The sequence below is a fragment of the Chiloscyllium punctatum genome, chromosome 1, assembly GCF_047496795.1.
Source record: "Chiloscyllium punctatum isolate Juve2018m chromosome 1, sChiPun1.3, whole genome shotgun sequence".
Taxonomy (NCBI): Eukaryota; Metazoa; Chordata; class Chondrichthyes; order Orectolobiformes; family Hemiscylliidae; genus Chiloscyllium; species Chiloscyllium punctatum.
In genome coordinates, this window is record NC_092739.1 from 5,125,413 (window position 1) to 5,269,591 (window position 144,179).

At 47.7% G+C, this 144,179-nt stretch overlaps 1 protein-coding gene across 1 annotated transcript; it reads left to right on the forward strand.

Annotated features, from left to right (window-relative positions):
• The first annotated feature begins 44,036 nt into the window (after window positions 1–44,036).
• tmem154 (transmembrane protein 154) lies at window positions 44,037–102,694 on the forward strand. The gene is made up of 6 exons (XM_072579074.1): window positions 44,037–44,168; window positions 69,608–70,030; window positions 78,454–78,490; window positions 82,343–82,428; window positions 89,178–89,235; window positions 102,027–102,694. Exons 1-6 carry the CDS (start codon window positions 44,081–44,083, stop codon window positions 102,040–102,042), a joined length of 708 nt encoding a protein of 235 aa, XP_072435175.1. The 5' UTR covers window positions 44,037–44,080; the 3' UTR covers window positions 102,043–102,694.
• The last annotated feature ends 41,485 nt before the right edge of the window (window positions 102,695–144,179 follow it).

Consider the following 144,179-nt stretch of genomic DNA (forward strand, 5'->3'; position numbering starts at 1 on the left):
TACAGACCCAGCAGTCTGGTCTATAGACCCAGCAGTCTGGTATACAGACCCAGCAGTCTAGAAAACAGACCCAGCAGTCTCTTCTATAGACCCAGCAGTCTGGTCTACAGACCCAGCAGTCTGGAATACAGACCCAGCAGTCTGGTCGACAGACCCAGCAGACTGGTCTACAGACCCAGCAGTCTGGAATACAGACCCAGCATTCTGGTATACAGACCCAGCAGTCTGGTCTACAGACCCAGCAGTCTGGTATACAGACCCAGCAGTCTGGAATACAGACCCAGCAGTCTGGTCTACAGACCCAGCAGTCTGGTCTACAGACCCAGCAGTCTGGAATGCAGAACCAGCAGTCTGGTCTACAGACCCAGCAGTCTGGAATGCAGACCCAGCAGTCTGGAATGCAGACCCAGCAGTCTGGTCTACAGACCCAGCAGTCTGGTATACAGACCCAGCAGTCTGGTCTACAGACCCAGCAGTCTGGTCTATAGACCCAGCAGTCTGGAATACAGACCCAGGAGTCTGGTATACAGACCCAGCAGTCTGGAATACAGACCCAGCAGTCTGGTCTACAGACCCAGCAGTCTGGTCTACAGACCTAGCAGTCTGGAATACAGACCCAGCAGTCTGGTCTACCGACCCAGCAGTCTGGAATACAGACCCAGCAGTCTGGTATACAGACCCAGCAGTCTGGTATACAGACCCAGCAGTCTGGAATACAGACCCAGCAGTCGGTCCTACAGACCCAGCAGTCTGGTATACAGACCCAGCAGTCTGGTATACAGACCCAGCAGTCTGGTCGACAGACCCAGCAGTCTGGAATACAGACCCAGCAGTCTGGCCCATGACCCAGCAGTCTGGTATACAGACCCAGCAGTCTGGAATACAGACCCAGCATTCTGGCCTATAGACCCAGCAGTCTGGTATACAGGCCCAGCATTCTGGTCTACAGACCCAGCAGTCTGGTATACAGACCCAGCAATCTGGAATACAGACCGAGCAGTCTGGGCTACAGACCCAGCAGTCTGGTTTACTGACCCAGCAATCTGGAATACAGACCCAGCAGTATGGAATACAGACCCAGCAGTCTGGTCCACAGACCCAGCAGTCTGGTATACAGACCCAGCAGTCTGGTCTACAGACCCAGCAGTCTGGAATACAGACCCAGCAGTCTGGTCTACAGACCCAGCAGTCTGGCCTATGGCCCAGCAGTCTGGAATACAGACACAGCAGTCTGGACTATGACCCAGCAGTCTGCAATACAGACCCAGCAGTCTGGCCTATGACCCAGCAGGCTTGTATACAGACCCAGCAGTCTGGAATACAGACCCAGCAGTCTGGCCTACAGACCCAGCAGTCTGTTATACAGACCTAGCAGTCTGGTCTACAGACCCAGCAGTCTGGTCTACAGACCCAGAACTCTGGTATACAGACACAGCAGTCTGGCGTACAGACCCAGCAGTCTGACCGGTAGACCCAGCAATCTGGAATACAGACCCAGCAGTCTGGTCTACAGACCCAGCAGTCTGGAATACAGACCCAGCAGTCTGGAATACGGACCCAGCAGTCTGGCCTATAGAACCAGCAGTCTGGAATACAGACCCAGCAGTCTGGTACACAGACCCAGCAGTCTGGAATACAGACCCAGCAGTCTGGTCTACAGACCCAGCAGTCTGGTCTACAGACCCAGCAGTCTGGAATGGAGACCCAGCAGTCTGGTCTACAGACCCAGCAGTCTGTCCTACAGACCCAGCAGTCTGGTCTACAGACCCAGCAGTCTGGTCTACAGACCCAGCAGACTGGTCTACAGACCCAGCAGTCTGGAATACAGACCCAGCAGTCTGGTCTACAGACCCAGCAGTCTGGTATATAGACCCTGCAGTCTGGAATACAGACCCAGGAGTCTGGTCTACAGACCCAGCAATCTGGTATACAGACCCAGCAGTCTGGAATGCAGACCCAGCAGTCTGGTGTACAGACCCAGCAGTCTGGTATACAGACCCAGCAGTCTGGAATACAGACCCAGCAGTCTGGAATACAGACCCAGCAGTCTGGTCTACAGACCCAGCAGTCTGGAATACAGACTCAGCAGTCTGGTATACAGACCCAGCAGTCTGGAATACAGACCCAGGAGTCTGGTATACAGACCCAGCAGTCTGGTATACAGACCCAGCAGTCTGGTCTACAGACCCAGCAGTCTGGAATACAGACCCAGCAGTCTGGTCTACAGACACAGCGGTCTGGTATACAGACCCAGCAGTCTGGCCTACAGACCCAGCAGTCTGGTATACAGACCTAGCAGTCTGGAATACAGACCCAGCCGTCTGGAATACAGACCCAGCAGTCTGGTATACAGACTCAGCAGTCTGGTATACAGACCCAGCAGTGTGGTCTATAGACCCAGCAGTCTGGTATACAGACCCAGCAGTCTGGTATACAGACCCAGCAGTCTGGAATACAGACCAGCAGTCTGGTATACAGACCCAGCAGTCTGGTATACAGACCCAGCAGTCTGGTCTACAGACCCAGCAGTCTAGAATACAGACCCAGCAGTCTGGTCTACAGACCCAGCGGTCTGGTATACAGACCCAGCGGTCTGGCCTATGACCCAGCAGTCTGGTATACAGACCCAGCTGTCTGGAATACAGACCCAGCAGTCTGGTCTATAGACCCAGCAGTCTGGTATACAGACCCAGCAGTCTGGAAAACAGACCCAGCAGTCTCTTCTATAGACCCAGCAGTCTGGTCTACAGACCCAGCAGTCTGGTCTACAGACCCAGCAGACTGGTCTACAGACCCAGCAGTCTGGAATACAGACCCAGCAGTCTGGTCGACAGACCCAGCAGACTGGAATACAGACCCAGCAGTCTGGAATACAAACCCAGCAGTCTGGTATACAGACCCAGCAGTCTGGTCTACAGACCCAGCAGTCTGGTATACAGACCCAGCAGTCTGGAATACAGACCCAGCAGTCTGGTCTACAGACCCAGCAGTCTGGTCTACAGACCCAGCAGTCTGGAATCCAGACCCAGCCGTCTGGTCTACAGACCCAGCAGTCTGGTATACAGACCCAGCAGTCTGGTGTACAGACCCAGCAGTCTGGTCAATAGACCCAGCAGTCTGGAATACAGACCCAGGAGTCTGGTATACAGACCCAGCAGTCTGGAATACAGACCCAGCAGTCTGGTCTACAGACCCAGCAGTCTGGTCTACAGACCCAGCAGTCTGGAATACAGACCCAGCAGTCTGGTCTACAGACCCAGCAGTCTGGAATACAGACCCAGCAGTCTGGTATACAGACCCAGCAGTCTTGTATACAGACCCAGCAGTCTGGAATACAGACCCAGCAGTCTGTCCTACAGACCAAGCAGTCTGGTATACAGACCCAGCAGTCTGGTCTACAGACCCAGCAGTCTGGAATACAGACCCAGCAGTCTGGTCTACAGACCCAGCAGTCTGGAATACAGACCCAGCAGACTGGAATACAGACCCAGCAGTCTGGAAGACAGACCCAGCAGTCTGGTGTACAGAACCAGCAGTCTGGAATACAGACCCAGGAGTCTGGAATACAGACCCAGCAGTCTGGTCTACAGACCCAGCAGTCTGGAATACAGACACAGCAGTCTGGTCTACAGACCCAGCAGTCTGGAATACAGACCCAGCAGTCTGGTCTACAGACCCAGCAGTCTGGAATACAGACCCAGCATTCTGGTACACAGACACAGCAGTCTGGTCTACAGACCCAGCAGACTGGTCTACAGACCCAGCAGACTGGTCTACAGACCCAGCAGTCTGGTCTACAGACCCAGCAGTCTGGAATACAGACCCAGCAGTCTGGTCTATAGACCCAGCAGTCTGGTATACAGACCCAGCAGTCTGGTCTACAGACCCAGCAGTCTGGAATACAGACCCAGCAGTCTGGTCTACAGACCCAGCAGACTGGTCTACAGACCCAGCAGTCTGGAATACAGACCCAGCAGTCTGGTCTACAGACCCAGCAGTCTGGTATACAGACCCAGAAGTCTGGAATACAGACCCAGCAGTCTGGTCTACAGACCCAGCAGACTGGTCTACAGACCAGGCAGTCTGGAATACAGACCCAGCAGTCTGGAATACAGACCCAGCAGTCTGGTCTACAGACTCAGCAGTCTGGTATACAGACCCAGCAGTCTGGTCTACAGACCCAGTAGTCTGGACTATAGACCCAGCAGTCTGGAATACAGACCCAGCAGTCTGGTATACAGACCCAGCAGTCTGGAATACAGACCCAGCAGTCTGGAAGACAGACCCAGCAGTCTGGTCTACAGACCCAGCAGTCTGGTCTACAGACCCAGCAGTCTGGAATACAGACCCAGCAGTCTGGAATACAGACCCAACAGTCTGGAATACAGACCCAGCAGTCTGGTCTACAGACCCAGCAGTCTGGAATACAGACCCAGCAGTCTGGAATACAGACCCAGCAGTCTGGAATACAGACCCAGCAGTCTGGTCTACAGACCCAGCGGTCTTGTATACAGACCCAGCGGTCTGGTATACAGACCCCGCAGTCTGGTGTACAGACCCAGCTGTCTGGTCTACAGACCCAGCTGTCTGGTCTACAGACCCAGCAGTCTGGTCTACAGACCCAGCAGTCTGGTCTACAGACCCAGCAGTCTGGAATACAGACCCAGCAGTCTGGTATACAGACCCAGCAATCTGGTATACAGACCCAGCAGTCTGGAATACAGACCCAGCAGTCTGGTATACAGACCCAGCAGTCTGGAATACAGACCCAGCAGTCTGGTATACAGACCCAGCTGTCTGGTCTACAGACCCAGCAGTCTGGAATACAGACCCAGCAGTCTGGTATACAAACCGAGCAGTCTGGAATACAGACGCAGCAGTCTGGTATACAGACCCAGCAGTCTGTCAGACAGACCCAGCAGTCTGGTATACAGACACAGCAGTCTGGTCTGCAGACCCAGCAGTCTGGCCTACAGACCCAGCAGTCTGGTCTACAGACCCAGCAGTCTGGCCGACACACCCAGCAGTCGGAAAACAGATCCAGCAGTTTGGAATACAGATCCAGCAGTCTGGTATACAGACCCAGCAGTCTGGTCTACAAACCCAGCAGTCTGCAATACAGACCCAGCAGTCTGGTATACAGACCCAGCAGACTGGAATACAGACCCAGCAGTCTGGTATACAGACCCAGCAGTCTGGAATACAGACCCAGCAGTCTGGTATACAGACACAGCAGTCTGGTCTACAGACCCAGCAGTCTGGAATACAGACCCAGCAGTCTGGTCTACAGAACCAGCAGTCTCGAATACAGACCCTGCAGTCTTGAATACAGACCCAGCAGTCTGGAATACAGACACAGCAGTCTGGAATACAGACCCAGCAGTCTGGTCTACAGACCCAGCAGTCTGGAATACAGACCCAGCATTCTGGTATACAGACACAGCAGTCTGGTCTACAGACCCAGCAGTCTGGTCTATAGACCCAGCAGTCTGGTATACAGACCCAGCAGTCTAGAATACAGACCCAGCAGTCTCTTCTATAGACCCAGCAGTCTGGTCTACAGACCCAGCAGTCTGGTCTACAGACCCAGCAGACTGGTCTACAGACCCAGCAGTCTGGAATACAGACCCAGCAGTCTGGTCGACAGACCCAGCAGACTGGTCTACAGACCCAGCAGTCTGGAATACAGACCCAGCATTCTGGTATACAGACCCAGCAGTCTGGTCTACAGACCCAGCAGTCTGGTATACAGACCCAGCAGTCTGGAATACAGACCCAGCAGTCTGGTCTACAGACCCAGCAGTCTGGTCTACAGACCCAGCAGTCTGGAATGCAGACCCAGCAGTCTGGTCTACAGACCCAGCAGTCTGGTATACAGACCCAGCAGTCTGGTCTACAGACCCAGCAGTCTGGTCTATAGACCCAGCAGTCTGGAATACAGACCCAGGAGTCTGGTATACAGACCCAGCAGTCTGGAATACAGACCCAGCAGTCTGGTCTACAGACCCAGCAGTCTGGTCTACAGACCTAGCAGTCTGGAATACAGACCCAGCAGTCTGGTCTACAGACCCAGCAGTCTGGAATACAGACCCAGCAGTCTGGTATACAGACCCAGCAGTCTGGTATACAGACCCAGCAGTCTGGAATACAGACCCAGCAGTCTGTCCTACAGACCCAGCAGTCTGGTATACAGACCCAGCAGTCTGGTATACAGACCCAGCAGTCTGGTCGACAGACCCAGCAGTCTGGAATACAGACCCAGCAGTCTGGCCCATGACCCAGCAGTCTGGTATACAGACCCAGCAGTCTGGAATACAGACCCAGCAGTCTGGCCTATAGACCCAGCAGTCTGGTATACAGGCCCAGCATTCTGGTCTACAGACCCAGCAGTCTGGTATACAGACCCAGCAATCTGGAATACAGACCGAGCAGTCTGGGCTACAGACCCAGCAGTCTGGTTTACAGACCCAGCAATCTGGAATAAAGACCCAGCAGTATGGAATACAGACCCAGCAGTCTGGTCCACAGACCCAGCAGTCTGGTATACAGACCCAGCAGTCTGGTCTACAGACCCAGCAGTCTGGAATACAGACCCAGCAGTCTGGTCTACAGACCCAGCAGTCTGGCCTATGGCCCAGCAGTCTGGAATACAGACACAGCAGTCTGGTCTATGACCCAGCAGTCTGCAATACAGACCCAGCAGTCTGGCCTATGACTCAGCAGTCTTGTATACAGACCCAGCAGTCTGGAATACAGACCCAGCAGTCTGGCCTACAGACCCAGCAGTCTGTTATACAGACTTAGCAGTCTGGTCTACAGACCCAGCAGTCTGGTCTACAGACCCAGGACTCTGGTATACAGACACAGCAGTCTGGCGTACAGACCCAGCAGTCTGACCGGTAGACCCAGCAGTCTGGAATACAGACCCAGCAGTCTGGTCTACAGACCCAGCAGTCTGGAATACAGACCCAGCAGTCTGGAATACGGACCCAGCAGTCTGGCCTATAGAACCAGCAGTCTGGAATACAGACCCAGCAGTCTGGTACACAGACCCAGCAGTCTGGAATACAGACCCAGCAGTCTGGTCTACAGACCCAGCAGTCTGGTCTACAGACCCAGCAGTCTGGAATGGAGACCCAGCAGTCTGGTCTACAGACCCAGCAGTCTGTCCTACAGACCCAGCAGTCTGGTCTACAGACCCAGCAGTCTGGTCTACAGACCCAGCAGACTGGTGTACAGACCCAGCAGTCTGGAATACAGACCCAGCAGTCTGGTCTGCAGACCCAGCAGTCTGGTATATAGACCCTGCAGTCTGGAATACAGACCCAGGAGTCTGGTCTACAGACCCAGCAATCTGGAATACAGACCCAGCAGTCTGGAATGCAGACCCAGCAGTCTGGTGTACAGACCCAGCAGTCTGGTATACAGACCCAGCAGTCTGGAATACAGACCCAGCAGTCTGGAATACAGACCCAGCAGTCTGGTCTACAGACCCAGCAGTCTGGAATACAGACTCAGCAGTCTGGTATACAGACCCAGCAGTCTGGAATACAGACCCAGGAGTCTGGTATACAGACCCAGCAGTCTGGTATACAGACCCAGCAGTCTGGTCTACAGACCCAGCAGTCTGGAATACAGACCCAGCAGTCTGGTCTACAGACACAGCGGTCTGGTATACAGACCCAGCAGTCTGGCCTACAGACCCAGCAGTCTGGTATACAGACCTAGCAGTCTGGAATACAGACCCAGCCGTCTGGAATACAGACCCAGCAGTCTGGTATACAGACTCAGCAGTCTGGTATACAGACCCAGCAGTGTGGTCTATAGACCCAGCAGTCTGGTATACAGACCCAGCAGTCTGGTATACAGACCCAGCAGTCTGGAATACAGACCAGCAGTCTGGTATACAGACCCAGCAGTCTGGTATACAGACCCAGCAGTCTGGTCTACAGACCCAGCAGTCTAGAATACAGACCCAGCAGTCTGGTCTACAGACCCAGCGGTCTGGTATACAGACCCAGCGGTCTGGCCTATGACCCAGCAGTCTGGTATACAGACCCAGCTGTCTGGAATACAGACCCAGCAGTCTGGTCTATAGACCCAGCAGTCTGGTATACAGACCCAGCAGTCTGGAAAACAGACCCAGCAGTCTCTTCTATAGACCCAGCAGTCTGGTCTACAGACCCAGCAGTCTGGTCTACAGACCCAGCAGACTGGTCTACAGACCCAGCAGTCTGGAATACAGACCCAGCAGTCTGGTCGACAGACCCAGCAGACTGGCCTAGAGAGCCAGCAGTCTGGAATACAAACCCAGCAGTCTGGTATACAGACCCAGCAGTCTGGTCTACAGACCCAGCAGTCTGGTATACAGACCCAGCAGTCTGGAATACAGACCCAGCAGTCTGGTCTACAGACCCAGCAGTCTGGTCTACAGACCCAGCAGTCTGGAATCCAGACCCAGCCGTCTGGTCTACAGACCCAGCAGTCTGGTATACAGACCCAGCAGTCTGGAATACAGACCCAGCAGTCAGTCCTACAGACCAAGCAGTCTGGTATACAGACCCAGCAGTCTGGTCTACAGACCCAGCAGTCTGGTATACAGACCCAGCAGTCTGGTCTACAGACCCAGCAGTCTGGAATACAGACCCAGCAGACTGGAATACAGACCCAGCAGTCTGGAAGACAGACCCAGCAGTCTGGTGTACAGAACCAGCAGTCTGGAATACAGACCCAGGAGTCTGGAATACAGACCCAGCAGTCTGGTCTACAGACCCAGCAGTCTGGAATACAGACACAGCAGTCTGGTCTACAGACCCAGCAGTCTGGAATACAGACCCAGCAGTCTGGTCTACAGACCCAGCAGTCTGAAATACAGACCCAGCATTCTGGTACACAGACACAGCAGTCTGGTCTACAGACCCAGCAGACTGGTCTACAGACCCAGCAGACTGGTCTACAGACCCAGCAGTCTGGTCTACAGACCCAGCAGTCTGGAATACAGACCCAGCAGTCTGGTCTATAGACCCAGCAGTCCGGTATACAGACCCAGCAGTCTGGTCTACAGACCCAGCAGTCTGGAATACAGACCCAGCAGTCTGGTCTACAGACCGAGCAGACTGGTCTACAGACCCAGCAGTCTGGAATACAGACCCAGCAGTCTGGTCTACAGACCCAGCAGTCTGGTATACAGACCCAGCAGTCTGGAATACAGACCCAGCAGTCTGGTATACAGACCCAGCAGTCTGGTATACAGACCCAGCAGTCTGGTCTACAGACCCAGCAGTCTGGAATACAGACCCAGCAGTCTGGTCTACAGACCCAGCGGTCTGGTATACAGACCCAGCGGTCTGGTATACAGACCCCGCAGTCTGGTGTACAGACCCAGCTGTCTGGACTACAGACCCAGCTGTCTGGTCTACAGACCCAGCAGTCTGGTCTACAGACCCAGCAGTCTGGTCTACAGACCCAGCAGTCTGGAATACAGACCCAGCAGTCTGGTATACAGACCCAGCAATCTGGTATACAGACCCAGCAGTCTGGAATACAGACCCAGCAGTCTGGTATACAGACCCAGCAGTCTGGAATACAGACCCAGCAGTCTGGTATACAGACCCAGCTGTCTGGTCTACAGACCCAGCAGTCTGGAATACAGACCCAGCAGTCTGGTATACAAACCGAGCAGTCTGGTATACAGACCCAGCAGTCTGGTCTACAGACCCAGCAGTCTGGAATACAGACCCAGCAGTCTGGTCTACAGACCCAGCAGTCTGGCCTATGGCCCAGCAGTCTGGAATACAGACACAGCAGTCTGGTCTATGACCCAGCAGTCTGCAATACCGACCCAGCAGTCTGGCCTATGACCCAGCAGTCTTGTATACAGACCCAGCAGTCTGGAATACAGACCCAGCAGTCTGGCCTACAGACCCAGCAGTCTGTTATACAGACCTAGCAGTCTGGTCTACAGACCCAGCAGTCTGGTCTACAGACCCAGGACTCTGGTATACAGACACAGCAGTCTGGCGTACAGACCCAGCAGTCTGACCGGTAGACCCAGCAGTCTGGAATACAGACCCAGCAGTCTGGTCTACAGACCCAGCAGTCTGGAATACAGACCCAGCAGTCTGGAATACGGACCCAGCAGTCTGGCCTATAGAACCAGCAGTCTGGAATACAGACCCAGCAGTCTGGTACACAGACCCAGCAGTCTGGAATACAGACCCAGCAGTCTGGTCTACAGACCCAGCAGTCTGGTCTACAGACCCAGCAGTCTGGAATGGAGACCCAGCAGTCTGGTCTACAGACCCAGCAGTCTGTCCTACAGACCCAGCAGTCTGGTCTACAGACCCAGCAGTCTGGTCTACAGACCCAGCAGACTGGTCTACAGACCCAGCAGTCTGGTCTACAGACCCAGCAGTCTGGAATACAGACTCAGCAGTCTGGTATACAGACCCAGCAGTCTGGAATACAGACCCAGGAGTCTGGTATACAGACCCAGCAGTCTGGTATACAGACCCAGCAGTCTGGTCTACAGACCCAGCAGTCTGGAATACAGACCCAGCAGTCTGGTCTACAGACACAGCGGTCTGGTATACAGACCCAGCAGTCTGGCCTACAGACCCAGCAGTCTGGTATACAGACCTAGCAGTCTGGAATACAGACCCAGCCGTCTGGAATACAGACCCAGCAGTCTGGTATACAGACTCAGCAGTCTGGTATACAGACCCAGCAGTGTGGTCTATAGACCCAGCAGTCTGGTATACAGACCCAGCAGTCTGGTATACAGACCCAGCAGTCTGGAATACAGACCAGCAGTCTGGTATACAGACCCAGCAGTCTGGTATACAGACCCAGCAGTCTGGTCTACAGACCCAGCAGTCTAGAATACAGACCCAGCAGTCTGGTCTACAGACCCAGCGGTCTGGTATACAGACCCAGCGGTCTGGCCTATGACCCAGCAGTCTGGTATACAGACCCAGCTGTCTGGAATACAGACCCAGCAGTCTGGTCTATAGACCCTGCAGTCTGGTCTACAGACCCAGCAGTCTGGAAAACAGACCCAGCAGTCTCTTCTATAGACCCAGCAGTCTGGTCTACAGACCCAGCAGTCTGGTCTACAGACCCAGCAGACTGGTCTACAGACCCAGCAGTCTGGAATACAGACCCAGCAGTCTGGTCGACAGACCCAGCAGACTGGCCTAGAGAGCCAGCAGTCTGGAATACAAACCCAGCAGTCTGGTATGCAGACCCAGCAGTCTGGTCTACAGACCCAGCAGTCTGGTATACAGACCCAGCAGTCTGGAATACAGACCCAGCAGTCTGGTCTACAGACCCAGCAGTCTGGTCTACAGACCCAGCAGTCTGGAATCCAGACCCAGCCGTCTGGTCTACAGACCCAGCAGTCTGGTATACAGACCCAGCAGTCTGGTGTACAGACCCAGCAGTCTGGTCAATAGACCCAGCAGTCTGGAATACAGACCCAGGAGTCTGGTATACAGACCCAGCAGTCTGGAATACAGACCCAGCAGTCTGGTCTACAGACCCAGCAGTCTGGTCTACAGACCCAGCAGTCTGGAATACAGACCCAGCAGTCTGGTCTACAGACCCAGCAGTCTGGAATACAGACCCAGCAGTCTGGTATACAGACCCAGCAGTCTGGTATACAGACCCAGCAGTCTGGAATACAGACCCAGCAGTCAGTCCTACAGACCAAGCAGTCTGGTATACAGACCCAGCAGTCTGGTCTACAGACCCAGCAGACTGGTATACAGACCCAGCAGTCTGGTCTACAGACCCAGCAGTCTGGAATACAGACCCAGCAGACTGGAATACAGACCCAGCAGTCTGGAAGACAGACCCAGCAGTCTGGTGTACAGAACCAGCAGTCTGGAATACAGACCCAGGAGTCTGGAATACAGACCCAGCAGTCTGGTCTACAGACCCAGCAGTCTGGAATACAGACACAGCAGTCTGGTCTACAGACCCAGCAGTCTGGAATACAGACCCAGCAGTCTGGTCTACAGACCCAGCAGTCTGGAATACAGACCCAGCATTCTGGTACACAGACACAGCAGTCTGGTCTACAGACCCAGCAGACTGGTCTACAGACCCAGCAGACTGGTCTACAGACCCAGCAGTCTGGTCTACAGACCCAGCAGTCTGGAATACAGACCCAGCAGTCTGGTCTATAGACCCAGCAGTCCGGTATACAGACCCAGCAGTCTGGTCTACAGACCCAGCAGTCTGGAATACAGACCCAGCAGTCTGGTCTACAGACCCAGCAGACTGGTCTACAGACCCAGCAGTCTGGAATACAGACCCAGCAGTCTGGTCTACAGACCCAGCAGTCTGGTATACAGACCCAGCAGTCTGGAATACAGACCCAGCAGTCTGGTATACAGACCCAGCAGTCTGGTATACAGACCCAGCAGTCTGGTCTACAGACCCAGCAGTCTGGAATACAGACCCAGCAGTCTGGTCTACAGACCCAGCGGTCTGGTATACAGACCCAGCGGTCTGGTATACAGACCCCGCAGTCTGGTGTACAGACCCAGCTGTCTGGTCTACAGACCCAGCTGTCTGGTCTACAGACCCAGCAGTCTGGTCTACAGACCCAGCAGTCTGGTCTACAGACCCAGCAGTCTGGAATACAGACCCAGCAGTCTGGTATACAGACCCAGCAATCTGGTATACAGACCCAGCAGTCTGGAATACAGACCCAGCAGTCTGGTATACAGACCCAGCAGTCTGGAATACAGACCCAGCAGTCTGGTATACAGACCCAGCTGTCTGGTCTACAGACCCAGCAGTCTGGAATACAGACCCAGCAGTCTGGTATACAAACCGAGCAGTCTGGAATACAGACGCAGCAGTCTGGTATACAGACCCAGCAGTCTGTCATACAGACCCAGCAGTCTGGTATACAGACACAGCAGTCTGGTCTGCAGACCCAGCAGTCTGGCCTACAGACCCAGCAGTCTGGTCTACAGACCCAGCAGTCTGGCCGACACACCCAGCAGTCGGAAAACAGATCCAGCAGTTTGGAATACAGATCCAGCAGTCTGGTATACAGACCCAGCAGTCTGGTCTACAAACCCAGCAGTCTGCAATACAGACCCAGCAGTCTGGTATACAGACCCAGCAGACTGGAATACAGACCCAGCAGTTTGGAATACAGACCCAGCAGTCTGGTACACAGACCCAGCAGTCTGGAATACAGACCCAGCAGTCTGGTATACAGACCCAGCAGTCTGGAATACAGACCCAGCAGTCTGGTATACAGACACAGCAGTCTGGTCTACAGACCCAGCAGTCTGGAATACAGACCCAGCAGTCTGGTCTACAGAACCAGCAGTCTCGAATACAGACCCTGCAGTCTTGAATACAGACCCAGCAGTCTGGAATACAGACACAGCAGTCTGGAATACAGACCCAGCAGTCTGGTCTACAGACCCAGCAGTCTGGAATACAGACCCAGCAGTCTGGTCTACAGACCCAGCAGTCTGGAATACAGACCCAGCATTCTGGTATACAGACACAGCAGTCTGGTCTACAGACCCAGCAGTCTGGTCTATAGACCCAGCAGTCTGGTATACAGACCCAGCAGTCTAGAAAACAGACCCAGCAGTCTCTTCTATAGACCCAGCAGTCTGGTCTACAGACCCAGCAGTCTGGTCTACAGACCCAGCAGACTGGTCTACAGACCCAGCAGTCTGGAATACAGACCCAGCAGTCTGGTCGACAGACCCAGCAGACTGGTCTACAGACCCAGCAGTCTGGAATACAGACCCAGCATTCTGGTATACAGACCCAGCAGTCTGGTCTACAGACCCAGCAGTCTGGTATACAGACCCAGCAGTCTGGAATACAGACCCAGCAGTCTGGTCTACAGACCCAGCAGTCTGGTCTACAGACCCAGCAGTCTGGAATCCAGACCCAGCCGTCTGGTCTACAGACCCAGCAGTCTGGTAGACAGACCCAGCAGTCTGGTGTACAGACCCAGCAGTCTGGTCAATAGACCCAGCAGTCTGGAATACAGACCCAGGAGTCTGGTATACAGACCCAGCAGTCTGGAATACAGACCCAGCAGTCCGGTCTACAGACCCAGCAGTCTGGTCTACAGACCCAGCAGTCTGGAATACAGACCCAGCAGTCTGGTCTACAGACCCAGCAGTCTGGAATACAGACCCAGCAGTCTGGTATACAGACCCAGCAGTCTGGTATACAGACCCAGCAGTCTGGAATACAGACCCAGCAGTCAGTCCTACAGACCAAGCAGTCTGGTATACAGACCCAGCAGTCTGGTCTACAGACCCAGCAGTCTGGTATACAGACCCAGCAGTCTGGTCTACAGACCCAGCAGTCTGGAATACAGACCCAGCAGACTGGAATACAGACCCAGCAGTCTGGAAGACAGACCCAGCAGTCTGGTGTACAGAACCAGCAGTCTGGAATACAGACCCAGGAGTCTGGAATACAGACCCAGCAGTCTGGTCTACAGACCCAGCAGTCTGGAATACAGACACAGCAGTCTGGTCTACAGACCCAGCAGTCTGGAATACAGACCCAGCAGTCTGGTCTACAGACCCAGCAGTCTGGAATACAGACCCAGCATTCTGGTACACAGACACAGCAGTCTGGTCTACAGACCCAGCAGACTGGTCTACAGACCCAGCAGACTGGTCTACAGACCCAGCAGTCTGGTCTACAGACCCAGCAGTCTGGAATACAGACCCAGCAGTCTGGTCTATAGACCCAGCAGTCCGGTATACAGACCCAGCAGTCTGGTCTACAGACCCAGCAGTCTGGAATACAGACCCAGCAGTCTGGTCTACAGACCCAGCAGACTGGTCTACAGACCCAGCAGTCTGGAATACAGACCCAGCAGTCTGGTCTACAGACCCAGCAGTCTGGTATACAGACCCAGCAGTCTGGAATACAGACCCAGCAGTCTGGTATACAGACCCAGCAGTCTGGTATACAGACCCAGCAGTCTGGTCTACAGACCCAGCAGTCTGGAATACAGACCCAGCAGTCTGGTCTACAGACCCAGCGGTCTGGTATACAGACCCAGCGGTCTGGTATACAGACCCCGCAGTCTGGTGTACAGACCCAGCTGTCTGGTCTACAGACCCAGCTGTCTGGTCTACAGACCCAGCAGTCTGGTCTACAGACCCAGCAGTCTGGTCTACAGACCCAGCAGTCTGGAATACAGACCCAGCAGTCTGGTATACAGACCCAGCAATCTGGTATACAGACCCAGCAGTCTGGAATACAGACCCAGCAGTCTGGTATACAGACCCAGCAGTCTGGAATACAGACCCAGCAGTCTGGTATACAGACCCAGCTGTCTGGTCTACAGACCCAGCAGTCTGGAATACAGACCCAGCAGTCTGGTATACAAACCGAGCAGTCTGGAATACAGACGCAGCAGTCTGGTATACAGACCCAGCAGTCTGTCATACAGACCCAGCAGTCTGGTATACAGACACAGCAGTCTGGTCTGCAGACCCAGCAGTCTGGCCTACAGACCCAGCAGTCTGGTCTACAGACCCAGCAGTCTGGCCGCCACACCCAGCAGTCGGAAAACAGATCCAGCAGTTTGGAATACAGATCCAGCAGTCTGGTATACAGACCCAGCAGTCTGGTCTACAAACCCAGCAGTCTGCAATACAGACCCAGCAGTCTGGTATACAGACCCAGCAGACTGGAATACAGACCCAGCAGTTTGGAATACAGACCCAGCAGTCTGGTACACAGACCCAGCAGTCTGGAATACAGACCCAGCAGTCTGGTATACAGACCCAGCAGTCTGGAATACAGACCCAGCAGTCTGGTATACAGACACAGCAGTCTGGTCTACAGACCCAGCAGTCTGGAATACAGACCCAGCAGTCTGGAATACAGACCCAGCAGTCTGGTCTACAGACCCAGCAGTCTGGAATACAGACCCAGCATTCTGGTATACAGACACAGCAGTCTGGTCTACAGACCCAGCAGTCTGGTCTATAGACCCAGCAGTCTGGTATACAGACCCAGCAGTCTAGAAAACAGACCCAGCAGTCTCTTCTATAGACCCAGCAGTCTGGTCTACAGACCCAGCAGTCTGGTCTACAGACCCAGCAGACTGGTCTACAGACCCAGCAGTCTGGAATACAGACCCAGCAGTCTGGTCGACAGACCCAGCAGACTGGTCTACAGACCCAGCAGTCTGGAATACAGACCCAGCATTCTGGTATACAGACCCAGCAGTCTGGTCTACAGACCCAGCAGTCTGGTATACAGACCCAGCAGTCTGGAATACAGACCCAGCAGTCTGGTCTACAGACCCAGCAGTCTGGTCTACAGACCCAGCAGTCTGGAATCCAGACCCAGCCGTCTGGTCTACGGACCCAGCAGTCTGGTAGACAGACCCAGCAGTCTGGTGTACAGACCCAGCAGTCTGGTCAATAGACCCAGCAGTCTGGAATACAGACCCAGGAGTCTGGTATACAGACCCAGCAGACTGGAATACAGACCCAGCAGTTTGGAATACAGACCCAGCAGTCTGGTACACAGACCCAGCAGTCTGGAATACAGACCCAGCAGTCTGGTATACAGACCCAGCAGTCTGGAATACAGACCCAGCAGTCTGGTATACAGACACAGCAGTCTGGTCTACAGACCCAGCAGTCTGGAATACAGACCCAGCAGTCTGGTATACAGACCCAGCAGTCTGGAATGCAGACCCAGCAGTCTGGTCTACAGACCCAGCAGTCTGGTATACAGACCCAGCAGTCTGGTCTACAGACCCAGCAGTCTGGTCTATAGACCCAGCAGTCTGGAATACAGACCCAGGAGTCTGGTATACAGACCCAGCAGTCTGGAATACAGACCCAGCAGTCTGGTCTACAGACCCAGCAGTCTGGTCTACAGACCTAGCAGTCTGGAATACAGACCCAGCAGTCTGGTCTACCGACCCTGCAGTCTGGAATACAGACCCAGCAGTCTGGTATACAGACCCAGCAGTCTGGTATACAGACCCAGCAGTCTGGAATACAGACCCAGCAGTCTGTCCTACAGACCCAGCAGTCTGGTATACAGACCCAGCAGTCTGGTATACAGACCCAGCAGTCTGGTCGACAGACCCAGCAGTCTGGAATACAGACCCAGCAGTCTGGCCCATGACCCAGCAGTCTGGTATACAGACCCAGCAGTCTGGAATACAGACCCAGCAGTCTGGCCTATAGACCCAGCAGTCTGGTATACAGGCCCAGCATTCTGGTCTACAGACCCAGCAGTCTGGTATACAGACCCAGCAATCTGGAATACAGACCGAGCAGTCTGGGCTACAGACCCAGCAGTCTGGTTTACAGACCCAGCAATCTGGAATACAGACCCAGCAGTATGGAATACAGACCCAGCAGTCTGGTCCACAGACCCAGCAGTCTGGTATACAGACCCAGCAGTCTGGTCTACAGACCCAGCAGTCTGGAATACTGACCCAGCAGTCTGGTCTACAGACCCAGCAGTCTGGCCTATGGCCCAGCAGTCTGGAATACAGACACAGCAGTCTGGCCTATGACCCAGCAGTCTGCAATACAGACCCAGCAGTCTGGCCTATGACCCAGCAGTCTTGTATACAGACCCAGCAGTCTGGAATACAGACCCAGCAGTCTGGCCTACAGACCCAGCAGTCTGTTATACAGACCTAGCAGTCTGGTCTACAGACCCAGCAGTCTGGTCTACAGACCCAGAACTCTGGTATACAGACACAGCAGTCTGGCGTACAGACCCAGCAGTCTGACCGGTAGACCCAGCAGTCTGGAATACAGACCCAGCAGTCTGGTCTACAGACCCAGCAGTCTGGAATACAGACCCAGCAGTCTGGAATACGGACCCAGCAGTCTGGCCTATAGAACCAGCAGTCTGGAATACAGACCCAGCAGTCTGGTACACAGACCCAGCAGTCTGGAATACAGACCCAGCAGTCTGGTCTACAGACCCAGCAGTCTGGTCTACAGACCCAGCAGTCTGGAATGGAGACCCAGCAGTCTGGTCTACAGACCCAGCAGTCTGTCCTACAGACCCAGCAGTCTGGTCTACAGACCCAGCAGTCTGGTCTACAGACCCAGCAGACTGGTCTACAGACCCAGCAGTCTGGAATACAGACCCAGCAGTCTGGTCTACAGACCCAGCAGTCTGGTATATAGACCCTGCAGTCTGGAATACAGACCCAGGAGTCTGGTCTACAGACCCAGCAATCTGGTATACAGACCCAGCAGTCTGGAATGCAGACCCAGCAGTCTGGTGTACAGACCCAGCAGTCTGGTCTACAGACCCAGCAGTCTGGAATACAGACCCAGCAGTCTGGAATACAGACCCAGCAGTCTGGTCTACAGACCCAGCAGTCTGGAATACAGACTCAGCAGTCTGGTATACAGACCCAGCAGTCTGGAATACAGACCCAGGAGTCTGGTATACAGACCCAGCAGTCTGGTATACAGACCCAGCAGTCTGGTCTACAGACCCAGCAGTCTGGAATACAGACCCAGCAGTCTGGTCTACAGACACAGCGGTCTGGTATACAGACCCAGCAGTCTGGCCTACAGACCCAGCAGTCTGGTATACAGACCTAGCAGTCTGGAATACAGACCCAGCCGTCTGTAATACAGACCCAGCAGTCTGGTATACAGACTCAGCAGTCTGGTATACAGACCCAGCAGTGTGGTCTATAGACCCAGCAGTCTGGTATACAGACCCAGCAGTCTGGAATCCAGACCCAGCCGTCTGGTCTACAGACCCAGCAGTCTGGTATACAGACCCAGCAGTCTGGTGTACAGACCCAGCAGTCTGGTCAATAGACCCAGCAGTCTGGAATACAGACCCAGGAGTCTGGTATACAGACCCAGCAGTCTGGAATACAGACCCAGCAGTCTGGTCTACAGACCCAGCAGTCTGGTCTACAGACCCAGCAGTCTGGAATACAGACCCAGCAGTCTGGTCTACAGACCCAGCAGTCTGGAATACAGACCCAGCAGTCTGGTATACAGACCCAGCAGTCTGGTATACAGACCCAGCAGTCTGGAATACAGACCCAGCAGTCAGTCCTACAGACCAAGCAGTCTGGTATACAGACCCAGCAGTCTGGTCTACAGACCCAGCAGTCTGGTATACAGACCCAGCAGTCTGGTCTACAGACCCAGCAGTCTGGAATACAGACCCAGCAGACTGGAATACAGACCCAGCAGTCTGGAAGACAGACCCAGCAGTCTGGTGTACGGAACCAGCAGTCTGGAATACAGACCCAGGAGTCTGGAATACAGACCCAGCAGTCTGGTCTACAGACCCAGCAGTCTGGAATACAGACACAGCAGTCTGGTCTACAGACCCAGCAGTCTGGAATACAGACCCAGCAGTCTGGTCTACAGACCCAGCAGTCTGGAATACAGACCCAGCATTCTGGTACACAGACACAGCAGTCTGGTCTACAGACCCAGCAGACTGGTCTACAGACCCAGCAGACTGGTCTACAGACCCAGCAGTCTGGTCTACAGACCCAGCAGTCTGGAATACAGACCCAGCAGTCTGGTCTATAGACCCAGCAGTCCGGTATACAGACCCAGCAGTCTGGTCTACAGACCCAGCAGTCTGGAATACAGACCCAGCAGTCTGGTCTACAGACCCAGCAGACTGGTCTACAGACCCAGCAGTCTGGAATACAGACCCAGCAGTCTGGTCTACAGACCCAGCAGTCTGGTATACAGACCCAGCAGTCTGGAATACAGACCCAGCAGTCTGGTATACAGACCCAGCAGTCTGGTATACAGACCCAGCAGTCTGGTCTACAGACCCAGCAGTCTGGAATACAGACCCAGCAGTCTGGTCTACAGACCCAGCGGTCTGGTATACAGACCCAGCGGTCTGGTATACAGACCCCGCAGTCTGGTGTACAGACCCAGCTGTCTGGTCTACAGACCCAGCTGTCTGGTCTACAGACCCAGCAGTCTGGTCTACAGACCCAGCAGTCTGGTCTACAGACCCAGCAGTCTGGAATACAGACCCAGCAGTCTGGTATACAGACCCAGCAATCTGGTATACAGACCCAGCAGTCTGGAATACAGACCCAGCAGTCTGGTATACAGACCCAGCAGTCTGGAATACAGACCCAGCAGTCTGGTATACAGACCCAGCTGTCTGGTCTACAGACCCAGCAGTCTGGAATACAGACCCAGCAGTCTGGTATACCAACCGAGCAGTCTGGAATACAGACGCAGCAGTCTGGTATACAGACCCAGCAGTCTGTCATACAGACCCAGCAGTCTGGTATACAGACACAGCAGTCTGGTCTGCAGACCCAGCAGTCTGGCCTACAGACCCAGCAGTCTGGTCTACAGACCCAGCAGTCTGGCCGACACACCCAGCAGTCGGAAAACAGATCCAGCAGTTTGGAATACAGATCCAGCAGTCTGGTATACAGACCCAGCAGTCTGGTCTACAAACCCAGCAGTCTGCAATACAGACCCAGCAGTCTGGTATACAGACCCAGCAGACTGGAATACAGACCCAGCAGTTTGGAATACAGACCCAGCAGTCTGGTACACAGACCCAGCAGTCTGGAATACAGACCCAGCAGTCTGGTATACAGACCCAGCAGTCTGGAATACAGACCCAGCAGTCTGGTATACAGACACAGCAGTCTGGTCTACAGACCCAGCAGTCTGGAATACAGACCCAGCAGTCTGGTCTACAGAACCAGCAGTCTCGAATACAGACCCTGCAGTCTTGAATACAGACCCAGCAGTCTGGAATACAGACACAGCAGTCTGGAATACAGACCCAGCAGTCTGGTCTACAGACCCAGCAGTCTGGAATACAGACCCAGCAGTCTGGTCTACAGACCCAGCAGTCTGGAATACAGACCCAGCATTCTGGTATACAGACACAGCAGTCTGGTCTACAGACCCAGCAGTCTGGTCTATAGACCCAGCAGTCTGGTATACAGACCCAGCAGTCTAGAAAACAGACCCAGCAGTCTCTTCTATAGACCCAGCAGTCTGGTCTACAGACCCAGCAGTCTGGTCTACAGACCCAGCAGACTGGTCTACAGACCCAGCAGTCTGGAATACAGACCCAGCAGTCTGGTCGACAGACCCAGCAGACTGGTCTACAGACCCAGCAGTCTGGAATACAGACCCAGCATTCTGGTATACAGACCCAGCAGTCTGGTCTACAGACCCAGCAGTCTGGTATACAGACCCAGCAGTCTGGAATACAGACCCAGCAGTCTGGTCTACAGACCCAGCAGTCTGGTCTACAGACCCAGCAGTCTGGAATCCAGACCCAGCCGTCTGGTCTACAGACCCAGCAGTCTGGTAGACAGACCCAGCAGTCTGGTGTACAGACCCAGCAGTCTGGTCAATAGACCCAGCAGTCTGGAATACAGACCCAGGAGTCTGGTATACAGACCCAGCAGTCTGGAATACAGACCCAGCAGTCCGGTCTACAGACCCAGCAGTCTGGTCTACAGACCCAGCAGTCTGGAATACAGACCCAGCAGTCTGGTCTACAGACCCAGCAGTCTGGAATACAGACCCAGCAGTCTGGTATACAGACCCAGCAGTCTGGTATACAGACCCAGCAGTCTGGAATACAGACCCAGCAGTCAGTCCTACAGACCAAGCAGTCTGGTATACAGACCCAGCAGTCTGGTCTACAGACCCAGCAGTCTGGTATACAGACCCAGCAGTCTGGTCTACAGACCCAGCAGTCTGGAATACAGACCCAGCAGACTGGAATACAGACCCAGCAGTCTGGAAGACAGACCCAGCAGTCTGGTGTACAGAACCAGCAGTCTGGAATACAGACCCAGGAGTCTGGAATACAGACCCAGCAGTCTGGTCTACAGACCCAGCAGTCTGGAATACAGACACAGCAGTCTGGTCTACAGACCCAGCAGTCTGGAATACAGACCCAGCAGTCTGGTCTACAGACCCAGCAGTCTGGAATACAGACCCAGCATTCTGGTACACAGACACAGCAGTCTGGTCTACAGACCCAGCAGACTGGTCTACAGACCCAGCAGACTGGTCTACAGACCCAGCAGTCTGGTCTACAGACCCAGCAGTCTGGAATACAGACCCAGCAGTCTGGTCTATAGACCCAGCAGTCCGGTATACAGACCCAGCAGTCTGGTCTACAGACCCAGCAGTCTGGAATACAGACCCAGCAGTCTGGTCTACAGACCCAGCAGACTGGTCTACAGACCCAGCAGTCTGGAATACAGACCCAGCAGTCTGGTCTACAGACCCAGCAGTCTGGTATACAGACCCAGCAGTCTGGAATACAGACCCAGCAGTCTGGTATACAGACCCAGCAGTCTGGTATACAGACCCAGCAGTCTGGTCTACAGACCCAGCAGTCTGGAATACAGACCCAGCAGTCTGGTCTACAGACCCAGCGGTCTGGTATACAGACCCAGCGGTCTGGTATACAGACCCCGCAGTCTGGTGTACAGACCCAGCTGTCTGGTCTACAGACCCAGCTGTCTGGTCTACAGACCCAGCAGTCTGGTCTACAGACCCAGCAGTCTGGTCTACAGACCCAGCAGTCTGGAATACAGACCCAGCAGTCTGGTATACAGACCCAGCAATCTGGTATACAGACCCAGCAGTCTGGAATACAGACCCAGCAGTCTGGTATACAGACCCAGCAGTCTGGAATACAGACCCAGCAGTCTGGTATACAGACCCAGCTGTCTGGTCTACAGACCCAGCAGTCTGGAATACAGACCCAGCAGTCTGGTATACAAACCGAGCAGTCTGGAATACAGACGCAGCAGTCTGGTATACAGACCCAGCAGTCTGTCATACAGACCCGGCAGTCTGGTATACAGACACAGCAGTCTGGTCTGCAGACCCAGCAGTCTGGCCTACAGACCCAGCAGTCTGGTCTACAGACCCAGCAGTCTGGCCGACACACCCAGCAGTCGGAAAACAGATCCAGCAGTTTGGAATACAGATCCAGCAGTCTGGTATACAGACCCAGCAGTCTGGTCTACAAACCCAGCAGTCTGCAATACAGACCCAGCAGTCTGGTATACAGACCCAGCAGACTGGAATACAGACCCAGCAGTTTGGAATACAGACCCAGCAGTCTGGTACACAGACCCAGCAGTCTGGAATACAGACCCAGCAGTCTGGTATACAGACCCAGCAGTCTGGAATACAGACCCAGCAGTCTGGTATACAGACACAGCAGTCTGGTCTACAGACCCAGCAGTCTGGAATACAGACCCAGCAGTCTGGAATACAGACCCAGCAGTCTGGTCTACAGACCCAGCAGTCTGGAATACAGACCCAGCATTCTGGTATACAGACACAGCAGTCTGGTCTACAGACCCAGCAGTCTGGTCTATAGACCCAGCAGTCTGGTATACAGACCCAGCAGTCTAGAAAACAGACCCAGCAGTCTCTTCTATAGACCCAGCAGTCTGGTCTACAGACCCAGCAGTCTGGTCTACAGACCCAGCAGACTGGTCTACAGACCCAGCAGTCTGGAATACAGACCCAGCAGTCTGGTCGACAGACCCAGCAGACTGGTCTACAGACCCAGCAGTCTGGAATACAGACCCAGCATTCTGGTATACAGACCCAGCAGTCTGGTCTACAGACCCAGCAGTCTGGTATACAGACCCAGCAGTCTGGAATACAGACCCAGCAGTCTGGTCTACAGACCCAGCAGTCTGGTCTACAGACCCAGCAGTCTGGAATCCAGACCCAGCCGTCTGGTCTACAGACCCAGCAGTCTGGTAGACAGACCCAGCAGTCTGGTGTACAGACCCAGCAGTCTGGTCAATAGACCCAGCAGTCTGGAATACAGACCCAGGAGTCTGGTATACAGACCCAGCAGACTGGAATACAGACCCAGCAGTTTGGAATACAGACCCAGCAGTCTGGTACACAGACCCAGCAGTCTGGAATACAGACCCAGCAGTCTGGTATACAGACCCAGCAGTCTGGAATACAGACCCAGCAGTCTGGTATACAGACACAGCAGTCTGGTCTACAGACCCAGCAGTCTGGAATACAGACCCAGCAGTCTGGTATACAGACCCAGCAGTCTGGAATGCAGACCCAGCAGTCTGGTCTACAGACCCAGCAGTCTGGTATACAGACCCAGCAGTCTGGTCTACAGACCCAGCAGTCTGGTCTATAGACCCAGCAGTCTGGAATACAGACCCAGGAGTCTGGTATACAGACCCAGCAGTCTGGAATACAGACCCAGCAGTCTGGTCTCCAGACCCAGCAGTCTGGTCTACAGACCTAGCAGTCTGGAATACAGACCCAGCAGTCTGGTCTACCGACCCAGCAGTCTGGAATACAGACCCAGCAGTCTGGTATACAGACCCAGCAGTCTGGTATACAGACCCAGCAGTCTGGAATACAGACCCAGCAGTCTGTCCTACAGACCCAGCAGTCTGGTATACAGACCCAGCAGTCTGGTATACAGACCCAGCAGTCTGGTCGACAGACCCAGCAGTCTGGAATACAGACCCAGCAGTCTGGCCCATGACCCAGCAGTCTGGTATACAGACCCAGCAGTCTGGAATACAGACCCAGCAGTCTGGCCTATAGACCCAGCAGTCTGGTATACAGGCCCAGCATTCTGGTCTACAGACCCAGCAGTCTGGTATACAGACCCAGCAATCTGGAATACAGACCGAGCAGTCTGGGCTACAGACCCAGCAGTCTGGTTTACAGACCCAGCAATCTGGAATACAGACCCAGCAGTATGGAACACAGACCCAGCAGTCTGGTCCACAGACCCAGCAGTCTGGTATACAGACCCAGCAGTCTGGTCTACAGACCCAGCAGTCTGGAATACTGACCCAGCAGTCTGGTCTACAGACCCAGCAGTCTGGCCTATGGCCCAGCAGTCTGGAATACAGACACAGCAGTCTGGCCTATGACCCAGCAGTCTGCAATACAGACCCAGCAGTCTGGCCTATGACCCAGCAGTCTTGTATACAGACCCAGCAGTCTGGAATACAGACCCAGCAGTCTGGCCTACAGACCCAGCAGTCTGTTATACAGACCTAGCAGTCTGGTCTACAGACCCAGCAGTCTGGTCTACAGACCCAGAACTCTGGTATACAGACACAGCAGTCTGGTGTACAGACCCAGCAGTCTGACCGGTAGACCCAGCAGTCTGGAATACAGACCCAGCAGTCTGGTCTACAGACCCAGCAGTCTGGAATACAGACCCAGCAGTCTGGAATACGGACCCAGCAGTCTGGCCTATAGAACCAGCAGTCTGGAATACAGACCCAGCAGTCTGGTACACAGACCCAGCAGTCTGGAATACAGACCCAGCAGTCTGGTCTACAGACCCAGCAGTCTGGTCTACAGACCCAGCAGTCTGGAATGGAGACCCAGCAGTCTGGTCTACAGACCCAGCAGTCTGTCCTACAGACCCAGCAGTCTGGTCTACAGACCCAGCAGTCTGGTCTACAGACCCAGCAGACTGGTCTACAGACCCAGCAGTCTGGAATACAGACCCAGCAGTCTGGTCTACAGACCCAGCAGTCTGGTATATAGACCCTGCAGTCTGGAATACAGACCCAGGAGTCTGGTCTACAGACCCAGCAATCTGGTATACAGACCCAGCAGTCTGGAATGCAGACCCAGCAGTCTGGTGTACAGACCCAGCAGTCTGGTATACAGACCCAGCAGTCTGGAATACAGACCCAGCAGTCTGGAATACAGACCCAGCAGTCTGGTCTACAGACCCAGCAGTCTGGAATACAGACTCAGCAGTCTGGTATACAGACCCAGCAGTCTGGAATACAGACCCAGGAGTCTGGTATACAGACCCAGCAGTCTGGTATACAGACCCAGCAGTCTGGTCTACAGACCCAGCAGTCTGGAATACAGACCCAGCAGTCTGGTCTACAGACACAGCGGTCTGGTATACTGACCCAGCAGTCTGGCCTACAGACCCAGCAGTCTGGTATACAGACCTAGCAGTCTGGAATACAGACCCAGCCGTCTGTAATACAGACCCAGCAGTCTGGTATACAGACTCAGCAGTCTGGTATACAGACCCAGCAGTGTGGTCTATAGACCCAGCAGTCTGGTATACAGACCCAGCAGTCTGGTATACAGACCCAGCAGTCTGGAATACAGACCAGCAGTCTGGTATACAGACCCAGCAGTCCGGTATACAGACCCAGCAGTCTGGTCTACAGACCCAGCAGTCTAGAATACAGACCCAGCAGTCTGGTCTACAGACCCAGCGGTCTGGTATACAGACCCAGCGGTCTGGCCTATGACCCAGCAGTCTGGTATACAGACCCAGCTGTCTGGAATACAGACCCAGCAGTCTGGTCTATAGACCCAGCAGTCTGGTATACAGACCCTGCAGTCTGGAAAACAGACCCAGCAGTCTCTTCTATAGACCCAGCAGTCTGGTCTACAGACCCAGCAGTCTGGTCTACAGACCCAGCAGACTGGTCTACAGACCCAGCAGTCTGGAATACAGACCCAGCAGTCTGGTCGACAGACCCAGCAGACTGGCCTAGAGAGCCAGCAGTCTGGTATACAAACCCAGCAGTCTGGTATACAGACCCAGCAGTCTGGTCTACAGACCCAGCAGTCTGGTATACAGACCCAGCAGTCTGGAATACAGACCCAGCAGTCTGGTCTACAGACCCAGCAGTCTGGTCTACAGACCCAGCAGTCTGGAATCCAGACCCAGCCGTCTGGTCTACAGACCCAGCAGTCTGGTATACAGACCCAGCAGTCTGGTGTACAGACCCAGCAGTCTGGTCAATAGACCCAGCAGTCTGGAATACAGACCCAGGAGTCTGGTATACAGACCCAGCAGTCTGGAATACAGACCCAGCAGTCTGGTCTACAGACCCAGCAGTCTGGTCTACAGACCCAGCAGTCTGGAATACAGACCCAGCAGTCTGGTCTACAGACCCAGCAGTCTGGAATACAGACCCAGCAGTCTGGTATACAGACCCAGCAGTCTTGTATACAGACCCAGCAGTCTGGAATACAGACCCAGCAGTCTGTCCTACAGACCAAGCAGTCTGGTATACAGACCCAGCAGTCTGGTCTACAGACCCAGCAGTCTGGAATACAGACCCAGCAGTCTGGTCTACAGACCCAGCAGTCTGGAATACAGACCCAGCAGACTGGAATACAGACCCAGCAGTCTGGAAGACAGACCCAGCAGTCTGGTGTACAGAACCAGCAGTCTGGAATACAGACCCAGGAGTCTGGAATACAGACCCAGCAGTCTGGTCTACAGACCCAGCAGTCTGGAATACAGACACAGCAGTCTGGTCTACAGACCCAGCAGTCTGGAATACAGACCCAGCAGTCTGGTCTACAGACCCAGCAGTCTGGAATACAGACCCAGCATTCTGGTACACAGACACAGTAGTCTGGTCTACAGACCCAGCAGACTGGTCTACAGACCCAGCAGACTGGTCTACAGACCCAGCAGTCTGGTCTACAGACCCAGCAGTCTGGAATACAGACCCAGCAGTCTGGTCTATAGACCCAGCAGTCTGGTATACAGACACAGCAGTCTGGTCTACAGACCCAGCAGTCTGGAATGCAGACCCAGCAGTCTGGTCTACAGACCCAGCAGACTGGTCTACAGACCCAAAAGTCTGGAATACAGACCCAGCAGTCTGGTCTACAGACCCAGCAGTCTGGTATACAGACCCAGAAGTCTGGAATACAGACCCAGCAGTCTGGTCTACACCCAGCAGACTGGTCTACAGACCCAGCAGTCTGGAATACAGACCCAGCAGTCTGGAATACAGACCCAGCAGTCTGGTCTACAGACTCAGCAGTCTGGTATACAGACCCAGCAGTCTGGTCTACAGACCCAGTAGTCTGGACTATAGACCCAGCAGTCTGGAATACAGACCCAGCAGTCTGGTATACAGACCCAGCAGTCTGGAATACAGACCGAGCAGTCTGGAAGACAGACCCAGCAGTCTGGTCTACAGACCCAGCAGTCTGGTCTACAGACCCAGCAGTCTGGAATACAGACCCAGCAGTCTGGAATACAGACCCAGCAGTCTGGAATACAGACCCAGCAGTCTGGAATACAGACCCAGCAGTCTGGTCTACAGACCCAGCAGTCTGGAATACAGACCCAGCAGTCTGGAATACAGACCCAGCAGTCTGGAATACAGACCCAGCAGTCTGGTCTACAGACCCAGCGGTCTTGTATACAGACCCAGCGGTCTGGTATACAGACCCCGCAGTCTGGTGTACAGACCCAGCAATCTGGTATACAGACCCAGCAGTCTGGAATACAGACCCAGCAGTCTGGTATACAGACCCAGCAGTCTGGAATACAGACCCAGCAGTCTGGTATACAGACCCAGCTGTCTGGTCTACAGACCCAGCAGTCTGGAATACAGACCCAGCAGTCTGGTATACAAACCGAGCAGTCTGGAATACAGACGCAGCAGTCTGGTATACAGACCCAGCAGTCTGTCATACAGACCCAGCAGTCTGGTATACAGACACAGCAGTCTGGTCTGCAGACCCAGCAGTCTGGCCTACAGACCCAGCAGTCTGGTCTACAGACCCAGCAGTCTGGCCGACACACCCAGCAGTCGGAAAACAGATCCAGCAGTTTGGAATACAGATCCAGCAGTCTGGTATACAGACCCAGCAGTCTGGTCTACAAACCCAGCAGTCTGCAATACAGACCCAGCAGTCTGGTATACAGACCCAGCAGACTGGAATACAGACCCAGCAGTTTGGAATACAGACCCAGCAGTCTGGTACACAGACCCAGCAGTCTGGAATACAGACCCAGCAGTCTGGTATACAGACCCAGCAGTCTGGAATACAGACCCAGCAGTCTGGTATACAGACACAGCAGTCTGGTCTACAGACCCAGCAGTCTGGAATACAGACCCAGCAGTCTGGTCTACAGAACCAGCAGTCTCGAATACAGACCCTGCAGTCTTGAATACAGACCCAGCAGTCTGGAATACAGACACAGCAGTCTGGAATACAGACCCAGCAGTCTGGTCTACAGACCCAGCAGTCTGGAATACAGACCCAGCATTCTGGTATACAGACACAGCAGTCTGGTCTACAGACCCAGCAGTCTGGTCTATAGACCCAGCAGTCTGGTATACAGACCCAGCAGTCTAGAATGCAGACCCAGCAGTCTCTTCTATAGACCCAGCAGTCTGGTCTACAGACCCAGCAGTCTGGTCTACAGACCCAGCAGACTGGTCTACAGACCCAGCAGTCTGGAATACAGACCCAGCAGTCTGGTCGACAGACCCAGCAGACTGGTCTACAGACCCAGCAGTCTGGAATACAGACCCAGCATTCTGGTATACAGACCCAGCAGTCTGGTCTACAGACCCAGCAGTCTGGTATACAGACCCAGCAGTCTGGAATACAGACCCAGCAGTCTGGTCTACAGACCCAGCAGTCTGGTCTACAGACCCAGCAGTCTGGAATGCAGACCCAGCAGTCTGGTCTACAGACCCAGCAGTCTGGTATACAGACCCAGCAGTCTGGTCTACAGACCCAGCAGTCTGGTCTATAGACCCAGCAGTCTGGAATACAGACCCAGGAGTCTGGTATATAGACCCAGCAGTCTGGAATACAGACCCAGCAGTCTGGTCTACAGACCCAGCAGTCTGGTCTACAGACCTAGCAGTCTGGAATACAGACCCAGCAGTCTGGTCTACAGACCCAGCAGTCTGGAATACAGACCCAGCAGTCTGGTATACAGACCCAGCAGTCTGGTATACAGACCCACCAGTCTGGAATACAGACCCAGCAGTCTGTCCTACAGACCCAGCAGTCTGGGCTACAGACCCAGCAGTCTGGTTTACAGACCCAGCAATCTGGAATAAAGACCCAGCAGTATGGAATACAGACCCAGCAGCCTGGTCCACAGACCCAGCAGTCTGGTATACAGACCCAGCAGTCTGGTCTACAGACCCAGCAGTCTGGAATACAGACCCAGCAGTCTGGTCTACAGACCCAGCAGTCTGGCCTATGGCCCAGCAGTCTGGAATACAGACACAGCAGTCTGGTCTATGACCCAGCAGTCTGCAATACAGACCCAGCAGTCTGGCCTATGACCCAGCAGTCTTGTATACAGACCCAGCAGTCTGGAATACAGACCCACCAGTCTGGCCTACAGACCCAGCAGTCTGTTATACAGACCTAGCAGTCTGGTCTACAGACCCAGCAGTCTGGTCTACAGACCCAGGACTCTGGTATACAGACACAGCAGTCTGGCGTACAGACCCAGCAGTCTGACCGGTAGACCCAGCAGTCTGGAATACAGACACAGCAGTCTGGTCTACAGACCCAGCAGTCTGGAATACAGACCCAGCAGTCTGGAATACGGACCCAGCAGTCTGGCCTATAGACCCAGCAGTCTGGAATACAGACCCAGGAGTCTGGTATACAGACCCAGCAGTCTTGAATACAGACCCAGCAGTCTGGTCTACAGACCCAGCAGTCTGGTCTACAGACCCAGCAGTCTGGAATATAGACCCAGCAGACTGGTCTACAGACCCAGCAGTCTGGAATACAGACCCAGCAGTCTGGTATACATACCAACAGTCTGGAAAACAGACCCAGCAGTCTGGAATACAAACCCAGCAGTCTGGTATACAGACCCAGCAGTCTTGGATACAGACCCAGCAGTCTGGTCTACAGACCCAGCAGTCTGGAATACAGACCCAGCAGTCTAATCTACAGACCCAGCAGTCTGGTATACAGACCCAGCTGTCTGGTCTACAGACCCAGATGTCTGGTCTACAGACCCAGCAGTCTGGTCTACAGACCCAGCAGTCTGGTCTACATACCCAGCAGTCTGGAATACAGACCCAGCAGTCTGGTATACAGACCCAGCAATCTGGTATACAGACCCAGCAGTCTGGAATACAGACCCAGGAATCTGGTATACAGACCCAGCAGTCTGGAATACAGACCCAGCAGTCTGGTATACAGACCCAGCTGTCTGGTCTATAGACCCAGCAGTCTGGTATACAGACCCTGCAGCCTGGAAAACAGACCCAGCAGTCTGGTCTATAGACCCAGCAGTCTGGTCTACAGACCCAGCAGACTGGTCTACAGACCCAGCAGTCTGGAATACAGACCCAGCAGTCTGGTATACAGACCCAGTATTCTGGAATACAGACCCAGCAGTGTGGTATACCGACACAGCAGTCTGGTCTACAGACCCAGCAGTCTGGCCTACAGACCCAGCAGTCTGGCCTACAGACCCAGCAGTCTGGAATACAGATCCAGCAGTCTGGAATACAGGCCCAGCAGTCTGGAATACAGACCCAGCAGTCTGGAATACAGACCCAGCAGTCTGGTCTGCAGACCCAGCAGTCTGGAATACAGACCCAGCAGTCTGGTATATAGACCCTGCAGCCTGGAAAACAGACCCAGCAGTCTGGTCTACAGACCCAGCAGTCTGGTCTACAGACCCAGCAGACTGGTCTACAGACCCAGCAGTCTGGTCTACAGACCCAGCAGTCTGGAATACAGACCCAACAGTCTGGTCTACAGACCCAGCATTCTGGAATACAGACCCAGCAGGCTGGTCTCCAGACCCAGCAGTCTGGAATACAGACCCAGCAGTCTGGTATACAGACCCAGCAGTCTGGTACACAGACCCAGCGGTCTGGAACACAGACCCAGCAGTCTGGTCTACAGACCCAGCAGTCTGGAATACAGACCCAGCAGTCTGGTCTACAGACCCAGCAGTCTGGAATACAGACCCAGCAGTCTGGTATACAGACCCAGCAGACTGGAATACAGACCCAGCAGTCTGGAATACAGACCCAGCAGTCTGGTCTACAGAACCAGCAGTCTGGAATACAGACCCTGCAGTCTGGAATACAGACCCAGCAGTCTGGTCTACAGACCCAGCACTCTGGAATACAGACCCAGCAGTCTGGTCTACAGACCCAGCAGTCTGGAATACAGACCCAGCATTCTGGTATACAGACACAGCAGTCTGGTATACAGACCCAGCAGTCTGGAAGACAGTCCCTGCAGTCTGGAATACAGACCCAGCAGTCTGGAATACAGTCACAGCAGTCTGGAATACAGACCCAGCAGTCTGGAATACAGACCCAGCAGTCTGGAAAACAGACCCAGCTGTCTGGAATACCGACCCAGCAGTTTGGAAAACAGACCCAGCAGTCTGCTCTATAGACCCAGCAGTCTGGTCTACAGACCCAGCAGTCCGGTCTACAGACCCAGCAGACTGGTCTACAGACCCAGCAGTCTGGAATACAGACCCAGCAGTCTGGTCTACAGACCCAGCAGACTGGTCTACAGACCCAGCAGTCTGGAATACAGACCCAGCAGTCTGGTCTATAGACCCAGCAGTCTGGTATACAGACCCAGCAGTCTGGAAAACAGACCCAGCAGTCTGGTCTATAGACCCATCAGTCTGGTCTACAGACCCAGCAGACTGGTCTACAGACCCAGCAGTCTGGAATACAGACCCAGCAGTCTGGTCTATAGACCCAGCAGTCTGGTATACAGACCCAGCAGTCTGGAAAACAGACCCAGCAGTCTGGTCTATAGACCCATCAGTCTGGTCTACAGACCCAGCAGTCTGGAATACAGACCCAGCAGTCTGGAATACAGACCCAGCAGTCTGGTCTACACACCCAGCAGTCTGGAATACCGACCCAGCAGTCTGGTCTACAGACCCAGCAGTCTGGTATACAGACCCAGCAGTCTGGTCTACAGATCCAGCAGTCTGGTCTACAGATCCAGCAGACTGGTCTACAGACCCAGCAGTCTGGTCTACAGACCCAGCAGTCTGGAATACAGACCCAGCAGTCTGGTCTACAGACCCAGCAGTCTGGTCTACAGATCCAGCAGACTGGTCTACAGACCCAGCAGTCTGGTCTACAGACCCAGCAGTCTGGAATACAGACCTAGCAGTCTGGTCTACAGACCCAGCAGTCTGGTATACAGACCCAGCAGTCTGGTCTACAGACCCAGCAGTGTGGTCTATAGACCCAGCAGTCTGGAATACAGACCCAGGAGTCTGGTATACAGACCCAGCAGTCTGGAATACAGACCCAGCAGTCTGGTCTACAGACCCAGCAGTCTGGTCTACAGACCCAGCAGTCTGGAATACAGACCCAGCAGTCTGGTCTACAGACCCAGCAGTCTGGTATACAGACCCAGCAGTCTGGAATACAGACCCAGCAGTCTGGTCTACAGACCGAGCAGTCTGGTATACAGACCCAGCGGTCTGGTATACAGACCCCGCAGTCTGGTATACAGACCCAGCAGTCTGGTCTACAGACCCAGCAGTGTGGTATACAGACCCAGCAGTCTGGTCTACAGACCCAGCAGTCTGGTATACAGACCCCGCAGTCTGGTATACAGACCCAGCAGTCTGGTCTACAGACGCAGCAGTGTGGTATACAGACCCAGCAGTCTGGTCTACAGACCCAGCAGTCTGGTATACAGACCCAGCAGTCTGGTCTACAGACCCAGCAGTCTGGCCTACAGACCCAGCAGTCTGGTCTACAGACCCAGCAGTCTGGCCTACAGACCCAGCAGACTGGTCTACAGACCCAGCAGTCTGGAATACAGATCCAGCAGTCTGGAATACAGACCCAGCAGTCTGGTCTACAGACCCAGCAGTCTGGTCTACAGACCCAGCAGTGTGGTATACAGACCCAGCAGTCTGGTCTACAGACCCAGCAGTCTGGTTTACAGACCCCGCAGTCTGGTATACAGACCCAGCAGTCTGGTATACAGACCCAGCTGTCTGGTATACAGACCCCGCAGTCTGGTATACAGACCCAGCAGTCTGGTCTACAGACCCAGCAGTGTGGTATACAGACCCAGCAGTCTGGTCTACAGACCCAGCAGTCTGGTATACAGACCCAGCAGTCTGGACTACAGACCCAGCAGTCTGGCCTACAGACCCAGCAGTCTGGTCTACAGACCCAGCAGTCTGGCCTACAGACCCAGCAGACTGGTCTCCAGACCCAGCAGTCTTGAATACAGATCCAGCAGTCTGGAATACAGACCCAGAAGTCTGGTCTACAGACCCAGCAGTCTGGAATACAGACCCAGCAGTCTGGAATACAGACACAGCAGTCTGGTCCACAGACCCAGCAGTCTGGAATACAGACCCAGCAGTCTGGTCTATAGACCCAGCAGTCTGGTCTACAGACCCAGCAGTCTGGAATACAGACCCAGCAGTCTGGTATACAGACCCAGCAGTCTGGTATACAGACCCAGCAGTCTGGTCTACAGACCCAGCAGTCTGGAATACAGACCCAGCAGTCTGGTGTTCAGAACCAGCAGTCTGGAATACAGACCCAGCAGTCTGGTCTACAGACCCAGCAGTCTGGTATACAGACCCAGCAGTCTCGTCTACAGACCTAGCAGTCTGATCTACAGACCCAGCAGTCTGGAATACAGACCCAGCAGTCTGGTCTATAGACCCAGCAGTCTGGTCTACAGACCCAGCAGTCTGGTATACAGACCCAACAGTCTGGTATACAGACCCAGCAGTCTGGCCTACAGACCCAGCAGTCTGGTCTACAGACCCAGCAGTCTGGCCTACAGACCCAGCAGACTGGTCTACAGACCCAGCAGTCTGGAATACAGATCCAGCAGTCTGGAATACAGACCCAGAAGTCTGGTCTACAGACCCAGCAGTCTGGAATACAGACCCAGCAGTCTGGAATACAGACACAGCAGTCTGGTCCACAGACCCAGCAGTCTGGAATACAGACCCAGCAGTCTGGTCTATAGACCCAGCAGTCTGGTCTACAGACCCAGCAGTCTTGAATACAGACCCAGCAGTCTGGTATTCAGACCCAGCAGTCTGGTATACAGACCCAGCAGTCTGGTCTACAGACCCAGCAGTCTGGAATACAGACCCAGCAGTCTGGTGTTCAGAACCAGCAGTCTGGAATACAGACCCAGCAGTCTGGTCTACAGACCCAGCAGTCTGGTATACAGACCCAGCAGTCTCATCTACAGACCCAGCAGTCTGTTATACAGACCTAGCAGTCTGATCTACAGACCCAGCAGTCTGGAATACAGACCCAGCAGTCTGATCTACAGACCCAGCAGTCTGGTCTACAGACCCAGCAGTCTGGAATACAGACCCAGCAGTCTGATCTACAGACCCAGCAGTCTGGTCTACAGACCCAGCAGTCTGGTCTATAGACCCAGCAGTCTGGAATACAGACCCAGCAGTGTGGAATACAGACACAGCAGTCTGGAATACAGTTGGGATGGAGCTCCCCTGGGAGACCTCATCATTGACTCTGCCCTCCATGAAGTTTCTTGGTTTCAGGTTAACCATGGGCTAAAGAAACCTCCTGATTATTACCACATACTGCTCTCTCTTAGCTGATGATTTAGTGCTTCTCCATCTTGAACAATACTTGGAGGAAGCACTGAGGGTGCCTAGGGCACTAAAGGTGCTCTGGATGGGGAGTTCAATATCCAGGAGTGGCTCAACAGCAGCGTGACTGATTGAGCTGATCAGGTCCTAAAGGGCAAAGCTGTGAGGCCTGGGCTGGGTCTGCACCAGGGGCTGAGGGAACCAACAAGAGGGAAAAACATACCTGACTTCATCCTTACCAATCTTCCAGCCACAGAAACATCTGTCCATGACAGTATCAGTGTTGTGTGACACTATCGTCATGCTAAATGGGACAGACTTCAAACCGATCTAGCAGCTCAAGACTGGGCATCCAGTAGGTGCAGTGGGCCATCAACAGCAGCAGAACTGTACTCCAGCACAATCTGTAACCTCATGGCCTGGTATACCCCCCAGTCAACCATTCCCATCAAGCCAGGGGATCAACCCTGTTTCAATGGAGAGGGCAGGAGGGCATGCCAGGAGCAGCATCAGGTCATAGAGACATAGAGATTTGCAGCATGGAAACAGACCCTTCAGTCCAACCTGTCCATGACGACCAGTTCTCCCAACCCAATCTAGTCCCACCTGCCAGCACCCAGCCCATATCCCTCCAAACCCTTCCTATTCATATACTCATCCAAATGCCTCTTAAATGTTGTAATTGTACCAGCCTCCACCACTTCCTCTGGCAGCTCATTCCATACACGTACCACCCTCTGCATGAAAAAGTTGCCCCTTAGGTCTCTTTTATATCTTTCTCCTCTCACCCTAAACCTATGCCCTCTAGTTCTGGACTCCCCGACCCCATGGAAAAGACTTTGTCTATTTATCCTATCCATGCCCCTCATAATTTTGTAAACCTCTATAAGGTCACCCCTCAGCCTCCGACACTCCAGGGAAAACAGCCCCAGCCTGTTCAGCCTCTCCCTGTAGCTCAAATCCTCCAACCCTGACAACATCCTTGTAAATCTTTTCTGAACCCTTTCAAGTTTCACAACATCTTTCCGATAGGAAGGAGACCAGAACTGAATGCAATATTCCAACAGTGGCCTAACCAATACTCTGACCAATAAAGGAAAGCATACCAAACGCCTTCTTCACTATCCTATCTACCTGTGACTCCACTTTCAAGGAGCTATGAACCTGCACTCCAAGGTCTCTTTGTTCAGCAACACTCCCCAGGACCTTACCATTAAGTGTATAAGTCCTGCTAAGATTTGCTTTCCCAAAATGCAGCACCTCACATTTATCTGAATTAAACTCCATCTGCCACTTCTCAGCCCTTTGGCCCATCTGGTCCAGATCCTGTTGTAATCTGAGGTAACCCTCTTCACTGTCCACTGCACCTCCAATTTTGGTGTCATCTGCAAACTTACTAACTGTACCTCTTATGCTCGCATCCAAATCATTTATGTAAATGACAAAAAGTAGAGGACCCAGCACCGATCCTTGTGGCACTCCACTGGTCACAGGCTTCCAGTCTGAAAAATAACCCTCCATCACCACCCTCTGTCCTCTACCTTTGAGCCACTTCTGTATTCAAATGGCTAGTTCTCCCTGTATTCCGTGAGATCTAACCTTGCTAATCAGTCTCCCATGGGGAACCTTGTCGAATGCCTTACTGAAATCCATATAGATCATATCTACTGCTCTGCCCTCATCAATCACCTTTGTTACTTCTTCAAAAAAACTCAGTCAATTTTGTGAAACATGATTTCCCATGCACAAAGCCATGTTGACTATCCCTAATCAGTCCTTGCCTTTCCAAATACATGTACATCCTGTCCCTCAGGATTCCCTCCAACAACTTGCCCACCACCGAGGTCAGGCTCACTGGTCTATAGTTCCCTGGCTTGTCCTCACCACCCTTCTTAAACAGTGGCACCACGTTTGCCAACCTCCAGTCTTCTGGCACCTCACCTGTGACTATCGATGATACAAATATCTCAGCAAGAGGCCCAGCAATCACTTCTCTAGCTTCCCACAGAGTTCTTGGGTACACCTGATCAGGTCCTGGGGATTTATCCACCTTTACGTGTTTCAAGACATCCAGCACTTCCTCCTCTGTAGTCTGGACATTTTGCAAGATGTCACCATCTATTTCCCTACAGTCTATATCTTCCATATCCTTTTCCACAGTAAATACTGATGCAAAATATTCATTTAGTATCTCCCCATTTTCTGTGGTTCCACACAAAGGCTGCCTTGCTGATCTTTGAGGAGCCCTATTCTCTCCCTAGTTCCCCGTTTGTCCTTAATGTATTTGTAAAAGCCCTTTGGATTCTCCTTAATTCTAATTGCCAAAGCTATCTCATGTCCCCGTTTTGCCCTCCTGATTTCCCTCTTAAGTATAGACCTACTGCCCTTATACTCTTTTAAGGATTCACTCGATCTATCCTGTCTATACCTGACATATGCTTCCTTCTTTTTCTTAACCAAACCCTCAATTTCTTTAGTCATCCAGCATTCCTTATACCTCACAGCCTTCCCTTTCACCCTGACAGGAATATACTTTCTCTGGATTCTCGTTATCTCATTTCTGAAGGCTTCCCATTTTCCAGCCGTCCCTTTACCAGCGAATATCTGCTTCCAATCAGCTTTTGAAAGTTCTTGCCTAATACCATCAAAATTGGCCTTTCTCCAATTTAGACCTAAAAGTGAGGTGCCAGCCGAGTGAAGCTACTAAACAGGAATACTTGTGAACCAAATGATATAAACAGCAAGTGGGGACATTAATTTAATGTAAGGGACAGAAGGGAAAAATATTTTCACCCAGAAGGAGCTGGGGTTCTGGAATTCGCTGCCTGTAAGGGTGGTAGATGCAGAAACCCTCATCACATTCAAGAAATATTTCGGTGTGCACTTGTGATGCCAAGGCATACAAGGCTGTGGGCCAAGTGCTGGAAAATGGGATTAAAATCAGTTGGTGGTTCTTTTTGACCAGTGCAGACGTATCGTCCAAAAGGTCTTTACCCGTGCTGTATACCTTTGTGACTCTGTGACTTCACATGAAATAACGTTTTCATAAGGGATTATTAATGCAGGACTTTTTGGTTCAGTTACAGTGTTTCTTTTCAGTAGAGGTAAATGCTTGCTAAGCTGTTGTGGAAATGGGTGAGGTGGGAGTGTTGGGTTAACAGTGAGTTGGTATTGAGTCTATAAATGGCCCTGAAGATGATTTAGTGAATAAAGTCTTTGAGTGGCCATGGGGGGATGAATAGATGAGCATAGGGTGGCCTGAGGGACATGAAGAGTCATGGGGATGGGGAGATGGGCATTGGGTAGGCCTAGGCCCATATGGGAGTCCATGGGGTTGGGGGTGGGTCTGAGGGCAGAGGTTTGTGACGTTTCTCCACAGACATGGGTGTCCCATTACCACACCTTTATTTACACCAGGAGAGTCCTTGACACTGATCCAGCTCCCTCAGAGAAAGCTCTCAGAGTGAATCGAACCTCCGACACTCCTGTTTATATCTGTCAGCAAGAGCTCCCTGATTGGATCAGACTCACAGCCCCAATCAGGGAACTCCTATTCTATGAAGTCTAGCTTGCTGACTTTGTTACACCATTGTGTAAATGGTGTGTGAGCGGTGTGTGAGTAAATGGTGTGTGAGTGTCAATGGTGGTGTGCTCTCTGTATTAGGAACATGGAGAGTGAGGGGATGTGAGCTCGGTGGATGGTTTATGGTTAAAATCTTTGTTTCAATTTGAACACAGTGTCAGAGTCTGCCCAGCCAGCCTTGGGAAATGAACAGCTTTATCTTCCTGAGTTAGACGGCCAAACACACAATCCAGTGCTCCCTCCCAGACCACATTCCCCAGACTGGAATCACAGGCCATCCCTTTCTCAGTGTTGAGTTTGCAGCTTTGAGATTTCTCCCACCTCTGTGCACCTGACTCAGCACTCAAACCTGGTGACTGAATTCGATCCAAGATAACCAACGGCCAGCTACAAACAGAGCCAATTTACTTCACAGAATTTGTCTTCACAGAATTTCTCATCTCACTTTTCATTCACAAGTAAACAGTCCAACTGCATTCAGTTTGCAGTTCCGCAACCACCTTGTATTAGATTCTGTGTGAGAAAGGTATTGGATTTTTTTCCCTCCCAGTCTTGGTGGCTTGTGTCTTCCCTGAATGTTTTTGAACAGCCTCTGTTTTGTACCTGCATTGCAAGCAGGGGGAGCTGCTGCACATTCACAGCTGGTTTACTAAAATATCCTTCAAATCACAGCTCAAGGTAGTGATGCCGATTTTTATGGTGATCTTTGAAATCTGCCCAGCTTTTCTGGCTTTGGAATGTCACAAACAACATTTAATGTAAGACAGTCCATATGCTGGCTTAGTACTCACTCAATCCTGAAACATGTGCTTTTAAAAACAAAATCTGAATATCCTTCAGTTTGATCCTAGTCCATTCTCGTTCTTGTTCAAAAAGCCTTTTTTTAAAATGAAATGATAGGATCGTGGTGAAGGGTGGGGCATGATGGAGTTCTTGTCCAGTGCTCCTGAGATAGTGAAGAGCGAGACTTAACATTTCTGCTCTTGTGAAAGCTTTGCACCTCTTGATCTGTATCTCTGAGAGGGCAGAGGTGAGGAGTTCAAGGCTTCAGCTCCATAAAGAAACCATCAAAGGTAAAACATGTCCGCCTTGTACACACATTCATCCAAACAAATCACTTGGTGATTGTACGCTCAGGGTGAAATCTTATTGAGTTCTGAGCAACATGGGGTGTAGTGAGATGTGGGTAGAACTGGGCCTTTGATGAGGCCCATCTCAACATCAAGATCACCCTGCCATAGTGGCTCAGTGGTTAGCACTGCTGCCTCACAGCACCAGGGTCCCAGGTTCGATTCCACCCTCGGGTGACTGTGTGGAGTTTGTACATTCTCCCCGTGTCTGCGTGGGTTTCCTCTGGGTGCTCTGGCTTTCTCCCACAGTCCAAAGATGTGCAGGTCAGGTGAATTAGCCATGCTAGGTGCATTAGGAAATGGGTCTGGGTGGGTTACTCTTTGGAGGGTCGGTGTGGACTGGTTGGGCCGAAGGGCTTGTTTCCATACTAAGGGAATCTAATCTTGTTTGCTTTTTGCAAGCAGCCTGGTGAGAATCTCACTAGACAGCAGTGAGCTCCCATTTGATGATCATTATTGCTAGTTAAATGGTGTGTTAATAGCCCAGCTTAACTGGGTTGCTCACCATGGGTTACAATCCCACCTGTTATGACATGGGATAAACCCCTCTGCTAACGTAAACCCGACACACAGGGAAGCTCACCTCACACCGTAATCTGTTAAATTTCGAGGTGTAAAGAACTATACCAGAGGTCACTATTTAAAGTAAAATTGACAATTTTATTCTTTAAGTCCAAAAGAGAACATTCGACAACTATCGACAACTCCTTTCTCTTAAACCTATCTTTTACCTCCCACTCTACAACGCTGGTCCGATAAAAAAATCCTGATTAAGATTTACAAAATAAAAACATGTTTCAAAACCAGCCGGCTTTGTCAATTCTCCTTTATAGAATCTCCTCTATAGATTTTCCTCTGTATTTTTCTGGGTCTTCTTTTCTTTGGGCTTCTCCTGTACAACTTTCCTTACGGACAGGTACCTTTCAGAGAGCTGTTTGGCTAGCAGTCTGTTTTTGTTGGTGTTCTTTACAGTTCTCCGCATAACTGTTCAAAATATCCAGTTATATACCCCAAAACATCAGTTCGTTTCATTGGTTTGATGTCATCAAAACATTAAATTCAAATTCGATTGGATTTTGATATACTTTAAACTGATTGGCCAAATTTGAATTTGTTTTTGTTCCATGGCAACGCAACTCCAGCTATTTGTTTCAACCAAGTGTTACATTTTTAAATTGTTCAGGACACTCTGTGATGTCAGTCCTTTCCAACTTCCTCTTTCTCTTAAAGGTACAATGCATCTTCATAACACACCAAGATGGCGTCAGGTAAATTTGCCATAAAAACCAGAGCAGGTTGTTGGTTGAACTCACCACTTGGTGCATGTAGGTCACTGGTCACCAACACCTCAGGTCACTCTCTATATACACCCCACACTCACAAACATCAATCTCTGCCATAGAATAATTACAGTGTGGAATGGCCCAGTGAGTCCACATTGACCCTCTGAAGAGCATCCCACCTATCCCTGTAACCCCATACTCCCAATTGCTAACCTAGTTTGCATATTCCCCAGATACTGGGCAATTTAGCATGGCTAACCCACCTAACCTGCACATTTTAAGGGCTGTGGGAGGAAACCCAGAGTAAACCCACACAGACACGGGGAGAATGTACAAACTCCACACAGACAGTTGTCCAAAGCTGGAATTGAACCTGGGACCCTGGTGCTGTGAGGCAGACTGATGATGCTTGTCAGGATTCACAATGGCCTTTCAAAGAGATGGTGGGAGGGCAAGGGAATTCTGGGAATGCTGGGCCATCCAACAAGTGAGGAATTCTCCAGGATTGGCATATGAGAAGATGAGGCAGAAATCCAGCGTGATACTTAACTATGAGGGCTGAAAAATGAGCGAGTGCTTGAATTTGGCTAGATTCGGTAAGAAAACGCACTCAACCTCACCACGAGAATCATTCGACCAAACATGAAGTGATTTGGACTTAACCAAAACAACGTAAGATTCGGCCTCTAGTGTTAATGCCTCAGCTTTGCGTCTTGCTTTTCACAATCGGCCGCAAAGAAATCCCTTTGCTCCAAACAATGGTACCTTCCCTCATTAGGGCAAGTCAACCACAACATGCCAGTCTGGTCAGAGGTAGCTTTTCGGACTGGATTTCACAGGGATCAGTGCTGGATTCAGTTCTGGTTGTCTTTTATATAAATGATTTAGATGAGAATACAGAAGATGTGGGTAATATGTTTGCGGATGACACCAAAATTGGTGGCATAATGGACAGTGAGGAGGGTTCTCTAAGATTATAAAGAGGTCTTGATCAGATGGGTCAATGGGCTGAGGAGTGGCAATTAGCGTTTAATTTGGATAAATGCGAGGTGCTGCATTTGGTAAAACAAACAAAGACAAGACTTGTACAAAATTAAAGAAGTATCTTGGGTAGTGTTGAGGAACAGAGAGACCTAGGGGGTGCAGGTATGTAATTCTTTGAAGCTTGGATCACATATAGATAATGTGGTTAGGCAGGCATGCCTTCGTTGCTCAGATCTTTGAGTTGGAGTTGGGATGTTATTAGATGATTACTTACAGTGCGGAAACAGGCCCTTTGGCCCAACCAGTCCATACTGACCCGCGAAAGTGCACCCACCCAGACCCATTCCCCTACATTTACCCGTTCACCTACACAATACAGGTAATCTAGCATGGCCAATTCACCTAACCTACACACTTTTGGACTGTGGGAGGAAACCAGAGCACCCCCAAGCAGACATGGGGAGAATGTGCAAACTCCACACAGTCAGTCGCCTGAGGCGGGAAATGAACCCGGGTCTCTAGCGCTGTGAGGCACCAGTGCTAACCACTGTGCCACCATGCTGCCCATGGTGGGCTTATGTTGGGGTCCTACAGGACATTGGTGAGGCCTGTTCTGGAATACTGTGTCCAGTTCTGGTCTCCTTTTTATAGGAAGGATATTATTAAACTGGAGAGGATTCAGAAGAGATTTACCAGAATGTTGCCAAGAATGAAGGATTTGAGTTATTCGGAAAGGCTGGGCTGTTTTCACTGGAGCATAGGAGGTTGAGCAGAGGTTTATAAGATAATTAGGGGCATAGATAAGGTGAATAGCAAGTGTCTTTTCCCTCGGGAGGGGATCTCGAGGCTAGGGGTCGAATTTTTGAGGTGAGAGGTGAAAGATTTTTAAAAAGACATTGGGGCAATTTGTTTAGACAGGAAGTGGTTCGTGTGTGGAATGAACTTTCAGCAGAAATGGTGAGTGCAGGTACAGTTATAACATTTGAAAGACATTGAGATAAGTCTGAATAAGAAATGTTTGGAGGATCTTGAGCCAAGTGCAGGCAGGTGGGACTAGCTTAATTGGGGATTATGATTGTCATGGATTGGGAGGATTGAAGGGTCTGTTTCCGTGTTTATAACTCTCTGACGCGATAATGAAGAAAGACAAGTGAAGATAACATCAAACTAAGAAAAACTGTGGAACAATAATCTGAACAGTTTATGTTTTAATCTCTTTCTGCTTTAGGGTAATTTTACGGAAGAAATTTTAACATATGTGACCTTCTCAAATGGCAGGAAGCAATGGGTTTAATTAATTCGCATGATATTTTTCATCCTGTATTAAAGGTTTATCAAAACATTTCACAGCATAATGTTTCTTAACATCAAATACTCATATGCTGTGTTCACAAACTAGAGTAGATAACAAAGATATGTCTCCTCTGGGGTTTGGAGAAGGTGGACTGTTTTAACAAAGATCTAATTGAAAAGCCTGCATGAACCACTTTCAAACAGATAAATAAGAAAGAAAGCACTTTCAGAACTAATCAACCTGTCACAGCAGCTCGCTCAGGTTACATTGCATCACTTCCTAAAAAGATCATTCAAGATCAGCTCCTGAAGAAATATTAGAGTCAGAAACACTCACAGGAAACAGGAAATATGACGATTCTTTGAGCAAGAGAGGAAATCAGAGCAGAATAAAATTGGGTATGCACACCATCTGTAAAGGTAACATGAACCAGCGGAATTGGAGATTGTATTTGATTCTGTCGGTGGCCTTCTTATTTTCTGCCAACAGTAAGTGTCCCTGTCAAACATTGTTATGTTGAATGTGGCTGGACTCTAATGCATTACCTGCTATCAGCCTCTGGCTTACTTCAGTGAATAGCTACACCCAGATGTTTGAAATTTGACAGCAATATACCTTAGTGTTTAAGTGCACTTTAAAACAAGTATGTTTATTTCAGTTTTTTTTTAACCTGGTGTTCTCTATAATTTTTCTCTCGACACAATAATTGGTTTGGATTGATTTACATCGTTATTTGAAAATACCTTTCAAATCTCCCTGCATAGACTGTGGCTGTACTCAATTCTTTGGTTCCTCCTACCCAGTTGCAAAATCCATCAGATAAGAACGTGCTAAAAAAGACACAGCACTAACGTTTCTGTAATCATACAAAAGACATTACATTTTGCTTTAAAACGTAATCCACTCTGAAATTTGTAGTAGTAATCGTTCCCTTATCAACAATGAATGTAAATCTGACATTGACTGGCTGAGCATTATATTCAGGTAGTCATGTCCAGAAATGCAATACTTGTATAAATTTCAACTCACCTACTTTTTGTCATTCCCTCTCCTTCATTATAATGTTCACAAGTTACTGAAGAAGTGTTCTCCTACCACTGTTTCCTGAATGTTGCTTTTTAAATGACTGCACTTTCTCTGGTTAATAACATCCTGTAGACAGAACCAATGTGCCATACAGTTGTGAGAAATTTGTTGCTACCTTGGATCCTGCATTTGTGGTTGTGGAACGAAGAAAAAGATACAAAAATGTTCTTTTTGAAAAAAACATACTTTTCTGAAATTTGACTTTCAAAGGTGACTGTTGCTGCTTACTTCTATCCTAAATGGGGCAGGTCTGGATCCTAGGTCTTAAACAAGTGTTAGACAGCCTATTTGTGGGTGGCACGTTGGCTCACAGTGGCAGGGACCTGGGTTCAGTTCCAGCCTTGGGAATCTGTCTGGAGTTTGCACGTTCTCCCTGTCTCTGTGTGGGTTTCCTCCACAATCCAAAGGTGTGCAGGTCAGGTGAATTGGCTGTGCTAATTAGGTGCATTAGTTAGGGGAATGGATCTGGGTGGGTTGTTCTTCAAGGGGTTGTTGTGAACCTGTTGGGCCGAAGGGCCTGCTTCCATACTGTAGGGAATCTAATCTAGTCTTGTACCAGGTGCCTGTTAAAGGTGGGCAACTGATAAAATTGCCTCTTCTAATTTCACAGAATTCAACTTCTAAACATGGGACTTGTGCCAGATTATACATATAAACCGGGTACAACATTGTCTGTTTCTTTTTGTACTCAAGTGAAATGTAGACAGTTGACAAAGAAAGGGGAGAAAAATATGTTTTGACATTCATTCTCAGAATGAGACTGTTGCTGGCTGAAGCAGCAGTTACTGCCTGCCCCGAACTGTTAGGGGTCAACCACATTACTGTGGACCTAGAGTAACATGTGCGTCTGGAGTCACAGGTAGGCCTGGAGTCACATGTGGGTCTGGAATCACATGTGGGTCTGGAGTCACATGCAGGTCTGGAGTCACATGTAGGCCTGGAGTCACATGTAGGCCCGGAGTCACACATAGGACAGACCAGGTGATGAAGTCAGTTTCCTTTCCTGAAGGACGTTAGTGAATCAGATGGGTTTTTCCCCGACAATTGAGTCATGGTCACCATTAGACACTAAATTCCAGATTTCTTTTATTGAGTTCAAGTTCTACCATCTCCCAAAGTGGAATTCAAAACCAGCTCTCCAGAACATTAGCTGGGTCTCTGGATTAGTAGTCAAATGACAATACCAATAGGCCAGCACCTCCTGTGTGCATTTATATAACACCTTTTACCACCCCACCTGGATACCTCTCTTTACAGTCAATTAATTCCTTTGTAAAGTGTGTTCACCATTGTGATGTCAAAGCCATGGCAGCGATGTGCCCCCCAGAGAGCAATGTCAGAGTGTTTGGATCATTTGGTTTTTTTGACGTTGATTGTGAAAACTTGATGGGTCTGTACATAGTTAAAAATCCCACAACACCAGGTTATAGTCCAACAGGTTTAATTGGAAGCACTAGCTTTCGGAGAGTCACTCTTTCATCAGGTCTCCAAATCGTGATGGGTCTGGACAGAGTAAAGAGGGAGTAACTGTTTTCACTTGGAGCAAATATTGAGACAGAGTAATGAAAGTAACTGGTTCTTCAAAGTCGACATGTAGAAGAAGTCGACATGTAGATCTGGAGCTCACTGCTTGTGTGTGGTGGAGGTAGCTTTAATTGAGGCACTCAACAGGGAATAGGCCAGTCAATGGAAGAGGAAGAATATACAGGGTCACATGGAGAAGGCTGGGGAATGGTACTAAGTGAAATGCTCATTCCGTGAACGAGTGCAGACAAGATGAGCAGATTGGCTTGCTCGATATTAACGTTGTGATTCTGTGATAAATATTGGTTGTGATACCCTGTTCTTCTTTGCAATCGTGCCTTTGAATCTCTCCCATCCACATAAATAGGCAGATTGGGGATCACCTGAAAGATGGGGCCTCCAAGAGGACAGAACTCCCTCAGCTCTGCAGTAAAATGTCACCTTGATGTTTTTGGAGTCAGACCCTGAACCAGACCCCCTGAATTGGGATCAGAACATTGTGAACGAAACCAATGTGTGAATTTCAGCCATGACTGTAGACATAAGTGGCTGCATTTCAAAGGAAGACGAGGCGTGAGGAATCTGGTAGGATCCCATCAGATTAATCATAGGGTTGACCATGAAATGGTGTTGGCTGCAAGTGTGATCAGGATCTTTGCTCATTCAGTCTTCCTCGCCAAAGATGAGGGAACTGTTCAGTGAAAGAAAGCAGTGAGAAACTAAAAGGGAGAACAAAAAGAATTGAAGTTCTGCAGACCTGGGCATCGGGGTTGAAGTAACCAGCCCAAACAATCTTCTGTTTTGAATTTGTGACATTTGAGCTTGTATCCCCACTGTTCTTTTCATTAAAAATGTTCATTGTTCAATTCAGTGTAGAACCATAAAAGTTTCTACGGTAAACAAGATCTTTCAAAAGAAATATATTTACTTGGCGTTCATTTGGAAATTGTTTTCTCAATGAACGACATTGTGAAAATAAATTGCCAATGCAAAGAGAGTGCAAAATGAAATCTTCACAAAATAAAGTACACAGAAACCACTTCCAGTTTGGAGAAATGGAAATAATTAATTTAGATCTCTGTCTGATTAATCTTTTTTGTTATTTGTTTTGTTACATTTTGATTGTATTTCACCAAGGTACTGAAAGTTTTAGTAAGAAGACAAATAGACTTCTCTAGCTTGTTATTGATCCATGACCTAGGATCTGAAGTATTTTTCTCTGCAGGATATCAATTAGTTTCATAGAGTTTGATGTGACGGTGACATTATGTCTTTCATTCCATTATGAAGTCTTCTCTCAATACAGATAATTAAATTACCCTTTGTGTTTTTGTTTAATCCCCTTGGTTGGAGAGAGATTTTTTTTTGAATCCTCGATTTTAGTTCAGGCTAAAACCTGAGTCACAGAGGGCAAAGAGTGCAGTAAGATATTTAACTGTCATGTGTATGCCTGATCAGGACTGCTCCCAGAACAAACAGGAATAAGATTAATACGGTGGGTTGGTGTGGGAGGCTGGAAGGTTGGGCCCCCACTGGAATCCACACAAACAGTCCTTAAGATGAAGAGAAAGGGTCAGGATTAATAACATTCACAATCAGGGAAAGATTGGTATTCTTCCTGGGCCTGATAGGACATTTCACTGGGCATCTTTGTGGGAGCTGTTCACTGGCAACAGACGTTAATAAGTCTGAGACAAGATGATGCTCTGGTATCCAGGGAGCAAAATGGCCCCGGTTCCCAATTGCATCATTGAGGAGAAACTTTGTTTTTTCAATGAGGCCATCTCTCCTCTGGGTTAGGAAGTGTCCTTTTGTGTTTGAGTTCAGTTTGTGTAAGATGGTGGGCTTGAGGATAGGAACACACTGCCAGCACGGCACAGACCCACACTCCACCTTGACTGTCCTTGAAGGACCAAGGCATGAGGGTCAACGTCATCTTGTTTTCTGTTTCGAGTTTGTGGTCCAGGTACATTGCTTTTGGAGGCATGAGGGATCTTCATTTTGCATCTGACCCATTCTATTGCAACAACTTTAATTTTTACATCGTGTATTAAATAACAAATGTTCCAAGCTGCTTCAGATTGGTCCGAGCACTCGCTGAGCTGCAGCAAAAGAGTTCAATGATCAAAAGTAAACCTTTTCAGAAACAAAGAGAAGCAGCTGTGGGAAAAGTGTCAGAAAGAGAGTTTCAAAGATGTTAAAGTGGCTGCAGGCTGAACCACTGAACCGGGCCTGATCATAGACAAGATAATGTGTATTGTGTAATTAACTGGTGCCCACCATTCTCATGTAGGTTGCATGCAGACTTTGTGCAGCTTGATAATTTTCATGATAGCATCAAAACACCAGCGGTAACTATACTGCTGAGTAGCTGCATGCTGCAACAAGGGCCTCAGGTTTGGGCAATGGAAGCACCACTTAAAACTATCTGCATTTCTTCAAGCTAAACAATTACTCTTTAATGTGGGAAAAGCAATACTTTCTGGCTACAGCAGATACTAGAATCATTTGATGAAGAGAGTGAGCTCAATAAGAATTTTGGCTGATGAAAAAACAGGGCAGAGAGGGTGAGAAAACATCTTCTGGCACGATGCAGGATGCCTGGTAGAGGAGGAGACAAGGGAATAATGATCCTCTGTTCACAAGGGGCCGCTGCAGCATTAACCGCCTCAACCTCTCCACCCCTCTCACCCACTCCAACCTCTCACCCTTCAACATACAGCCCTCCACTCCCTCCGCTCCAACCCCAACCTCTCTATCAAATAGGCAGACAAGGGAGGCGCGGTGGTAGTTTGGCGCGCTGACCTTTACACCGCTGAGGCTAAACACCAACTCGCGGACACCTCTTCCTACCGCCCCCTCTGTGAAAGAGGGAAATTTGTCAAAATATCACTTGAACTGCAGGTTAAAAAGGGCCGTGTTTCTCTGAATAAGGACAGGGAAGTGTTTATTGAGGAAGTTGTTTGGGGACGTGCTGTTGCCTCAGATACAAATGGAACCGTATAATCTTTTCAATAATATACTGAGATTAAAATCAACAGTTGTACAGAAGAATGCTGTAAAATTGATTGGAATGTAACATTTCACAAGTTATGAATATTCTGGGGGACCGTGAATACTCAAGGGGGACAGGAGCAGTAAGGATAGCATTTCAAAGGGGCATCTGCAATTACAAATGTGTTGTTCACACTCTCGATATTTCACCAAGGTCACCATTTCCAGTTGCGTACGTTCCCAGAGGACTCATCACATGACCATTGCCTCCAACTCTCCACCCAGTTAATAACCTTTTTTCCCACCTCCAATGTTTTTATAACTAAACAATGAAAGATTTCAAAGACAATAATAAACAAAACACCTTTTTCTTAACAACTTGTTTTTCTCCCCCAGTTGCTGGCAATGGTAACCCAGTGATTCATCTTTAATTCCCAGAGACCTAAAACAATGCTGAAAGATTGGCGAGCCTTAGATTTACTGAGCCAAACAATGTGGGAAGGTTCCATGGGGGCCCTTAATCTTAATTCAGGCAGCGATGGGATCATTATATCTCATTGAGGGTTTTCCAGATAAAAGAAGGGGGGAAAGCTTGGGATTTCTTCACCTGTTTATCTTCCAGGAAGCTTACTTCTGGTTTGCTTTATCAACCACAAAGTCAGTTATCAAATCTCAACCCCTATGGTCATAGAGATGTACAGCACAGAATCAGACCCTTCGGTCCAACTTGTCCATGCTGACCAGATATGCTAACCTAATCTGGTCCACTTGCTGTACTTGGCCCATATCCCTACCTATTCATATACCCATCCAGATGCCTCTTAAATGTTGCATTGTACCAGCCTCCACCGCATCCTCTGGCAGCGCATTCCATCTTCTTGGATAGTTATGCAATGATCTCTCCTGGATGTGTGCTAGTTGTGTGAGGGCAGAACTTAACTTTGATACCCAAGATTCCAGACCCAGTGCATAGTGTTTGAAGCAGTAAGCCGCCAGAACATAGAGACAGGGAGAACATTCCTGCTGTAAGGCTTCCTCAGACAGGTTGGAGAAAGTGAGGACTGCAGATGCTGGAGACCAAAGTTGAAAAATGTGGTGTTGGAAAAACACAGCAGGCCAGGCAGCATCCGAATCCGAGGAGCAGGAGAATAAATGTTTCGGGCATAAGCCCTTCTCCCTGAAAAAGGGCTTATGCCCGAAACGTCGATTCTCCTGCTCCTCCGATGCTGCCTGACCTGCTGTGCTTTTCCAGCACCACATTTTTCAACTTCCTCAGACAGGTTGTTCGAGATAGTTCTAGCATTTAGAAAATTGAGAGGGAATCTTATAGAAACATATAAATTAAGAAAAGAATACAAAAGTTGGAAGCAGCGAGGTTGTTTCCACTGGATGGGCGAAACTAGAACTAGGGGGCACAGCCTCAAAATAAGGGGGAGCAGATTTCAGACTGAGTTGAGGAGGAACCTCTTCTCCCAAAGGGTTGTGAAGCTGTGGAACTCTCTGCCCAGTGAAGTGGTTGAGGCTACGTCGTTGAATGTTTTTAAGAGAAAGACAGATAGCTTTCTGAACAAAAAGGGGATTAAGGGTTACGGTGAGCGGGTGGGTATGTGGTACTGAGTCCACAAAATGACCAACCATGATCTTACTGAATGGCAGAACAGGCTGGAGGGGCCAGACGGCTTACTCTTATTCCTGTTCTTTATGTTCTTATATTTTTATGGAATAACACAGGGCTTAAAAAATAATTCTACTTGCTCACCAGAACAAATGTTACATTTCGAATCAGAGAAGTATCGTTTTTAGCCCAATTTTAAAGAGGTTATAAAGAACCTTCAGTGAAGGAAGAGCCGTTTAACAGAGTGGGCTCTATCCAATAACTTATCCACCTGAGAAAGCCTCTCCATTGTTTAAACGTGGGAAGAGGTGGTTTGGTAAATGGAAAGAATTAAATTAATGATTGTGAATAAAGTGCAGTATTAAATTCTGATGTGAGGGAAAAGGGGAAATGTTGACTCAGAAAATGAGAGGGTCCTGTTGAATGTTTAAAGCTAACATTTTGAGAATAGACAGTGGTGAATCAATAGTCCAATTCACTCTCCAATCCCTTTGCTTTACCATTGAAGTAAGTTAATCTTCCAGTTCCCTTCTACTCACTTTGTGTGATGCCATGTGAGTCTGCCCAGACTGTTCTCATGGTGGTCTCCACTTGCAAATACACAAACACATCCTTTCCAGCAGCCAGCACAAGGTAACAATCTGACGTGGGAAGTAAAGCTGTTTCTCCTTCCCTTTCCAAACATAAGTACCGACACCACTGAAGTGTCCACCTCACGCACTCCCACTCTCTCCCTGCCCATTGCTGCCCTGCCTAAACAAATTTATCTCAGCACCATCCAAAATCTGCCAAACCACACAGGAAGCTGTGTGCCTTTTGATCTGTATGGCTTAGAACTGCATCGTGGAGACAATTTTCCCACTGACCCATGAAGTGGATTAGGATCCACTCTTGAAAAGATGTGATGAAAAAGCAAGAGAAAACATCTTAACAAAAGCATCAGTGTTTAATATTGAGCCTTAGTCCTGGGAATCAGATCTCAGTCTTATTTTGGTCTTGAAAAAGGCTCAGCATAATGAAACAAAGATTAACAGTTACATGATGAGGACAGGTTGCATAGGTAAGAGTTGTGTTTCTTTGAGAATGATGGATTTAATGGGGGTATAGTTTGATAGAATGGACAGAGACAAACTATTCCTCCTGGTTGGGGAAATGATAGAACAAGGGAACATGCACATGTAATTAGAACTAAACTGTTCTGGAGTGATATAGATTACCATTTTCAGTTAAAAATCTGAACGCCACCAGCAGCTAATTTAAATAATCTAATTTAAATAATAGTCTAGATCAGAGTGGTGCTGAAAAAGCACAGCAGGTCAGGCAGCATCCGAAGAGCAGGATTCCTGATGAAGGGCTATTACCCGAAATGTTGATTTTCCTGCTCCTCGGATGCTGCCTGACCTGCTGTGCTTTTCCAGCAGCACTCTGATCTAGACTCTGGTTTCCAGCATCTACAGTCCTTGTTTCAAATAATAGTCATCTCTGAGAATGGCAGATAGCTTTTCTACTTTCCCCTTGTGGTAATCTCTACCACCTGAAAGTCACCACTAGAATGCATTTCCATTTTTGCACAGAAATGTTCTCCATGCAATCCCTTTGTGGTCTCTCAAAGGACCAGTATTGCTAATATCAGAATTTGTACATTTGAAAGAAGCTTAATTTAGTTCCTTGTAATTAAAGTAACTACCGTGTAGATGTGGGTGGCTGGGTGGACTGTCCCAACCAGTTCCTGTATATCTGTGACCTGGTACTGTTGTCCAGGCAGCTTGTGGTGGCAGAACAAACACTCATGGCCATGCAAAGCCTCATGGTGCCAAAGCTAACTGGAGCGACCTGGATGGGGATTGGTGAATGACAACTTTTTAAGATTCACTCGCGGGAGATGCACATCACTGGATGGGCCAGCATTTATTGCCTGTCCCTAGTTGCCCCTTGGTGGTGAGCTGCCTTCTTGAACCGCTGCAGTCCACCTGCTGTGGGTAGACCCACAATGCCCTTAGGGAGGGAATTCCAGGTTTTTGACCCAGTGACAGTGTTGGAACGGCAATATATTTCCTAGTCATGATGTTGAGTGGCTTGGAGGGGAACTTGCAGGTGGTGGGATTCCTATGCAGTTTCTGCCCTTGTCTTTCTAGTGGGAAGTGTTCATAGGTTTGGAAGGTGCTGTCTTATGATCTTTGGTGAATTTTTGCAGTACATCTTAGATTAGATTGGATTGGATTCCCTACAGTGTGGAAACAGGTCATTTGGTCCAACAAGTCCACACCGACCCTCCGAAGAGCAACCCACTCAGCCCCATTCCCCTACCCTAATACCCTACATTTACCCATGACTAATGGACCTAACACTCTGGGCAATTTAGCACGGCCAATTCATCTGGTCGGCACATCAATGGAGTGTGGGAGGAAACCAGAGCACCCAGAGGAAACCCACGCAGACATGGGGAGAATGTAGATGGCACACCCTTCTGCTACTGAGCAGCAGGGTGGAAGGAGTCACTGCTTATGGATGCAATGCCAATCAAGTGGGCTGCTTTGTCAGGAATGGTTTCAAGCTTCTTGAGTTTTGTTGGGAGCTGCACCTATCCAGGCAAGTGGGGAGTATTCCATCCCACTCCTGACTTGTGCCTTGTAGCTAACGGACAGCCTCTGACCTGGTCTTGCAGACACTGTGTTTATTGATAAGTTTTTGTTGGTGGTAATGCTAAGGATGTTGCTCGTGGGGGATTCAGTGATGGTAACAGCATTGAATATCAAAGGGAAATGATTAGATTGTCTGTTCTCGGAGGTGGTCATTGCCTGGCATTTGTGCTCTGCAAATGTTACTTGTCACTTATCAGTCAACCTGGATATTGCCCAGATCTTGTTGCATTTTAACATGGACCGCCTCAGTATTGAAGGAGTTGTGGATATTGCCGAACATTGTGCAATCATCAGCAAAGATCCCCACCTCTGACCTTATGATGATGAGAAGGCCATTGATGAAGCAATTGAAGATAGTTGAGGAAATCCTGCAGAGATGTCCTGGATATGAGAATACTGACCTCCAACAATTACGACCATCTTCCTATGTGCCAGCTATGACTCCAACCAGTGGAGAGTTTGCCCCTGTTACTCACTGATTCTAATTTTGCAAGGACTACTTCATTAGGAGAAAGTGAGGACTGCAAAGTGAGGATTGAGGCCTACACATCATGAAGGGTATAGACAGAGGGATAGATAAGCTTTTTCCCAGGGTGAGGCGTTCCCCATAATGAGAGGTCACGTGTTCAAGGTGAGAGGAGAAAAGTTTAAGGGGGATACATGCGGGAAGTACTTTACACAGAGGGTGGTGGGCGTCTGGAACACATTGCCAGCAGAGGTAGTAGAAGCAGACACAGAGGATTAATTTAAAATGCATCTGGACAGATGCATGAGTCGGTGGGGAGCAGAGGGATACAGGAATTGGGCGACAGGTTTAGACAGTAGATTTGGATCAGTTCAGGTTTGGAGGGCTCTTTGTTCTCTTTGTTCTTTGACTGCAGATGATGGGGATCAGAGTCAAAATAAGTGACGCTGGACTTGATGCTACACTCGGTTGAATGCAGTATTGATGTCAAGGGCTGTCACTCTCCCCTTGCCCCTGGAATTCAGTTCCTTTTGTCCATGTTTGCTTTCTCTTAATATTTTGATACAATGATACCTACGCGACAGTAATCAAAACAGCCGTTCACTGGCTGGGAATCGAACCCGGGCCGCGACGGTGAAAGCGCCGAATCCTAACCACTAGACCACCAAGGAATGTTAATCAAAATATTAAGAGAAAGCAAACACTTGTCAATTTAACATTCCTTGGTGGTCTAGTGGTTAGGATTCGGCGCTTTCACCGTCGCGGCCCGGGTTCGATTCCCAGCCAGTGAACGGCTGTTTTGATTACTGTCGCGTAGGTATCATTGTATCAAAATATTAAGAGAAAGCAAACATTTGTCAACATTCCTTTTGTCCATGTTTGACCCAAGGCTGTAATGAGGTCAGGAGCTGAGTGTCCCTGGGGGAACCCAAACTGGGGGTCACTGAGCAGGTTATTGCTGAGCAGGTGCTGCTTGATAGCGCTATTACTGACCCGTCCCGTTGCGTTACTGACGATGGAGAGTAGACTGATTGGGCAGGAATTAGCCAGGTTGGGTTTGTTGCTTTTTATGTACAGGACATACGTGGGCAATTTTCCACATCGCTGTGTAGATGCCAGTGTTGTAACTGGACTGGAACAGCTTGGCTAAGGGAGCAGCAGGTTCGGGTGCACTAGGCTTCAGTATTAGAGCTGGAATGTTGACAGGGTGCATAGTCTTTGCAATATCCAGTGCCTCCAACTGTTTCTTGATAACACGTGGAGTGAATCAAATTGGCTGAAGATTGGTATCTGTGATGCTGGGGACCACTGGAGGAGGCCGAGATAGATCATCCACTCGGCATTTCTGGCTGAAGATTCCTGTGAAAGCTTCAGCCTTACCTTCTGGGCTGATGTGCTGAGCTCCTCCATCACTGAAGGTGGGGAGATTTATGGAGCCTTCTCCTCCAGTGAGTTGTTTAATTGTCCCCCACCATTCATGACTGGATGTGGAAGGACTGCGAGGTTAGATCTGATCCATTGGTTGTGGGATCGCTTACCTCTATCTGTCACTTACTGTTCATGCTGTTTGGTGGCTTCACCAGGTTGACATCTCATTTTCAGGTATGTCCAATGCTGCCCCTGGCATGTCCTCCTGCATTGAACCAGGATTGACCCCCCCACCTGGCTTGATGGTAATGGTTGACTGGGGGATATACCAGGCCGTGAGGTTACAGATTGTGCTGGAGTACAGTTCTGCTGCTGTTGATGGCCCACAGCCCCTCATAGATGCCCAGTCTTGAGCTGCTAGATCGGTTTGAAGTCTGTTAATTGTCAACAGTTCCTCCTCAGGAGGGAGAAGGGTATAATATTTGTCACATCTGAACAAAGGATTTGATACACTTTGACAGAAACAACAAGAACGATACCAGAAGTGATCAGTTATATGGAGAAATTGGGGTTGTTCTCCTGAGAGCAGAGAAGGTTCATGTAGATTATTCAAAGTTAAGTGGGATTTTAATTGCATACATACCGTCAAACTGTTACCACCCGACGCCTGAAGGAGGAACGCCTCATATTCCGCCTTGATCCTGCAACCACACGGGATCAATGTGGATTTCACCAGTTTCCTCATTTCCCCTCCCCCCACATTATCCCAGTCCCAAGCCTCCAACTCGGCACCGCCCTCTGGACCTGTCCATCACCTTACCCCATCTATCTGCTCCACGCCTCTCCCACCTTCACCTACATATCACATTCTCAGCTACCTTGCCCCAACCCCACCCCCGTCCCATTTATCTCTCAGTGCCCCCCAGCCCACAAACCTCAGTCCTGTCGATTCTCCTGCTCCTCGGACGCTGCCTGACCTGCTGCGCTTTTCCAGCACTACATTCTCACTCTGATCTCCAGCATCTGCAGTCCTCACATTCTCCATGGGGAGAAAGAAGTCCTATTGGCAGAAGATGTCTGACCAGAGGACATAGATTCAAGTTAAATGTTAAAATAATTGAGCAGGAGATGAGGAGATCCTTTCTGTGCAGACAGTTTTATGATCTGGCATCACTGCCTGGAAATATGATGGAAACTTATTCAAAATTGATCTTCAGGAGAGATAGGGTAATCATTTGAAGAAGAAAAATGGAAAAGAACAAAACCGTAGGACTAATTGGAGAGCTCTCATAAGGAGCTGGAACTAGTGTGCTAATTCAAAAGGGCGGACAGTGGCTCAGTGGTTAGCACTGCTGCCTTACAGCACCAGGGTCCCAGAGTTAATTCCTGCCTCAGGCAACCATCTGTGTGGAGTTTGCTCATTCTCCCCGTGTCTGGGTGGAGTTTGTACATTCTCCCCGTGTCTGTGTGGGGTTTGCTCATTCTCCCCGTGTCTGGGTGGAGTTTGTACATTCTCCCCGTGTCTGTGTGGGGTTTGCTCATTCTCCCCGTGTCTGTGTGGGGTTTGCACATTCTCCCCGTGTCTGTGTGGTGTTTGCTCATTCTCCCTGTGTCTGTGTGGGGTTTGTACATTCTCCTCGTGTCTGTGTGGAGTTTGTACATTCTCCTCGTGTCTGTGTGGGGTTTGTACATTCTCCCCGTGTCTGTGTGTGGTTTGTACATTCTCCCCGTGTCTGTGTGGGGTTTGCTCATTCTCCCCGTGTCTGTGTGGAGTTTGCTCATTCTCCCCGTGTCTGTGTGGGGTTTGTTCATTCTCCCCGTGTCTGTGTGGGGTTTGTACATTCTCCCCGTGTCTGTGTGGAGTTTGTATATTCTCCCCGTGTCTGTGTGGAGTTTGCTCATTCTCCCCGTGTCTGTGTGGGGTTTGTACATTCTCCCCGTTTCTGTGTGGAGTTTGTACATTCTCCCCGTGTCTGTGTGGGGTTTGTACATTCTCCCCGTGTCTGTGTGGGGTTTGTACATTCTCCCTGTGTCTGTGTGGGGTTTGTACATTCTCCCCGTGTCTGCGTGGAGTTTGTACATTCTCCCCGTGTCTGTGTGGAGTTTGTACATTCTCCCCGTGTCTGTGTGGGGTTTGTACATTCTCCCCGTGTCTGTGTGGGGTTTGCTCATTCTCCCCGTGTCTGTGTGGGGTTTGTACATTCTCCCTGTGTCTGTGTGGGGTTTGCTCATTCTCCCCGTGTCTGTGTGGAGTTTGCTCATTCTCCCCGTGTCTGTGTGGGGTTTGTTCATTCTCCCCGTGTCTGTGTGTGGTTTGTACATTCTCGCCGTGTCTGTGTGGGGTTTGTACATTCTCCCCGTGTCTGTGTGGGGTTTGTACATTCTCCCCGTGTCTGTGTGGAGTTTGTATATTCTCCCCGTGTCTGTGTGGAGTTTGCTCATTCTCCCTGTGTCTGTGTGGGGTTTGTACATTCTCCCCGTTTCTGTGTGGGGTTTGTACATTCTCCCCGTGTCTCTGTGGAGTTTGTACATTCTCCCTGTGTCTGTGTGGGGTTTGTACATTCTCCCCGTGTCTGTGTGGGGTTTGCTCATTCTCCCCGTGTCTGTGTGGGGTTTGCTCATTCTCCCCGTGTCTGTGTGGGGTTTGTTCATTCTCCCCGTGTCTGTGTGGGGTTTGTACATTCTCCCCGTGTCTGTGTGGAGTTTGTATATTCTCCCCGTGTCTGTGTGGAGTTTGCTCATTCTCCCCGTGTCTGTGTGGGGTTTGTACATTCTCCCCGTTTCTGTGTGGAGTTTGTACATTCTCCCCGTGTCTGTGTGGGGTTTGTACATTCTCCCCGTGTCTGTGTGGGGTTTGTACATTCTCCCCGTGTCTGTGTGGGGTTTGTACATTCTCCCTGTGTCTGTGTGGGGTTTGTACATTCTCCCCGTGTCTGCGTGGAGTTTGTAGATTCTCCCCGTGTCTGTGTGGAGTTTGTACATTCTCCCCGTGTCTGTGTGGGGTTTGTACATTCTCCCCGTGTCTGTGTGGGGTTTGCTCATTCTCCCCGTGTCTGTGTGGGGTTTGTACATTCTCCCTGTGTCTGTGTGGGGTTTGCTCATTCTCCCCGTGTCTGTGTGGAGTTTGCTCATTCTCCCCGTGTCTGTGTGGGGTTTGTTCATTCTCCCCGTGTCTGTGTGTGGTTTGTACATTCTCGCCGTGTCTGTGTGGGGTTTGTACATTCTCCCCGTGTCTGTGTGGGGTTTGTACATTCTCCCCGTGTCTGTGTGGAGTTTGTATATTCTCCCCGTGTCTGTGTGGAGTTTGCTCATTCTCCCTGTGTCTGTGTGGGGTTTGTACATTCTCCCCGTTTCTGTGTGGGGTTTGTACATTCTCCCCCTGTCTGTTTGGGGTTTGTACATTCTCCCCGTGTCTGTGTGGAGTTTGTACATTCTCCCCGTGTCTCTGTGGAGTTTGTACATTCTCCCTGTGTCTGTGTGGGGTTTGTACATTCTCCCCGTGTCTGTGTGGGGTTTGTACATTCTCCCTGTGTCTGTGTGGGGCTTGTACATTCTCCCCGTGTCTGTGTGGGGTTTGTACATTCTCCCCGTGTCTGTGTGGGGTTTGCTCATTCTCCCCGTGTCTGTGTGGGGTTTGTACATTCTCCCCGTGTCTGTGTGGAGTTTGTATATTCTCCCTGTGTCTGTGTGGGGTTTGTACATTCTCCCCGTGTCTGTGTGGAGTTTGTACATTCTCCCCGTATCTGTGTGGGGTTTGTACATTCTCCCCGTGTCTGTGTGGGGTTTGTACACTCTCCCCATGTCTGTGTGGGGTTTGTACATTCTCCCCATGTCTGTGTGGAGTTTGTACATTCTCCCCGTGTCTGGGTGGTGTTTGTACATTCTCCCCGTGTCTGTGTGGGGTTTGTACATTCTCCCCGTGTCTGTGTGGTGTTTGCTCATTCTCCCCGTGTCTGTGTGGGGTTTGTACATTCTCCCCGTGTCTGTGTGGGGTTTGTACATTCTCCCCGTGTCTGTGTGGAGGTTGTACATTCTCCCCGTGTCTGTGTGGAGTTTGCTCATTCTCCCCGTGTCTCTGTGGGTTTGTACATTCTCCCCGTGTCTGTGTGGAGTTTGTACATTCTCCCCGTGTCTGTGTGGAGTTTGTACATTCTCCCCGTGTCTGGGTGGTGTTTGTACATTCTCCCCGTGTCTGTGTGGGGTTTGTACATTCTTCCCGTGTCTGTGTGGTGTTTGCTCATTCTCCCCGTGTCTGTGTGGGGTTTGTACATTCTCCCCGTGTCTGTGTGGGGTTTGTACATTCTCCCCGTGTCTGTGTGGAGGTTGTACATTCTCCCCGTGTCTGTGTGGAGTTTGTACATTCTCCCCGTGTTTGTGTGGAGTTTGCTCATTCTCCCCGTGTCTGTGTGGGGTTTGTACATTCTCCCCGTGTCTGTGTGGGGTTTGTACATTCTCCCCGTGTCTGTGTGGGGCTTGTACATTCTCCCCGTGTCTGTGTGGGGTTTGTACATTCTCCCCGTGTTTGTGTGGGGTTTGCTCATTCTCCCCGTGTCTGTGTGGGGTTTGTACATTCTCCCCGTGTCTGTGTGGAGTTTGTACATTCTCCCTGTGTCTGTGTGGGGTTTGTACATTCTCCCCGTGTCTGTGTGGAGTTTGTACATTCTCCCCGTATCTGTGTAGGGTTTGTACATTCTCCCCGTGTCTGTGTGGGGTTTGTACATTCTCCCCGTGTCTGTGTGTGGTTTGTACATTCTCCCCATGTCTGGGTGGGGTTTGTACATTCTCCCCGTGTCTGGGTGGTGTTTGTACATTCTCCCCGTGTCTGTGTGGGGTTTGTACATTCTCCCCGTGTCTGTGTGGTGTTTGCTCATTCTCCCCGTGTCTGTGTGTGGTTTGTACATTCTCCCCGTGTCTGTGTGGGGTTTGTACATTCTCCCCGTGTCTGTGTGGGGTTTGTACATTCTCCCCGTGTCTGTGTGGTGTTTGCTCATTCTCCCCGTGTCTGTGTGTGGTTTGTACATTCTCCCCGTGTCTGTGTGGGGTTTGTACATTCACCCCGTGTCTGTGTGGGGTTTGTACATTCTCCCCGTGTCTCTGTGGGTTTGTACATTCTCCCCGTGTCTGTGTGGAGTTTGTACATTCTCCCCGTGTCTGTGTGGAGTTTGTACATTCTCCCCGTGTCTGGGTGGTGTTTGTACATTCTCCCCGTGTCTGTGTGGGGTTTGTACATTCTTCCCGTGTCTGTGTGGTGTTTGCTCATTCTCCCCGTGTCTGTGTGGGGTTTGTACATTCTCCCCGTGTCTGTGTGGGGTTTGTACATTCTCCCCGTGTCTGTGTGGAGGTTGTACATTCTCCCCATGTCTGTGTGGAGTTTGTACATTCTCCCCGTGTCTGTGTGGAGTTTGCTCATTCTCCCCGTGTCTGTGTGGGTTTGTACATTCTCCCCGTGTCTGGGTGGAGTTTGTACATTCTTCCCGTGTCTGTGTGGGGTTTGTAGATTCTCCCCGTGTCTGTGTGGAGTTTGTACATTCTCCCCATGTCTGTGTGTGGTTTGTAGATTCTCCCCGTGTCTGTGTGGGGTTTGTACATTCTCCCTGTGTCTGGGTGGGGTTTGTACATTCTCCCCGTGTCTGTGTGGAGTTTGCTCATTCTCCCCGTGTCTGTGTGGGGTTTGTACATTCTCCCCGTGTCTGTGTGGAGTTTGCTCATTCTCCCCGTGTCTGTGTGGAGTTTGTACATTCTCCCCGTGTCTGTGTGGGGTTTATACATTCTCCCCGTGTCTGTGTGGAGTTTGTACATTCTCCCCGTGTCTGTGTGTGGTTTGTACATTCTCCCCGTGTCTGTGTGGGGTTTCTACATTCTCCCCGTGTCTTGGCTGGGGTTTGTACATTCTCCCCGTGTCTGTGTGGAGTTTGTACATTCTCCCCGTGTCTGGGTGGTGTTTGTACATTCTCCCCGTGTCTGTGTGGGGTTTGTACATTCTTCCCGTGTCTGTGTGGTGTTTGCTCATTCTCCCCGTGTCTGTGTGGGGTTTGTACATTCTCCCCGTGTCTGTGTGGGGTTTGTACATTCTCCCCGTGTCTGTGTGGAGGTTGTACATTCTCCCCGTGTCTGTGTGGAGTTTGTACATTCTCCCCGTGTCTGTGTGGAGTTTGCTCATTCTCCCCGTGTCTGTGTGGGTTTGTACATTCTCCCCGTGTCTGTGTGGAGTTTGTACATTCTTCCCGTGTCTGTGTGGGGTTTGTAGATTCTCCCCGTGTCTGTGTGGAGTTTGTACATTCTCCCCATGTCTGTGTGTGGTTTGTACATTCTCCCCGTGTCTGTGTGGGGTTTGTACATTCTCCCCGTGTCTGGGTGGGGTTTGTACATTCTCCCCGTGTCTGTGTGGAGTTTGCTCATTCTCCCCGTGTCTGTGTGGGGTTTGTACATTCTCCCCGTGTCTGTGTGGAGTTTGCTCATTCTCCCCGTGTCTGTGTGGAGTTTGTACATTCTCCCCGTGTCTGGGTGGGGTTTGTACATTCTCCCCGTGTCTGTGTGGGGTTTGTACATTCTCCCCGTGTCTGTGTGGAGTTTGCTCATTCTCCCCGTGTCTGTGTGGAGTTTGCTCATTCTCCCCGTGTCTGTGTGGGGTTTGTACATTCTCCCCGTGTCTGTGTGGGGTTTGTACATTCTCCCCGTGTCTGTGTGGGGTTTGTACATTCTCCCCGTGTCTGTGTGGAGTTTGCTCATTCTCCCCGTGTCTGTGTGGGGTTTGTACATTCTCCGCGTGTCTGTGTGGGGTTTGTACATTCTCCCCGTGTCTGGGTGCGGTTTGTACATTCTCCCCGTGTCTGGGTGGGGTTTGTACATTCTCCCCGTGTCTGGGTGGGGTTTGTACATTCTCCCCGTGTCTGTGTGGGGTTTGTACATTCTCCCCGTGTCTGGGTGGGGTTTGTAGATTCTCCCCGTGTCTGTGTGGGGTTTGTACATTCTCCCCGTGTCTGTGTGTGGTTTGTACATTCTCCCCGTGTCTGTGTGGGGTTTGTACATTCTCCCCGTGTCTGGGTGGGGTTTGTAGATTCTCCCCGTTTCTCTGTGGTGTTTGTACATTCTCCCCGTGTCTGTGTGTGGTTTGTGCATTCTCCCCGTGTCTGTGTGGGGTTTGTACATTCTCCCCGTGTCTGGGTGGGGTTTGTACATTCTCCCCGTGTCTGGGTGGGGTTTGTACATTCTCCCCGTGTCTGGGTGGGGTTTGTAGATTCTCCCCGTGTCTGGGTGGGGTTTGTAGATTCTCCCCGTGTCTGGGTGGGGTTTGTACATTCTCCCCGTGTCTGGGTGGGGTTTGTACATTCTCCCCGTGTCTGGGTGGGGTTTGTAGATTCTCCCCGTGTCTGTGTGGGGTTTGCACATTCTCCCCGTGTCTGTGTGGTGTTTGCTCATTCTCCCCGTGTCTGTGTGGAGTTTGCTCATTCTCCCCGTGTCTGTGTGGGGTTTGTACATTCTCCCCGTGTCTGGGTGGGGTTTGTACATTCTCCCCGTGTCTGTGTGGTGTTTGTACATTCTCCCCGTGTCTGTGTGGTGTTTGTACATTCTCCCCGTGTCTGTATGGGGTTTGTACATTCTCCCCGTGTCTGTGTGGTGTTTGTACATTCTCCCCGTGTCTGTATGGGGTTTGTACATTCTCCCTGTGTCTGTGTGGTGTTTGTACATTCTCCCCGTGTCTGTGTGGGGTTTGTACATTCTCCCCGTGTCTGTGTTTGGTTTGTACATTCTCCCCGTGTCTGTGTGGGGTTTGTAGATTCTCCCCGTGTCTGGGTGGGGTTTGTAGATTCTCCCCGTGTCTGGGTGGGGTTTGTACATTCTCCCCGTGTCTGGGTGGGGTTTGTACATTCTCCCCGTGTCTGGGTGGGGTTTGTACATTCTCCCCGTGTCTGGGTGGGATTTGTAGATTCTCCCCGTGTCTGGGTGGGGTTTGTAGATTCTCCCCGTGTCTGGGTGGGGTTTGTACATTCTCCCCGTGTCTGGGTGGGGTTTGTACATTCTCCCCGTGTCTGGGTGGGGTTTGTAGATTCTCCCCGTGTCTGTGTGGGGTTTGCACATTCTCCCCGTGTCTGTGTGGTGTTTGCTCATTCTCCCCGTGTCTGTGTGGAGTTTGCTCATTCTCCCCGTGTCTGTGTGGGGTTTGTACATTCTCCCCGTGTCTGGGTGGGGTTTGTACATTCTCCCCGTGTCTGTGTGGTGTTTGTACATTCTCCCCGTGTCTGTGTGGTGTTTGTACATTCTCCCCGTGTCTGTATGGGGTTTGTACATTCTCCCCGTGTCTGTGTGGTGTTTGTACATTCTCCCCGTGTCTGTATGGGGTTTGTACATTCTCCCTGTGTCTGTGTGGTGTTTGTACATTCTCCCCGTGTCTGTGTGGGGTTTGTACATTCTCCCCGTGTCTGTGTTTGGTTTGTACATTCTCCCCGTGTCTGTGTGGGGTTTGTAGATTCTCCCCGTGTCTGGGTGGGGTTTGTAGATTCTCCCCGTGTCTGGGTGGGGTTTGTACATTCTCCCCGTGTCTGTGTGGAGTTTGTACATTCTCCCCGTGTCTGTGTGGGGTTTGTACATTCTCCTTGTGTCTGTGTTTGGTTTGTACATTCTCCCCGTGTCTGTGTGGTGTTTGCTCATTCTCCCCGTGTCTGTGTGGGGTTTGTACATTCTCCCCGTGTCTGGGTGGGGTTTGTACATTCTCCCCGTGTCTGGGTGGGGTTTGTACATTCTCCCCGTGTCTGGGTGGGGTTTGTAGATTCTCCCCGTGTCTGGGTGGGGTTTGTACATTCTCCCCGTGTCTATGTGGGGTTTGCTCATTCTCCCCGTGTCTGTGTGGGGTTTGTACATTCTCCCCGTGTCTGGGTGGGGTTTGTAGATTCTCCCCGTGTCTGGGTGGGGTTTGTACATTCTCCCCGTGTCTGTGTGTGGTTTGTACATTCTCCCCGTGTCTGGATGGGGTTTGTAGATTCTTCCCGTGTCTGTGTGGGGTTTGTACATTCTCCCCGTGTCTGGGTGGGGTTTGTAGATTCTCCCCGTGTCTGCGTGGGGTTTGTACATTCTCCCCGTGTCTGGGTGGGGTTTGTAGATTCTCCCCGTGTCTGGGTGGGGTTTGTACATTCTCCCCGTGTCTGGGTGGGGTTTGTACATTCTCCCCGTGTCTGTGTGGAGTTTGCTCATTCTCCCCGTGTCTGTGTGGGGTTTGTACATTCTCCCCGTGTCTGTGTGGGGTTTGTAGATTCTCCCCGTGTCTGGGTGGGGTTTGTACATTCTCCCCGTGTCTGTGTGGGGTTTGTAGATTCTCCCCGTGTCTGGGTGGGGTTTGTTCATTCTCCACGTGTCTGTGTGGGGTTTGCTCCGATTTCTTCCCACAGTCCAAAGCTAGAGAGGCTGCAGTAGTGGGTACAGTGGGCTCTTTCATGATTATATGTTTTTTGGAGATAAGTCTCTTTGATTAAACTTAAAATATAAGCCATAGCTATTAATTTAACCTGGGGCAGTGTTTGTAGAGGAATAAGATGGTGTTATTTTCTGGGTCTGTAGATTGTGAAGGAGCAAAAATGGCCTTTGCAGTGATATGTACTTCTTGTCAGATGTGGGAGTTTAAAGAGAGTTTAAGGGTTACTGCGGATTATATCTGCCATTAATGCTGTTGGACGCGAATCTTATCAGATCGAGTGGATCGGTTGGAGAGACAGATAGAAGCGATGAGGAATTTGCAACAGCAACAGTATGTGATGGATGGCAGTTATAGGAAGGGGGGAAGTCTCAGATACAGTCACATAGATGGGTTAACTCCAGGAAGGGTAAGAGGGATAGGCAGCTAGTGCAGGAGTCTTTTGTGGATATCCCCATTTCAAACAGATATGCTGTTTTGGAAAATGTAGGGGGTGGTGGATTCTCAGGGGAACGTAGCATGAACAGCCAAGTTTCTGGTATTGAGACTGGCTCTAATGCAACGAGGGGTATGTCAGCATCGAAGAGATCAGTTGTGTTAGGGGATTCTGTAGTCTGAGGTACAGACAGACGTTTCTGTGGCCAGCAGAGAAAAAGCAGAATGGTGTGTTGTTTCCCTGGTGCCAGGATCAAGGATGTCTCAGAGAGGGTGCAGAATGTTCTCACGGGGGAGAGGGGCCAGCAAGAGGTCATTATCCACATTGGAACCAACAACATTGGAAGGGAAAAGGTTGAGACTCTGAAGGGAGATTACAGAGAGTTAGGTAGAAATTTAAAAAGGAGGTCCTCAAGGGTAGTAATATCTGGATTACTCCCAGTGCTACGAGCTAGTGAGGGCAGGAATAGGAGGATAGTCCCAATAGACCCCCCAACAGTCAGAGGGAAATTGAGAAACAAACTTGTAAGGAGATCTCAGCTATTTGTAAGAATAATAGGGTGGTTATGGTGGGGATTTTAACTTTCCAAACACAGATTGGGACTGCCATAGTGTTAAGGGTTTAGATGAAGAGGAATTTCTTAAGTGTGTACAAGACAATTTTCTGATTCAATATGTGGATGTACCTACTAGAGAAGGTGCAAAACTTGACCTACTCTTGGGAAATAAGGCAGGGCAGGTGACTGAGGTGTCAGTGGGGGAGCACTTTGGGGCCAGTGACCATATTTCTATTCGTTTTAAAATAGTGATGGAAAAGGATAGACCAGATCTAAAAGTTGAAGTTCTAAATTGGAGAAAGGCTAATTTTGACGGTATTAGGCAAGAACTTTCAAAAGCTGATTGGAGGCAGATGTTCGCAGGTAAAGGGACGGCTGGAAAATGGGAAGCCTTCAGGAATGAGATAACGAGAATCCAGAGAAAGTATATTCCTGTCAGGGTGAAAGGGAAGGCTGGTAGGTATAGGGAATGCTGGATGACGAAAGAAATTGAGTGTTTGGTTAAGAAAAAGAAGGAAGCATATGTCAGGTATAGACAGGATAGATCGAGGGAATCCTTAGAAGAGTATAAAGAAAGTAGGAGTATACTTAAGAGGGAAATCAGGAGGGCAAAAACAGGGACATGAGATAGCTTTGGCAAATAGAATTAAGGAGAATCCAAAGAGTTTTTACAAATACATTAAGGACAAAAGGGTAACTTGGGAGAGAATAGGGCCCCTCAAAGATCAGCAAGGCGGCCTTCGTGTGGAGCCACAGAAAATGGGGGAGATACTAAATGAATATTTTGCATCAGTATTTCCTGTGGAAAAAGATATGGAAGATATAGACTGTAGGGAAATAGATGGTGACATCTTGTAAAATGTCCATGTTACAGAGGAGGAAGTGCTGGATGTCTTAAAACGGTTAAAGGTGGATAAATCCCCAGGACCTGATCAGGTGGACCCGAGAACTCTGTGGGAAGCTAGAGAAGTGATTGCTGGGCCTCTTACTGAGATATTTGTATCATCGATAGTCTCAGGTGAGGTGCCAGAAGACTGGAGGTTGGCAACATGGTGCCACTGTTTAAGAAGGGTGGTAAGGAGAAGCCAGGGAACTATAGACCAATGAGCCTGACCTCGGTGGTGGGCAAGTTGTTGGAGAGAATCCTGAGGGACAGGATGTACATGTATTTGGAAAGGCAAGGACTGATTAGGGATAGTCAACATGGCTTTGTGCATGGGAAATCATGTTTCACAAACTTGATTGAGTTTTTTGAAGAAGTAACAAAGAGGATTGATGAGGGCAGAGCAGTAGATGTGATCTATATGGACTTCAGTAAGGCGTTCGACAAGGTTCCCCATGGGAGACTGATTAGCAAGGTTAGATCTCATGGAATACAGGGAGAACTCACCATTTGGATACAGAACTGGCTCAAAGGTAGAAGACAGAGGGTGGTGGTGGAGGGTTGTTTTTCAGACTGGAGACCTGTGACCAGTGGCTTGCCACAAGGATCGGCGCTGGGCCCTCTACTTTTTGTATTTGGATGTGAGCATAAGAGGTACAGTTAGTAAGTTTGCAGATGACACCAAAATTGGAGGTGTAGTGGACAGCGAAGAGGGTTACCTCAGATTACAACAGGATCTGGACCAGATGGGCCAATGGGCTGAGAAGTGGCCGATGGAATTTAATTCAGATAAATGTGAGGTGCTGCATTTTGGGAAAGCAAATATTAGCAGGACTTAAACACTTAATGGCAATGTCCTAGGGAGTGTTGCTGAACAAAGAGACCTTGGAGTGCAGGTTCATAGCTCCTTGAAATTGGAGTCGCAGGTAGATAGGTAGTGAAGAAGGTGTTTGGTATGCTTTCCTTTATTGGTCAGAGTATTCAGTACAGGAGTTGGGAGGTCATGTTGCGGCTGTACAAGACATTGGTTAGGCCACTGTTGAAATATTGCGTGCAGTTCTGGTCTCCTTCCTATCGGAAAGATATTGTGAAACTTGAAAGGGTTCAGAAAAGATTTACAAGGATGTTGCCAAGGTTGGAGGATCTGAGTTACAGGGAGAGGCTGAACAGGCTGGGGCTGTTTTCCCTGGAGTGTCAGAGGCTGAGGGGTGATCTTAGAGAGGTTTACAAAATTATGAGGGGCATGGATAGGATAAATAGGCAAAAGTCTTTTCCCTGGGGTCGGGGAGTCCAGAACTAGAGGACGTAGGTTTAGGGTGAGAGGGGAAAGATATAAAAGAGACCTAAGGGGCAACATTTCCATGCAGAGGGTGGTATGTGTATGGAATGAGCTGCCAGAGGATGTGGTGGAGGCTGGTACAATTGCAACATTTAAGAAGCATTTGGATGGGTATATGAATAGGAAGGGTTTGGAGGGATATGGGCTGGGTGCTGGCAGGTGAGACTAGATTGGGTTGGGATATCTGGTCGGCATGGACAGGTTGGACTGAAGGGTCTGCTTCCATGCTGTACATCTCTATGACTCTATGACTCTATGTGCAGGTCAAGTGGATTGGCCATGCTAAATTGGACTGCAGATGCTGGAGATCAGAGCTGAAAATGTGTTGCTGGAAAAGCACAGCAGGTCAGGCAGCATCAAAGGAGCAGGAGAATCGATGTTTCGGGCATGAGCCCTTCTTCAGGAATGAGGAGAATGTGCCAAGCAGGCTAAGATAAAAGGTAGGGAGGAGGGACTTGAGGAAGGGGTGTTGGAAATGCGATAGGTGGAAGGAGGCCTATCGCATTTCGAACGCCCCTCCCCCAAGTCCCTACCTTTTATGTTAGCCTGCTTGGCACACTCTCCTCATTCCTGAGGAAGGGCTCATGCCCGAAACGTCGATTCTCCTGCTCCTTGGATGCTGCCTGACCTGCTGCGCTTTTCCAGCAACACATTTTCAGCTTTGGCCATGCTAAATTGCCCATAGTGTTCAGGAATGTGTAGGCTGGGTACGTTAGTCAGGGGAAATGTAAAGTAATAGGGTAGGGGAATGGGTGGGTAACTCAATGTGAACTTGTTGGGCCGAATGGCCTGTTTCCACACTGCAGGGAAGCTATGATATAATTCTAGGAATAGTTCACTCAACCTTTCAACCTGCTTCAACATTCAAAATGATCACGGCCAATCCTTTATCTTAATACCATGTTCCCATTTTCTCCTCTTACTCTTGATGTTTTTCAAATGTAAACCTCGCATATGTTCAGTGTCCCAGCCTCCACAGCCTTGTGTGTTAGTGAGTTCCACAGTAAATGAAAAAAGTTTCCTTATTTCAGAACTAACTGGCCTACCCTGTATCCCAGGACAGGGTCCCTTGCTCCGAGATTCCAAAACCAGGGGAAACATTCTTCCTGCATCTCGTCTGCCTAGCTCTGTTAAATATCATCTTCTGAATGAATATAGGCCTAATTAAACCAATCTCTCCTCACATGACAAACCTGCCATCCCTGGTGCAGCCATATGAATCTTTACTGCACTCCTAGTGTGCGACCAGATTCTATTTTATAATTCTTTAATAAAACACATTCCAGAACAAAGCAAGGTTGATATTTTGGGTGAAATGGAGTTGGGGTTTGTGTCCAGGAGTTCTGCCTGTCACTAACCCCATCAAAGCTGGGGTTAAGAGTATTATGCATGGAATGGAGGGTATGTGCACCATTACAAACTTATCTAAAGTGACAGTCATATTTACATTTCTGCCTTACACTCCCCTGCCTCACCCCCTGCTTTAGAATTGGGAAAATCAAAGCAGAATGGTGAAACCAGGCACACATTCTCTAGAAGAGTTAAGACTTGCTCTAGGTTCATGCACAATACAAACAAAATTTTTTTTAACTTCTCTGATTCATTTCAACAGGTTATTCATCGCAAAAAAATGAAACAACCACATCAATGATTCATGCAACCCAGTCAGCTCCATCAGAAAAAGACAGATTTGTTCCATTATCGACGGCAATCACACATCATGGTCTCTGTACTAACAACAGCCTCACATTACCAGTGAGTAATCAAGCATCATCAACTGTTCCACAGAACACATCTACAAGGAGATTTCTGGAAGCTTTCCACAAAGGAAATGGGGCAAGCAACAAAACCACCGATGAACACCTGTGGAATTCTACATCTCCATCGATCTCCCCGCCAGCTACTAAAAATATTGCAAAGACACCCCTGGAGAACAACAAAGTAATTTTGATGATTGTGCTTCCAATTCTGGGTCTTGCTTTGGTTGGTTTAGTGATAGCCTTCCTGATAAATCATACTCATGAGAAAAAACAACGTAAGCAATAACGTTTTGTTTTATTGATTTGCTGAACCAAACGTAATGCAAAATGGTGTTATATTTAAATGAGGAAATAGCACACAGCCAAAAGGAAATGACTGGTCTGTAAAGGAGGAAATGTTGTTATTCTTGAAGAAGCATCATTCTCGGTTCGTTTTTGGGGCACAATAGGGGTCAGTGATTTTACTTCCCAGTGAAGTCAATGCAAAGTACACCTGTACCCAGACGAGCAGCCACACTGACCCTGTCAATTCCCAATCCCCAATGTTTGGTTAAAATTATCCCCCAGTGTCATGGATTCATACAGCCTTTCAACCCAGCTCGTCCATGCCAACCACATTTCCTGAACTGAACTAACCCCATTTGCCTGCATTTAGCCCATATCCCTCTAAAGCTTTCCAATGCATTTACCTGTCCAAGTGTCCTTTCAGTGTTGTAATTGAGCCCGAGTCTATCACTTCCTCTGGCAGCTTGTTCCATTAATGCTCCAGCCTCTGTGTGAAAAAGTCACCCTTCATGTCACTTTTAAATCTTTCCCCTCTCAACTTATGCCCTGTAGTTTTGGACTCCCCCACCCTGGTGAAAAAGATTTTGATTATTCTTGCTATCCATGCCTCACTCATCACTTTATGAAGCTGTATAATACAGACACTGGAAATCTGAACAAGTTGAATGCTGGGATAGAGTTGCGACCTTACCTCTATCACTCCTTCTACATGCTCCTGCTGCAATTCAAATGAATGAACAAATCCTCTTGGTTTGGAATGTCTATTTGTATAAACCAACTTAGTCAATGAATCTTTATTTGAAAAGGAATTTTGAAACTTCATGCTTATGTTGACTGTAATATCTTTTCCTTTGTAGTTGCATTGTCCCTATAATTACACATAAACCTCATTTTAACCAGAAGGTAACAGTGAGAGATGGGCCAACAGTATGAGCTGCAGCCTCATCAACTTCTAAGTTGAAATTATTTGTCCCAGGGCCTTTTCTTTCCCAACCTTTGGTGCCAGCCCACCAAATGAACCAACAAAAGAATTGGGCCAGGAATCTATGGTAATCATTCTTGATGTTTTCCAGACAATATTCAGTTGGCGACTGGGAAGGGCTTTAGACTTCACTTGTAGTGGTCAGAATAACACTGCTGCTCCATCTGACCGAACAAATTTTAAAAACAAGATCAATTGCTCCTGTTTTTTTTAGGGCCCCCTGTTCTGTGCCAGCTACTTTGCACCAATTACTTTTATTGAGGCTGCCTCTGGATGCCAACAAAGCTATTCCTAGTCATGTTGGGAAGACAACAGCAGATTTCACCTCCTGAGTTGGAAAGTGGCCTATGTTTGCCTGATGAGGTATTTGCTGATTAGCAAGAGTGAGGATAGTGCAGCAGAAAGGTGCTGGATCTGGAATAATAGGCTCAATGGGCTGAATGGCCTCCTGCTGCTCCTTTGTTTCCTAATTCTTTGTTTCGATGCCTCTGTTAAAAAGGTGCATAACATGCGAGTGAGGATCAAGTGGGTAAGTCTCTGCAGAAACTGCACTACATTGGTTTCTTTGTAGCCTGTGAGGGGTTGAACTGAAGTCTGTATAATTCTAAATAACAGTTGAAAGACTGAACTCATTGCAACAAGAACTGTTAAGATTTTTTTCAAATCTCTGAGGATGCTGTTCTTTATATCCATTCATAGAATATACAATACTTGGTAAATATTACACAATTCACAATTATTTAGTGCAGTCAGAAAAGAACAACTCATTATGGAATGTTCTCAAGGGGGATTAACAGTGAAATATATAACAAGCTCTTGATAAAGAGAGACCTGGTCTTCAGTGGCCAATCTGTCACAGATCCTTATTTATTGAGAAAGATTTGAATTAACAATCCCCACAGTTTGCCAAACGCAACTTTTTGTTCTAGCTAGTTTTCAAGGTATGTTTTTCTCTCTCTGATCAAACAATTTGGTGTCTTCAAAGCAGTTGTCCATTTAGGAGGCGTGTTTCTGGGTAATCAGGAGACCAAGAACTGCATTCAATCAGTATGTTATTGAAGACACAATTCCTTGGATAAATGAGAATATACATTTTGGAATTGTTCCTTAAAAGTATCAATGGCTAATCTGAATCGACACAAATTCTGGAATGTTCTTCAAGTGTATAGACAAGCTGTTCTGAACTGTTTGAATAACCAACTCAGTGTCATTTCCTCATTACATTGCTTCCCAACAGAGAGGAATTTTAATCAGACTGCGATGGATTTGTACCCAAGTGAAATGGCAGTGTAGTCACTCAGTGTTACCTACAGCTCTCATCCTTTTAAAAACACAACATAAAAATCATCTAATTCGAAACTAATTGGAATAAATGAGTCATATCCTAAGGTATTCTTGCATAGCTATGTGCAACTATGGCTAACTCAGAATCTGGGATTTTAAAAAAACATTCATTCAGGATGTGATGTATCATTGGCTAGGCCAATATGTATTGTCCATCCTTAAGTACCCTGCAGAGGGTATATGTAAGAGGTCCTTTTTGACTCCCTCCAGGCCCTGGGAGAGATAGTGCTCTAATAGTGCTGTTAAGGAAGTTAGCACCAGGAATTTAACATAGTGACACCAAAGAAATGGCGATCTGATTGGATGTCAGGATGGTGCGTGGATGGCAGGGGAGTTTGTGCCATTTCCAGGCTTCTACTTCCCTGGTGCTCTGGGTGGCAGAGGTTGCTGACTTGGAAAGTGCTGTCAACAGACCCTTGGCACATTACTGCAATGCACCTTGTCTACAGTACACACTGCTGACACTGCGTGATAGTGGGTGGAGGGAGAGAAGTTTGCTGCTGGTGGGTGTGGTGCCAATCAAGTGGGCTGCTTTGTCCTGGATGGTGTCAAGTTATTTGAGTGTTGTTCAAGCTGCCCCCATCCAGGGTAAGTGAGGGAGTATTCCATCACACTCCTGACTTGTGTCTTGTGAGCAAGAACTGGGGGGACAGGAGATTTGTTACATTGTGAGTCATAAAATCATGGAGTCATGCAGCACAGAAACAGACCCCTCGGTCTATGCCAGCCCTAATCTCAAACTAAACTAGTCCCACCTGGCCCATAACCCTCCAACATCCCTTATTCAAGTACCTATCCAACCATCTTTTACATGTTATAACTACATCTGCATCCACCACTTCCTCTGGAAGTTCACTCCACACACGAATCACTCTCTCTGTGTAAAAAAAGTTGCTCCTCGTGTCTTTTTAAAACCTTTCTCCTCTCATCTCAAAAGTGTGATCTCTAGTCTTGAAATCCCACAGCCTAGGGAGAAGACCCCTGCCATTCACCTTAACTGTACACCTCATGATTTTATAAACCTCTATAATGTCACCTCTCAAACTTCTATGCTTCAATGAAAGGAGTCCCAGCCTATCCAGCCTCTCCTTATAATTCAAACCCTCCATTCCTGGCAACTTCCTGGTAAATCTCTCTAGCTTCATAATATTCTTCCTATAACTGGGTGACCAGAACTGGACACAGTACTCCAGAACAGGCCTCACCAATGTCCTGTGCAACCACAATATGACGTCCCAATCCTATTCTCAAAGGACTGAGCAATGAAGGCAAACATGTGCCAAAATGCCTTTTTGACCACTTGGCCCTGATTTCCAGGCCTCTGACCTGCTGTTGTAGCCACAGTAGTTACATGGCCTGCCTGATTCTGTTTCTGGTCAATTGTGACCAATGCCATTGAATGTCAAGGTGAAATGGTTGGATTCTCTCTCGTTCGAGATAGTCATTGCTTGGCACTTGTCTGATATGAATGTAACTTGTCAGTCCAAGCTTAGATTAGATTAGATTCCCTATGATGTGGAAACAGGCCCTTCGGCCCAACAACTCCACACTGACCCGCCGAAGAGTAACCCACCCAGACCCATTTCCCTCTGACTGATGCACCTAACACTACGGGCAATTTAGCATGGCCAATTCACCTGACCTGTACATTTTTTGGACTGTGGGAGGAAACCGGAGCACCCGGAGGAAACCCACGCAGACACGGGGAGAATGTGCAAACTCCACACAGACAGTTTCCCCAAGGCAGGAATCGATACTGGGACCCTGTCTAGATCTTGTTGTATTTGAACATGAAGTGCTTCGGTATCTGAGAAGTCATGAATGGTGCAAACATTCCCAAATCTGACCTTACGATGGAGGGAAGGTCGTTGACAAAGCAGCTGAAGATGGTTTGGCTTAGGACAGTACCCTGAGGAACTCCTGTAGTGACGTGCTTGGGCTGAGGTGATTGATGTCCAATAACCACAACCATCTTTCTCTGTGTTAGATATTTAAATCTATTGTTCATAAAACACAGAAAGAACTTCAATGTGCTTTGAACACAAATACGAAACAGTGGGATGTTAAGGTCTTTCTAACCGGAACTGCTTATCATCCACCCGTCACACTTAGCTTTAAAGCACACAAGCACAAGTACTTCTCTTTGCTAACATGTTGATGATGGTTTCCTATCTGAAAGTTGGCCTGTTAAGAATATCATTACTGAGAGAGTGCGTCACCCACTGAAACATGTAATAATAGTGAACTTTAATGGATGGAAATTCTGATGCACTTGTGCATGAATCCTCATATGTGCATTCCTAATGACTGTACTTCTCTCAATGCAGAAGTGAAAAATTATTTTCAACCCATTTTTAGACATGAATTTTCATTTTACTTGAAGGAATTTGTCCTTTGTAGTCTCCATTACTCAAAGGCCCTGTTTCTGACTGATATATAATTCTCTCACTGCTTGCCGTCCTTGCCTACCTCACAGTAAATGGCTGACAGGCAGATCATGTCAGCAGATGGGTGGTTGGGTGAGTGATGCTGAAACCATCTCACACCAGTGCCAAACGCTGGATTTCAACCACACAGGGAAGGCAAGGGCTCAGAAAAGGGGCAACTTACATCCCCCTTGGCAACATGCTCCAGTATGTTCCTATTTTAATTCAGGATCTGCTAGAGGCTGTCCCTGTGAAAGGTGAGGGCCCTATGCCAGAGCAGAAGCGTTGGCATGATTTAATCTGCAGTCACATCCAGACGCAGAGTCACCAGATAAACCTGGCAGTGGACAGGACTGGGGCCAAAATAAAACCTAGCAGATGTCAACATTTATATATTTAATGGTTTCCCTGAGTGCTGTGCAAAGGAAGGTGTGTCAGCAACACATTGACTTCTGCAGAAGGGTTTTGAGTGACCTCGATGTGTTTTTTAAGCATTCCTATAAGTGAAGTGGCCAGTTAGGTTTTCAGAAACGAACACTACCACATTTATGGGCTGGTTACCTCAACAGCAGAACCACTCCAACAATCCCAAAACATCTTCACAATCTGAGACATTGTGGGGGAGCACTGGGGATGAGACCTTCTGGGACAGGCAATTTACAACCTCAGGAAAAGAGTACTCTGCCGAGTTTAACTTCATGGGGTACAAAATCATCAAAAGAAAAATGAATGATTCAGTTTAGGAAGAAAACACGTTAAGTTCGTTTTCAACTAATCAGTGTCTATATAAATCAGTTTTAGATCATGAGAATACCAGTAATAATGGAACTGGTTTCTGCTTTGATTTCATTTGGAAGTTAACCTTTGACCTTCTATTGGTGTCAACGATCTGCCAGTAACAGGAAGTAGGAATAAGGTCAATGCCAGGTGGTAGTGATAACTCTGAGTTAGAAGAGTTCAGCTTCAAGTCTCACTCTAGGGTTTACACAGAGAATGGGGTCAGTGTGTGGGAATGGGATCGGTGTGTGGGGTGAAGGAGTGCCACACTGTTGGGAGTGTTATATGGTTCGAGATGGCTGTTTTTTGTCGGAGAATTTAAACTGGGAGTCTGTACGGTGGATACAAGAGATTTAATGTCGTATTTTGAAGAAGAGCATTGGAGCTTTCTCAGGTGTGCTGTCCAATATTCACCCCCTCAATCAGTATCAGAAACAGATTGATCCAGACACCCTGATGGCCAGGCCATTTTTACACAGTCCAGATTTTCGAGCTGCACGTTGGGCCAGGCAGAATTCTGGACGCAGCAGATTCTTCCAGAATGGCCAGATTCCTTGCAGCAAATACACAATGTAGGGAAAAGTCCTCAATTTCAAGTTCAAATTGGAGAATTTGAAGGGTTTAAGTTCAATCAAGCAAGGAACAATTATGGGATTAAAAACCTTTTCTACCTTCTCCACATTCACATCCCCCCTAAACTCACCCCCACCACACCCACCACACACTCATCCTGACCCCTACATACTCACCTCCACACACCGACCCTATCCCCACATACTCAACCCCATCCCCACACACTGACCCCATTCCCACACACAGACCACTGACCCCACACACTGACCCCAACCCCACACACTGACCCCGACCCCACTGACCCCCGACCCCCACACACTGACCCCGAACCCACACACTGACCCTGACCCCACACACTGACCTCTGACGTCACACACTGACCCCATCCCCACACACCGACCCCATTCCCACACACCGACCCCATCCCCACACACTGACCCCATTCCCACACACTGACCCCATTCCCACACACCGACCCCATCCCCACACACTGACCCCATTCCCACACACTGACCCCATCTCCACACACCGACCCCATTCCCACACACTGACCCCATCCCCACACACTGACCCCATTCCCACACACAGACCACCGACCCCACACACCGACTCCATTCCCCACACACCGACCCCATTCCCACACACAGACCACCGACCCCACACACCGACCCCATTCCCACACACCGATCCCATTCCCACACACTGACCACAACCCCACACACTGACCCCCAACCCCCACTCACTGACCCCGAACCCACACACTGACCTCCAACCCCACACACTTACCCCAACCCCACACACTGACTCCCCATCCCCACACACTGACACAGATCCCCTCACACTGACCCCGACCCCACACACTGGTCCCCAAACCCACACACTGACCTCTGACCCCACACACTGATCCCATCCCTACACACTGACGCCCCACACCCACACACTGACACAGATCCCCTTACACTGACCCCAACCCCACACACTGACCCCTGACCCCACACACTGATCCCCAAACCCACACACTGACTCCCATCCCCACACACTGACCTCTGACCCCACACACTGACCCCCCCACCCCCACACACTGACACAGATCCCCTCACACTGACCCCCGAACCCACACACTGACCCCCAAATCCACGCACTGACACAGATCCCCAAACACTGACCCCTGAACCCACACACTGACTCCCCACCCCCACACACTGACACAGATCCCCTCACACTGACCCCTCAACCCACACACTGACCTCTGACCCCACACACTGACACAGATCCCCTCACACTGACCCCCGAACCCACACACTGACCCCCGAACCCACACACTGACACAGATCCCCAAACACTGACCCCAAACCCTCACACTGACCCTCGCCCCCACACACTAACCCCATCCCCACACACTGACCTCCCCGCCCCCACACACTGACCCCCCCGCCCCCACACACTAACCCCATCGCCACACACTGACCCTCCCGCCCCCACACATTGACCCCCTGCCCCCACACACTAACCCCATCCCCACACACTGACCCCCCCGCCCGCCCCCACACAATGACAGCGATCCCATCATACAGACCAAGCCCTCCTCACATTTCTCCCATTCCAGCATTGCACACAACTGGACCCCATACCCTACTGAACCATTCCTGACATGACATTTATATCGCCCTGGAGGGCACCCATTCTCACCCTTGATTGGACAACACTCCACCCACCAATGCTGCCACCCATCCCCATCCCAATCCTCACATCAACTCATCAACCCACCCGAAGCACTCAGTCCCCTACCCAATACTTCCCCTTTCACTTAGCTGCTACCCTGACCCCCTTAGCCTTCTTCACCCTACCCTGCCAGGTTACCTCACACTGAGCTGGCAGATTTACTCACTGTCAAAGTGGCTGCTGAATGTTTAATCACATGTTCAGCTGTAAAGGAGAGTATGGTTCCATACTGATTCCCTGCACTTCTGGAAGCCAGGTTGGTTTCTGCTGTTCTCTCTTGTCTGGGAATCCTTAAGGCAAATCAAATCTGCAGGGTACTTTTAGTCTAATGTGTTTTGGAAAAAGAATTCCTGGCCCTGACTGGAATTTCTGGGCCCTGGTCTGATGATGACCTTGCAGTTTGCAGGGTGTAAATTAGTCATGGTGTTTCTGTCATTACAACGATTTCTGTGTATTTTATGACTGGGAAGCACTTGGACATTATTGGTGTTTGTTAAATATGCTCATGAATACATGTCGTCCTTTATTTTCAGAATACATGCTTGAGTACATATATTTACTAAACATGCAAAAACTTTTTATATTTCAGCTCTTAATCATGAGATTAACAGTGAAAATCCAGCCAGGTATGGTGTTTAAGCTGTTTATAACATTTTACGTAGACTACATAAGAAATATACACATTGAAAAAGTCTGTTAATAGGAATAGTTTCCCAGAAGCAAGCAGTAAATGTATTACAACAGTGTCCTTTCCACCCTGTTGTGAATTAATCTATAATTCTGGATGGTGTGTTTTCTATGACATAGTCACTGTTAGAGACGACCAACCTAGGGTCTACCACATTTGTGCTACTGTGGAACCTATCTGAGCACTTTCATGATATCATGGTTTTCATATGTTCAGACACATTGTGCCACACTTCCAGGGAAATGGATTTTGAAACAGGCCGAGAGGTAGGGGTGCTACACAAGACACCTAACCCCTGGTAGCCCCAGGCAGTCTCCCATCCAAGTAATCAATCAACTCTGGTTCTGCTTAGCTTCTGTGCTCAGATTATTTCAGACTACTGTGACTAAAGGCCATTATAAATTGCAACAATAATTTGATAACTGCTAATGAGTATCTAGTAAGGGCAATCAATCCTTCACAACTAGTCAGACAAAAGGAAACAGTAAGTTAGTCAGTCGCTCTGTATCCCACTGAAGGAATCCCTGTCCAGTCCTGTTCCCCCCAGTCTTCCACAGCTGCCTCTTTGCACTTTCGAAAGACTGCAATCTTCGACTTTTAACTTTCTTTCTTTATTTTTCTACTTAATACAATGTTTAACTTCCACCATTGTTATTTCTTTCTATCTTGTTCTTGTAGCTAGGCACTTGTACCTAAGATGGTACCTTGTGTGGTGACATAATGTACTTTTCGCTGTACTCCTGTACTTGAGCACACATGGCAATAAAAATCTAAATCTAAATCAAATCTTCCTTGTAATCCTTCAGAACATTGACTGTTGAACATACTGGAACACTCTTAAGTTCATAAAAAGTATGATATAAATGGAAGTTTTTCTTAATTTCTTTCCCGGTCTTTCTTTCTCTATTTGATTCAGAGCCCTTTGCAGTTTCACACCCCGATCAGTGGTTCTGTCAGTGCTCCAGATCTAAGGGACCACTCACAATGTGGCTGGGCACACTAAAGTCAACTTCCTAACCTTCTCTCCGATTCCAGCAGTCCTTTTCCCAACATTCAAAACTGCGGCAATTCATTCAGGAAAAGTTCTTTTTTTACAATCGAAAGGTAGCTGATTAAACTGTGCTTGGTCCATCTGGGAGACCAGTGAATGTGATTGGTCCCCATGAGACTGGAGCCCAGTAGGAGACCAGTGAATGTGATTGGTCCCCCCGAGACTGGAGCCCAGTAGGAGACCAGTGAATGTGATTGGTCCACCCTGAGACTGGAGCCCAGTAGGAGACCAGTGAATGTGATTGGTCCCCCTGAGACTGGAGCCCAGTAGGAGACCAGTGAATGTGATTGGTCCCCCTGAGACTGGAGCCCAGTAGGAGACCAGTGAATGTGATTGGTCCCCCTGAGACTGGAGCCCAGTAGGAGACCAGTGAATGTGATTGGTCCACCCTGAGACTGCAGCCCAGTAGGAGACCAGTGAATGTGATTGGTCCATCCTGAGACTGGAGCCCAGTAGGAGACCAGTGAATGTGATTGGTCCATCCTGAGACTGGAGCCCAGTAGGAGACCAGTGAATGTGATTGGTCCATCCTGAGACTGGAGCCCAGTAGGAGACCAGTTTGGGGAAAGTGGTGTCCATGTCAGTACAAATCCCTCTTAGCCCTGTGTGACCAGAAACCTCATCAGCTGCTCAGGTGGAAGAGGAACACAGAACTTCCTTCAAACTCCTACGTACAGGTGGGATGAGAGCAGGTTTGTGATCTAGACTTGCGCAGATAAACATTTTCTCTTAACTTCAGAAACCTGGGCCATGCCCCTCATCTTGACCTTCTGCTGCACATCACTGAAGATCAATGGGTCTTGCTATTAAAAGTGTGTCTGAAGTGAATTGGAAAAAACAGAAACTCCCAATGTAGGAATGCCTATCATTAACCCCTTTGGGTGCTCTCCTGTGATATGTTTGAGCATGGAAGAGATAGACAGAGATTCCTCCTGTTATTAGACAAACCTACAAACTGCAGGAATGGTTGGCAGAGCAGAATCAAGTCTCTGCCACCTTTTGTTGGGTTCTGGTGAACTCTTTCTCAAGTTGCAGCTGGGGTGAGGCCGCATCCAAAATTTAGGGACCACATCAAACTTTTCTGTTCCACTATATAACTCCTCCGATAATATTTCCAGTACTTCATTATTAGCTTACCACTGTATGACACAGAGTAAACTCTCAGATTAAATCCAGCTATAAATGGAGAGATATTACACATGTAGCTGCTTTGTGTCTGTGATATTCAGAGATGAGCCAGCACTACTTCCTCCTTGTACAAACGACTTGGAATCAAATGGCTGCTCAGTACATCAATTGAAACTTAAACTGCTCCTATGCAAGGCCTGCCTGATCATGCATTAGACAAGTACCTGTTTATCAAGATTCATGCCAGAGATTCAAATACACATCCAAGCCTCCAACCTGAGATAAATATTTGTTTCTCACTGGTTATCAGACTGCTGTCGATGGCTATAAAAATTCAGAGTTTACCCTGTGAATTTTGATATTTTACACCACGGACATTGTTGTGGTTTACTCCGAAGTTAAAAACTTTTGATTTCCACGAACTTACTCAAACAGAAGGGGAGGGGAGAGGCAGGAAGGATGGTATTTCAGGCACTTGTGATACTGTAGAGTGAACTGTCTCCATCAAACTGACACTAACCAGTAGCTGAAAAGCCAGATTTAACTGTGCAGCTGATGTTTATACAGTTTTTACAGATGTATTAGGTTTAGAGTATTTTAAATACTTTTTTTAAAATTGCCTATTCAATCTTTTGTCATACTAGCCTCCAGTAAATTTGAGCAGCTCATTGAGCAATCCAGTAGCAATTAAACTTGTTTAAAATATGACCATAATGTAGAGTGCTGGAGTGTTGCCAGTGCTGATTCGGTTATGGATCTTTCTTTGTTCAGTATGGTCAATTGTACAGACTGGTCTCACCCAACAGGATATCAATGACTGGTCAATTTGTCCTTGTCATGAGGTGTCCTTGAGCAGCTCAACAAAATCGACCTGACTCACAGCATCAGGGTTCTGCCACAGGAGAGAGAGAGAGAGAGAGATAAAGAAATAACCAATAGTTTACACACCCTGTGTGCACTAACCATTGTTCCACTCACTCACCACTGAGGGCTTGGAGTGGGATATCTTTGCTTCACGCCCTCTCCTGCTACATTGGAAGGTTCACAGTGTAACTAGAAGATGTCAAATACCCACGCAGTCAGAGAGCTCCTCCTCCTTCCTGCTCAAACCTGTTGACATGGGCAGGGCAGCACTGGGGCTGATGGCCCTGGCATCTCTGAAACCCCTTGGAGCTTCTGAGGCTTGGAAACCTGGCAAAGGAAGAGGTCCAGTGGTCGCTATGGTAACAGCTGTGGGCCAACCTGAGTTGTGGCCTTTGCCATCAAAGACTTGGCAGGGACAAAAAAAATGTTTTCTCGCCTTAGTTATTGACTGTAAGATCACCTTTGGAGGTAGATATCTGACAGCTTGCCATAGAGTGTGCATCTGCTCTATGTAGGAAAATGACTGGACATCCCTGTGGCTATTCATAAAACCAGGCACCAGTACCAGAAGGTAGCAGTCTGGAGGGAGTAGCTGGTGGGGCATGGTTTTAGCATTCTAGTCAGGATTGTGCCTTGAAAACTTTCAGCTCCAATATTCTTGACAAAGTGAAAAGCTGCGCACTGTTTGGCACACTGCTTTTAAAATGGTGAAGACATGAACAGCTCATTGTGCGTTTCCTTCCTCAGCCCAATTTTTGAGGATGATGTCGCGTCAGTGATGGAAGTTGAAATGGATGAACTTGACAGATGGATGGGCAACATGAAGAAGATATGTAAGTGCAGAATCCAAAAGTGCGTAATTCCTCAATGGCGATTATTTGCCCTGTTTAAATAATTTACATCAGTTCTCTACAAAAGTGATTGTAGGATAATGGGTTTGCAGGAAGCCATTGTTTTGAATGTGATGTGTATTGACATGATGGAACTCCCTCTACTCTGCTTTATCTCTTTTACCACTTTCTTCTGCTGCCAACCCTCTCACCCCCTCCTTTGCTAATCTCTTCCAACACTCCATCATTGTAATATCTTTTAGGAGAAAGTGAGGACTGCAGATGCTGGAGATCAGAGCTGAAAATGTGTTGCTGGAAAAGCACAGCAGGTCAGGCAGCATCCAAGGAGCAGGAGAATCGACGTTTCAGGCATGAGCCCTTCTTCAGGACCCTTCCTGATGAAGGGCTCATGCCCGAAACGTCAATTCTCCTGCTCCTTTGATGCTGCCTGACCTGCTGTGCTTTTCCAGCAACACATTTTTCAGCAGTTGTAATATCTTTTGGTCAAATGTCCATAAGTGACACAGTTTAGGTTCTAGTGGCGAGACCTTGGGCTGGGGTTTGCTGCATGACTCCAAGGCCAGGCAGAATAGCTGGCAGGCAGCAGGTGCCACTTTCATTCCTTCAGGTCCACACCATCTCACAGCTAACAGCCAATCAGATCAGGCGAGGAACAGGGGCCAACCAATGGAATGGTAAACACAGGAAACAAAGATGGCAGCGGGCGATGCCAGGGCAGGAGCAGGCACCTTGTTTAAGGGTCTGCCCGCCTTACGTAGACAATTGCCCGTCTCTCTACTGACTGCACGGAATGAACTGAGCAAAAACCTTCAGCCAGAAAGGCAGGATGGAGACATGGGAAGGTGGGGTGACAGTTCACTGTCCTGGCAGCTTCCTGTCCAGGCTACAATTCCACTCGGGGCCTTCCTTCCCAGGGACCAGAGGAGGAATCCAGCCAGGCTGACCCTGAAAGTCTGGCCAGGGATCAAAGGGGAGGGTCAGCCAGAGAATTTGGGTCAAGCACATCACTGCGCTCCTTCAGCCTGCCAAGGTGTGGACTTGATAGGTCATATCTCTCGGTCAGCAAAGACCGTACTCTGCCAGAAACATAGCAGCAACATGGAGAGAGGTGCCCAACTCTCACTACTGATGTCCTTAGCCCCACACCTCTTGAGAACGGTCATATCTGCGAGGTATTTGTATAGCCCTGTCACAGAGACCAGGGCTGCCTCTAATGAGGGGGTTGTGGGGCGGCCTTCTGTCTTGTGTGAGCAAGTCACAGCAGGGGAAGGTCCAAGCCCAGCATAGGGCCTGCCAAACCTATATGTTCCCAGCCTCGTGCGCAGGCTCTGGGCATGGCACAGCAGTAAGGCAGCCTCCCACTGACCGTGCCAACCAAGCGGGTGAATGAGTGAGCTCAGGGACATAGCGGACGCCTGGACACCCACAGAAATGGCAGTTGGGAAGAGGAGACAGGCAGCCCTTGACCTTTTGACATTGCTGTTTTCTGCTACAAGCCGGGGTCTGGCTGAAGAGCGAAGAGCTGGAGGGTCTGGGGAGGACTGGTCCCTGAGGAGGAGGAGGAGGAATCCTCAGGGGATGCATTTCCTTCTTTCCATTCACCAGCATGAGTGGTATCACCTGCTGGCTCCCTGTGGGATCAGATCCCCAGCCTGGTCTATCATCAGGCCTGAGCCATTCCCTGAGGCTGAGGGAGGCTGTGACAGTGAAACCACTGAGAGTTCAGGGCCTGGGAGGGATGTCTGAGTTATAGGCCGAACCCTGGACTGCTGCTAGGCCTCAGGCATTGTTGGTAACCCACCCAAAATTGCAGCAAGAAGGGAAGGGGCATCTGATAGCGATTCCAGAGCTCTGGAACCGCCAGGTATGGATAGTGGATGAGTGCGTCGAGGCCAGGAGTGATGATGTGCTTCTTGAACTCTCCCATCGAGAGGGTGGTGACATCCACGAGCAGCTAGATACAAGCGACCATTGCGTGAATTCCAGAGATACACATAGTCTTATAAATGATTGCTTTCTCCATGAGCTCAATGTAACACTGGCAAGAAGAGAGTACACAGGCACTGAACAGTCCAGCTGTAAAATGGAGGATACGTCTCTGGTAAGTGGCACTAAGAGTTCCCGTGATGGAGCCCTGTGTGTGGACAGTCCCTCACTGTGCTCTCAGTAACTTTGATATTAGCAGCAGTGGGTAGGAGTGGGTGCTGCACACCAGCGTACCAGGGCTGAGTGGGTTTCGGATCACCAATCCCGAAGGCTGCGTGATCAGCACCTGCCTCCACTCCAGCTGGAGGTACGGGGAACACATTAAGGAGAGCACCTCCACAATCTCAGCAGGTCTGGCAGCATCTGTAAGGAGAGAAAAGAGCTGACGCTTCGAGTCTAACTGACAAAGGGTCAGCTCTTTTCTCTCCTTACAGATGCAGCCAGACCTGCTGAGATTTTCCAGCATTTTCTCTTTTTGTTTCAGATTCCAGCATCTGCAGTAATTTGCTTTTATTAAGGAGAGCACCTCACTGTGCTTACATCTCACAGGAGAATGGAAAATATGGACAATACACCATTATGTTTTCTGTAAAGGGTTCACATGCAAGTGTTGCTTCCCTTTCCAATTCTTGCTGCCCTCGGGGGAGCCCCCCGCCAACCTCGCTCTCTTGTATAGCTGGAAGCAATGGAATAGCACTTGGTTCGTGAGCTCTCCAGTCCCACCACTATCAGGCAGGGACCTGGTTACTTCAGCTCACCACTTGTTCCAAGGGACCTCAGTGTTGGAAGCCAGGCACCAACATCTGTGTTCTCCATAGACACCAACCACAAGCACCTCACAGTCACAGCTCTGATGAAGAGTCATCTAGACCCGAAACGTTAGTCTGCTCTCTCTCCATGGATGCTGTCTGACCCGGCTGTGATCTCCAGCATTTGTTATCTTCGTCACAGTGACTGACGATGGCTTCTGACGTGAATGTTCAACAGCCTGTATAAACACACAGGGCATATCTCTGATCCACCCACAGGAGGCTTCTGTACCTCAGACTGCACTGACAACTCACATTGTAATGCAGCAGCAAGGACACTGTGCTCTCAGGGGCACCGGCACCCAACTCCTGCACTGCACCAGGCTGCACCTCTGAGCTCTTCACTCACTCTTCCAGCACACACTCACTCTGAGCTGACCTGGATGCTCACAGCCTTGCACTGCCTTGCCCAGCCTCTTTGAGAGGTAGCTATTACAGGAAGTGAAGGTGGGTGGCACAGTAATCACTGTTGGTAAAGATGGGGCCATTTTCCAAGTGAATGGGGAGGCAGTGCAGAGGGCATGTAGGGTTACTCATGTTGGGGACTGAGGTGGGCCTTGGAAATTTTAAAGACAAGAATGTGAGACTATTTCATTGGAGTCTTAGGTTACAGACTTTTAATTTAAAAACTGTAAATGTTGCAGGTCGTAAGAATGTAATTGCAGATGCATTATCGCAGATTTAACTGATAAATTTCAGATGAGATTTGTGCTTATGCAATGTTTTATATATATTAAAAAAAAAATCTATGGAAAATGTTAAGATGAACTTAGATAAAAGCTATCTGTATGTTATGGTAATATGTTTAAAGAGTAGAGAAACATGAAGCCATCTTTTCATTATGATGGTGCCTTTTTTCTTCAGGGATGAGGTGTTATGAAGGTGTAAGGGGTACTGTACTTTTACGAGAGTTGAGGGACTGAGCAAGCACATAGGGTGCTGGAGAATTTACAGCGGCTAGCAGTACCTGGGTGGCTATGAAACAAAAACCAAATTCAAATTCGGCCAATCCGTTTAAATGATGCCCCAAAACACCAAAGCTCCAACCCCTTTTGAGGTTAGTATTGAATTGAACACCGATGAAGCGATCAATGCTTTGGGGTATAAAACCAAAAGAAAAAAGATCAACAGGCTGCTAGTGAGAACTCTCTGCCAGGTACCTGTCTGGAGAAGGGGTTTGTACAGAGAGAAACATCAACACTGACCTGGAGAGCAAATCTACAAAGAGAAGATTCGACAGCTGGCTGGTTTTGAAATTTGAATTTTTCAGTAAATCTTAATCAGGGGGGTTTATCAGACCTGTATTGTGGAGGGGATGGTAAAAGATAGGTTTAGGTAAATAAGTTGTTAATAGTTACAGTTAATTATTCTCTGTTAGGCTTTAAAAAATTAAACTTGTTAATTTTTACTTTAAGTAGTGACTTTTGGGATAGTTCTTTGCCTCTAGAATTTTCACAGATGACAGAACGGGTTAAATCGTTTCTGTGCTGCTGGTTTGAACTTGCAGAGGGGTTTATCCTGTATCGTAACACGAGTTAGAGAAGATGTTCCATGCCAAAGTGAGAGTGCCCTGGTAGGAGTGGGAGCAGGAGCACAGTTAGAGTGAGGATAAGGTCTCAGAGAGAAAGTGATGGCGGAGTGGAGAAGGTGATTGATGTTTTTCCGACAGCGCTGGGCATTTATCCAGACCAGTGAGACTTCACCGGGGGCCTGAGAGGAAAGCCTGGAACAAACCGGCATGCTCCAGCGTTGTAGCTGCCACCATCAACCCTGGGCGAAGAGGAAATCCTAATCAAAATCCCATTTCCCAGCACTTCCTGAACCTGCCCACAACGTAGGATAGTGATCCTGCTATATCAGCCACTGTTAGGAACCATAGGGGGCAGCTCCAGACTGACAGTGCGTGCCCAAAGCAGGTTTTTAAAGATGACACCAGCATCAGGGATGCTAGACCTTGTTCTGGGTCCAACGAGTGGCAGAATAAGGCTAGACTTGGACGAGCAGGTAGCCGTGGGGATGGGGTAGGTGGTTAGTTAGGCAGGTTTGGCAAGATGCAGCGAGAAAATGCATTCGGCCTCATGGAGGGAAACCCTCTTTGAAACTTGGTGAACTAACATTTCGCCAAAAATGATAAGATTCAGCCCAAAGCTTTAGGGAATATTTTTGGATGGGCATCAGGATAGTAAGAAGTGTCAATGTATTAGCATTTCCTGTCCCCACTTGTTTGTATCGTACTGAGCCTTATCCAAAGGCTGAGGGGGTCAGGCAGCAACATCGATGTTTCCGGTACCAGCCCTTCATCGGGGCGTCATCAAAACGTTGATTTTCCTGCTCCTCGGATGCTGCCTGACCTGCTGTGCTTTTCCAGCCCCACACTCTCTTGACTCTGCAGTCCTCGCTTTCTTCTTGTGTAAAGTCTTCACCATCTTGTGTCACCAGGACAGCAGAACCCTCCACATTTCGTCCTTGGAGGAAGCATCACTATCCATGGAGGTCTTCAGTGAGCACCTTCAGGAGACCTTTACAGGGGCATACTGAAGACCTGCAGCAGACTGATTTGGGCTCCAGACCTCCTGTTCAGGAGCTTATTGGCCTTGCTGGATTGTCACTCTGTTTGACCTATGATGGATTGTCCTGTATGTTGCACCTGTGTGTGGGGTTCTCAAAGGCCTGAGAATCCATGTCTTTAGTAGATAGCTCTTGTCCCCTAGTTTCCATCTTTGAAAGACACTTGTGACTTTTAAAGCTGCAGCACCTTAGACTTCTGAAGTACACACATGTCGCGGCTGCTACACAAGACCTGGAGACAGTCCTGAAGGCTCTATCTCCCGTGGTCACAGACCAGTTCGACACTGAGTCAGTGGAAAGCCTTTCTGGTGATGAGGGCCTGGCTGGCCCTAGGGGTGTCCAGCAATGGCCTTGAAGCTGGTAGATCCTTTGACCTGATTGTCACCTTTGGTGCTAGGCACCAGTTATCCCCCCGATGTCACAAAGAGCTGCAGACAAGGAGATTGTTCTGAGGATCTCTGCAATATTGGGAGGTGTGATTCAGAAGCACGGTGAGCTTTCAGCACCTTTAGTATTGGTAGCTCACTGAACCCCAGGGATCCCAGCTCATCCCCACAGGATGGCACAGAGAGCCAGTCAGTCAGACATGAGACTCTCTCCTGGGATTAGCCTGTTCTGCAGCAGGAAGCAGTCGCCATATTCTTCTCTGCATTTCTCTGGCCTGCCCGCTCTGCTGTTGGTCCTGTTGCAGGCTCTGAAGTTGGTGATGCCCCACTCCTGCCTGCCTCTGATGCTGCTGCTCCTCCTCAATGGAGAATCTGAATCGTGGGTAGATGAGACTCTTGGTAATTGGGTCTCTCTCTTTGTGGAAAGCCTTCATTATAAGGGACAAACCCCACCCTGACCTCCAGGCAGTGCTATTACCTTTCTCCACTCCTACCTTGTGTTTACCCTGCCTCACCTACACTGGCTCTCTCAATGGCTGTCTCAGGGAACCAATCCCGAGTGCTTGCTAACTTGCTGCCTTTTTTAACCCTGTAAGACTCCGATGTTCCATAATCCCCATGTACCCATGGCAAAATCAGAAATGCGCCATGGAACTCCAGTTAACCTGTTTCTAAATGTTTTAATGCCATCCCTACTGCACTGATGTGTGAAATGTTTGTATGTTTGCCATTTTCATTCACATCCGGAAGCAATGTATGGACATTGCAGTTCCAGTCTGACCTGTTGTGTTTTGATGTTAGCTTTCCTTGCCCGTGTCCTGAGTGGCGCTGTGAAGTTTAGCTCTGTTTTAAGCTGAGAAAGAAGCTGAGGAAGGTTCTCAAACGAGGAGTGCCCTTGTCCACCAGTCAGACACGATGTAACATTTGATGTGTTGAAGCGTTCCATCTGTGAAATCCTAAATAATTTCCTAAATCCTTTCAGCTCCACAAGACAGTTTACCAGACATCAGTGAAGAAAAAGACCTGAAATCCAAATCAAGGTAAGTGACAGAGAGAAAGTAAGAGAGAAAGAAAATCTCAGTTTTATAATTCTGAAGGAAAATATTTCGCTGTATTTAATTGCTTTGACAATGTAGCATATAAACAAATCATGAATAATTTTGAAACATTTTGCTGGTTACAGGTTAATTAAATAATTTATCAACATTAATCACATTTATATAGTAGTGTATTTCATCACACTTTCCACTGGAAAGCCACAATTATACGAACTGTGGCATGCTCCAGCAAGAACTAGCAGGAGGTGGTTCTGCCTCATGTGACAGACAGCACAAGCACAGAATACAGCAGCAGAGGATGCACAAAGACTGGGTTCAAAAGCAGAAAGATGATTCATTGTAACTTGGCAATGAGAATTAAAGGGAGTGTTACGATTTAGTTTGATAATAACAAGAACTGTGGCACTGCCAAATTCTGACATGTTGACACTGTAAGAAAGCAAGAAGCCAACATCATCTATAATTGAAAAGCCCAGTCATGAAAGAATAGTAGGTGGCATGGTGGCCCAGTGGTTAGTCCTGCTGCCTCATAGTGCCAGGGACCTGGGTTCGATACCAGCCTCCAGTGACTGTCTGTGTGGAGTTTGCCCGTTCTCCCTTTGTCTGTGTGGGTGTCCTCCCACAATCCAAAGATGTGCAGGTTGGGTGAATTGTCCATAGTGTTCAGGGATGTGTAGGTCAGGTGCATTAGTCAGGGGGAAATGTAGAGTAATAGGGGAGCGTGTCTGGATGGAATACTCTTCGGAGGGTTGGTCTGGACTTATTGGGCTGAAGGGCCTGTTTCCTTACTGCGGGGATTTTTAAAATAAAAGTTTAATTATTTTGAATAGTAGATTAAAAAAAATGTATATGGCTCAGTGTTTAGTACACTTCAGGGTTAGAATTCTGCTTTCAAAACAGGAAAGTACTGCAAAGTCAAAGTTTATAGGAATGGAGTTCATTTGCTTAGCACCACCATGGTCATGCTTTCAGGTGGTGCACGACACTGGCAGCAGGTAAAGGCTGTTTCAAATAGTTCCCACAAGGATATGGCCAGTTTGGCTCAAAGGCCTGTGGAGAAGTGCTATCCTAACCAGCTGATGGAATGGAAGATCCCAAATTTGGGCAACACCTCTGCCAACAACAAAGTTGCACATCACTGTAGCAGGGTCAGGGAATGAAGCTGCAAGGTGACCTCTGCCCTTCTCTTCCTTTCAACAACCAAGCAGCTAAAACACCGGTGGGGAGTTTTGATCATTTTCTCTATTGCAAAGTGTTGAAATGGAATCTGGAATGCTTTTCAATGTGATTTTTGTTGAGTTCCTGGATTTAGCAGGGAATACCGTCAAACCCTCACAGAAAAGACAGAGCAGTTGGTGATCCTGATAAAGGTTACAAAGGTAAAGGAAGATGGTAGTGACCATGCCTCAGTTGTCCATAGCAGGACAGAGGGATGGAACAGAGGATGTGAACAAGATCTATCAATGCCCTCTACCAACTGGGCACTGGACTCCTCCACTGCCTGTTGGCAGAGCTGGGTCTGAGTGGGTTACTCTTTGGAGGGTTGGTCTAGACTTGTTGGGCTGAAGGACCTGTTTCCATGCTGTCTGTGAGTGGATGTACTCCTTTCATTCTTCTTCCTGGCAATGGATGCACTAAACATTCCCCCTCCCCCCTTCCCCTCACCCCCCCCTCGGTGAGTAAAGTCCACTTATGCCCAGTGACACAGCTCGTGCAGGTTTTAATGCTGCCCACATTGAAGATGCCAGTATGCGAGCTGGTGGCAGCCTCAGACTCAGTGGTGGGGCCTATTTTTCAGGTGCTCTGCAGTTGCTCTCTGTCCCCTTGCTGGGGCTTGGCAGACTGTTGGAAAATGAAGAAATCTGAACGGGCATGTTAACATGCTGTACACCTCTATGACTCTGCAATGTGATTTGTATCCTTAATAGTGAAGTCTGATGCACCATCCCTGGTCAATTCATCTCTCATTTCTTTATTTTCCATTTTTAATTCTCCAGTTTGACTTTGTAGGACCAATGTTCACTTTGTTATCTTTGTTTTCTTTGAATGTTCATAGAACATTGCACTGTTTTAATATTTCAGATTAATTTTCTCATGTACTCTAATTTTGTTTTTGCTTTATTTTGGTCATTCTTTGCTGTTTTCCACATTCTTCCAATCTTCTGACTTGCCACCTTTCTCCGCAGAATTAATCTATTCGTTCTTTAATTTTCATTTTGACTTGACCGCAGATGGTTGTCTATCCTTTGGACTTTTCCTTCCACTTCAGACTGTGTCTATTCTGTGTATTCTGACACGCTCTCTTGAATGTTTGCAATCCATCTCTATTGGTCTATTCTTTAATTTAATTTGCCAGCTCTGTTTTCATGCCTGTCTAATTGTCTGTATTTAAATTTTAAAGAGTAGGCTTGGACCCACCTCTCCCTCCTTTAAACAGATTGTAAACTTCAACCATATTAACCTGGGTTACGTCTACCCAGAGATACCTTCACTATGAGCTTGTTGATTAATCCTATCTCTTTGCACAAACAGGTGGAGTATTGCCTGCTGTCTGGTTGGCTCCAGAACACGGTGTTTTAAGAAAATGTCCCAAAAACATTGTATGAACTCCTAATCTAGGCTAGCTGTGTCCATCTAACTTGGTAGTCGAAGGGTAGATTAAAATCTCCCCTAACCTTTGACATGACCTTCTGATAAGCTGGCATTTTTTCTTCCTTTATGCTTCACCTTGTCATCTGGTTACTGTTGGGGAGGAGAGGTGCAGGGGTGACTTCTTGGCTTTATCATTTCTCATCACGTAGAGAGTCATACCATTTCTACAACCTGGTTTCCTGAACTTAGGTCATCTCTCTCTGTGGTGCTCATATCATCAGTAACTTAAAGACCCACCCTACCACCATTCCCTAATGTCCTGTATCTTTCAGGATTCAGATCCAATCCACATCATCCCGCACTCAGCTCGACAACGACTATCACATCCTGTTTGTTCATTAATATTTGTGCCCTCAGTTCACCTATATTTTTCTCTCTGTCTACTGTTTTCAGATATAGAGTCTTTAGTTTTAACCTTTTATCATACATTCTTGTCTTATCGATTGGTTTACTTTCGATTTGGAGCATCTTTTCTTTCCTGTCATGGTCTGCTGATCATTTTGTATTTGCTTTGTGTTGGTTCTACTCTTTGATTTACTCCATCTTCCAACCTCAGATGGTGACATGAATCACATTAATAGAGATGTAAAGATGATAAACTGAAAGGCGGGGAGGCTGAAGGGCCCTTAGGCTGCAGCAACAGAAAAGGGAACGAAGAGTCAGGGGAGAATTTGTGGGCCGGGGCCTGAACACGAGGCTGGAACCTTACCATGTCAGATGGTTCAGAAGGTGGTGAGGGCAGCATGTAAAGTGGGGAGCAGACGTTACAGGTTCCCTTATTCTTTACCAGAGCCTTATTTGCACCATTCACTTCATGGCCCTCCAAGGAGCAATTGCAATCATGTTGTCACTGAATAAGCAATGCTAGCCATCTGCTTCCAAATCGTACTTCACCTAGGATCAGTAATTGTCAGGGAACACAGATAACAAATGATAGCTTCAAGCAGTCATGAGATAGAATCACAGAATCATAGAGATATACAGCATGGGAACAGATGTGCCCATTGATTTCCTCCTTGTCAACAAGTCTTCTTATTACAACAAATTAAAAGCAAAAGCAGATGTTCACATTTAACGATCACCAATAGCAAGTATTGGAAGACGATATATATCCTTGACCTTCTGGATGGAACTGGCTTGTGGGCTTGGAAGGTGCTGTCGAAGGAAGCACAGTTAATTCCTGAAGGTTACTGTACATCTCTCTTTTCAGTGATATCCGGGTTCCTTGTTCCTGAGGACTGCTCGATGCAGGGTTTTTATTTCGATGAACTGTGTCTGAATGTGCCAGAAGATAAACTTCAAAGGGAACCTGGGAGCAGCTGCAGACGTGAAAGAGGGTGTCATCTGGAAAAGGAGAGCCAGCCCGGCAGTAGAAATTACCAGGAATTTGAGAGCCGAAGCGATGTGGTGACAATAGGACTGGCAATCACCATTACCCAGGGAGACGAGAGAAAACTGCGAGAGGGATTGAGGAAGGATAACAAGCAGAAAGAGTAAAAGAAACAAGGGCTGCTCAAGAAGGAGCACAACCACCATTGGTTTCTATTGCTGTAAATTTCCAAGGATTGTTTGTTTTTTGTCTTTTCCTAGCCTCAGTTTAACCAATTGTTTTCCTTCACGGGGACATTTACTTCCTTTCTGTTAACTCTCCTGTACTCCAGGGCGAAAGTGAGCACTGCAGATGCTGGAGATTAGAGTCAAGATTAGAGTGGTGCTGGAAAAACACAGCAGGTCAGGCAGCATCCGAGGAGCAGGAGAATTGGGATTTTGGGCAAACACCCTTCACCAGGAATGAAGCTGTCAGCCGAGGGGGTGGTGAGATACTGTCCTCATGCCATCCCCAGACAAGGCTGCTGACATTGCTGCTCAGACCCTCGGCCCAGTATTTTCCAATTGGAGATGGGAACTGCTTGTCAAGTTTCACCCTGATGTTTCAATCCTCCCTCCCTCGCTCCCTCGCTCCAGTTGGGTTCTTCAGTTGCCCAGAGTTGGGTCTGCAGCTCCAAAGTTGTACAGGCTTAGGTTAAAGGGCCTGTTACTAACAGTGCCACAACCAAATCAATTTAATCCTGCTGAACTGGGTAAATCTCTGCTCATCCCATCCCATTCTGTCAGCATCCCAACCCACTCACCCAGAATGCATTTTATAAAGATAAGGCTCAAATCCCACAATAACATTTTTGTCCATTTTCCTTCCATTGCCCACTGCCTCTCTCACACTGTCACATTTACATCTTGTTTACTCTGCACTTTGAGGGGAATAATCCCCCCCAATCACACTTCAGTTTTCACTCGCTTTACATCTCATTGCTTCTTTCTCCACTATTCACAACCTCTTTGTTTTTTACACCATCTGTCCTCTTGATCCTCTTCCACGTTTATCAAAAGTGTAAAAAAGCCTATTTTCCAACACCTTTCAGTTCTGAAGTACAGTCATGAAGCATTAACTCTATTTCTCTCCACAGAAGCTGCCAGACCTCCTGAGTTTCTCCAGCATTTGCTGTTTGTTCCCTTTATTTTCCTTCACCTTCCTTCTTCACTTTGACAGTATCCAACCATCCTACCTCTGCAATTATAAGGTTCACGTGATGATAGACACTAGTAACACAGCGTTTGAGGATTTTACACCATCCTTTGTATATCTGATAATGCAATGTAGCCATAGTTGGCTGGGCCAGCATTTATTGTTCATCTGTAATTGCCCTGGAGAGGTCAGTAGGGCATTGCCTTCTTGAATTACTGGATTCCTTGAGTTTTCCTACACTGTCAATTCTGTTAAGGTAGCAGTTCCATTCTAGTGATCCAGTGACACTGCAGGGAAGGTGGTATATTTCTAAGTCAGGCTGGTGTGTGGCTTGAACTGGAACTTGCAGTTGGTGGCGTCCTCATGTATCTGCCCTCGCTGTTTTTGGTGCTAGTTATTGTGAGTTTGGAGGTGCTATTGAATATGTCTTGACATGTTACTGCAGTGTGTTTTGTTGATGGTGCATGATGTTGCCACACGTGCTTCAGTGGTGAAGGGAGTGAGTGTTGACGTTGGTGGATGGAGTACTAATCAAGCTGGCGACTTTGTCCTGGATGGTAAAAGCATCTTAACTGCTGTTGGAGTTGTATTCATCCTGACAAGTGGGGAGTACTCTATCACATTCCTGACATGTGCCTTGTGGATAATGGACAGGCATTGAGGAAACAAGGGTTGAGTTACTCACTGCAGGTTTCCTAGCCTCTGACCTTCTCTTGTTGCTATAGTATTTAAATGGCCAGTCCAGTTCAGCTTCTGGTCAATGGTAACTCCCAAGATGTTAACAATGAGGAGTTATTATTTATAATGCCATTGAAATGTCAAGAGTCGATGATTAGGGTCTCTCTTGTTGCAGATGGTGAATGCCTGGTACTTGAGTGGCACATAAGTTACATGCCTTCCACCTATCACTGCATATTGTTCAGATCTTGTTGTATTTGGACTCGGACTGCTTCAGAGTCTGAGGAGACATAAATGATACGGAACGTTGTGCATTCATCAGCAAACATCCCCACTTCTGACCTTATGATGGAGGGAAGGTCATTGATGAAGCAGCTGAAGGTGGTTAGACATAGGACACTCCCCTGAGGAACTCCTGCAGAGATGTCCTGGAGCTGAGATGACTGATCTCCAACAACCACAACCATCTTCCTCTTTGTCAGGTATAATTCTAACCAGTGGGCAATTTGCCCCCTGATATCCATTGATACCAGTTTTGCCAGGGTTCCTGATGTCACACTCAGTCAAAAGCAGCCTTGATATCAAGGGCTGTCCCTCTCCCCTCCCCTCTGGAATTCAGCTCTTTTGTCCACATTTGAACCAAGGCTGTAATGAGGTCAGGAGGTGAATAGCCCTGATGGAACCCAAACTGGGCGTCACTGAGCAGGTTATTGTTGAGCAGGTGCTGCTTGATAGTTCTGTTGACAGGGTCACTTGGTGAGCAAGAGTGGACTGATGGGAATGACAATTTGCCAAGTTGGGTTTAATCTGCTTTTTATGTACAGAATGTACCTCGGCAATTTTCCACAATGTTGGGTAGGTGCCAGGGTCGTAGCTGTTTTGAAACAGTTTGGCTAGGGGTCCAGCTCCATGGAAGCTGCCTGACCTCCTGAGTTTCTCCAGCATTTGCTGTTTGTTTCCTTTATTTTCCTTCACCTGGAGCACAGGTCTTTAGTACTATCACTGAAATGTTGTCAGAGCCAAAGACTTTGCAGCGCCCAGTGCCTTTAACCATCTCTTGATATCATGTGGAATGAATTGAATTGGCTAAGGGCTGGGATCCATGATGATGGAGACCATTGGAGCAGGCTGAGATGGATCATCTGTTTGATATTCTGGCTGGAGATTGGAGTTGATGACAGGACAAAAACACTTGGAGAATATGTTAGATGGAGGTTTTCCATAACATAAGGCTTGCTTCTGGTTTATCAATTCACAATTAGCTCAAAGCCTGACCTCTAGAGTTAAGGATAGAATACCAGGCAACTGTACCGTTGAGGCAACTATTGCATTGTTAAAGCTCTGTGTAAAGATTCAGTACTTGCATTTTGCTGAGTCTTTTCAAATAAGGAAACTATTGAGGTCCAGTTGATATAAATGTCAGGAACTCATCCAGCACTGCTCTGGTGAACATTTTGCAAAGGATTTGCAGTTCTGCCAGTTCCCTTGTTATATCTTTGTTTCAGTCATTATTTCACAAAGGAATGAATTCTGACAGCTTTCTTTGACTTGAGTATTGAATAAGTTGCTCTCATCTAGTACATTAACTACTGGACTTTGGGCAGTATTGTGTCCAGGTTTGTGTTGAGTTTAAAATAGCATTATGGCAGGGGTCAGTTTGATTTGGGCACAGTAGACTGAGTTGATCGTACATCATAACACTTGATCAGTTTATTTCTACATTATAGAGCACATATTGCGCACGGAAAGTGCACAGATCAAGGGGATGTTTCAGTTCATGCAGAAATCCTAAAATACCCGCTGTTCACCTTCAAGCTGTGCTGCTTCTGAGTATTCAGTAAACTCAAACTGCGGAAATCTCTGTCAGATTTAGATGTAGCTCGAGAGATGCTGTAATAGGGATATTAGCCAGAAGAATGGTCCTTTTTCTGACGTGGAGAATTGTACAACGGCTCACTGTATGGATGGAATCAGTAAGAAAGGTGAATGGCACCTCACCTGTCAATAGATACATCGGAAGTTTAAAGGTAATCAGGGCAGGCTTCATCATATTTTACCGAATATTACAGTGTTGCTTCACAATGAGTAGGGGAGAGAATAACTAGCCACTGAAACCTCTTCACTTTCTGAACACTCACGACTGTGGCTTCCACTGCTGTCTTAATCATCGACTCTGACTCTGAGATATGAAAGCTGCCAAGGAGGAATACACACAGGCAATGCTCTCACAAGTTACCACTGTGTAGAGCTAAGGACGAAGACAGCAGTAAGACTGTGTACTAGTGGTGATACATTCCTCCTCTTTTTTTACAGCTGATATCGCGCTATATTTGCTTCTGGATAATAAACATGGCATTGAAGATATGAAATAGGGTGGGCATTGAGGACTGGCAGGGTAACAGTTATGTGATACATTAAGTCCCAGCAGGAAAAGAAACCTCGTAAGTTGTGGATGAGGAGACCAATATGAAAGAAAGCAAGGTGAGAGGTTCTCTCAGCTCAGGCCTCGAGTCAATCACTGTTTGTAAAGCACTCGTTCCTTACACACTCACTAATACAATGATTAAAATGTAAATGTGCCAAGGTCTAAACAGCACAGAACACAATCTCTCAACGTATAAACCTTGTCTGAAATACATTCTTAATGGTAGCATTCTTTCTGGTTAGCACTGCTGCCTGACAGCCCCAGGGACCCAGGTTCGATTCCAGCTTTGGGTGACTGTGCAAACTCCACACATTCTCCCCGTGTCTGTGTGAGTTTCCTCTGGGTGCTCCGGTTTCATCCCATAATCCTAAAATGTGCAGGTCAGGTGGATTGGCCATGTTAAAATTGCCCATAGTAATAGGTAATTAGTCTGGGGTAAATATAGGGAAGGGGAATAGGTCTGGGTGGGTTACTCTTCGGAGGATCAGTGTGGACTTGTTGGGCCGAAGGGCCTGTTTCCATACTGTAGGGAATCTAATCTAATCTTACACACTCACTAATACAATGATTAAAATATAAATATACCATGGTCTAAACAGCACAGAACACAATCTCTCAAAGTATAAACATTGTCTGAAATACATTCTTAATGGTAGCATTCTTTCTGGTTAACATTGCTGCCTGACAGCACCAGGGATCCGAGTTCGATTCCTGCCTTGGGTGACTGACTGTGTGGAGTTTGCACATTCTCCCCGTGTCTGCGTGGGTTTCCTCCGGGTGCTCCGGTTTCCTCCCACAGTCCAAAGATGTGCAGGTTAGGGTGGATTGGCCATGGGAAATTGCCCGTAGTGTCCTGGGATGTGCAGGCTGGGTAAGTTAGCCATGGGAAATGCAGAAATAGGGTGTGCTGGGTGGGGTGGGATGCTCTTTGGAGGATTGGTGTAGACTCTATGGGCTGAACAGCCTCCATCTGCACTGTAAGGAGTCTATGATCCTCCCAGTTCTTCTGGTGAAGGAACGTAAGATGGAGGTGTGCGCCCTGGCCCCAGCACCTCACAACAACCCCATCACTGCAAAACCATCTTTAAAGACAGTATTGTTTGGGTCCAGACTAGACACAGTTCCACAAGCATCCAATTCTAGAGTACTTGGATAAATAAACCTATTGAGATTAAAATGATGCAGGAACAGGAGGCTTATGATAAATGTCTGGTTCGTAATTCCGTAGAGAACCAGCCTGAATAAATAATCAACTAACAAATATGACCAAGAGCAAAGAAGAGATAGCATAAAAGATTAAAACAATTTTAATAAATATCCAAACCAGAAAAGTGTGGTCAATTAAAGCATGGGGTCAATCTTGGTGAGAAAAATCAACTCGTGGAGGTTGAGAATGAGGTAGACATTTGAGCCGAAGACTTTACATCAACAAGGAAGTTGTCAGCACTGTCCCACCAAAGGAGCAGGCAGTCGAGAAGCTGGAGAAGATAGAAATAGGTAAAGATGAGATAGTTAAAAGGTTCAAAGTAAGAATTGGCTTGTCCGTATCAGAAGAATCCTTGGTTACTGAGATTGAAATTGAAGTGTTTTGTCCACAATTGTCCAGTGCTTGTTAAACATGTCCAGAGGACAGAAGGATTGAAATTGTTATCCCTCTCTTCACAAAAGACAAGAGCAAAAAGAGACCCACAGTTGCAGGTCAGTCCATATCATTGGTAGGGAGCCATTTAGAGTCAGTGAATGTGAAGTGTGTTTGTGTGGCTGTCACCCCAGCAAACATCTCAATTCTGTCAAAATTCTCATTGATTGCCCAAAAATCAGAGGAATTTGTATGGGGCATAGTTTTCAGTTTGTGCCTTTGGATGGATTGCTTAATCGCTTGCACTTTAGGATAAACATTTTCTTTCAATGTATTTATAGTATGAAATGTTTGTAATCTTTCAGCTAACCATTACCTTCATCTGCAATTTTACAAAGTGATTTGATTCAAGAATCTGAATATTAACATTTCTGGGTGGGTGGGGAGTTGGAGAGGGTAACAGTACCAACACAAGCACTGTACATTCAAAGGATGTGCTGGCTTTGGCCAGTTTTTGAAATTTGCATTTTAATCTATTTTTATTTTGCTGATTCTATCTTGTCAGATAGAGATATCACTGTCTACTTAGAGTTATAGAGTCATAGAGACGTACAGCATGGAAACAGACCCTTTGGTCCAACCCGTCCATGCCAACCAGATATCCCAACCCAATCTAGTCCCACCTGCCAGCACCCAGCCCATATCCCTCCAAACCCTTCCTATTCATATACCCATCCATATGCTTCTTAAATGTTGCAATTGTACCAGCCTCCACCACATCCTCTGGCAGCTCATTCCATACACGTACCACCCTCTGTGTGAAAACGTTGCCCCTTAGGTCTCTTTTATATCTTTCCCCTCTCATCCTAAACCTATGACCTCTAGTTCTGGACTTCCTGACCCCAGGGAAAAGACTTTGCCTATTTATCCTATCCATGCCCCTCATAATTTTGTAAACCTCTATAAGGTCACCCCTCAGCCTCCGACGCTCCAGGGAAAACAGCCCCAGCCTGTTCAGCCTCTCCCTGTAGCTCAGATCCTCCAACCCTGGCAACATCCTTGTAAATCTTTTCTAAACCCTTTCAAGTTTCACAACATCTTTCCGATAGGAAGGAGACCAGAATTGCACACAATATTCCAACAGTGGTCTAATCAATGTCCTGTACAGCTGCAACATGACCTCCCAACTCCTGTACTCAATACTCTGACCAATAAAGGAAAGCATACCAAACGCCTTCTTCACTATCCTATCTACCTGCAACTCCACTTTCAAGGAGCTATGAACCTGCACTCCAAGGTCTCTTTGTTCAGCAACACACCCGAGGACCTTACCATTAAGTGTATAAGTCCTGCTAAGATTTGCTTCCCCAAAATGCAGCACCTCTCATTTATCTGAATTAAACTCCATCTGTCACTTCTCAGCCCATTGGCCCATCTGGTCCAGATCCTGTTGTAATCTGAGGTAACCTTCTTCGCTGTCCACTACACCTCCAATTTTGGTGTCATCTGCAAACTTACTAACTGTACGTCTTATGCTCGCATCCAGATCATTTATATAAATGACAAAAAGTAGAGGACCCAGGACCGATCCTTGTGGCACAGCACTGGTCACAGGCCTCCAGTCTGAAAAACAACCCTCCACCACCACTCTCTGTCTAAGTTGCCTCTGTTGTTATCAAGTAGTGATGAATACTGTATGTACTCGTGCATAGGTCAAGTTTTGAAGACAGTTTTTAAAGCTGGAACTAGGGGGTCGACTTATACACCAGGTATTGTTTTCAAGGGAATGAAATTCATGCTTGGCATGAGTCAAAACATGGACAAAAAAGAGCCAGATTGCTGCATAAAATAATAAGCAACAAAAGGACAAAGAATTATGGCCATTATTGAATATTTTTCTACAAAATAACAGTAGAATGGTACTGTCGCACTGTATTCCAGTTACCACTGCTGTAATGTGCTTGTAGATCTACACACGTGCAGAAGCTAATAGGCATATGAGCCAGTGGTCAAGGTATTTATACAACACACAATTTTGAAAAACTAGGATCGACTTATACATGAGGTATATGGAAAATTCTGGATTTTTTGGCAAAAATAAAGGGTTTACTTATGCAGGAGATCAACCTATACATGAGTATATACGGTAGATTTCACAAATGATCCCTTTTGGTCCTTTTTCCATCTCTCCTTTCTCTCCTAAAGTTGCTAACTGTTTCTGGAGTGTGGCCTCAAAGGTATCGGTAATTGTCAGGACTTTGCCAAATACATAAATGGCATCATTTTTCACCTGTAAGTTCAGCCAGTTAGATTTAACAGGTAGATTCTCTGAAAATAGGCATCATAGCCGGTCCTGCCCTAACACAATCCACAGAAATTCCAGCTAATGTGACTGGAAAATGTGGTGGCTTTTCCCTTCTCTTATCCAGAGCTGTTGCAGAAATTGAAGAGTGCAGATTGCTGGTCAGCATAACCACCTGATGAAGGAGCAGTGCTTCCAAATAAACCTGTTTGACTATAACCTGGGGTTGTGTGGTTTTTAACTATGTCAGCTCACTGAGCATAAACTAGAAATTAAACCTGGCACCTTCTTGGTTGTCCATTCAATGTGTCTCTCTATCACCAGATGCTCACAGCTGTTTAAATAATTGGGAAAATAAAGTCAATGTCATATATTGTGGACTTCTGCAAATTCTTATTGGTGAATTCAAGTTAGAATCTTGTCATTTTCAATGTTGAACAGATGCTGGTTCAACTCCTCTAGCCAACATTGGGTTTCCATCAGTGCTGCGTTTACTTGGTTATACAGAGCTCTTTGTGATTGGCAGTGTGGGATGAAGGAGTGTATTATTTCTGTCTGAGCTGTTCAAGCTGCTTGTGACTGATAGTTGTCTGTTTTTCAACTTGTTTTACAGGGACCCGGAATTATGAAACCTTTTTTCAAGTTTGACAAAGACTGATTCCTATCTTTGAATGGAGACATTCATTTGCACAACAGCATATCTGGATGGCTTTATTTCTTCTTTTAGATCTGTTTGTTTATGGATTGATATTTCATGACTGTTTTAAACAGGAAATATTTGTTTTTAGTTTGTTAACCAGATTTTTAAAGGCAAAAAGGGTTAGAACTGCAGAGGCTAAAAATCTGAAATTTAAAAAAATAAACAAATGATGGTAATGTATGGCAAGTCTGTAAAGATTTAGAAGAGTAAATTGGCGAAGGGACCTGATCTGAAATGGTAACTTCCCTGCTGCTGGCAAAATTACTTATTCCAAGAATTTTCTGTCTCTTTTATTGTACATGTCGCTGTTTTATGAAATAGATTTTGCTGATTTTTAGTGATTCCTACAGAAATGTATTTGATTTACCGAACCTACTAAGATTCTGTTTTTAAAAAATGCTAACTCGCTCAGCAAGGTTAAAGTTGATGTAGGACAAACATGAGACAAATATTAGATGGAGAGGAAGAAACAATACATATGCAGGTATTGCATTTCTCACTTGTTAATGCAGCACAATTATGTCTAAAAATGTAGAGGCAGGATGGAATTTTGGAAGTAAATAATATTTCTAAGATGTAAACTCATTCTGTTTATTCAGTTTATCATAATCATCTTTTAAAGATGACCATCTGGGCCCTTGCTTTAACATTATAATCCCCTCACACACTCCGTTAGATCTAGTTAAAGACATATGGTGCCACATTAATGAATGGTGAGGGCAAATAATATATAATTTGATGGATAGTCCTATAGATTTCAAACATTTTGTGCAAGAAATACGTAGTCTACACATATATGCTTATTGAAGCTGACTTCAGCACACAAAACCACTCAACTCTTCTAGCTGAAAATGTCAATTACTAGGGACATAAGTTTAAAATAAAAGGGGGTATGTTTAAAGTAGATGAGAGAGGCAAGTTTTTCACACAGAGGATGGTAAGTGCTTAGAATGTACTGCCAGAGGAGCTGGTGGTGGAGGAGGAAACAATCGCAACATTTCAGAGGGAACTTGATAAATAAATGAAAAAGTAGGGAATAGAGGGATACTGACCGGAGAAACAAAAGGTGCTTATTTTAGAAAGGCTTCCGGTGTCAGCAGAGTCTTGGTAGGCCGAAAGGCCTGTTCCCGTGCTGTACTGTCCTTTGTTCTTTAATTGTAGAGTTCCAAAAAAAAATACAGGGGTCCATGCACAGAAATCTCAAAAATGTAATAATTCGGTAGAGAAAATACTCAAGAAAGGGGAAATTTGCATGAGTGTATTTAAAAAACTGGACAGGCAATGTGGCTCAGTGATTAGCACTGCTGCCTCACAGGCCAGGGATATGGGTTCGATTCCAGCCTCAGGTAAATGCCTGTGTGGAGTTTGCACATTCTCCCTGTGTCTGCGTAGGTTTCTTCCGGGTGCTCCGGTTTCCTCCCACAGTCCAAAGATGTAAAAGCTATGTGGATTGGCCATGGGAAATGGAGCGTTACAGGGAAAGGTGTGGGAAACGAAGCTCACTACCAAATAATTTTAGTCAGAGTCAAATTCCGAAGCAGTCTTTATTCATACGTTCTTGCAAGAACGGGTGATCCGAAGTAAGCACACCCCAGAATAAGATCAGCACATTTTTATACAGTTTCTTTGAGTCTCTCGGTTCTTCCCCTTTTACCTTATTGGCTTAGCATGCAAAGCGTCAAACCAATCACAAGTATTCGTAACTCGCCACCCTTGTTTACTTCTCTTTCTTCAGTGTCCCTTACCCATGTTTATTTCTAGCCTTATTTGGTTACCCTTATCCTATTCAGTTCCTTGTTCGTGACAAGTTAGCTGAGTATTATGGCTTCTGCATTATGGCTTTTGCTAAAGCAACACTTTTTCTCCTGTTAGGGGTTTCTGTAGAAATAACACTTACACACATTTTTCACAAGCATATTTTCCACAAAGGGTAAGGGTGGGATGCTCTTTGGAGGGTCAGTGTGGACTCGATGGGCCAAATGACCTGTTCTACACTGAAGGGATTCTGTGAAAATATAGGACTAGAATGTAAAGGGAAGAGGTATATATAAGGCAGCATGGTGGCACTGCTGCCTCGCAGCGCCAGAGACCCGGGTTCAATTCCCGCCTCAGGCAACTGACTGTGTGGAGTTTGCACATTCTCCCCGTGTCTGCGTGGGTTTCCTCCGGATGCTCTGGTTTCCTCCCACAGTCCAGGTTAGGTGAATTGGCCATGCTAAATTGCTCGTAGTGTTAGGTGAAGGGGTAAATGTAGGGGAATGGGTCTGGGTGGGTGCGCTTTGGAGGGTTGGTGTGGACTTGTTGGGCCGAAGGGCCTGTTTCCACACAGCAACTAATCTAATCTAAGGCAGCACATCCAAAAAAGATTATATAAAGATATGTTTAAAGAGCTGACTTTCACTTGACAAAGGCATGATTACTGTAATACCACTGGTGGTACATCCAGCCTGGGTAATTAGGTTGGGAAGTAGGTGCTATCACTTCAGTAAGACCACACTCCAGTCTCTGAACATCAGAACCCATCTATCAGCCAGCAATTAATATATTTGAAACTTCAGTTAACTGGGAGAAACCATGCCTCGTGTCATATTGTGGTGGAAGCACCAAAGAAAAGGCACCCTCTTTTTCACAGCCTGCTGAAAAGGTGACGATGAGCCCTATAATGAGGGCTGCTGGTACCTGGCTTGGAGATAGTGCTTTTTCCCTAACTCTCACCCATCTCAGAGAATGGGCCAGCAACGAGGTGTTCCTGACATCACTGAAAACTGAGCATTTGTACTGTGAAGCACTGTCTCCTTTGTGGACCTTGTGCATTCTGCAGAAGGCACCTTGGTCAGAGAGGGGACAGTGAGTAGGAGGGAGATGCCATTGGCCAGCGATAGTTATGACATAAGATCCAGGAAGGTGGGAAAGGTGCTGTAAAGTGTGGGGCTGTGTATGGGAGGCAGCAGCAGTCAGAGATAGGCAGAGATCCCAGCATTATCTGAGTGTACATGGTCAGGGTGATCTAACATAGAGCAATGGAGCAACATTGCCCTGGGGACTCTATCTTTGAGGAGAGACTGTCTGCGACATCTGAAACATTCCTCTATGACATGCTTTTGGATGAGATGCAGTGACCTTGAATTATGTGGGTGACCAACTGATGTCTGTGGCCTTAAAGACAACTATAGCCCGTGAACGTCTTTACTTTCAGCTCATTTCAGGCCTCATGTGGAGGCCTCAGTGGAACCTCACAGCACCCTGTCTTTAGGTCTTAAGGTCTTTATTGGAGTCATGTTTAATCATGTCCATCGGTATGTTTCTTTTATATTTAACAAAACCAGTCAAGCAGAAAGAGGCAAAGGATGTGCAGCCATGGTTGCTGCCCACGGGTACAGGGTAACCAATTGTACCCATCAAATCACCAGCTGGACAGCACAGAGCAAAAAGGATACCCCTCAATAAGTGTGCAGACTGTGCTCTGTTGCAGTCAAAGAACTGTGCAGGTTTGTCTGGGGCATAGCCATGATATGTACCTCTTCCAGCACTCTCAGGTACCAGAGCTGAACCACAGCCACACACTCACCATAGTGCATCTTAGCGGGTGCACAGTGTTGTGCAGGATGTGACACTGCAGTTTTCAGGCATTCTCTTTCTCCTCAGAAACAAACATTGGTCTGGCCCCAGGGCCAGTACCTGCACCAGCTGATCTCGTGCCCATGTAAGGGGGACAAAAGGAAGGAGAGTGAGGGGCATTTTCCACCTTCAAGGTGTGTGTGCTGAGACGCACTTCATCATAACAAACACTGCAACCATTGGAAGATCTGAGTCAGCGTTTGAACGTTACACCATTCACCATGGAAGTGGCCATTGCTTCATGATGTAGGTAAAGCTTTCAAAGTCTTAATCCATCAATGTGCACTCCCTACCAGTTTCACATCTGCTGCCCCTCCCCCAGCCGCGTGTGAATGATGATGGGATGATAAGAATGTACTCCTGGGGTCAGGCTGGTTCACATTTGGCCCTCCTCACTCAGGTATGTGCTGCCTCTCCTGCATTCCCTGAGGGAGTTTGTGAAGACAATGTCAGACCATGCTCTACTGCCACAACAGGCTCCATTCACTTTTCAGGTCTCCGAGAACGAGGGGGGTCAGCGTTCTAGGAAGGGTCAGGTATGGAACAGGGAGTCAACTCTGGGATGGTGTTATGTGTTGCACACATGTATAAGGTGGTGTGATGCAGACATAGCATTTTTATCATCCTATCATCATTCACACGCGGCTGGGGGAGGGGCAGCAGATGTGAAGCTGATAGGAAGTGCACATTGATGGATTAAGACTTTGAAAGCTTTACCTACATCATGAAGCAATGGCCAGGGTTGCTGGAGGCTACTGACCTCCTCTGGCAGGGAGGCCATCCTCTTCCAGAGCACAGGCACGTGGCTCTCTCACCGATCACAAGCTCAACAGGGAAGAACTGGGAGGGAGTTACCATCATATTTTGGTTTCTCAGTCATTGTGGAGTGACAAAGGCAGTCAAAGGACAGGGCAATGGATCAGCTCCATCCCAGAAGACCAGAAGACATAGGAGTGGAAGTAAGGCCATTCGGCCCATCGAGTCCACTCTGCCATTCAATCAAGGTTGATGGGCATTTCAACTCCACTTACCTGCACTCTCCCCATGTCCCTTAATTCCTTTCATCCCAATGGTATTGTTCTCCATGATAATGCTGCTTCTACTTCCACACTAGCAGATGGTTTGCACACATTCATAACAAAGCATTCAATATAACCATCTATAAAAGGCTCTTTGGCCAAGGTTTCAATCTCCTACCATATTCTCAGCTCTTTTTGTGGAAGGGTGGAATGAATATACTTCATACGGTGTTCCTTGGAAAGGAAAGATATTGCCCGATTGGAGTTGCGACCCTCTATAATACATCTACTACTCGCCTACTCTCGTGAGTTCAAAGATTGCTCAGAGAAGACAGTGACTACTGTGGCGCTGTTGTAAGAATTGTGAAGTTGTAGGAACATTCCCTTCAACTGGAGGCCATTTTTCCACATAAATCAAGGGACACTGTGAAAATGTGGAGTTTCACCTTCACAAATTAGAAGAGGCTTTGAAAGCTGTTGTTCTGGGATTCTTTCACAAGGACAGGGATCTCTAGGAGACTTGGTGCTTGATTGCACAAACGCAGGACATGTCTGATCTGACACCTCCCAGTCAGTCACAATCTCATCCCAGAGTTTGGACTGGTTAGATGTCACGAGCTTAAAATCTGCAGCTTCCTTCACATCCTTTTCCAACTCACAAACATTCTGTAGTTGGTCACTTTCAGCACAGCCAGATTACTCTTCCAAGGTGGACTTCTGAAAACTTAAAACAAAGATCTGTTCCCTCGCTCGAGAGTTACTCTATCAGAGGCAAAGTCATCTCTGGTGGATTGAAACCAAATGTTTTCCCCAACTAAAAATTCAGAGTGATCTTCCCAGCTCTGGATAGTTCTGCAAAAGAGAAACCTTTATTTCGTTTAAGGTGTCTCTTTGACATGTCAGCTGTGCAAGAACTCTGGCTGTTTCTGCACTGAATGTGTTCCACAGTCTAAGTAAGTTTCAATGTCCACCTCTAGCTGGCCCTTACCACTGCTGAGCTTCACTTTGGGTATTTTCTGCGGCTCTTGGTTTCTCTCGCTGGGCTGGCCTTTCGGTTTGGCTGCCCCAGGCCTTCACTTCAGGGTCTCACCAGCCCCTCCAGTCCTGAGGGTCCTTCTGAAATAATGTCAGAACTTCATCCTTCAGCATTACTGAACATAACTACCGACAGAAGATGGTAATAAAGGACATCTTACATGGAGCTCCAGCCTCCAATTCTATTTGATCAGACCTTACCATGACCAATTATTTTTAACACCTGCTCAGTCATTGTACTTACAGAGAAAGTACAATTCTGTTGACTCCATGTGTCCAAAGCAACAGATTGCAGAAATTCAAAAATTTCATATCAAGATTCTTACATATCCATAAAGCTTTTGAGGGCAACATCATGTTATCATGCAAGGGGGACCCTTCAAATGAGGGGCCAAGATCTCCTTCCAGCTCATGGCTTGCACCCCCCACCAACTTACGCTGGAGCTAGCCCACCTTCTGGTTGAAGACTGGGCACCCTGACTGCCAGATTTTTATACAAACGCACCAACAAGGAGTAGGCCGTTCAGCCTCTTCAATCTGCTCCGCCATTCAATATGACTGAGTGCCACAAAAATCGGTGCTGTGTCCGCTACTGTTCATCATTTACATAAATGATTTGGATGTGAACATAAGAGGTACAGTTAGTAAGTTTGCAGATGACACCAAAATTGAAGGTGTAGTGGACAGCAAAGAGGGTTACCTCAGATTACAACAGGATCTGGACCAGATGGGCCATTGGGCTGAGAAGTGGCCGATGGAGTTTAATTCAGATAAATGTGAGGTGCTGCACTTTGGGAAAGCAAATCTTAGCAGGACTTATACACTTAATGGTAAGGTTATTGGCAACACTCCTAGGGAGTGTTGCTGAACAAAGAGACCTTGGAGTGCAGGTTCATAGCTCCTTGAAAGTGGAGTCGCAGGTAGATAGGATAGTGAAGGCGGCGTTTGGTATGCTTTCCTTTATTGTTCAGAGTATTGAGTACAGGAGTTGGGAGGTCACGTTGCGGCTGTACAGGACATTGGGTAGGCCACTGTTGGAATATTGCATGCAGTTCTGGTCTCCTTCCTATCGGAAAGATGTTGTGAAACCTGAAAGGGTTCAGAAAAGATTTACAAGGATGTTGCCAGGGTTGGAGGATTTGAGCTACAGGGAGAGGCTGAACAGGCTGGGGCTGTTTTCCCTTGAGTGTCAGAGGCTGAGGGGTGACCTTATAGAGGTTTACAAAATATTGAGGGGCATGGAAAGGATAAATAGGCAAAGTCTTTTCCCTGGGGTGGGGGAGACCAGAACTAGAGGGCATAGGTTTAGGGTGAGAGGGGAAAGAGGGATCTAAGGGGCAACGTTTCATGCAGAGGGTGGTACATGTATGGAATGAGCTGCCAGAGGATGTGGTGGAGGCTGGTACAACTGCAACACTTAAAAATATAAAAACATCTGGATGGGTATATGAATAGGAAGGGTTTGGAGGGACATGGACCGGGTGCTGGCAGGTGGGACTAGATTGGGTTGGGATATCTGGTCGGCATGGTCGGGTTGGACTGAAGGGTCTGTTTCCATGCTGTACATCTCTATGACTCTCTCGTCATGACTGAACTGATTACGACTTCCTGCCTACCTGCCAATAACCTTTCCAACTTTTGCTTGTGCAGAATCTGTCTACCTCTACCTTAAACATATCCAAGGACTTATTGGTGGCACAGTGGTTAGCACTGCTGCCTCACAGTGCCAGAGACCTGGGTTCAATTCCTGCCTCAGGCCACTCTCCGTGTGGAGTTGGCACATTCTCCCCGGGGGTTTCCTCCGGGTGCTCTGGTTTCCTCCCACAATCCAAAAATGTGCAGGTCATGTGAATTGGCCATGGCAAATTGCCCATAGTGTTAGGTGAAGGGGTAAATGTAGGAGAATGGGTCTGGGTGGGTTACGCTTCGGTGGGTCGGTGTGGACTTGTTGGGCCGAAGGGCCTGTTTCCACACTGTAAGAAATCTAAATCTAAAACCTTAATGGACTCCACCTCCACTGCTTTCTCAAGAAGAGAGTTCCAAACATTTTAAAGGGGAAAGTTGCCATAGGGCTACTCTCTCATTAGATGCAGAGAGGGAGAGAGAGAGAGAGAGAGAGAGAGATGGCTGATGATGGTTTAACCTGAGGGGCACCATGTCTCAGGCGATGGGAGAGGTTGAGAAGAAGAATTCTTTGTGTTAACCTCAGCCAGGATGGGAATTGAACCCATGCTGCTAGTAACACTCTCTATCAGAGACCAGCCATCCAGCCAACTGAGTGAATGAACCCTCAAAGATTTACAACCTTCCAAAATAAAATGTATGCATAATTTCTGTTCAAATAGGCAATCCCTGATTTTTAAGCAGTGACTCCTACTTATAGATTCTCCTGTAAGAGGAGCCATTCTCTGTACATTATCCTTTCAAGAACCTTCAGGATCTTATATTAAGTTACCTCTCAATCTTCTAAACTCTAGGAAATATGAGCCGAGCCTGTCCAACCTTCATCAAAAGCCCTTTTGCCCGAAACGTCGATTTCGAAGCTACTTGGATGCTGCCTGAACTGCTGTGCTCTTCCAGCACCACTAATCCAGAATCTGGTTTTCAGCATCTACAGTCATTGTTTTTACAACCTTTTCTTATGACCCACTCGTTCTTGGTAGTAATCTAGTGAACCTTCTTCGAAATGTTCCAATACGTTAACATTCCCCATTCAATAAGGTCTCTACTACAGTGCACAGTCCTGGAGATGTGGTCTCTCCTGTGCCCTGAACAACTGAAATATAATACCCCCACTTTGGTATTCAGTTTCCCTGACAGCATTTGGTTGGTGTTCATATCCTTGGCCACAAGGTGGCATATGATTGGCTGCTGCACATTAGGGGAGAAAGTGAGGACTGCAGATGCTGGAGATCAGAGCTGAAAATGTGTTGCTGGAAAAGCACAGCAGGTCAGGCAGCATCCAAGGAGCAGGAGAATCGACGTTTCGGGCGTCAGCCCTTCTTCAGGAATGTCGATTCTCCTGCTCCTTGGATGCTGCCTGACCTGCTGCGCTTTTCCAGCACCACATTTTCAGCTCTGCTGCACATTAGGCACCATCTTCCAAAGATGGAGTCAGGAATTGGCCATCCCACCGATCTCCAGATGGAATGCCCACTTTTCATACATTCCAGCTCTCACTTGGGAGCAATACAGTCCACATTCATCTGGATATCACCGGGACTCCAAGCATTAGCTTATGTGGAAAGATGACATAAACTGGGGCTATATTTCCTGGAATACAGCTTGATAAGTGACTATTTGACTGAGGTATTTAAGGTTTTGAAAGGAACTGATGAAGCAGATTGAGAGAACCTTTTTTTTTCCTGCTGATTCAGTTGTCTAGGAGAAGCAGACATCTAGCCTGGACATCTTATGAGATGTTCATTTGTTTCACAGCTTGACATTGATCCAGAAGAGTATAGGAGTACTCCTCCCAGCTCCACAGCTCTTCTGAGGGTGATGTCCCCCATTACTCTTTAGGTCCCCATTTCCTCTCTTCTTCTTACACAACAAGATGATGCTTGTTCCTGTTGTTGATGGGTCTGGAAGGGTTAAGACATGATTGCATACAATAAGCACCAGCCACTCTGATGGTACCCTGAGGACTTGGTGGACTGGTACATGAGGATCTTGTGGAGGACAGATGTAAGGCTAATGTAAGCTGTTGTTATTAATAGCGGGCCTGTTCTTGCTATCTGTAAATCATTGTAGCAGTGCAGTCAGCTACATCTTGTTATCTTTACAAGATTCTTCTTGTTTGATCAGAAAGTGGCTTCCCTCATACTCATTAGACCACGTAAGACCCTAAGTCACCAACACACTTAGGAGATATGGATGGCAGGACATATCGGATAGTGATCGGAAGATTGAGGTTAGCAGCACTAGTACCAATACAGTAAACATGTCGGTAACCCAGAGAGACTTCAAGGAAGACAAATAATACTGATTGCTGAGGAACATCAAGCCCCAAAAATGCCTTGTGGCAACTTTCAATACTGGAGACTAATTCAAAGAATGATACAAAGCATTTCAGACTTAATTAAAGACATGTCCGCACAGAAGAAATCTGCAGCACTAAGTCAGAGTTCCAGACTACATCTGGAGACCCCATGGTCTGTGTGTGCAGTCTCAAATCCAAGTTCAGCCAATGATCCAACAGGCATTAATTTTGAGTGAATCAAAATTTTAAAAAATCTCTGGTACAAGGGGAGAACCTTGAATAGCACTGTATTTCAGGCTGAAAAGGTAAGAATCTAAAGCAATAATTTGTAGCTCAGATTGGCTGCAATCATCATAGCACCTGGATGCCATGAGGCCGGCAAAAAGCAGAACCAAGAGAGTCCGAACAGCAACTTGTATAATCTGGGGCCGCAGAGCGAGGAAATTGCAAATGTAGCCATTTAAAGCAAATAAATATTGGGAAATTTTAATAAGTCAGCAATCCTGATCTAACGCAGGAGTTTTGCAGGAGATGCCATTGCAGCCACAAAGGACATGAAATTCTTCAATAAAGACATAAGTGAAGGGAAAACCTCCAAGATATCTTTAAAAGGCAGGAAAATCTCCGGTATAGCTGTTTTTTCTCCATTATCGGTACAAAAACATGGAATTCCTCCATCATAGCTGCAAAGATTAGGGAAACTCTCCAGGAAAACAGCAAAGTGCAGGAACCACCAACATGGAAATCTTCAAAGTAGGTTCACACATCAGGATACAGTAGCATAAGAAATAGGATTGCCAGGAAGATTCCATTTCAGTGATGGGGTAAATACAAAACAAAATTAGACATCTGAAAAAAACAATCCTTGAGATATATTAGCTGTGTTAGAAACTGGTGATAAGTCAGAAGGTGAACAAATAAATACACAGCTGTACACAATTGGGATTATAGCAGATGCAGTTATTTCTTACCAAGAAGTGAAAGAAACAACAAACACATTCATAGAGGTACTGGAAGCCTTTGACAATCACTGAAACCTCAGAACTAAAAATACAATATTTAGCAGAAGAACACAACATTGACAGAAGTCCACAGGCTATTTCATTAATAACCCCTACAGACTGGGGGATAGATGTGATTTTGATGACATAAAGTCTGTATTAATCAGTAACCAAAACTGCTGGGATTACAGATCAGACTGTTAGATTTATTATAGTCTAAAGAAGACCAGACTCTAGAAAAGCCCATTCAGATGGCGAGTGAAGCAATGGTCTGAAAGCAACACGGATCTCTGTCTGAAGGGGAGAAAATTAAACTTGGTGTATCAAACCTTTGTATTCCATTCAATTCCCAAGTTATATACCACTAAAGAAACATGTGATAAGCCAGTACAGTGATTAGATTCCCTACAGTGTGGAAACAGGCCCTTCAGCCCAACAGGTCCACACCCACCCTCTGAAGAGCAACCCACCCAGACCCATTCCTCTACATTTACCCCTTCACCTAACACTATGGACAATTTAGCATGGCCAATTCACCTAATCTGCACATTTTTGGACTGTGGGGGGAAACCGGAGCATCCAGAGGAAACCCACACAGACACAGGGAGAGAATGTGCGAACTCCACACAGACAGTTGCCTGAGGTGGGAATTGAACCCAGGTCTCTGGTGCTGTGAGGCAGCAGTGCTAACCACTGAGCCACCATGCCACCACCATGGATAGGACAGCCACCAGCACAATGGTCCAAAGAAACCCTGCAGTTACAAACAATATTCAGCTGTTAAACCAGATTACTTCAATTGTAAAACAATAAGCCACCTCCAGAAAATTTGTCAAAGCAGGGCACAGCCACAGAACAACAAAAGACCTGCACAAGGAAGTAAATGAAGGTGAGCTCTCTCCAGTAGAAGACAAGCCCTAAGGCAGCCAGCAACAACAGCCATATCCTGACACTGGAATAACAGCAGCAATAAATGTAACAAACAGACAAAACTGGTCGCAATCAAAATAGTCAAACTCCTGTTTTCGGTCACACCAATGAACCTAAGCTAAACCTGACAGAACCTGGCAAGCTCAGACTCCAGAGAGAGGGGCAATGGACAGAGACTAAAATAGGTAGAGTCCAGTGGGAAGTGAAACTTGGAGATAGTGCAGTGGACTGACCAAGCTAACTAGGGCATCAAATCTCAGACTGAGCAGTCCCCTCCTCCCCTTCCCCAAGCACTGGCAAATGACCACACGCAGTATGAAACACCAGCAAAGAGAAGTTTTACTTGATTCCCAATACAATACACTGCTAGCTATCCTGGTTCTAGAGAAGACCTTTTTCCTATCTCTGTCACATCAGCATATCAAGGCAACAGACCAGGCAGCACAGTGATGCAGAAGACTTCAGCTGTTCAGAGTCATCTCAAAGATTTTAATCATCCCCAGACAGTGAATATGTCAGCACATTTTAATATTCAGTGAAGAGTCATGTTGACAATATACTGATGACATACAAGAGATTGCTAAGGATTCAGGTACTGCAGGATAATTCCTTTCACATGACACAGAATGTTTGGATAATTAAAAACCATGTCTTTTTGTTTCTTTATGCTGTTTAATTTGGGACTGAAATTAGGAAAGAACTGTTTTAAAAACCCAGGATAGCTGGTTGGATTGAAAGTAAGTAATTTGATATTGTTTGCGAACCCTCTTTGTCCAGCTCTAGGTTACAGCCGTGTTACAGATGACCTGGAGGTGATGGGTTGTGTACAGATGTAGAAACAATAAAAGCTGATTAGTTGTGGACGTGGGACCAGTTATTGATGACAAAGGTTTTCTGCCTTCCAACAATGGTGTGATTGGTTTTCAGGTAACTGGACAACGTGGGACGAGGAAGGAGACACAGGCAAGCCATCAGGTCTCCACCAACCAGGCAATCTCTCTGTTTTCTGCATTAAGCCATTTCATACTTGGAGAAAATCAGTTTATTTTCCTTCAGTGGTTGTTGCAAGTGGTGGCTTTTAATTAATAAGCCCAAAACCTTTAGTAAGCGATCTGGCCTCTCTGTGTCTTTGGTAAATCAGTGGAAGCATCTGGAGAAGGATGACTGAGAAATAACATTCTGACTAACACAAGAATCATGTCGGCGACCCTTGTCAGCAGGAATCACTGAATTGTTTTTATTTCAAATTCTTTCCTCTGTCTAGGATTTGTTATTGCGCATGTGCGCGTGTGCTTGTGTGTATTTGTGTGTGTGTGTGTGTGCGTGTGTGTGTGCATGTTTGTGTATGCATGCATGTGTGGATTTGTGTGTGCATGTGTGTGTGCATGTGTTTGTATGTGCGCGCATGTGTGTGTGTCTAAGGGGAAGTTTTAAAGAGGATTAGAGTTTTAATTAGTGGTATTATATGCTAATAGTTTAAAACTGTTTTCCTGTAGTTAAACTCTAATTACTTGCAATAAATCATATTTTTTTATTAAGTACAGCAATCTGGCTGGTGCTTCCCCTCACCCTGGGTCTAAAAGTCAGGGAAATTGGGCAATTTTTGCATATCTTTAAAAATCTTTACCTTTTATGATGACTCCAGGAATAGCAGAATTTGAGTTTCTACCCTAGTGAGTCATATGATGATTGACCATGCTAAATGTATCAGATACACCCAGGACCCAGAAGAGGGTATAGACTCACTTGTGAATGGCTAGGATCAATGTGCAGATAATTGCAACCAAAATTCCCTTTAAAGAAGAGTTAATCAGAGACTGAATCCTTGTGGAACTTCATGGTGAGACTCTATCAGACTTTATACAGTCTAGAAAGGATTTCATATTGTTGAAATCAGTTCAGTTATCTTGGTAGTGGGAGCTGCAAAAAAAACAGAAGGGGCTGTCCATTAAACTGACACAGCAACCAAAGGAAAACAACAAAGAGCCTCAACACAACCCGCTTTGGTGGAGAATATTGAAGGGACTACCCGGGGATAAAGCCTTTGGCAAACACAAAGTGTACGTCTCTGAGGGAAGAGAGAACACAAGAATTCTCAAAGACAGCAGGAGAATCTGTAAGTTCTGCAGCAGACACATTGAGGGAACCACTACATCAGCGATTGTGACAGAGGTAGCCCCTGCAACATTCATCGATCCTGTAACAGAGTAAATTTGTTTAATGTCTGTCCTCAGAGTACCAGAGAAATTTCAATTGCTGGGCTTACCAACCAGAAAATGTATGGCCCGTAACTAGAATGGACCGAATCGGTGAGGAGTGTAATCTCCAGTTGAAGTCTGGTTCTCATTGACATTTGCTGCTGATAAGTGAGAGGAAGAACTTCAAAAGGAGTGGGGAAGGTGGCCTGAGAACAGGGGCTGGGGGGTGGAATATACAGAAGCAAGAAGGCCTGTAAATGGGAATGAGGATTTGCAAAATGATCTGCACAGAGCAGAAAGCAGTTACAACATTTTAACCATGAAATACTCCAGCATTTGGGAACCCTGAATACCTGAAATCATTGAAGTAGTGAATTGCTTACAATTAATGTGGAGTCTCTAGCTTAAAGCTACTGGTGTTCAGGAGCTTCTATATCGGGGGAGAATGTAGTGAATGCTGGGGTAATGAGCGAGGTATCAATCAGATCATCTAATAGTGAACAGTTTTGTTTCATAAAGATTTGCATCTATGTGTCATCACATCATAAAATGTCTCAGCCACTGTGAATTACTTGAGGTGCAATGGCTGTACTAGAGATAAATGTGCAGTAGTGTTGTTGTGGTCTCAACATTCGATGGCATTTTGACTTTGGAGAGCTTTGTCACTTTTTTTAAGGAAAAGCATTTATTGCCAATCTCTGTCTGTTGTCTTTATATACTGTTGTGTCTTGGAAGTAAGTGGTTCCCTTGTGTGTTGTGGCTTTAAGTTTAATACTTCAACATGAATTAAAATCCCCGATGTCAACACAAAATTACAACATTTGGTCAGGACAGGAGGAGGACACAAATATCTAAACAAGTGAGTTAGTGAGAATGAAAAAGTAGGTCTCAAAAATCACAAAATAGTACTTGAGAAAATCTCAAGAGGAGAGCTCAATAAAAGAAATGGATCCCTACACATCAATACCAGGAGCACTGGGAGGTGCTCCCTCAGCCATTAGACAACTCCACACACAAGCCACACTGGAGAATAACGAGCCAAATTCAACTGAACAAAAACCAGGTGAACTTGACAATGTCACCTCCACAAGCAGCAGACAACATTCAGCTGCAGGATCATTTCCCCCATCCATGCACAAATAAAGGAAGAGGCAGTGTTCACCTGTTCTCCTGAGAAGAAAGTGAACACACCGTACATGTCGTAAACATCCACCAGAAGGGGCAAGACCACAGTCAGTGATTGAAGACCAATCAGAAGAGATTTGGTCAGGACAGGAGGAGGACACTAATTAATTAAGAAAAGAAATATAAACATTCAGCAATGGAATGAACACTTGGGAGAAAATAAATTATGAAGGAAGCAATTATCAAATAAGAGAGCTGATAACATCCATGACCGTGACATAAGGAGATGTGATGGGAGTGTGGAGAAAGTCTCATTGATGATGGTCCTGAGGGATCTCTGCCATGATATTTGTCATGATAATATCAGAGTCCCAGATCGCTTGAGCTCCTAAGAAAGACACTGTTTCTAAAGCAAAAAAGACACGTGTCAGAGATGGATGAGAATGCAATTCAGTGACTGTTGTGAAAATTTATTTGTCGACTGTAGAATGTCACACCTGGAAGGGTGTCAAGAAATTTCAGAGAAATACCTCAAGGGAAGAGATTCATTAGTAAAACCTGAAGCATCTCCTGAGTTCCATCCCCAGACAGTGGCCTAATGTGACGAGAAAGAAAGCAGCCTGGGTGAAAGGCATGTTTACCCCTGACTTGAACATACAAGTGAAGATGTTAGAAATGTGTGTGTGTGTGTGTGCCTGTGTGTGTATACATGTGTGTGTGCGCTTGCGTGTGTGTGCGTGCATGTGTGTGTACGCATGCATGCACACACATGCGTGCACACAGACACACACGCACACATGTGTATACACACACACATGCACACGCGTGTACACACACACACATGCACACATTTGTGTGCGCACGCACACAGACACCCACACACAGACACATACGCACACATACACACACACACGCACATACACACACAAACACACACGTGCATGCACACACCCACACATATACACACACAAACGCATACGTGCACACCCACACATACACACCCACACACACAGATACATATACACACACGCACACATACACATACACACATGCGCACACCCACACACATACACACACAAGTGCACACACCCACGTGCACACATGCACACACACACACCCACACACACAGACACACACAGCCACACACACATAGACACACCCAGACACACCCACGTGCACACACACACACAGACACAGACAAATACACGCACACACACACTCTCTCTCTCTACTGGACATCTCCTTTCAGCTGATCTGCAGTATCCAGCATTTCTACATCCACTGTCCACCTGCCGGAAAGAATGGTACTGGATGCACCAACTGAACATCTGCAACGTTCCACAATCTCCTCTGTTTAGACAAGTCGCTAGGTGAGAAGTAATCTTTATAACTGGTATCATTTTACTGATTTCTCTTTCTAACTGTCATGTCAGTGAGACCCTTTTCTTTCCTGTTTTTGGAACTAATAAATTCATACTTTCTTTAACTCTAGAAAGCCAGTTTAAATTGGCTCCTTTTAAGAAGCAAATACAGTGGAACAGGGCATGTTATCTCCCAGGGAAGGGATTCTTTATTTTCTGTTCACATTGTTTCCACTAACAAAGGGAGGGGTTGAATAAGGAAGGGAAGCCAGTTCATCTTTCCTCACTTGGGATCCCAATGAATTGGGAATTTCACCTTTGGATCTGTCATGACATGTGTACATTACACATAGTTCAATAAAAAGTCCTGATTACAAAGACTAGCTCCAAGTCAATCTCTAAGCACAAGGGAACACTAACATGAGTGATTTCAGAGAGCATGCAGCATTAATAATACTGAATCGCTTCAGAGCTGCTCTCCCACCCCCTGTTCTCTCCAAGCAGCATGACCTTTTAGTTCCTGATTTCACCTGGTGCTCTGCTCTCTCAACCCTCAGCTGTATTTTGTCCCTTTGTTCTCATCTCCTCCTGCCCTGAGCTCTGCTGTGTTTTCAGAGTGGGTCCTCAGTGTTGGGATTCAAGAGGACGCCCCAACATACAAACTGGAATTTCTCAGTTACTGGATTAGTGGTGCTAGAAGAGCACAGCAGTTCAGGCAGCACCCAATGAGCAGCACTGCTCGTTGGATGCTGCCTGAACTGCTGTGCTTTTCCAGCACCACTAATCCAGTATTTGCTTTCCAGCATCTGCAGTCATTGTTTTTACCTCACGGAATTTCTCAGTCCCTATTACATTTTACTCTGCCCACACTGAGGAGAGCCATGGGTTAACTGTACAATTTGTTGATATAAAATATTGTTCCTGAGTGATCTTAATGGGCCTTTGTTTTATTTAAACAGATTTGGCTTAATAGTGTGCATAACAGAGGAAAATATGACCATGTATAAATTCTTACTCATACCAAAGACACACAAAGCAACACAGAAAGAGTAACTATTTTACAGAGAGCAGGATATTACACATTATGTCAGGAGACACTTTGAAATATGTTGTTTGATGTTGCATTTGGACCAATGAGGAACAGGATGCAAGAAAAGATCATTTTCTGCAGGATTACACTTACTCTCCTCAGAGAAATGACACAGAAATAAAGCGCAGCGTCTTTCGTTTTCAGGCATAAGTCAGGTATTAATTCTGAAGAAGGGTCCCTGGGCCCAGAAAGGTATTTCTGATTTCTCTCCACAGATGCTGCCAGACCTATTGAGTTTTTCCAGCAATTTCTGTTTACATTTCAGATCTCCAGTGTCCACAGTTTGTTCGGTTTTTTTTGTCAGGTATCTTCCCCTCACAAACATTATGAATTTTAAAATCAGTTTGAGTCCAGTATTCTAATTACTTAAAACTTTGCATTACTGGATAAGATCATATACTATGCTCCTGTCAAGTAACCTTAGTATTACGATTATTTCAGAATATTCAGTCTTAGATAACAAGTATGTAGATCGCCAAAATTAATCATTCTGTTAGGATGCCATGTTTTTGCTGCAAATGCTCATATAGTCTTTCAAGACCTATAACAGTTGCTCATTCTCAATGCTGTCCCATACTTCATAGCCCTGTGTTTTATTATTTTTGCTATCTTTAGTTCTGATGATGAGCAAAAATATAATGAGGCAGGGAAAATATGTGGGATGTTGATTTCAAAACATCAAAAAATTGACAGCAAAAAATTGGATGGCACTGAGAGGCACATGCATATATTTGATATTCAGTGAATACAACAGAGATCTCATTAATAATCTAACAGCTCTGAGTCTGAAGTGTAACACCAGCAAGAGAACAACAATTAATAAAGCAGTGAGGCAAGAAGGATTCTGAATGCAACGTCCAAAAGATAATAAGTGGATGCTTGAGAAATCCAGATTGGTTAAAAATAGAAGAGTAAATCAGATTTTATTTTTAGTCCAGAACAAAACAATTTCCTGGTTTATATGGCAATTTAAAATTTAATGTCAACGCTCAGTGCTGTTTGATGTGAACTGAGATTTGTGGGGGAGATGATGCTGGATCCTATAACTGGCATTGGTTCCTGATTTACATTTGAAAGCTCTCTTCTGCCTGAATTGAATATACCAGCTGAAATGATTCCTGAAAGTCTCTTCTCTGCAACAATGATGATACTCCCAGAAAATCTTTTCTTTCCTTCTCCACTATTTCTCTGCTTTGATCACCTTTTTTTTACTCCATCAGTCTTCCCCCATCTCCTCATCACGTTGACCTCTTCTTCTCCTGCCCATTTCCCTGGCTGGAGAAATATGAGTGTAGGTACCAGTCTCGTCCTTGCTCCACCTCTGCCCCTGCCCTTTGCTCAACCAATTGTTCTTCAACTAGATGGCCTCCACTTCCTGCTCCTCTGCCCTTGAGCCCCGCCCCTCCAATGGCCACCAGGACAGAACCCCACTGGTCCTCACCTACCACCCCACCAACCTCCAGATACATTCTATCATCCTTCGTCATTTCCACCACCTCCAAACAGACCTCACCACCAGGGATATATTTCCCTTCCCTCCCCTATCAGCGTTCCAGAAAGACCATTCTCTCCGCGACTCCCTTGTCAGGTCCACACCCCCCACCAACCCAACCTCCACTCCCAGCACCTTACCCTGCAACCGCAAGAAATGCAAAACTTGCGCCCACACCTCCCCCCTCACCTCCCTCCAAGGCCCCAAGGGATCCTTCCATATCCACCACAAATTCACCTGCACCTCCACACACATCATTTACTACATCCGCTGCACCCGATGTGGCCTCCTCTATATTGGGGAGACAGGCCGCCTACTTGCGGAACGTTTCAGGAAACACCTCTGGGACACCCGCACCAACCAACCCAACCACCCCATGGCTCAACACTTCAACTCCCCCTCCCACTCCACCAAGGACATGCAGGTCCTTGGCCTCCTCCATCGCCAGACCATGGCAACAAGATGCCTGGAGGAAGAGTGCCTCACCTTCATTCCTCTACGCTCTCGGATTAACGAGTTCAACACGCGGCGAGACATCGAACAATTCTTCCGCCACCTTCGCCCCCGCGCCTACTTCTTCAACCAAGATTCTCACCCACCCTTTGACGACCCCTTCGCCCACCTCCAACACACCCCATCCAGCTGGACACCCCGTACTGGCCTCTTACCCGCCCTCGATCTCTTCATAGCCAACTGCCGCCATGACATTAACTGCCTCAACCTCTCCACCCCTCACTCACTCCAAACTCTCACCCTCGGAACGTGCAGCCCTCCACTCCCTCCATTCCAACCCCAACCTCACTATCAAACCGGCAGACAACGGAGGCGCGGTGGTAGTTTGGCGCACCGATCTTTACACTGCTGAGACTAAACGCCAGCTCACAGACACCTCCTCCTACTGTCCCCTTGACCATGACCCCACCTCCCACCACCAAACCATCATCTCCCAGACCATCCATAACCTCATCACCTCAGGGAATCTCCCATCCACCGTCTCCAACCTCATAGTCCCACAACCCCGCACCGCCCGTTTCTACCTCCTGCCCAAAATCCACAAACCTGACTGCCCCGGCCGACCCATTGTCTCAGCCTGCTCCTGCCCCACCGAACTCATCTCTACATACCTTGATACAGTCCTGTCCCCCTTAGTCCAAGAACTCCCCACCTATGTTCGGGACACCACCCACGCCCTCCACCTCCTCCATGATTTGCGCTTCCCCGGCCCCCAATGCCTTATCTTCACCATGGATATCCAGTCCCTATACACCTCCATCCCCCATCACAAAGGCCTCAAAGCCCTCCGCTTCTTCCTTTCCCGCCGAACCAACCAGTACCCTTCCACTGACACCCTCCTTCGACTGACTGAACTGATCCTCACTCTGAACAACTTCTCTTTCCAATCCTCCCACTTCCTCCAAACCGAAGGAGTAGCCATGGGCACCCGCGTGGGCCCCAGCTATGCCTGCTCTTCGTAGGATATGTGGAACAGTCCATCTTCCGCAGCTACACTGGCACCACCCCCCACCTTTTCCTCCACTACATCGATGACTCTATTGGTGCTGCCTCATGCTCCCACGAGGAGGTTGAACAGTTCATCCAGTTTACCAACACCTTCCACCCTGACCTCAAATTTACCTGGACCATCTCAAACTCCTCCCTCCCCTTCCTAGACCTCTCCATTTCCATCTCGGGCGACCGAATCAACACGGACATTTACTATAAACCGACCGACTCCCACAGCTACCTAGATTACACCTCCTCCCACCCTGCCCCCTGGAAAAACGCCATCCCATATTCCCAATTCGTTCGTCTCTGCCGCATCTGCTCCCAGGAGGACCAATTCCAATACTGAACAACCCAGATGGCCTCCTTCTTCAAAGACTGCAATTTCCCCCCAGACGTGATCGACGATGCTCTCCACCGCATCTCCTCCACTTCCCGCTCCTCCGCCCTTGAGCCCCGCCCCTCCAACTGCCACCAGGACAGAACCCCACTGGTCCTCACCTACCACCCCACCAGCCTCCATATACAGCGTATCATCCTTCGTCATTTCTGCCACCTCCAAACAGACCCCATCACCAGGGATATATTTCCCTCCCCTCCCCTATCAGCGTTCCGAAAAGACCACACCCTCCATGACTCCCTTGTCAGGTCCACACCCCCCACCAACCCAACCTCCACTCCCGGCACCTTCCCCTGCAACCGCAAGAAGTGCAAAACTTGCGCCCACACCTCCCCCCTCACTTCCCTCCAAGGCCCCAAGGGATCCTTCCACATCCACCACAAATTCACCTGCACCTCCACACACGTCATTTACTACATCCGCTGCACCCGATGTGACCTCCTCTATATTGGGGAGACAGGCCGCCTAGTTGAGGAACATTTCAGAGAACATCTCTGGGACACCCGGACCAATCAACCCAACCACCCCGTGGCTCAACACTTCAACTTCCCCCTCCCACTCCACCAAGGACATGCAGGTCCTTGGACTCCTCCATCGCCAGACCATAGCAACACGACGGTTGGAGGAAGAGCGCCTCATCTTCCGCCTAGGAACCCTCCAACCACAAGGGATGAACTCAGATTTCTCCAGTTTCCTCATTTCCCCTCCCCCCCACCTTGTCTCAGTCCCAACCCTCGAACTCAGCACCACCTTCCTAACCTGCAATCTTCTTTCTGACCTCTCCGCCCCCACCCCCACTCCAGCCTATCACCCTCACCTTAACCTCCTTCCACCTATCGCATTCCCAACACCCCTCCCCCAAGTCCCTCCTCCCTACCTTTTATCTTAGCCTGCTTGGCACACCCTCCTCATTCCTGAAGAAGGGCTCATGCTCGAAACGTCGATTCTCCTGCTCCTTGGATGCTGCCTGACCTGCTGCGCTTTTCCAGCAACACATTTTCAGCTCAGCCTCACCTTCCGCCAAGGAACCCTCCACCCACAGGGGATGAATGGAGATTTCTCCAGCTTCCTCATTTCCCCTCACCCCACCTTATCTCAGTCCCAACCCTTGGACTCAGCACCGCCTTCTTGACCTGCAATCTTCTTCCTGACCTCTCCGCCCCCACCCCCGCTCCAGCCTATCACCCTCACCTTAATCTCCTTCCACCTATCACATTCCCAACGCCCCTCCCCCAAGGCCCTCCTCCCTCCATTTATCTTAGCCTGCAGTCTGAAGATTGGGCAAATTTTAGGATTCAGTAAAGGAAGACCAAGATTTCAGGAAACATAAAAATGAATTGTAAAATTTTCTGCAGGTATATAAAAAGGGAAGCATAAGCAAAAACAAGTGTATTTTTTTTAAAGCTAAGTGTTGATCGTTACAGGCACTGACAGGAGAATTTATGATAGAAAATAGAGAAGTGGCAGTAAAGAGGTAAATGCAACAAGTCTCTCTGAAATAATTAAGATCCATGTGACTCAATAGAGTGCTGAACTAAAATTTGAGTTAGTAAAAGTGCCGAAATAGGACTGTATGTTAGGAAATCCCTGGGACCTGATGATGTTCATCTTAGAGTGTTGAAGGAGATGGCTGCAGAAACTGTGGATGCATTGATAATCATCTCCCAGTGGGTACCATGAAGGACCCTCCTTCTCAACCTCACCCCACACCTAAGGCACGATGACCCTCAGGTTAACCCACCATCAGTTGTCTCTCTCTAATGAGAGAGCAGCCCTGTGCTCTGGCAGGACTATAGTGACTTCACATCTTTTAAAGTTCTATTAATTCTGCATTGGTGCCTTCAAATTGGAAGGTTAAAAGTGTGACCTCACTGTCCATGAAAAGAGGGAGAGAGAAAACAGGGAACAGACCTGATAACCTGTCTTCACCAGCAGGAAACTTACCAGAATCTATTGTAAAACAAGTATTTACTGGATATTTAGGAAATAATTGTCTGATTAAACAGAGTAAAAATGGATTTTTGAAGGGGAAATCATGTTTGACTCACCTGAGAGTGTTGTGAACAGAGTTGATAACCACTGAATCCAGTGTATTTGGATACACAGGTTTTGATAAACTCGTGTACAGGTGTATGGTAAACAAAATTTTTAAAAGTATGTGATTGTTGTAATATAGCAGCATGGATTGAGGATTGGTTTACAGTCAGAAAACAGAGAGCAGATGCAATGTATCCTTGTCAAGTTGGCAGGCTGGAACCAGTGAGGCATTGTAAGGGTGAGTGCTGGAGCCCTGCTATTTACAATCTCGATCAATGGTTTGGTGTGGGGCTCAATTCTGATATGTCTAAGTTTGCAGAAGATATAAAACTTGGAGGGAATGTGAATTGTGAGGAAGCTGTAAAGAGGTTTCAAGGCAGGCTTGGTGAGAGGGCAAGAGCACGGCAGCTGAATAAATGCAGGAATATCCATTTTAGTAGGAGGAACAAAAGTGCAATATACTTCTTAAATGAGGAGAGATTGCTATCCAAAGGTTTCAGAATTTGCTGAAAGCTAGCATGCAGATGCAGCAAGCAATTCGAAAGGCAAGCAGTATGTGAGCTTTTATTACAAGGATGTGACGACAGGAAAACTGAAGTCTAGTTTCAACTGTATTGAATACCAGAGTGTGGTGTATCCCCAAGGAAGGATGCAGCCAGGGACAGAGTGCAGCAGAAGTTCACCAGACTGATTCTTGGCAAATTAGGACTTTCCTGTGAGAAGCGATTAAGGAAACCCGGATTCATTCTCTGGAATTTAGAAGAAAGAAAAGCGATCTCATGGATACTAACAGCATTCTTAAAGGGATCAATAAGAGTATACATAGAAAGGATGTTTCCCCAGACAGTGGGATCCAATGGCACTGTCTCAGAATAAAAGTGTTTCAGATTGAGATGAGGAGCTCCTTCTTCACTCAGATGGTGGTGAGTGTGTGGAACTGTCTGGCGCAGAGGGCTGTGGCAGCTCAGGCATTGCATAAGTTCATAGAAGAGAATGATAAATATCGAGTTATTCACGACACCATGGGATTTAGGGCTAACACAGCAAAATGACACTTTAAATGATCAGCCATGATCTAGAATGGGGTAGCAGGCTTGACAGGCTGAATGGTCTCCCCCGCTTCAAGCTCAGTTTTTCATCTCCAGCCTCCAGCTCCATCTTGCCCCCTGCTGCCTAAGGCCCCCCCCCCATATCCTCCCTGGCCACATACCAGTGCCAAGAGCAGAATCAAGTTGGCATGATGCCATCAGCCACACTCCCCCACAGCCTTTTGGGGCCAGTAGTTGAAGATCTGAAAAGTGTACAGTTTGAACCTTGTCCCATTGTCAGTTCTTCTTTGTAGCTTTGGTCTGTCACAGGCCCATTAATGCAGACAGAAGAGCAGTGGTCGGAGACCATAGAGGAGGACAGGCAACCCGAGGACGCACTTTCACATGACTCCTGTATATTCTCGAGCAGGACAGACACACAGACCTCATCGGCACTGCAGTACTGAAAATAAACTTATCCTGTGGTGAACAAGAGACAATAATAGCGGGGGAGAATCCCAATCAGCAAGGAGAGGATATTTCAAGATCTGCTCAGCTACATAAATGCCAAGCCTTGTAAAACGGAAGCTGAAGGTGTTGGGAGGGGCGTCAGATTGATAAATAAACCAATCAATTGGTCACTAATGGACAATTTCTGACATTTCATTTACCAGAAGGCCACTCAGCTGCTTCTGCAAGGGATAGTTCAGATGATCCATAGAGGAGCTCCTCCTTGTGGTCAAGGCTGCCACTGCAGCTTTATTGTTGCTTTGTAAAAACTCACCAGGGCTTGCCTGGCCTTAGGACAGAGTGGAGAAAGTGAGGTCTCATTCTTGATGAAGGACTCCAGGCCGAAACATCAATTATCCTGCTCCCCAGCTGATACCTGACCTGTTGTGCTTTTCCAACAAAATACTCTCAACTCTGGCCTGAGGACGGTCAATTAAATTGACAGTCACCTCAACACAGAGTCATAGAGATGTACAGCATGGAAACAGACCCTTCGGTCCAACCCAATCTAGTCCCACCTGCCAGCACCCAGCCCATATCCCTCCAAACCCTTCCTATTCATATACCCATCCAGATGCCTCTTAAATGTTATGAAGATGCTTTCTCCTTCCTACACCCTCCGCAAACGCTGTCTCTGTCAGTGGCACTGCTGAGCTACTGAATGTCTGATCAACATGGCAATGTTGATAGGTAAGCTATGGAGATCAAAGATGGACCGGGTCCGAAGGGACTCGATGTATAAAGATCTGGGCAATGGGGAAAAAAACACACCCGATGCCACCCTCACCCTGATGGCCACCTTTGTGTGTGGCTGCATCAAGCTGTGCGTGGATCCCCGGTACGCAAACACCAAGTGTCACTCTGTACTGAGGTTCTACCTGTCCCCGGTGTTGCGAAGGATGGGCCTGGCCTCGCTGCCGCGGAACGCTCCGAGTAGTTGGACCGTTCTGTATCATCTGTCCTTCGTGGAGAAATTTATGAAGAAAAACACCTTTGACCACAAGTCCATCAGGAAGTGGTCAGCACGTAGCGTCCTTGAGACCCTTCGGGAAAAGGAGAGGGCGGATCCTATCGAGTGGTTCCCTGAGCAGACTGTCAAAGCCATTTGGCAGAATGCCTCATCGCCAGAACTTTCCAACAAGCACCAAGACGTGGCTTGGCTGGTGGTGAGAAGGGCTCTGCCTGTGAGATCCTTTATGCCGCCCGGACTCTCAGTCACACCGCACGCTGCCCTCGAAGTGGCTGCGGGGGGGACGAGACTGTCACACACCTCCTTCTGGAATGTGCCTATGCAGAGGAAGTCTGGAGAGGAATGCAGTGGTGTTTGTCGAGGTTCGTCCCGAGCAGCGCCGTGACGTGGGACTCCGTGCTCTACGGCCTGTTCCCCGGGACTCACACCGAGACGAACATTAACTGTGCCTGGAGGATCATCAACTCAGTGAAGGACTCTCTCTGGGCGGTCTGAAACCTGTTGATCTTCCAGCTGCAGGAGTTGACCCTGACTGAGCGTTGCGAAAGTATATTTTTAAAATAAAAAGAATGTTGATAGGAAAACCATTCACATCAATTGGATGGTGTACTCAGTGAGTGGAGGCCTCATAACCAGGCAGCAGCAGTACAAACCAGACCAGGATCAAACCCACCCCTATTCCTGTGTGCTGAACATTCTTGCTTTCAAGGTAAAAACAATAACTGCAGATGCTGGAAACCAGATTCTGGATTAGTGGTGCTGGAAGAGCACAGCAGTTCAGGCAGCATCCAACGAGCAGCGAAATCGATGTTTTGGGCAAAAGCCCCTCATCAGGAATAAAGGCAGTGAGCCTAAAGCGTGGAGAGATAAGCTAGAGGAGGGTGGGGGTGGGGAGAAAGTAGCATAGAGTACAATGGGTGAGTGGGGGAGAAGATGAAGGTGATAGGTCAGGGAGGAGAGGGTGGAGTGGATAGGTCGAAAAGGAGATAGGCAGGTAGGACAAGTCCGGACAAGTCATGGGGACAGTGCTGAGCTGGAAGTTTGAAACTAGGGTGAGGTGGGGGAAGGGGAAATGAGGAAACTGTTGAAGTCCACATTGATGCCCTGGGGTTGAAGTGTTCCGAGGCGGAAGATGAGGCGTTCTTCCTCCAGGCGTCTGGTGGTGAGGGAGCGGCGGTGAAGGAGGCCGAGGACCTCCATGTCCTTGGCAGAGTGGGAGGGGGAGTTGAAATGTTGGGCCACGGGGCGGTGTGGTTGATTGGTGCTGGTGTCTCGGAGATGTTCCCTAAAGCGCTCTGCTAGGAGGCGCCCAGTCTCTCCAATGTAGAGGAGACCACATCGGGAGCAACGGATACAATAAATGATATTAGTGGATGTGCAGGTAAAACTTTGATGGATGTCCGTTCCCTCTGTGACTACCTGGTCAGGTTCACACCCCCCTACGACCCACCCTCCCATTCTGGCACTTTCCCCTGCCACCGCAGGAACTGTAAAACCTGTGCCCACACCTCCTCCCTCACCTCTATCCAAGGCCCTAAAGGAGCCTTCCACATCCATCAAAGTTTTACCTGCACATCCACTAATATCATTTATCGTATCCGTTGCTCCCGATGTGGTCTCCTCTACATTGGGGAGACTGGGCGCCTCCTAGCAGAGTGCTTTAGGGAACATCTCCGAGACACCCGCACCAATCAACCAAACCGCCCCGTGGCCCAACATTTCAACTCCCCCTCCCACTCTGCCAAGGACATGGAGGTCCTGGGCCTCCTTCACCGCCGCTCCCTCACCACCAGACGCCTGGAGGAAGAACGCCTCATCTTCCGCCTCGGAACACTTCAACCCCAGGGCATCAATGTGGACTTCAACAGTTTCCTCATTTCCCCTTTCCCCACCTCACCCTAGTTCCAAACTTCCAGCTCAGTAACTGTCTCCTTGACTTGTCCTACCTGCCTATCTCCTTTTCGACCTATCCACTCCACCCTCTCCTCCCTGACCTATCACCTTCATCCCCTCCCCCACTCACCCATTGTACTCTATGCTACTTTCTCCCCACCCCCACCCTCCTCTAGCTTATCTCTCCACACTTCAGGCTCACTGCATTTATTCCTGATGAAGGGCTCTTGCCCGAAACGTCGATTTCGCTGTCCATTCTTGCTTTCAGTCCAGGCAGCAGGTCAACCTGGGGAAAATGCGTCCCCCTCACTTTTACTTTCTCACTTATTGTGATATTGGCAGCAGATTTGTTGTAATAAATTCAATCCGTTTATCCAAGATATTAAGATGGACTGAAAACAGTTGAAGTGTCAGTACTTATCCAATGAACTCCCCATGTTGCTGTCACAAATGAAGATGCAAGTAACATCCCAAAAATATGGTGGGAGCCCAGGGTCTAATGGGAGGGAGGAATTAGTACTAGTGCAAGGTTTGTGAAGGTTTGTAGCTCAGGTTGAGGTTTAGGGTGTAGGTTTGCTCACTGAGCTGTAGGTTTGATCCAGACGTTTCATTACCTGGCTAGGTAACATCATCAGTGGTGACCTCCAAGTGAAGCGAAGCTGTTATCTCCTGCTTTCTATTTATATCTTTCTCCTGGATGGGGTTCCTGGGGTTTGTGGTGATGTCATTTCCTGTTCGTTTTCTGAGGGGTTGAGAGATGGCATCTAGATCTATGTGTTTGTTTATGGCATTGTGGTTGGAGTGCCAGGCCTCTAGGAATTCTCTGGCATGTCTTTGTTTAGCCTGTCCCAGGATAGATGTGTTGTCCCAGTCGAAATGGTGGGTTTATTTCATCAGTGTGTAAGGCTATGAGGGAGAGAGGGTCGTGTCTTTTTGTGGCTAGCTGGTGTTCGTGTATCCTGGTGGCTAACTTTCTTCCTGTTGGTTCTACGTAGTGTTTGTGGCAGTCCTTGCATGAGATTTTTAGATGACATTGGTTTTGTCCATGGGTTGTGCTGGGTCTTTTAAGTTTGTTAGTTTTTGTTTGAGAGTGTTAGTGGGTTTGTGTGCTACTAGGATTCCGAGGGGTCTTAATAGTCTGGCTGTCATTTCTGAAACTTCTATCAATCCCTCAGAAAACGAACAGGAAATGACATCACCACAAACCCCAGGAACCCCATCCAGGAGAAAGATATAAATAGAAAGCAGGAGACAACAGCTTCGCTTCACTTGGAGGTTGCCACTGATGATGTTACCTAGCCAGGTAATGAAACGTCTGGATATCAAACCTACAGCTCAGTGAGCAAACCTACACCCTATTAGGACTAGTATTGGGGAAACTAGTGAGGTTAAAAGCAAGTAAATCCCTAGAGCCTAATAACCTTCAGAATACCAAAGGAAGCAGCCCCAGCAGTAACAGGCATGCTATTGGTTACTTTCTGACATTCTATATAGATCCTGGCACTGGTCCAATGGTTTGGAGGGCAGCTGATGTAACTTAGAAGAATTAGAATCCCTACAGTGTGGAAGAAGGCCCTTTGGCCCAACAAGTCCATCCTGATCCTCCAAAGAGTAACCCAGCCAGACTCATTCCCCTACCCTATTATCCTATGTTTATCCCTGACTAATGCACCTAACATAAACACCCCTGAACACTATGGGCAATTTAGCATGACCAATTCACCCAACCTGCACATCTTTGTGACTGTGGGAGGAAACCCACACAGACACAGGGAGAATGTGCAAACTCCACACAGATAGTCACCCGAGGCTGGAATCGAACCTGGGTCCCTGGCACTGTGAGGCAGCAGTGCCAACTACTGAGCCATCATGCTGCCCATAAGAAGGGCGGTGGAGAGAAAATAGCAAATTATAGAGAGGTTTGTTTGACTCTGGTATTGGGGAAAATCTAGAATTCATAAAACATCCACTAGCAGAGCAGTAGGAAGGTTTGAAGAGTCTGCATGGATTTATGAGGGGAAATGTTTGAGAATGCAATAAGTGGATAAGGGGAATGTAGTTTACTTGAATTTTCAGAAGGTGTTTGATAAGGTCCAACATAAGAGATTAGCATATAAAATTAAAACATACTGGATGGGGGTAGTGTACTGAAATTGAATGAGAACTAGTTGACAGACAAGAAACAAAGGTATAGGTATAAATGATATCTTTCCAAGTCACAGGCAGTGGCTGGTAGGGTACTGCAGGGATCAGTGCTTGGACCTGAACTATTCACCATACACAATAATGAGGGAGGTGAGGGAGCAATGTGTCATATCACTGTTTGTAGATGAGACAAAGCTGGGTGGGATTGGTGACCTGTGAGGAAGATGCAAAGATGATTCAGTATGATTTGGCTAAATTGAGTGAATAGCAGATGCAGTATATGTGGATAAATATATTAAGGACAAAAGCGTAACTAGGGAGAGAATAGGGCCCCTCAAAGATCAGCAAGGCGGCCTTTGTGTGGAACCGCAGAAAATGGGGGAGATACGAAATGAAGATTTTGCATCAGTATTTACTGTGGAAAAGGATATAGAAGATATAGACTGTAGGGAAATAGATGGTGACATCTTGTAAAATGTCCATATTACAGAGGAGGAAGTGCTGGATGTCTTGAAATGGTTAAAGGTGGATAAATCCCCAGGACCTGATCAGGTGTACCCTGGAACTCTGTGGGAAGCTAGAGAAGTGATTGCTGGGCCTCTTGCTGAGATATTTGTATCATCGATAGTCACAGATGAGGTGCCGGAAGACTGGAGGTTGGGTAACGTTGTGCCACTATTTAAGAAAGATTGTAAGGACAAGCCAGGGAACTATAGACCAGTGAGCCTGACATCGGCAGTGGGCAAGTTGCTGGAAATCCTGTGGGACAGAATGTACTTGTATTTGGAAAGGCAAGGACTGATTAGGGATTGTCAGCATGGCTTTGCACATGGGAAATCACGTCTCACAAACTTGATTGAGTTTTTTGAAGTAACAAAGAGGATTGATGAGGGCAGAGGGGTAGATGTGATCTATATGGACTTCAGTAAGGCATTCAACAAGGTTCCCCATGGGAGACTGATTAGCAAGGTTAGATCTCATGGAATACAGGGAGAACTAGCCATTTGGATACAGAACTGGCTCAAAGGTAGAAGACAGAGGGTGGTGGTGGAGGGTTGTTTTTCAGACTGGAGGCCTGTGACCAGTGTTGTGTCACAAGGATCGGTGCTGGTCCTCTACTTTTTGTTACTTACATAAATGATTTGGATGCGAGCATAAAAGGTACAGTTAGTAAGTTTTCAGATGATACCAAAATTGGAGGTGTAGTGGACAGCGAAGAGGGTTACCTCAGATTACAACAGGATCTTGACCAGATGGGCCAATGGGCTGAAAAGTGGCAGATGGAGTTTAATTCAGATAAATGTGAGGTGCTGCATTTTGGGAAAGCAAATCTTAGCAGGACTTATACACTTAATGGTAAGGTCCTAGGGAGTGTTGCTGAACAAAGAGACCTTGGAGTGTAGGTTCATAGCTCCTTAAAAGTGGAGTCACAGGTAGATAGGATAGTGAAGAAGGTGTTTGGTATGCTTTCCTTTATTGGTCAGAGTATTGAGTACAGGAGTTGGGAGGTCATGTTGCGGCTGTACAGGACATTGGTTAGGCCACTGTTGGAATATTGCATGCAATTCTGGTCTCCTTCCTATCGGAAAGATATTGTGAAACTTGAAAGGGTTCAGAAAAGATCTACAAGGATGTTGCCAAGGTTGGAGGATCTGAGCTACAGGGAGAGGCTGAACAGGTTGGGGCTGTTTTCCCTGGAGCATTGGAGGCTGAGGGGTGACCTTATAGAGGTTTACAAAATTATGAGGGGCATGAATAGGGTAAATAGACAAAGTCTTTTCCCTGGGGTCAGGAAGTCCAGAACTAGAGGGCATAGGTTTAGGGTGAGAGGGGAAAGATATAAAAGAGATCTAAGGGGCAACTTTTTCACACAGAGGGTGGTACATGTATGGAATGAGCTGCCAGAGGAAGTGGTGGAGGCTGGTACAATTACAACATTTAAGAGGCATTTGGATGGGTATATGAATAGGGAAGGTTTGGAGGGATATGGGCTGGGTGCTGACAGGTGGGACTAGATTGGGTTGGGATATCTGGTCAGTATGGACGGGTTGGACAGTAGGGTCTGTTTCCATGTTGTACATCTCTATGACTCTAAATGTGAGGTAGCAGATTATTATATGAATAGGGATAGATTGGTAAAGGGGGAGGTGAACCAAGACTTGGGTGTCTTTGTACATGAGTCACTGAAAACAAGTGTGCAAGTGCGACAGGTACCTTGGCCTTCATATTAAGAGGATTTGAGTACAGGATCATGGAGTCTTGCTGCAATTATCCAGGGCATTGGTAAGACCACCAATGAGTATTGTGTGCAGTTTTGGCCTCCTTATCAGAAGAAGGATATTCTCGCAATGGAGGATATGGAAAGAAGGTTTACCAAACTGATTCCTGAGATGGCTGTCAGACTAACAATGAGGCAGACAAGCATTCAGACCGAAGCCACCAAACGAGTGAGAACAGAAGTGCCTATGGCACATAGGCCGAGTATTACTGTCTGTATAGAGCTGAGCAGATACCTGGTCTTCAGCCATCGTCTGAATGTCACAGACCTGAGTTTTCCTTCCATCACTAGCTGTGGACACATGCCTGTGAAATGACCTCTAGTCGAACCTAGAATAGTGTTCCCAAGGTGAGTGCCTGTGAGTTGGGTGAGGCTGTAGGTGAAAGTCTTATTGGTGCCATTTCTGAGGGTTCACACTTGTCCTCAGAGCTGGTGTTATTGAGGAGCCCTTTATATTATGGCCTGGGTATCCTTAGTGCCAACATAAAAATCAATGTGAAAATCAAGAAACGTTCATGTAGAGCAAAGTGTGAGCACTGGTCCTGACCTGAAAACAGCACAGCCCTGGGGTGGTGTCCCATTGCTTTCTCCTGTCACCACATGACACACACGGAATTGTCGTTGTCCCCAGTCACTTCAACAATGTGCTCCTCAAAGAGCATACGAATCCTGAGCCTGTCTCAGTGCCACCATCCCCCACCCCCTGCTTCCCGTTTTATTAATTAGCACTGTTGCATTATACATGATCAGATCTAAAAGAAAACTTCTCTAGTCGGTTCCACAACATTCTGTTCTAAAATGTTGTCCCAAATACAGTCTGTAAACCATACAGCGATTAGGTTTATAAATTTGATTTGTTCAATCTATAATAAAGTTAAAGTTGCCACACCCATTATTGCAGTAACTTTCTTACAAACTCATTTTTTCTTAATTTATACGCCACAGTCTCACATTGCCACTGCTTAAGGGGGCTTATGAACTTCTTCCTTTTGTTGTTTCTAATCTTCACCCAAACGTGATCATCTGAACTGCTGTACCGACTTTCTGCTCTGCCTAACCTTCTGAAATGTCAAAAACCCTGGATATTTTGTTCACATGCTTGGTCAACTTACAACCACATAGCTGTAAAGGCTGACAGAGTGTAACTGTTTGTCTGTATCTGAGCTGTCAAACATTCTCTCTAGTCATGAAAACTGCATGCATCCAGATAAAGGAAACTTTAATCTTGTCTTTTTACTATTTATCCCTACTCTGATCCCATTTGCAGGTATTTTTGTATATTCTGTCCTTTCGTGTCACATTCTGCGTATAACTGTTCATATTGTTACTCGGCACTTCTGTGTTATCTGATCGTTTTAACCTTTTCCAATTCCACCTCACTTGTATCCTCCCTCCCCGTATTTAATATTATAGGCACCTCTATCCCTGCAGATATCCAATATCCTGGATTTCGGTTTCAACACACTTTAGGTGAACACTATCTCAACAGAATAGTTATATGCCCCAATGTAAGGGCTCCTGTGATGCAGTATGTAATGTCCCTACCTCTTAGCCAGGACGCCTGGGATATGTCCCGCCTGTGCTGGAGTTATGCACTAACATCCCCAAACATGTTGATTAAAAATATGTGTTCTCCAGTATGGTGCTCATGAATTAAAATACAGTTTCCACACCAATCTTTGGGAAAGTTAATACTACTCCAAGAAAGGTTTAGAACTGAGCTTTAATAACATCTGAAAAAAACCACATAATTGAAAGGTACCTTTTGTTTTGAAAGTTGAAATATTTTCAATTTCAGAATTTTGCCAGCAGGGGGCAGGCTCAGTGAAACTGAGAGCAAAGTAATGATTATAGCTCTCAGTGGGCCCCAAATTGGCCAAAATGGTAATAGGACAACCTTCCTTAAAGGAAAAGCATATCCTATATAGATGATGGTGCAAAGAAGGAATTGTTTTCAGGATAACTTCCAGCTGTGTTGTCCTATAAATGTATTCTCTAACTTAATTCAATAAAAAGAAAATCAATGATTCAGCTAGGAGCTAATAATAACTAGTTTTCAATCATTTGAAACAATGGTCATATTGTAATCACACACAGTAAACATTAATAAAGGAAAACAAGAAAAAGCTTCCAAAAAATATATAAGCACAACAAATATGTAATGATCAAAAGAAAACTATGATTACTGTTTCCAGTTCAGTAATGATTGAGTGGTTGCAGTATACTGAGATAGGGGATATGTGTTATTAATGAAAATGCTCCATGCTTCAACATCCGAAAATGTAATTAAGCCTCAAAATAATATAATGCCAGTGACAGCCCATTTTAGGAGCTGTTTCCTGATTGAAAGGTCCAGCATTGTGGATTTAAGTCTATTTTAACAAGCTTTGTTGCAGATGAAAGAATGTTCATAATATTCACTCATTGTTACAATAAACTCTCTATTCCATGGTTTAGTTATTTTTATTGTTCAAACCTAGTCTCACAGATTACATTATTGAAGGATAAATGTATTTCAATAAATAAATAAATAGGAGTGAGAGAGACAGATTTTTTATTAAATGAGCAATTTGACTTTATGATCTGTGCCTATGTATTAAGAATGAAACTACTAAAGTTGTTATAACTCAAATGAGAAGCTAAACCAAGGAAACCATGGACAGTTTTAGAGTTCAGGTAGACTTCAATTCCCTTCTAGCTCCTCTATCTTGAACATGTAATGAGCCTACCTGCTTCCTAAATTAGAAGCAGCAAGTATTTCTGGAAGATTCTCATGCTTTAATAAAAATATAATTTTCCAACTTTCATGTAATTCATTATGAACTCATTAAAATTAACTTGTGTTCATAAAAAACATAAATTGTCACTGAAACATTGGCTATCAAAGGTCATGTGACCTATTTGTGATTTCTACTCAGGCAATAACTATCGCATGGTTATCTGTGGGTGGAGTGCTTTCCCTTGAACAGGCTGGAAACAAAAATTACTTGTGAATTTGCACTTCCCATTGTTGAGATGGATACCAAAACTTAACTTTAGTGCTTCTCCCCCATCCCAAATCTCAACCAAAGACTACAGAAAGAACATAACTTATCAGGAGCGGGTTTGACACACCAATATTTATTCCCACTGTGTCGTAATGGCTTCTAACTTTGAATAATTTTGTTGACGTTAGAAGCATTGTTGGCGTGGTCACATGACTAAATACGACTTCAAATAACAAATCTTTTTCCTGAAGGAACTGGGAAAAACAAATCATTTTGGAGAACAGCAGACAAAAGACAGGTGGGGCGAGATGAGGGCACCGTGGTAGATAGATAGTCAACATCACTGAGAGGATGGGAGTGATGGGAAGACCCACACAGAGGGGCCGAAAGAACTCCAGCAAACCTGAGGTAGGATCATTACATGTTCAAGATAGAGGAGCTAGAAGGGAATTGAAGTCTACCTGAACTCTAAAACTGTCCATGGTTTCCTTGGTTTAGCTTCTCATTTGAGTTATAACAACTTTAGTAGTTTCATTCTTAATACATAGGCACAGATCATAAAGTCAAATTGCTCATTTAATAAAATAATATATTTTATACCCTTCGCTGTCAGGACAGGTTGCCTGAAAGTGCTAGGAATATTATTGGGAGGGTCCAGGGCATGCGGAAGTTCTTGGGATGAGAATATGGCTGGGATGAGGCAGAAACTGGTCAGATGAGAACACTGGTTCCCTCTCCATGGGGGTGAAAACCCAGTCTTCAAGTGCAAGGTACTCTCTCTGTTGTAAATGGCAAGGACTTGCCCATTCCCCAGGCCTGCACTGCTGGAGTCACCTGAGCCATCTTCTATTTCACTCAGAGGTTGAAGATGGACAATGTCTGAAGGGACTCCATGTATAAAGCACTAGACGCAGGGGGAAGAATGTATCCAACGCCACCCTCATGCTGATGGCCACCTTTGTGTGCAACAGCCTCAAGCAATGCTTCAACCCTCGGTATGTAAATACCAAGTATCACTATATACTGAGATTCTACCTGTCCCTGGTCCTGCACTCTGTGGGAAATCCCAGATATTCTCAATGGTCTGAATTACTGTGGGTTCCAGGCGATGTCCCTGACTTGATCTACTCCAGCTCCAGGTTTTGGAATTTGACTGGCAGCTTGTGGGCACTACGCAGCATCCACGATGCTGAGACGGTCACTCTCTTTCCAAATTTTGCCACAAGGTACATGTGATATGGAATGGCCCAGCTACTTGGAGCATTCTGTAGCAAGGAGGCTAGTCCTATCTTTCGCAACTCCGTCAGGAAGTGGTCAGCACATAATGTCCTCAAGATCGTATGGGGAAAAGGACAGAGTAGATCCTGTCGTGTGGTTCTCTGAGCAGGCTGTCAATGTCATTTGGCAGAATGCCTCTCAACACCAGAACCTTCCAACAAGCACCAGGACACCACATGGCCGGTGTGAAGGTGAGAAGAGCACTATCTGTGAGATTCTTCATGCATGCCCGGACTCTCTGTGCCACTGTACACTGCCCTTGAAGCAGCTATGGGGGAGGCAGGGTACAGATGGTCACATGTCCCCTTCTGGGAAGGGAACTTGGACAGACAGGCAGTGGTTTTTGTCCCAAGCTGCTCCGTGACGCAGGACTCTGCTCTACGGGTCTGGTTTCGGGTTTCAGGACTTTCAGAAACCAGACTGCGCCTGGAAGACCAGCAACTCAGTGAAAGATGTTCTTTGGTGTGCCTGAAACTTGCTAGCCTTCCAAATGAAAGAGTTGACCCCAACCAAGTGTTGGAGACTGGCACATACCAAGGTCCAGGACTACGTGCTGAGGGGCATACTAAAGCCTGGGGCAGCATCCGCCAAGGTGCAGTGGGGAAAGACCACTGTCTGAGATCTCTCTGCCAATGTGCAATAGGGGTCCATTCAGTTATTGGACCCTTCTGAGCCTCAGATACATGTAAATAGTTCCTAATACCTACCAAAATTGTCACATTAGTTGTAACTATCAAGAAAGTCAAACCCCAAAGTTTGTTTTCTTTTCCATACGTAAAAAATGTATAAATCTGAACTGCTTTAATAACTGTGTATGTATGTAAGGATTTCCTTTTTGATGAATAAAGTATATGTTCGCAAAAAAAGTGATGTTTCTAGTCTATACTTCAGCATGAGTAAGGGTAAACTAAACAGCAAGGGTCCATATTATAGTTAAGATATGTCTGGGGTGCACATCCTGCACTCTGTGGGAAATCCTAGATATTCTCAATGGTCTGAATTACTGTGGGTTCCAGGCGATGTCCCTGACTTGATCTACTCCAGCTCCAGGTTTTGGAATTTGACTGGCAGCTTGTGGGCACTATGCAGCATTCACGAGGCTGAGACGGTCATGGGTGGCAGATTTCAGAATATTGTCACCTTCAGCCTCAGAAAGTACAGGCAGAGAGGGGAGTGACTGCTGGAAAGAGGAAGGGGACAGACAGGTAGTGAGGGAAACCCTCCAGTCAATAGCAAGCAATAGTAGTAGGAAACTCACTCATGAGGGGAATAGGCAGTCACTATCATGGCTGTAGACATGACTCCAGAATGGCATATTGCCAGCCTCAAGGATGTCATTTAACCGACATAGAACAGGGCTTCCTAAAGAAGAAGGTTCACAACCAGAGGTTATGGTTCAGGCTGGAATCAATTGCAAGGGAAGAAAGAGTAACAAAGTCCTTTAGGGTGTAAGATGGGAAATTGAAAAGCAGGACTTCAAAGGTAGTAACCTGCAGATTTCTCCTGGTACTGGACAGAGGTGAGTATTGGAATAAAAGTATAGGGCAGATGAAAGCATGACAAAAGAAATAGCACAGGAGGGAGGACTTTATATTTCGGAGGCATTGGGACTATTTCTGGGGAGGTGGGAACAATTGGATTTGTTACATGTGAACATGAAGGGATCTCTTTCTAGCGGTCGGTCACTTGGGTGGGAGTTTTGCCAATGCTGTCAAGGTGGATTCCAACCGGACTGCACTGTGGACAGGACCCTGACAAATAGTTCAGATGGGAGAGCAGCTGAAATGACATTAGGAGTCAAAGTTTGAGCAAAAGAGTCTGAAAGGAATCATGTATAGCAGCAAGGAAAGACAATATCTTGGGAGCATCATCAAATGCAGCCAGGTGGGTAGAAGTAAACACACAAAAAGAGTGTTGGCACCAAACAATTGGGTGAGAGGATCAAATTTGTGATCAAATTTCAGAGAAATGCCGAGTCATTCATTCGAAGCACCTCCCCACCTTCAACAAAGATAAAAGTCATGCCATCCACCTCCATCCCCCATCACCAAGGCCTCAAAGCCCTCCGCTTCTTCCTTTCCCGCCGTACCAACCAGTACCCTTCCACTGACACCCTCCTTCAACTGACTGAACTGGTCCTCACTCTGAACAACTTCTCTTTCCAATCCTCCCACTTCCTCCAAACCAAAGGAGTAGCCATGGGCACCCGCATGGGCCCCAGCTATGCCTGCCTCTTTGTAGGATATGTGGAACAGTCCATCTTCCGCAGCTACACTGGCACCACCCCCCACCTTTTCCTCCGCTACATCGATGACTGTATCGGCGCTACCTCGTGCTCCCACGAGGAGGTTGAACAGTTCATCCACTTTACCAACACCTTCCACCCCGACCTCAAGTTTACCTGGACCATCTCAAACTCCTCCCTCCCCTTCCTAGACCTCTCCATTTCTATCTCGGGCGACCGAGTCAATACGGACATTTACCCTGCCCCTGTAAAAACACCATCCCATATTCCCAATTCCTTCGTCTCCGCAGCATCTGCTCCCAGGAGGACCAATTCCAATACTGAACAATCCAAATGGCCTCCTTCTTCAAAGACCGCAATTTCCCCTCAGACGCGGTTGATGATGCTCTCCACCACATCTCCTCCACTTCCCGTTCCTCCGCCCTTGAGCCCCGCCCCTCAATTGCCACCAGGACAGAATCCCACTGGTCCTCACCTTCCACCCCACCAACCTCCAGATACATTGTATCATCCTTCGTCATTTCCGCCACCTCCAAACAGACCCCACCACCAAGGATATATTTCCCTCCCCTCCCCTATCAGTGCTCCGGAAAGACCACTCCCTCCGTGACTCCTTCGTCAGGTCCACACCCCCCCACCAACCCAACCTCCACTCCTGGTGCGTTCCACTGCAACTGCAAGAAAGGCAAAACCTGTGCCCACACCTCCCCCCTCACTTCCCTCCAAGGCCCCAAGGGATCCTTCCATATCCACCACAAATTCACCTGCACCTCCACACACATCATTTACTGCATCCGCTGCACCCGATGTGGTCTCCTTTACATTGGGGAGACAGGCCGCCTACTTGCGGAACGTTTCAGAGAACACCTCTGGGACACCCACACCAACCAACCCAACCTCCCCATGGCTCAACACTTCAACTCCCCCTCTCACTCCGCCAAGGACATGCAGGTCCTTGGTCTCCTCCATCACCAGACCATGGCAACACGACGCCTGGAGGAAGAGCGCCTCATCTTCCGCCTAGGAACCCTCCAACCACAAGGGATGAATGCAGATTTCTCCAGCTTCCTCATTTCCCCTCCTCCCACCTTATCTCAGTCCCAACCCTCGGACTCAGCACCACCTTCCTAACCTGCAATCTTCTTCCTGACCTCTCCGCCCCCACCCCCTCTCCGGCCTATCACCCTCACCTTAACCTCCTTCCACCTATCGCATTCCCAACGCCCCTCCCCCAAGTCCCTCCTCCCTACCTTTTATCTTAACCTGCTTGGCACACTTTCCTCATTCCTGAAGAAGGGCTCATGCCCGAGACGTCGATTCTCCTGCACCTTGGATGCTGCCTGACCTGCTGCGCTTTTCCAGCAACACATTTTTCAGCTCTGATCTCCAGCATCTGCAGTCCTCACTTTCTCCACTTTGCTGTTCTCGACAGGACACTGGGGTTACAGCCCACCTAATCTACCAGCCACTTCCATTGATCTCTTCAGCCCCTCCTCCCCGACTCCTTGGCCTATCGAGTCCATCCCTCCACGTTGCTCCCTCTCTACCCCAATCCCCATAATGGAGACCTGCTCAGTTACATTGTACACACATTGTGGGTGTTCAAATTCAAAGCAGGTACTAGTATCGAATATTTTGGTGCAGGGTAAATAAACATTTAGCCCAAAATGTTTGAAACCTGTTTGTGTTTTGTAGACAGAGGTAGTGGGATTGATGCAACGTCTGCATTTGTATCCATTTATAAATGACCATGAAAGTAATTGAGCGCAGGGATATGAACGGACAATTTGGGAGCAGGAATAAGCTATTCAGCTCATTCATGCAGCCATTCAATAACACCCTGTCTGATCATGGCCCCAACTCCCTCCCCCACCCCAGTAACCATGGACTCCCTTGTTTATTGGCCTCTGGCTTAAATATATATTCATTGGCCCTGCCTTCTGTGCTTTCTGCAGAAAAGAGGTTTGGATTCATTAAACCTCCTAGGGCAGGGATGGGCGGCACGGTGGCACAGTGGTTAGCACTGCTGCCTCCCAGCGCCAGAGACCCGGGTTCAATTCCAGCCTCAGGCGACTGACTGTGTGGAGTTTGCACATTCTCCCCGTGTCTGCGTGGGTTTCCTCCGGGTGCTCCGGTTTCCTCCCACAGTCCAAAGATGTGCAGGTCAGGTGAATTGGCCATGCTAAATTGCCTGTAGTGTTAGGTGAAGGGGTAAATGTAGAGGGATGGGTCTGGGTGGGTTGCTCTTCGGAGGGTCGGTGTGGACTTGTTGGGCCGAAGGGCCTGTTTCCACACTGTAGGTAATTGAATCTAGTAACATATTTCTCCCCATCATTGAGAGGGAGAGGGTACAATCAGAAGTGACAAAGTTTCTGTTGATTAAAGGGAACAAGGAGCTATGAGGGAGGAGCCGGCCAAAGTTCAATGGTGCAATACCTTAGCAGGGATGACCGTGGAGGAACAATGGCGGATATTTCTGTGTATAATGCAGAAGATGCAGGATCAGTTCATTCCTAAAAGGAAGAAGGATCCAAGGAGGAGGCATGGGTGGCCGTGGCTGACGAGGGAAGTTAAGAAACATATAAAGTTAAAAGAGAAAAAGTATAACATAGCAAAGATAAGTGGGAAAACGGAGGACTGGGAAGCTTTTAAAGAACAACAGAGGATTACTAAGAAGGAAGTACGCAGAGAAAAAATGAGGTACGAAGGTAAACTGGCCAAAAATATAAAGAAGGATAGTAAAAGTTTTTTTAGGTATGTGAAAGGCAAAAAAATGGTTAAGACTAAAATTGGGCGCTTGAAGACAGAAACAGGGGAATGAAATGGCAGAAGAATTGAATTGGTACTTCAGATCTGTGTTCATGGGGGAAGACACAAGCAATCTCCCTGAGGTAACAGTGGTTGAAGGACCTGAACTGAATGGAATTTATATTTGCCAGGAATTGATGTTGGAGAGACTGTTAGGTCTGAATGTTGATAAGTCCCTGGGGCCTGATGGTCTACATCCCAGGGTACTGAAGGAGGTGGCTCAAGAAATCGTGGATGCGTTGGTGATTATTTTCCAGCGTTCGATAGATTCGGGATCAGTTCCCGCGGTTTGGAGGGTGGCTAATGTTGTACCACCTTTTAAGAAAGGTGGGAGAGAGAAAGCAGGAAATTATAGACCAATTAGTCTGACCTCAGTGGTGGGAAAGATGCTGGAGTCTATTATAAAGGATGAAATTATGACACATCTGGATAGTAGTAACAGGATTGGTCAGAGTCAGCATGGATTTATGAAGGGGAACTCATGTCTGACTAATCTTCTGGAATTTTTTGAGGATGTAACTCTGAAGATGGACGAGGGTGATCCAGTAGATGTAGTGTACCTGGACTTGCAGAAAGCTTTTGATAAAGTCCCACATAGGAGGTTAGTGAGCAAAGTTAGGGCACATGGTATTGGGGGCAAAGTACTAACTTGGATTGAAAGTTGGTTGGCTGAAAGGAAACAGAGAGTAGTGATAAATGGCTCCATTTCGGAATGGCAGGCAGTGACCAGTGGGGTACCGCAGGGATCAGTGCTGGGACTGCAGCTTTTTACAATATATGTTAATGATATAGAAGATGGTATTAGTAATAACAATAGCAAATTTGCTGATGATACTAAACTGGGTGGCAGGGTGAAATGTGAGGAGGATGTTAGGAGATTACAGGGTGACCTGGACAAGTTAGGTGGATAAATGTATGGTTATCCACTTTGGTGGCAAGAACAGGAAGGCAGATTACTACCTCAATGGAATCAATTTAGGTAAAGGGGCAGTACAAAGAGATCTGGGTGTTCTTGTACACCAGTCAATGAAGGTAAGCATGCAGGTACAGCAGGTATTGAAGAAGGCTAATAGCATGCTGGCCTTCATAACAAGGGATTGAGTATAGAAGCAAAGAGGTGCTTCTGCAGCTGT

Coding starts and splice junctions, on each gene's coding strand:
- tmem154 (XM_072579074.1), top strand. CDS start 44,081: ATGCACACCATCTGTAAAGGTAACATGAACCAGCGGAATTGGAGATTG. Junction 44,169..69,607: donor CTTCTTATTTTCTGCCAACA/GTAAGTGTCCCT, acceptor TCATTTCAACAG/GTTATTCATCGCAAAAAAAT. Junction 82,429..89,177: donor GGGCAACATGAAGAAGATAT/GTAAGTGCAGAA, acceptor AAATCCTTTCAG/CTCCACAAGACAGTTTACCA.